General features: G+C 51.6%; 8 protein-coding genes and 1 non-coding gene across 20 annotated transcripts; 5 read left to right on the forward strand and 4 right to left on the reverse strand.

Moving 5' to 3' along the window:
• The first annotated feature begins 507 nt into the window (after window positions 1-507).
• On the forward strand, window positions 508-11022 carry LOC122394319 (transmembrane 9 superfamily member 2-like). The gene is made up of 15 exons (XM_043391107.1): window positions 508-826; window positions 2356-2423; window positions 2927-3026; window positions 3380-3521; window positions 3771-3892; window positions 4323-4434; window positions 4783-4934; window positions 5281-5457; window positions 5825-5969; window positions 7129-7306; window positions 7600-7774; window positions 8204-8340; window positions 8553-8664; window positions 9079-9250; window positions 9507-11022. The coding sequence occupies exons 1-15, from the start codon at window positions 692-694 to the stop codon at window positions 9572-9574; spliced, it is 1995 nt and encodes a 664-aa protein (XP_043247042.1). The 5' UTR covers window positions 508-691; the 3' UTR covers window positions 9575-11022.
• Window positions 11023-11963: 941 nt separating this feature from the next.
• LOC122394314 (microtubule-associated protein futsch-like) lies at window positions 11964-26553 on the forward strand. Its single transcript, XM_043391101.1, has 5 exons — window positions 11964-12120; window positions 15971-16155; window positions 16565-16761; window positions 18421-23761; window positions 24128-26553. Exons 1-5 carry the CDS (start codon window positions 11976-11978, stop codon window positions 26144-26146), a joined length of 7887 nt encoding a protein of 2628 aa, XP_043247036.1. The 5' UTR covers window positions 11964-11975; the 3' UTR covers window positions 26147-26553.
• Window positions 26554-26976: 423 nt separating this feature from the next.
• LOC122394306 (cell division cycle protein 20 homolog) lies at window positions 26977-36199 on the reverse strand. 2 transcript variants are annotated; one of them, XM_043391082.1, is made up of 11 exons: window positions 36181-36199; window positions 32791-32882; window positions 31246-31368; window positions 30767-30989; window positions 30171-30424; window positions 29439-29723; window positions 29029-29164; window positions 28559-28737; window positions 28106-28287; window positions 27752-27869; window positions 26977-27503 (listed from the first exon to the last, which is right to left on the reverse strand). In XM_043391082.1, the coding sequence occupies exons 3-11, from the start codon at window positions 31337-31339 to the stop codon at window positions 27322-27324; spliced, it is 1653 nt and encodes a 550-aa protein (XP_043247017.1). In that variant the 5' UTR covers window positions 31340-31368; window positions 32791-32882; window positions 36181-36199; the 3' UTR covers window positions 26977-27321. The 2 variants fall into 2 exon arrangements, with proteins under 2 accessions (XP_043247017.1, XP_043247018.1); XM_043391083.1 differs by lacking the exons at window positions 32791-32882; window positions 36181-36199 and adding an exon at window positions 32736-32769.
• Window positions 36200-39648: 3449 nt separating this feature from the next.
• On the forward strand, window positions 39649-70131 carry LOC122394307 (probable ascorbate-specific transmembrane electron transporter 1). 4 transcript variants are annotated; one of them, XM_043391088.1, is made up of 5 exons: window positions 39649-39929; window positions 63506-63738; window positions 64224-64435; window positions 66306-66475; window positions 69071-70131. In XM_043391088.1, exons 1-5 carry the CDS (start codon window positions 39925-39927, stop codon window positions 69219-69221), a joined length of 771 nt encoding a protein of 256 aa, XP_043247023.1. In that variant the 5' UTR covers window positions 39649-39924; the 3' UTR covers window positions 69222-70131. The 4 variants fall into 4 exon arrangements, with proteins under 4 accessions (XP_043247023.1, XP_043247020.1, XP_043247019.1 ...); XM_043391085.1 differs by having other exon boundaries at window positions 39704-39929; window positions 64224-64447; XM_043391084.1 differs by having other exon boundaries at window positions 39705-39929; window positions 64224-64447; window positions 68041-70131.
• Window positions 70132-70282: 151 nt separating this feature from the next.
• On the reverse strand, window positions 70283-94106 carry LOC122394310. Its single transcript, XM_043391091.1, has 2 exons — window positions 93978-94106; window positions 70283-75963 (listed from the first exon to the last, which is right to left on the reverse strand). Exon 2 carries the CDS (start codon window positions 75678-75680, stop codon window positions 70863-70865), a length of 4818 nt encoding a protein of 1605 aa, XP_043247026.1. The 5' UTR covers window positions 75681-75963; window positions 93978-94106; the 3' UTR covers window positions 70283-70862.
• A 277-nt stretch (window positions 94107-94383) lies between these two features.
• Window positions 94384-98044, forward strand: LOC122394311 (neural Wiskott-Aldrich syndrome protein-like). Of its 6 annotated transcripts, none has more exons than XM_043391094.1 (4): window positions 94384-94431; window positions 96067-96139; window positions 96968-97310; window positions 97775-98044. In XM_043391094.1, exons 2-4 carry the CDS (start codon window positions 96079-96081, stop codon window positions 97977-97979), a joined length of 609 nt encoding a protein of 202 aa, XP_043247029.1. In that variant the 5' UTR covers window positions 94384-94431; window positions 96067-96078; the 3' UTR covers window positions 97980-98044. The 6 variants fall into 6 exon arrangements, with proteins under 6 accessions (XP_043247029.1, XP_043247033.1, XP_043247028.1 ...); XM_043391098.1 differs by having other exon boundaries at window positions 94410-94446; XM_043391093.1 differs by lacking the exon at window positions 94384-94431 and adding an exon at window positions 94449-94461.
• A 473-nt stretch (window positions 98045-98517) lies between these two features.
• LOC122394301 lies at window positions 98518-103937 on the reverse strand. Of its 3 annotated transcripts, XM_043391073.1 has the most exons (6): window positions 103591-103607; window positions 102923-102986; window positions 101471-101538; window positions 101144-101263; window positions 100483-100661; window positions 98518-99792 (listed from the first exon to the last, which is right to left on the reverse strand). In XM_043391073.1, exons 2-6 carry the CDS (start codon window positions 102943-102945, stop codon window positions 99706-99708), a joined length of 477 nt encoding a protein of 158 aa, XP_043247008.1. In that variant the 5' UTR covers window positions 102946-102986; window positions 103591-103607; the 3' UTR covers window positions 98518-99705. The 3 variants fall into 3 exon arrangements, with proteins under 3 accessions (XP_043247008.1, XP_043247010.1, XP_043247009.1); XM_043391075.1 differs by lacking the exons at window positions 102923-102986; window positions 103591-103607 and adding an exon at window positions 103920-103937; XM_043391074.1 differs by lacking the exon at window positions 102923-102986 and having other exon boundaries at window positions 103591-103751.
• On the forward strand, window positions 99959-100030 carry Trnam-cau. The gene has a single exon. It is a non-coding gene; the product is annotated as a tRNA-Met (tRNA).
• A 1232-nt stretch (window positions 103938-105169) lies between the features above and the next one.
• On the reverse strand, window positions 105170-107714 carry LOC122394302 (probable glutamine--tRNA ligase). Its single transcript, XM_043391076.1, has one exon. The coding sequence runs from the start codon at window positions 107607-107609 to the stop codon at window positions 105288-105290; it is 2322 nt and encodes a 773-aa protein (XP_043247011.1). The 5' UTR covers window positions 107610-107714; the 3' UTR covers window positions 105170-105287.
• Window positions 107715-113384: the final 5670 nt, after the last annotated feature.

A 113384-nucleotide genomic window follows, 5' to 3' on the forward strand; every position in this document is an offset into this window, starting at 1 on the left:
AATCAATTTTTGTAAAGTCAAATTATAGTTCATTTGTCGCATTATGACACGAGAAATACTAGTTATATCCCGGAAAAATAGACGTAATACCGCTGAGCTTAGGTAGGTTGAATCTGAAATCATTACTTAGAAAGAGTTATAAAAGAACCGTCGAACGTGTCTTTTTTGTCATTAAATATCAGTAGGTATGGCGCCCCCCTCAGATGCCAAGTGCCGCCCCTATGAGTGCAAAATGCCGCCCCTAAATGTGATTGCCGACCCAGTGAAAATCCCTTAAAATACGCCCTGCAGATCTCTGACGCCACTGTAGTGTTAGGAACCGTGGGAGTTTTTTACGGTGAAATATGGTGCTGGCGTCGTGAGTTAGGCTTAAGATGGATAAATTCGATTATTCTTGTGAATAAAGGCATTGGTAATGTATTTGAATGACCTGTAAAGATTGAAGGGAAAATGGTAAAAGAAACGTGGCGATTTGGTAGCATTTGGTATCGTTACTTTCAGCTGATTGTAAACATACGCAAGCGAAGGCGGCGAGTTCCGGCGCGTTCCTGTGGCCCCCCGGGTGGCCTCTCCCGTGAAAATAAAAATTTAAACAGGGGGTGAGGGGTTATTCGGCTTGCTTTTCTTGTGCGTTACTGAATAATAATCGTTTGTCATACCCTTGGCTAGGGTACCAAGCTTTCGTTGCAAGATGGGGGAATATTTCCAATTGTCTCTTTTGGTGTGCGTATTGATCGCCCAGTTCAGTATTTCTGTTTCTTTCTATTTACCTGGCCTGGCACCTGTCAATTATTGTGAAAAGGAAAGGGAGAGTGATCGCTGCAAGGTAAGTTGATGCCTAACGGGTAACTTGTGAGAACTCTGAAACAATTTCAATTATTGTGAAATGTGTGTTGTCGTTGTCGAGTATAGTGTTGAAATATCTCTTATTTGTAAAATTGCTGTTTAGGGTCTCATTCATATTCAACTTTTGAGACAGTCTGATTTCGCTGTTCATGATATAGTTCCTGGAAATGATGAGCATTTATGACAGGTTAAATTATTATGTAAAGAACAAACCAATCAGTAGCTAGGTACGTACCTCTAAATTGAAATGCTTTTGCAATTATTAAAAAAGATACACAAAGCTTTTGGTTCATGGCATCTTGATGATCAAGGTTCCATCGAGCTTGATTAACATTGAGTACCTACCTACCTATGGTTTTCAACTTTCCTGCTCAAACATCCACCGATACCCATCCAGTAACTTTTAAAACTCAATATTTGTTTAATGCGTAATGGACCTAAAATTACCACTGTAGTTTCTGCACCCTAAAGCCTAATGAACAAATAAGTTGTTTTATATTTGAGATAGGTTGAACTCCTTTTCACTTAATATAAATCAAAGATGTCTGCCTATTTATTTAGTTCAATTCAATTAGTGGAATGGCATTGTTGATAAATTGGTGAAATTCAAGTGTGATATTTGTGTTATCATTTCACATGATGACAAATTTAATCATAACTAAAGACATAATTCATTTTATCATTTTTGTATTTTGTGATTTATGAGATAAACCATTCCATCAAATTGAAATAGTACTCAATTGTGTTGCTTACCTACAGCTTCTTTCATAGTTCATTGATACTAAAGATTCATTGCTTAAGGCAGCACCTATCATGAAGAGGTGTTCCTTTTTTCTGCTCCCAAATTGATGACGATCCCAATGTCAGTCAATCAATCAAGCTGCAGGAGTAGTGTTCTGTCTCTCTATCAAGTTAACAATGTTGACATGATGTGAAAATTTAAAATTTTGCTTGGTTGCTGCCATTTACAGCCCTGCTTGCTCTGAACTTATGCTGATATTGAAGAGTACTAGCTACCACTCTATAGCTGTGACTATGGTGGTACTTAAGTGAATGACCCAGCGACCCTCGGTACCGTTCATGACCGCGTGGCGGTGGACTGTTCCACTAGCGGCGGTTCTGGCCGACCGGGTCGCGTGGGGACTGGGGACCGTTACGGACGCCGACCGACCGACGGTCCGGTCAATAGATGGCGCTGATATCGCACAGCGGACCACAGGGACCGGGAACCACGGGCCATGCTGATGCACGAACGAGTGGCTAAGCTGCCATTTAGAGCAACACATTGACGCCAAGATATTTGTATGTCGGGAATTCGTCGGGAATGTGTTGAAATGTATCAAGCTAAATATCTCATGCTTCTATACTGTGAGCTCCTCGCCGTTGGTCGCCATTATCGCTGAATGCGTACATTAATGAATGAACTGACCGCCAACAGCTGATGTGTGAACCGACGTGCGCAGATGTGTATATCCCGATGGTGACGGCGCTCGTTTTTCTCCGTTTCAGTCTCAGATCCCGGTGTTTGTGAACCGGCTAACGTCGCTGGAGTCGGTGATACCGTACGACTACAGCCAGTGAGTAGTCACCGAGCCGATCGCTTGCGGCTGTACCGTCCCCTGTCCACCCCTATCCTCCGCTATCATATCCCGTCCGGTCGTTCCAAATCGCCCAACGGCCGACCAGCGATAGTGTTATCGGTCTCAATGAACGGTCCGTCTATTTACCGTGTGGGTACACAGTAAATACGATAACTGAAGAACGCTGGAGCCGTCGTAGTTAATGCGCTGATTGTGTAATGTTTGTATTGCACGATGTATTGGCTTTACGACCATTGTGCTATCTTTTCATGCAAGAGTATAGTATCGCATGCCCATAAGAAGAAGAGATGTTAAAGTGAAAATATTATGAATCTACTACTATATAATGTTGCGGCCAAGCTTGACAGGACTTATTTTCTGACGGTGACTTCTTTTTATGTTGCCTCAACATAGCATATCACAACCCTCTCCCCTGCCATTCCACATGATCCGACCCTAGCCACTGCTCCGCTGACACGAGTTACTGCCTGTGCCGCCAGTTTCGACTTTTGCAGCCCGCAGTCGGAGGCAGCGCCGCCCCCGGTCGAGAACCTGGGCCAGGTGGTGTTCGGACAGCGCATCCAGTCCTCCCCCTATGAGGTAAGCTAGGCCTAGCTTGTCATACATGTATCCAATTGTCGCCCAATGTGGGCCTTTGCAGTACATGCATACAGTGTTCACTGTTCAGCCTACGAGGTAGGTGGGGTCTTGGTATACGCGTCCTGTCGCTACATTATGAGATGTGCCGGGCCTTTGTCAGACCCACGCCCGGTTGTCGCCCTGTAAGGTATGTAGGGCCTTGGCCACACCACAGGTGCGCGATGACCCTGATAGGAGTAAGGTGCCCGCCCGGACCTTTGGATATTGACTTGACAGAATATTACTGCTCTCTCCCCCCAGCTCGCAGTGTCCCTTTGTCCTTCTGACCCGACCTTTGTGTCTCCCGCTCACAGTTCCAGTTCGAGCCCACCGGCAAAACGTCCCAGACATGTGTCAAGGTCTGCGAGAAGACGTACAATCCCAAGCAGGCGAACAACAAGCTGGCCAACCTGAAGAGGGCCATCTTCCTCGACTACCAGCACCACTTCATTGTCGGTGAGCCGCCGGGCTGAGCCGTGCCAGTCGGGTTTCACTGTTCACTGTAATGCCGGGAATAGGGGATTCAAAAAGTTTTGATCGTCTCCGAGTGCACCTGGCTGCGCTAGACGCCCTCCTGGTCCCCTTTCTTTCACCAGAAGATCTGTAGTACGATAACGACATCTATTCTTCTGCCGCAAAATACTCAACGTGAGCTGGTGTCGTCGGGTGGTGCTACATTACTGACGTGGGTTCCCTGCACCACAGACAACATGCCGGTGACGCTCTGCTACATGACGGACATCGGAGAGCGCAGCTGCAATAACGGCTTCCCGGTCGGCTGCTACGTGGACCCGCAGGGCCGGCCCAAGCCCTCCTGCTATCTGGGCGTGAGTGATACCGGGGCGACTTGGTGATGTGTCTGGGTCTGTTGTAGTTAGCTGGGCCGCCCTGATGTCTGGGCGGTATAGCAGATGTTTCAAAAGACATGCTATCACGTGAAGGTAACAGTCGTTTGATGGCGATTACCACAGCTGCTGCGGTCACGGCACTGTGAAACTCAAATCGTCACTCTAATAGCCCGGTTCAGAACGACTTATGTGGAAATTGTCGTCCATACCAGCGGGCGTTGTCTTCGGTTGTCTACTGATACCGCTACGGCTGCTAACCTGCAGATATTTGCGCTCTCAGAGGTGACTGACTTTCAGTTCCTGGATGCTGAGTCATAGTTTGACGTGGTGTCAATACGTGAGTGGTCCGCAGAATTGTGTTTGTCATGGATAGCGCTCCGCCGCTGACCTCTGTTTTGCCCTCCGGCAGAGTAACCTGGCCCAGAAGCCGGGTGTGCACTACCTGTTCAACCACCTGGACTTCAACATCACCTACCACAGCGGCTACAAGGAGGCCTGGGGCACCTCCTTCCAGGGAGATGGTACGAACCGTGAGAGTCTGTTGCAGGGTGATGCTGAGATGAAATTATCACGGGATCTGAGGAGATTTGACGGGAGGGACAGGGGAGATTGTCTCAGCGATCTCAGCTATGTCTTTGATTTGCCATTGATTTTTGACAGTCGATATGGCTGATGTATTTCCCCTATAGTCTGGTTTCCGTTGGAATGGATGACGAGCAGCTGCACAGGTGCTATAGAAACGTATTTCATCCGTCCAAGCCGTCATTTTATTCGGCATTTTACGAGGCAGGATGTCATATAACCTTCCCCGTCCCTCCGTCCCGCTGCGCGTGCGGCCTTGTGACCGCACCCCGTGCCGTCGTTCCCAGGCGGGCGGATCATCCGCGTGGAGGTGACGCCGCGCTCGATCGCGCACAAGGCCGGCGAACCGCCGCACTGCGAGGCCGGCCAGGCGCCCATGGAGATTTCCTCGGACGCCGCTCAGATCAATGTCATCTACACGTACTCGCTCACCTTTCACGTGAGTCTGCGGGAACTGACGGGGAGAAGGGGCGGAAACGGGATGAAGAGGGAAGTAACTCGTATTTACTTGCTAGTTTCCACTTGAGTCGAGCTGCAGCCGGTGGTAAGTTCATGTGAAGGGGTTTGATGTTCTAAAATCTGAGCGGTTTCGGCTGGGATGTTGTGTGGATGAAATATTTATTTTGGTGTTTGTCTTATCCATGGCAAACAGAGATGGTTTACTTTCTAATGTGCTATTTCCACCTGGCATAATCATCAGGCATTTACAATCTCATGGTCCAGAGTGCATCTGTCACCGTGTGACCTCTTGTGATATCTGAACTGCGACTCCATATGACCGACAGGAGACACACGATGTGAAGTGGTCGTCGCGGTGGGACTACTTGCTGGACTCGCTGCCCAACGCCAACATCCAGTGGTTCTCCATCCTCAACTCGCTGGTCATCGTGCTGTTCCTCTCGGGCATGGTAGCCATGATCCTCCTGAGAACGCTACACAAGGACATCGCCCGCTACAACCAGGTCAGACCTCGGACTGCAGGACCTTCATGGTTGGGCTGTGTTGGAAGTGGAAGGGACAGGATGTCCTCACGCACCCCAGCTGGGACTTGGAAAATGGACAGTGGCCTGACCCGTCCCGGTCGTCCCGCTCTGATCTACTTCTCTGATTGAGTCCGGTGATAACGCTTAGAAAGAAGTCTTACTTATTAGCCCCGACCCGACCTGTGCTGCCCTCAGATTGAGTCTTAAAATATGACCCGGGAGTAAGTCTAACCTGACCTGACCGTTCGCCCTGACTCTCCTCCTCCCCCCCCCCCCCAGCTCGAGTAGACACGGCACACGCAGGAGTTTGGCTGACCTGACCTGACCTGCCCCCCCCCCCCCTCAGATCGAGTCTGGTGACGACACGCAGGAGGAGTTTGGCTGGAAGCTGGTGCACGGGGACGTGTTCCGTCCGCCGCGCCACGGTATGCTGCTGTCCGTGTTTGTCGGCTCCGGCGTGCAGGTGCTCTCGATGCTGCTCATCACACTAGGTGGGTACTCGCGGCGTGCAGGTGCTCTCGATGCTGCTCATCACACTAGGTGGGTACTCGCGGCGTGCAGGTGCTCTCGATGCTGCTCATTACGCTAGGTGGGTACTCGCGGCGTGCAGGTGCTCTCGATGCTGCTCATTACGCTAGGTGGGTAACGAGGCGTACAGGTGCTCTCGATGCTGCTCATTACGCTAGGTGGGTAACGAGGCGTACAGGTGCTCTCGATGCTGCTCATTACGCTAGGTGGGTAACGAGGCGTGCAGGTGCTCTCGATGCTGCTCATCACACTAGGTGGGTCACGGGGCGTGCGGGTGCTCTCGATGCAGCTGCTCATCACACTAGGTGGGTCACTCAGCGGGGGAGCGGCGAGTTAGAGCTGCGGGATCGCACGGGGTTGGTCAGTGGGGCGTAGCGGCGGGTTAGAGCTGCGGGGTTGCAGAAGAACGTGGATAAGGACTGGGCCGTGATCTTTCGGCCGCGGTTGCGATTTTGGGGCAGGAAGGGGGGGGGGGGTCAGGCTAGATGCTGCAGGCCCGATGTTAAGTACTCGACTTTGTCGTCGTTCATGGCCTGCCACCATTGATGATTTCGACGGAGCCAGTCACTCACCCTGCGTGTCGGGCCGGTCGGGGTGGGGCCGGCTGGGCATGACAATTACATTGTAAGTTACGACAGACATGGGCATCGGTTCATACTGCTAGTCATGTTACAACCGGGCCTAACTTCCGGCTCCGCCGATATCACTTTCCGAATTTCTGTTTGTTTGATGATGCGTGCCCTCCCCTGGTAGGATACGTATTTCCATGACTTGAAATGGTGATGATGTCGTGATCATGTCATCCCGTTGATCGGAATAATTTGGGTGATATTTGGTAAGCATAACAATTATCGGATTCAACGTTTCGGGCCTTGACCGTGTTCAATTCTTTTATCTTCCCAATTCACATTCTATCTTGTTTTCCACTGACGAGGGCACTTTGTTGTCGAAACGTCTGGTCTTATTTACACTGTCTTTGTATTGTCATTGTCTGTGAGAAAAACAAAATGTCTAACTCTTCTAATCTAATTCGTATTTATTCCCGTAAAGTCTGTGCACACTCCACAGGTGTTTGCCATGCCCCGCAACCCCGGTGTGTAACCGTTACCTGTCTGCCGGCAGTGTTTGCCTGCCTCGGGTTCCTGTCGCCGGCCAACCGGGGCTCGCTGATGACCTGCGGCCTGGTGCTGTACGTGTGTCTGGGCACGCCTGCCGGATACGTGGCGGCGCGCATCTACAAGTCGTTCGGCGGAGAGAAGTGGGGACTGAACGTGCTGCTCACCTCGACACTCTGCCCGGGGTACGGTACAGCCGCCGGGCTGACAGTAGCCCGTAGTGCCACTGCAGGCTGTCCCCGCAGAACCGCTGTGGTACCGCTTGTTAGTTGATGCTTGGTCATGCAGCAGCGGATCGAGACTTTTTGAAACTGTGAATGCGTCAGCTTTTGTGCTGTATTTTCACTATTATGATAATCACGCACTCTAGTATAAATTTTGTCATAATGCTGCCTCGTTCTGCTAGCTCTTGTTTTCAATTTGCTCTACTGACGTACTTGACCTTCCCGGCTTGGTGACGCTCCCTCTCTGTCCCCAGTATCGTGTTCATCATCACGCTGCTGCTGAATTTCGTGCTGTGGGCGCACGGCTCCTCGGCCGCCCTGCCCTTCCTCACCATTCTGGCGCTGATCGGACTGTGGTTCGGCGTCTCCGTGCCGCTCACATTCGTCGGCGCCTACTTTGGATTCCGCAAACGGGTACTCGAACACCCGGTGAGTGGTGGAAAGGGAAGGGAGAGTCTGCGGGGGACGTCGATTCTACCTCGGTGGGAGGGAAGGGAGGAGCGGGAGGGAAGTGTAGGAGCGCTGGCCGATGACGAGGGTGGTAGCTACGGTTGGTTGTTGGCAGTTATGATGTATCTAGAAGGGTTGTAGGCTCTTTGGACTTGGTGATTTCTTGGATATCCGTAATTTAAGCGTATTCCGTGTGGACGTCTTTTGAAGTGTATCATTACCTTGCTACTTTTATGTGACAGTCGAATTACACTCCTGGTTGAGTGTAATGCGACCTTGGCTTGTTATGTGGTTTAGCCAATGGCTCAATCGGATGAGTGCCATCGTAATGCCTGTGACTGACGTGATGCCGCCTGCCTTTACCGACGCTCCCGCCGCCTGACTCGGTCCGCCTCTGTGTGCCCTCAGGTGCGCACGAACCAGATCCCTCGTCAGATTCCGGAGCAGAGCATCTACACGCGTCCGCTGCCCTGCGTGCTGATGGGCGGCATCCTGCCCTTCGGCTGCATCTTCGTCCAGCTCTTCTTCATCCTCAGCTCCATCTGGTGGGTTTGGGGTGGTCACACGTCTAGGTCATGTAGACGTCTGGTTTCTGGGCTGCATGTGGTATGATGCATCAGTAGAAATGAGTGATTGTGTCAATATGCATTGCAGTGATTAGAATCGAGTTATACTCGTACAGTCAGTTAAGCTCTCGACATTATCCGTCTGTCTCGACCACTGTGGTCTGACCATGCGCTGCGTCCCGGTGCGGCAGGTCCAGCCAGATGTACTACATGTTCGGCTTCCTGTTCCTCGTGTTTGTCATCCTGGTGATCACGTGCTCCGAGACCACCGTGCTGCTCTGCTACTTCCATCTCTGCGCTGAGGTGAGTGCCGTCCCTTGCCAGTCGGGCGCTGCTGACTGGCGCACACATGCTGGGGATTGAGGATTCAGGATAGAGTGGCAAGTTTTAGTAGACACGGGGATCGGTGCCTATTAACTAAACGTATGATTTTACCGTTTCTGCGATCTTTTTACGACATACATCTGGGGTATATGTTCAGAATATATGCCATAAAAGGTCTTGCAGTTAAATAACATAGGTAATACTAGTATCATAATAGCTTTCCTGTCGGGATTGTTGTGAAGCCGCTACACAACTGTGGCTCACACCGCCGTTAGCCCGTAATTGCCGTCACGTCTCCCGCCGCCACGCCGCGTTGCCTTAATTGTTGTCCCGTGACACTGTCTACTGTGACGCCGTTACGACTGTGACGCCGTTACGTCTCGCCGCCGGCAGGACTACCACTGGTGGTGGCGCAGCTTCCTCACCTCAGGCTTCACGGCCTTCTACCTGTTCTGCTACTGCTGCCACTACTTCGCCACCAAGCTGAGCATCAGCGACCCGACGTCGGTGTTCCTCTACTTCGGCTACACCACCATCATGGTGTTCCTCTTCTTCATCATGACAGGTGAGACTGACGACTGGACGGGCGGGGAGGGGAGCGTCCCGCCCGACGGGTGTAGTGAGGGTGGGTGCGGCTGGACGGGTGGGTTTCAGTCATGGGTCCCTGTGCTAGTGCGTACCATTGTTTATTTTAGCGACCGGAAAAACAGAACAGCCGTGGGACATTCATTACTTGGGACCGTCATTACTCATAGTCATGGGTCTTGCATTGATTTATTGATGATTTAAACATGTTCGTTAACTGTCGCCCGTGCGGACAGGAACGCTGGGATTCCTCGCCTGTTTCTGGTTCGTTCGCAAGATCTACAGCGTCGTCAAGGTGGACTGACGCGTCTGCGGCAAACACGGCGCACCGGCGGCGCGGTGACGCCCATTCCGACGCAGCAGCAGCGACCGCCGCTCGGCCACCGGAGCGGCGGCCCTAATTTATTCAAATTCGTGTGTCTTGTGTCGGAAGGACGGTCGTGTGGCGGCCGTCTCGGTGGCGCGGCTCTCTACTCCCGAGAGCGGCTCGAGAGACGTCCCGCGTGGTGTGCCTTTCGGCTCGCCGGCGGCCGGGAAGCGAGAGTGAAGCTGTTACGATATCCCCGCACTGGAGAGCACCGACTGAGTCCCGGACTGATATGAGAGGGAAGGGGCAGCACGAAGGGTGGTACGATTGTACGGCTGGTTGTGAGGGGACATGTGTCGGCGCCGGCGACTACCGCCAGTGATTTGGCTTCAGTGGTTTGTCTTTTGTTACGACTTACGACCTAGCCTGGGTTTGACACGCCTTCTCTTGTTCTGCGACAATATCTTTAGGGGGATTGGCGTATCTTGGACTTGCTTTTCGGTCATCGCATGTCAGCGTTCCACGTAAGCCATACCTTTGTCGAATTTCATGTTATCTGCACCATAATCAACAAGCCAGGTGGAATGACGAGCGGTTGGAGATATTGCGAACGGGCATATTATGGATGACAGACTAATTCACGGACCGGGACGGACTGAGTGAATGGCCGACGGACTGATAAGTGGACGACCTGAAGGCGTGACCTACAGAGACTGACTGACTGACTGACTGACTGACTGACTGACTGACTGACTGACTGACTGACTGACTGACTGACTCACTGACTGACTGACTGACTGATAACCTGAAAGCCTGACGTACTGAGACTGACCGCCGACGGGCTGGCGGAGTGACTGACTGATGGACAGCTACGCTATCAGACCGACTGGGAGCCGCCCTGGCCGTAGTCTGTCCCTCGGCTGAACAGTAGCTGATTGGATACGACAGTGGACTCTGCACGACGATACACACCGATCACAGAGTGGGGGTGGCGACGGACCGCTCTGTCACTCGGCCTGGACAGACGCGGATAGGAGGGGCAGCGGTCCGCACAGTGCAGCCGGGCGGGCTGGACGGAGCGGTCGCGGCGAGGCTATGTTGTGTGCGCTGGCCGCTGGGCACTGTTTGTGATCGTTGGGCACATTGGGGTGTTGGCTGCGCGCCTCGGGCATTTTTGGACTGCCAGTAACCCTCGGGGCGGCGCGGCGGCGGCCGCCGTCCAGGCGTGGTGTGGTTCACTTCACTGTGGAAATTATCGTGGATAGCTGCTGTTTTAATAAAGCAAATTATCGATTACTCGTAGTGCGCTCTTCTCGGCATGTGTCAACTACTCAAGATTTGTTAGCGCGAGTAGGTTTAGTCTTTGTTGATGGGTGATTGATTTTGTTTAAGTTATCTTATTTCGTGATGCGTACGATTTTAAGAAATATATTATTATAAAATAATCGCTGTGTGGCCAGAGGTTCGGGATTCTTCAGAGCTTAGCGCTGCCAATGTGAGGTCGACGGGGGGCTTCTGCTTACAATTGGAACCCTGCTCTAAGAGTGGAGCTCCTCAGTGTACTGATCTTATTAGCACGTGTGTGTCTGCCTCGTGATACGCATAAACGAAGAGTCGACGTGAGTGTGCCGTGGGCCCACGCACCAGAGGCCACGCCCTCTGGTGGCTGGTGGTGATATTTGGCGAGCGGGAAACCCGCGATGTGTCCCTAACTTTCAGCCTTCAGGAGCAGTGCGAGTGTGCGAGGTAGAGGGCTCGGCTACCATGTTAGAGACTAAATTGATTAGGATCCTGCTTATTTTGTCGGGCGAGGCCCTTTTGCTCTAATGAGACCACTGCAGGGCCGTTTAGGATGCTAGGAATCAGGGGCAGGCATTGGTCCGGGCGGCCACCCTGCTGCGCCGCCGAAGCTGAGCCCGTCACGATGGACAGGGCGCGAAAGACCACCCAGTCCCGCGATGTTCTCAAAACATCTCGCCACACTGACAGTCTTGACAGATGTTGCGGTATTAGTGTGATCTACCCGAGTCGGATCAAGGTGACTGGCCAGCTTGGAACAGAGGCTTTGAGTTGTTGTGGAGAAGGGTTTATGCATCTTCAATGTTTTTTAATATAAAAAATAAGCCCCAGTGTGTGCCCTGTGCATCAGGGCATGCATAGACCTGCCGGTTTTATTTGTTCTTTCATGTTTAAGATTTACCGTAGAAAAAGAGAAGAGAATATTTTAGCGCCATGAAACGTTCATTTACCTTAACTAGTATACATTTCATGTCCAAATATTTTTTGCATCTAAAACGGTTGTAGCTGTCAGCATTTCTTGCTGTAATTTTATGAAGTTTATTTACTTTCAAAATTTCATGAGCGTGGGTCATCACTATCTACTATTTTGTTTGCAGAAATGGCGTCCGCCGACGTCGCAAGGTGTTGCGATGATCCGAATTTTGCCGTAATTTGCTCATTTCTCGAAAAATTTGGTGAAAAATGTGGGATTACATATCCCTCTTTCTCCCGGCTTCAGCAAATGCTGGAGTCAACAGACGAAGGTGAGGTTCAGGCGGTCAAACCGCCACTTTATTTTAGGGGTTGCGTTAGCTCTGAATGGGCACCGGCCCCTAGCTAATGGTATTTTGTGTTTTTGTGTTATTTACACAGTATTTTGACATGTTGTCACTATTCTCACGCTTATGATTGTCATCTTATCACTGTCTCCATTGCTGTTTGACCACAAAAGGGTGTGAAATACAAAGATTTAAAGCTAAAGCTGCATCACTGACCAATCCTTTGGTACAATCTCATTTTTGCTGGTTTCGAGGCTACTGGAGATAGTACGACTCAATAAGAGACAAATTAACATTGTATGATTTCCATGCATGTAATTGAAACCTGAGGTAGCAGGCATACAGGCCTGTTGTGGCTTCATTTGAGATGATTTAATGTTTTGAACTTGTGCTGAGCCCTATTTCAAGGCACGATGCTGCAGCGCACTGTGCTTTGTTGCTGTATTTGTGCAGTGTTTGAGACTAATTGCCTTGGTGCACTAGCTGTGAATGTCTTGAGTTTGTTGATGTTTCCATTGAAACTGAATACACCACGGTGCAGCGAGCTGCAGCGCTGTGCTTTGAAACAGGGCCCCGCTCAAAATGGATGTTAACATTTAGATAGGTAAATGTTTTCACATTGGTACCTTCAAAAATAAGCCCCTTAAAAAGTAAAGCATTTTGCTTGATTTCCCAATGACAATGATGGATTATAAAGTAATCAGTTTTCGCATGGATATCACAACATTCTGTACCATGCTGGTGGATGGTTTCATGCCCCATTCAGGTTTTTTTGCAAATATTTCAGAAATGCATATTTGGCAGACCTTATCATGCATCTTTTCTGCTGACTGCCCATTTGAAAATTGCAGACCCTGGCTGTTCATGGACAGGTCACCAGGTCAAGTCAAGTCACCTTACCTATGTCAGATAAAGTTCCAATGCTCACCATAGCTACACCAACAGAATGATCACTTTTAAGCTTTCAGTGTTTGCTAAGAATAACAGTATGCTTAAAATGTATATCTCTGAATTTTGATAGCAGTGACCCAGTAAACATGCCGACGTCGGCGCGACGTCGGCCGACGTCGGGGTGACGTCGGCAACTCGGCATCGGCATGCCGACGTCGGTCCAACTTCGGCACGACGTCGGCTGGATGTCGGATATGCCCGCATGTACCGACGTCCAGCCGAGGTCCAGCCGACGTCGGACCGAGATCAATTGCTGAGGTCCAGCCGACGTCGGGGCGACGTCGGACCGACATCGGCCGCTGTTTTGACCGTTAAAATATTATAATACACGTTTCATGTTTCATAAAGAGCTTCTGTATTCAAAATATCCTCAGGAAACTCAAATCTTCCTCCACGCCGCAACCCCCTGATCCGGACTGGACGGGAAACTTTATCCCATTTGGGATTGCCCGTAAGCCGAGCTCGCCCGTAGCCGGGTGCGGTGAGTGCTTGGGGGCTGCTCGGCCTATCCTTTGGTCAGGCCATGGATTAGGTCTCAGCCCCGACAACTCACCAGGTCCGGGCCCAGTTCATATAGAAAGGCCAGTCGGCAAGTGTCACTTTGCCAAAGTGCCACTTATCAAAGGGACACTTTGGGAAACGTTGGTGCAGGTGTGTAAGAGTGGCATATGAATCCATTGTGGGGTCGCCCTTTCCAAGAAGGGTCACGTAACAGCAATGGGACCAGGGACTCTATATGAACTGGACCCAGGGTGCTCGCCAAGAAGACCAATGTCTCCATCCTATCATCCTTCCGGCTCTGAAATGGTCTTGTCAGACCGAAAGGGCATAACCCAACAAAACAAACTAAATTCGCCATCTGGCTGCGTGGTGTAGTGGTTAGCGCACTAACCTTGCGTTCAAATGACAGGGGGTTCGAATCTCACCGCCGGCTGATGCTTTTGGCGTGTTGTCCCAGTAAACATGCCGACGTCGGCGACTGGGGGGCTCGAATCCCGCCGCCGGTTGATATTTTTGGCGCGTTGTCCCAATAAACATGCCGACGTCGGCCCCGTCGGTCCAACGACAAACGATCTCGTCAACCTCGGCAAACAACCTCGGCCCGACGTCGGCTCGACGTCGGCTGGACTTCGGCTGGACGTCGGAACATGCGGGCATATCCGACGTCCAGCCGATGTCGGGCTGAGGTTGAACCGACGTTGGGCCGACGTCGGGCCGAGCCTCGGCCCGACGTCGGGCCGACGTCGGCATGTTTACTGGGGACATATTAAGGTCGGCTCATTTTGTGATTTCTCCATTACAAGTCAATGGGATAAAATTGGAATGCACCTCTTTTGGAACAGCTTCAGACTTCACTCTCAAATATAGGATAACAGGCTAACATGACACACTGAATTTGAAAATGCCACCTATGACCCACCTTTTTCCCACTTAGGTCATCTCAGGTCATGAAAGGTTTTCAGCAGTTTTTTAACAGAAAATACTAGAGCAATGAAAACACTTAATACGTGTTCAGCTTGACAAGATGGATTTACTGATGTGCAACATCACCTTTTCTGGTCATGTTGTGACCTTGACCTTAGGTTAAATTTCCAAATGGCCTTTCAATGTTAAATTATAGTTAATTTGATCCAGCTTGCCAAGAGGAACAGGATGCTGGCAAAATCAGTGTGCCAGGTTTAAGTCAAAAGATGGTGCAGAAAAAAATCCAAAGAAATGTCATTTTTAAGAGTTTTTGTTCTGGAGGCTTAACTGCTGATCATAGTTCAAAATTCAAATATTAGGGCACTGTCCAGAAGGAGCATTAACAGAGCACCAAATAAGCTTTTCTATGGCACTGTAGCACTATTCATCCCTGATTTATGTGCCACTTTGTTGGAAATTGTCAAAATAGGTGAAATTTGACCTTCGATCACCTTTGGTGACCTGAACTTTGACCTTACGTAAAAAAATGACTTAAGTACTTTCATAATGATTTTAACACTTTCCAATGCGGCTTATCGCTTGTTGCCATACAGCCCAGGAGCCCAGTTATGCAGGGAGGGTGTGATAGCACCCCCCCCCCCCCCCCAGCATCCCAGGTAAAATTCAGACCACCAGCACAGCGTGGATTAACATCATAAATTTTAATTGTTGCGGTGTCCTAAAACCTCAATAGAGATGCATTGTATGCTGTCATCTTTCTATGGCATAAGTATTTGGTATGTAAGACTATAATTCAATAAAGACTAGTTTGTTTTTTTCCAAAAGGACTCTGGCTGTAAGTTCATTATCGTCAGCTCTCATGTGAGTTTTGGCAGCTTCGGTGTCTGGGCAATAATTTCTTACTGAAAAAATATTATATTTCAAATTGTGCACGGTAAGTACCCAGAGAATGTGTCTGAAAAAAATGACATTCCATGATGAGGTCACTGGTGGCAGCAGGTACCCACTACCCAATGTCCGAAGATGGGAAAAAGTGTCTAAGATTTGGGGGATGCATCGTTTTTCACTGTTCCCAAGGTTATAATCGAGTAAGCGGTTCCGTCCATGATAGCTATCTGTTACATTGCAATACAAGTTTGACAGCATGACAGTGGAGCATGACGTCACCACGGACTGTTCTCATACCTGGTTCCAAAACGCACGCATAGAAGGGAACGCATATGTATAGGGCACGCATAGAAACGCACGCATATAGGGAAGAAAGCCTATGTTAAAGTAAGTCGACGTTCGATTTTCTCAGGTTCAGTTTTTGCCCGTTTTGCTTGTTAAAACACGTGCTTATTCGAAAAACTTACTTGGAGCCAGAGTCCTTTTGAAAAAAAAAAACGAAGTATACCTGGGTTCTGAAAAATTGTATCAGGTTTAAAGCAGTCCTCATTGTTTGACCATTGTATTTCAGTTCACGATGCGCTGAAGCACTTTCACATCCGCCTGATGCGGAAGGCGAAGCGGCAGGTGAAGCCGGACCTGTGGGAGAAGGCGCTCATCACGTTCAGTCGACCCATCTGCAAACAGGATGCCTGGGAGCTGGAGAGGTTCGGCTACAAACAGGCCGACCTCGGCGTCAAACTCCGCGTCCTCAAGGTGGGTGCCATCAGCGAGGTAGTTTTACCCGCGGATGGTGAAACGTGATGTCACAAAACAGGGTGTGTTTGTTAATTGGGTTTAAGGGTGCGCCGCCTACAAGGTCATTTTGTGCCCATCACAAAACAATGTTATGCCTTCATCTGCTTTTTTGTGTCTTTTCATGGATCCCACCAATTTCCTCATTTCAAGTGGAAGCATGGCTTTTGTGCTGTTTTGCCTAGCTCGGATTCAATCAACCTATTCTGTATTTTTCTTTGAATCAACCTATTCTGTTTTTTTCTTTTGAAATAATTCATGCATCCATCATGTGATTTGTGGTATTTAAGGTATTTCAGGATACTTTGCTACCATTTAATATCCGTGTCCTGCGCTCGACGATTTACGTGCTCCAATTTCTCCCTTGCAGAATCTGTGTGAGGTGCAGTTTGACCGTAACAAGAAGTTCAAGGACGAAGTGAACAAGGAGAGTGCCACCGAGCTGCGGCGCCAGCCTCTGGGCCGCGACCGGCACGGCAACAACTACTGGTACCTGCTGGACGACGACTGTCAGCTGCGCATCTACAAGGAGGACATCGACGACGAGACCTGGCAGGTGGTGGCCACGTGAGTGACCCCGCGGCGGGGCAACGGGTGGGAGATGGGGAGAGGATAAGGGGAAGGTCGGGTCACGGTCCACGGGGAGATGTGGAGGGCCAGCGAGATGTCGGCCGAAACTCAACAGGTGATGGCAGGTCGCCATTGGAATGATATTTGCGTCGTGTTACGTTGTCGTTAGTCGTGTTAGTTTGTAACGAGCAATAAAACATTTTGCAACAAAGCATGGATGCAATTAACCCGCGCCCCAGTGGCGGTCTCGGCCAACTTCGCCCTAGTGAGGGGGGGCATATGTTACCACCCACCTCTAACTCAAAAACTAAGAGGGCTAGAAAGACGCGGTAAAAAGCAGTCGATAGCTCTCAATACGTACGTTTGAAAGTATTTCGGTCATTTTTCACCTTAGAGCAATATTGGGGTCACCAGAGGTCATCAAAGGTCAAAATTTGCCAATTGTCATTATATTTTTCAGAAAACATGCCGCTATCTCAGGAACTATGGTAGCTAGAAAAACGCATGGAAAACAATCGATAGCTTTTGAACTGTTCTTTTGAAAAGGTCATATCAATATTGTCCTCAGGTCAACGGTTTAGCCTCCAGAGGGCAAAAACTCCAAAAATAGCTGTTTTTACGAAAAGTGTTTTTCGACAATAACTTTCGACTACAAAAAGCCACGACATTTCTATTGCCAGAATCGTGTTCCCCTGACCGAGACGCGTCGAATGAACTATAATTTGACCTGGAAAGGTCAACTTAAAAATTTGACCTCAGGTCAAGGTCATGACCTAACCGGGAAAGGTCATGTTGCATATCAGTCGATGCGTCTCAACAAGACAAACACAATGAGACCATCCCCAGCGTTCTATCTCTTTCCAATCGCGAGTTATTGGCAAAAAAACTGTTTGTAGCCTCAAATGACCTCGGATGACCTTTCTAGAGGCTATCAGCAAAAATGACACCTTGGTCATCACGAGTGGACTAAATCATTGTGATTCTGAAATATTTGGACTGTTCCTATGCGTACACACGGATCTAGAGGCACTTTCATTTTTCTCCATTGACTTGTAATGGAAAGGTCATGCCACTGACCTGACCTTAGGTCACGGATATAAAAAAAAATCCGAGATATACAAATTGTAGGCTCCCATAACAGCATGCAATCCACCAAGTTTAAAACTTTTCTGACAAACACTGCAGGCTGGACATGATTGCAAACTTTTTTTAAGGCTTGGTCAGTTAACTTAACCTGGTGACCTGACCTGACATGACCTGGGGTCAAAAATTTCACACATTGTCCAAAATTGATGTACCAAAAGCTACCCCAGCTACGCGCCGCGGTTTTTTATTCACACGCGAAAAACGCGACAGGGTGGTAACATATGCCCCCCCCCCCCCACTGGGGCGAAGGTTAATAAAGCGGTGAATTTCTTTCGCTCACGGACAGTCACCCCGTGCCGACTTGAGAATATATAATAAATGGTGGGAATTAAGAGGTATGCTATTCACCAGGTGTGTCAACACAGAGGTGGGCTGTTTTCAAGGGTTTCTATTATCAGAGAGCATGCCGTTTCTTGGTCCGTTCGTTATTAGTGTCCTGGTCTGTCTGAATAGCCCGTCAGATACCGCCGTCCCCCACTGACGCCGGTGTGCCGTCCATTCTGCCGCCAGTGACCGGGATAGCATGGTGGCGCTCATCCAGAGCCTGCAGACCGAATCGCCCGTCGGCACATCGGTGGACAACTCGCAGGCCAACAGTGAAGAGGAGCTGCTGCAGGCGCCGGCCGCGTCCGTCGCCGCGTCTGTCGGCCGGCCTCAGCCCAAGCAGGAGCCGCCGGATCGGCCTCCCGATAAACCGGAGCCGGCGCCTGATGAGGCCGTGGCTGAGGCGGAGGCGGAGGCGGAGGCGGAAGAAGAGGAAGACGTAGAAGCAGAGGCGGATGCCCCGGGCGCGGCCGACGATGTCGAATCCGATGAGCCAGAAGCTGAGGACATGGAACCTGATGCGGGGGCCGAGGAATCCGATGCTGACGTGAAAGAATCACTGACTGAGGAGGCCGAGACGTCCACAGAGAAAGCTGGGAGTGTAGAGGCTCCAGCTGAAGATTCAAGGACTGAGGTGAAGTCAGATGTTCAAATCGATAAACCAACAGCCAAGGATGAGGAGCAAGAACCCAAGGCTGAAGCTGAGGAACCCGACGCCGAAGCCAAGCAGCCTAAGGACAAAATCCAGGAACCCGAGCCTGAAGCTGAGGAACCTGAGGCTGAAGCTGAGGAACCTGGGGAACCTGGGGCTGAAACTGAACCTGAAGAACGGGAGGTTAAGGCCCAAGAACCTGAGACCAAAGTGGAGGTACCTGACGCCAAGGTCCAGGGGCCAAGAGTCGAAGCTGATGCTGAGGAGCCGGAGGGAAAGGCCGATGAACCTGAGCCCCAGGCTGACGAACCTGAGGCCAAGGCTGACGAACCTGAGGTCGCGGCCGATAAACCTGAGGCCGCGGCCGAAGAACCTGAGGCCCCGGCCGATGAACCTGAAGCCACGGCCGATAAACCTGAGGCCACGGCCGATAAACCCGAGGCTGATGAACCTGAGGCTGAAACCCAAACTGAGACTGAGGAGCCCATCGTTAAAGCTGAGGCTGAGGAACCTGTGGTTAAAGCCAACGAACCTGAGGTCGAGGCAGAAGAACAGGAGCTAAAAGAAGAGGAAGGCAAAGAAACCGTTGTAGAACCTGAGACTGATGCCGTGAAACCGGAAACCCCGGCCGAGGAACCGGGGGTCGACGCCGCGGAACCTCAGGTTGAAACCGAGACGACGAAATCTCCCGCGACGGTTGCAGCGTCGGAAGGGGGTGCTCCCGTTGAATCGTCGGAAAAGCATTCCGTCGACTCCGGCTCAGTTGAATCGTGTGCAGCAGCGAAGGAGACAGATTCTGCCGAGAAACCTGAAACTGGAGTGATTGATGAGAAGGCTACAGAGGCTGTTCCATTGGAATATGGAAATAGTGAGGTCAGTAAAGCTCAAAGTCCTGACGCACATGAGAGCGTTTCTGCGAGTAGTGAGCAGGAAAGACCGCCTTCCGATATTGATGGCCCTGAGCTTGCCTCTAGCACAAAAGAAGTGGAAGTTAGTTCTGTCATGGTGGAGGAAATCTTATCTAAAGCAGAAGAGCCAGGAATGGCCGCAGCCGCTGCCGAAGAACCTTCCGACTCTAAAGAGGAACGCTCTCTGGCCGAAGAAGAAGAGCTCTCAAAGGCAAACAAGGACCAGCCCTCTGTCGAGGAGGAACATGAAGCGCAATCGCCTAGCGCGAAAGAAGATGCGGCACTGTCCCCAGGAGATGCCGCACGTTCGCCCGATGCCGTCGGCATCGTGTCTGGGACGGCAGAGTCTGACGTCGGCGTCGCTGACCATCGTCGGGAGCCTTCCAGTGCCGCCGCTGGTTCTCCGAAGACCAGCGGTGCTCCTCCCGAGTCGACTGAGGAGCGCGAGCGGCCGACCAGTGATGTTGCTGCTGCCAGTGACGAGGCGCGGGCGGCGGACAATGCGGGGGCCGAGGGGACTGCCGGTGTTGGTGCAGCAGTCATGGTGACCGGCACCACAGGGGACGGTGGGGATGGAGGGGAAACTGCGGACACTGGGGACGGGGCGGCGGACAGTAGTGTAGCCAGTATTAGCGCTGATCGGGCCGGTCAGTCGGACGAGCACCGCGCAGAGTGTACAAACAGTGAACGGGAGGCGGGCAGCGGGGCAGCTGAGCCGGCCGGCGGCTCCCCGGCCGCAGTGGGGCCAGGAGACGCCGCGGTGAGTGGACCAGCGGTGGGGTCGGCCGCTGGTGAGCCAGATGTAACGACCGGCAGCGGTGACGGCGTCCTGACTGACCCCGCGTCGACCGAACAGTCGGCTCCCATAGAGCAGCCTGTGCCGGCAGCAGAGGTCACGGGTACGGAGGGACCTGATTCACCTGGGCAGGGCACTGAACCTGCTGTGTCTGTGAGTGAGTCAGCCCCGCCGGCGGCGGCAGACGCTGAAAATGCTGAGTCGACAGAAGCCGTGCCGGTCGGCGCTGAAAGTGCTGAGTCGACCGGAGGTTCAGCAGACAACACTGAAAGTGCTGGATCGGCGGGAGCCGTGCCGGACAGCGGTGAAAGTGCTGAGGTGACGGAAGGTGCACCGGACAGCACTGAAAAGGCTAAGGCGACGGGACACGCGCCGGACACTGATGATACCAAACCTGACACCGAAAACACCGACCAGCGGGACGCTGCACCCGCCGAGTCGGACGCACAATCGGAATCTCATCCAAAGTTGTCACCCAAGGCGGCTAATGAAATCGCTGACCAGGCGGTACCAGATCCGAAACCTCCGGAGTCTGCCGTTGAGTCGGTACCCGGTGAGGTAGGGGCTGCCTCTAATGAGACAGAACCGGCGCTAGCTGTGGCAAAGCCTGCCTCTGATCAGCCATCTGATGAGGGAACAAGATCAGCAGCGGTGGTAGTAGATGAACCAGCTGAACCGTCAGGTGACGATGGTGCGCCCGAGGTCAAGGAAGACACCCCGTCGGCGCCGGATGTCAAATTCCAACACGCGGCCGCAGCAGACGCAGAAGGGTCGTCATCGCCAACCCCCGCTGCCGTATCGAGTGCAGCGCCGGAGGAGGAGAAGTCCTCAGAGGCCACTGGCGGAGACGATGTGGAGGCAGACGCTGACAAAGCCGCCTCGTCAGCTGTGGGCTCTTCGGAAAGCGCGCCCGCTGCTTCTGAGGAGGAAGAAAGTCGTGCAAAATCTGATGAAGCGAGCTCCGGTGTGAGCAAGATCGCCGACGATTCAAGCGATAACTGCCAGAAAGAGGCCAGCGTTTCGAAGGAGGGGGCTGCTGAGAAGCCAGCCACCTCCAGTGGAGATGACACCTCAGCCGCAGGGCTGACGGACGGCGCGGCAACGGCTGATTCCTCCTCTGCTCGAGAATCTGAGAGTGAACGTACGCAGAAGATTCCTGATGCCTCTGCTGCTCCGGAATCTGAGAGCGCTTGTGATACAGCAGCTGCCCCGAGCTCGGAACCTGCCAGGGATTCCCCAGCTCAGAGTTCGGAAAGTGCTGGTGATAGCACCGCTCAGGCCTCTGAGAGCGCCGCTGATACTGCTGCTCCTGCCGCTGAGGGCGCCAGTGAAGCCACAGCTCCGGCCTCTGAGGGCGCCGGCGAAGCTTCAGCTCTGGGATCAGACAGCGCTGTTGATATCTCAGCTTCGGCTTCTGAGAGCGCGAGTGACGCGGTAGCTCCGGCTTCGGATAGCACGAGTGACGTCGCTGCTCCTTTTCCTGAGAGCGCCGGTGACGCCGCTGCAGAGACTGGCTCTGGTGATGCTCAGTCTTCTGTCACATCTAGTGATGACAAGCCGACAGCGGCGGACGCGGATGCTAAGAGCGGGTCAGGTGATACCGCGAGTGAAGCGCCGGCTGCTGGAGGGGTCAGTGAGGCCATTGAGGACCCTCCGGTGGTGGTGGCCGGGGCGGGTTCGGGCGCCGAGTGTCAGGGCGGTGTGCCGTACGGCTGGGTCAGTGAGGCGATCGAGGAGCCGGTGTTCCTAGTGACCGGCTCCGGGTCCGGCGCTCTCTGCGAGGGCGGGAACTCTCCCGGCTGGGTCAGTGAGTCGGTGGAAGACCCGGTGCTCGTCGTGGCCGGCAGCGGTTGGGGCGCCCTCTGCGGCGTCGGCGGCCGGCGGCGGGGCGCCAGGGCGGCCACCCACGGGAACAACGGCCACGCCGAGCCGTTGGCGGTCGAGTCGGCACCGGCGGCCGGCAACGGCGAGCTGGAGGGCGAGGGAGACGCCGGGTCCGTGCCGGCGGCCAAGAAACGCGGCCGGAAGAGGAAGAGCGAGATCGAGAGCCTGGTGGCCGCCGAGGGCGCGGAGGTGGACGACGGAGGCAGCCGCCGACGGTCGTCCCGGGTGGCCAAGCTGCGGGAGAAGGAGGAGGAGCAGCGCAGGATCGAGGAGGAGGAGCGGCTGCGCGTGCTGAAGGAGCAGGCCGAGCTGAGGAAACTGCGCCAGCAGGAGCGCGAGGGCCGCCGCGCCCAGCGCAAGGAGGAAAAGAAGAAGAAACGCCGAAAGAAGAAGGCAGCTCTGGTGGAAAGTGATGAAGAGAATGATGATGAACAAAAAGCAAAGGCTAAGAAGAAGAAACGCAAAAAGAAGAAAAAGAAGGGCGGTGGGAATAACCCGTGGGTGTCCTCATCGGGGACCAGCTCCAGCTCTGAGGAGGACGAGGACGAGGAGGAATTATTCGCTCACCACGCCGCCGAGGAGGAGGACATTTTCCGCTCGGACCACGAGTTCTCTCCGGAGTCGGACAACGACCAGCAGGAGTGGGTGCCGGTGAAGCACGCGCGCACGGCCCGCTCGGCGCGCAAGGTGGCGCGCACTGCCGCCAGCGACCCGCTGGAGTCGGCCTCGGAGGAGGAGTCAGCTGATGAGGTGGCCAAGGAGGACCAGTGCCGAAAGTGCGGCCACGGCGACCACCCCGAGTGTATCCTGCTCTGTGACGACTGTAACGCCGGCTGGCACACCAACTGCGTGCGGCCGCCGCTGCTCAGCATCCCGGAGGGCGACTGGTACTGTCCGCCCTGCGAGCACAACCGGCTGGTGGCGGCGCTCACCGCGCGGCTCGAGCAGTTCGACGCCGCCCTCCAGCAGCGGGAGAAGGAGCTGATCCGAAAACAGCGGCTCGACTACGTCAACATCAGCATGGGCAACGTGCTGCCTACGCCGCCGCGCCGGCCCAAGAAGCCGCGCAAACGCGAGGACGACGGCTCGGAGGCGTCGGTTGGCGAGGACGGCAGCAGCTCGGAGGACGACTCGTCCGAGGGTGACTCGGAGTCCGAGTCTGAGGACGACTCGGAGTCCTCTGAGGAGTCGGACGAGCCCATCTACACGCTGCGCGCCCGCCGCCAGGTGGCCGAGGTCAGCCAGAAGGTCAAACAGTTCGACGAGCTCATCGATGACGCCATACGGGTGAGTGAGGAACCGCGGGCGGCCACGGGCGGGCTGGGAATTATAACAGTGTTTGACTTTGTCGCCGCACGATTCCCGTTAATCGTGCGCTAATCCTTATTGATTTGTTGTGAACTTCATACTCTATGCACGCATGCATGTTGAGTTGCTAGTGATGCATGTGTTCAACGGGGAAACATAATGCACGGTAATGCTTTCGAAGTGCAGGGGCAGTTTTTGTGTATCAAATCTGTCTGATATAATACCATTTACGTCGCTCATTTTCACCAACCAATGTCAACGTTCGGCAAAACTTCTAGTGCATTTAATGTTGTCTGCCCTTTGCCCACTGCCGTTGCTGATTGCCTCTGCTCTTCTGTCTGACAGGACGAGCTGGAGTATGTGCGCGGCGCCGGTAACGCCGGCCGGGGCAAGGCCATGGAGAACATCACTGAGGCTGAGGCCGCCGATAAAGCACCCGCCGAGACCGCTGCTGACGAGCAGACAACCCCTGCCGCCGAGGAGACGGCCGACGCCGCCCCGGCCGCTGCCGCCGCTCCCGGAGCCCCCGCCGACGCCGCATCATCGTCAGACGGGGAGGTGGCGCCGCCTCGTCCGACGGCAGCCGCCCGCAAACGAAAACGGCGCATCAATGACCTGGACGACACCGGTGACGACGATGATGACGAGAAGGACGCCAGCTTCAAGGCGACCAGCGAGTCCGAGGCCGAGGAGGACGAGTACAATCCTGACGAACTCTCGTCGGCCGAGAGTGAGCTGGAGACGCGCCGCGGCCGGCGGAGAGCGGCGCGTGAGCCCACCCGCCGCTCGGCGCGCGCCGGACGACGGCAGCGCTACGTCTCAGACGACAGCAGTGACGAGGAGTGGGGCGCGCGCCGCGGGAAGCGTTCGCGGCCGATGCGCGACTTTGTGGTGTCCGGGGACGACTCTGAGGAGTCTGACGGCACCTGGGGACGCAAGAAGCGCCGGAAGAAGGCGCCGCCGCGCGCCCGATCGGCCAAGGCGCGGAAGAAAGGCGGTGGTAGTGGCGGTAAGGCGCGACCGAAGAAGCGGCGCGCGTCCGGGGACCCTCCGGCGGAGAAGCCGCGCAGGCGGGTCAAGTACGCCGAGCCGGAGGAGCAGCCGGAGCCACTGGCACGGCGCACGCGCGGCAAGGTGACCAACTATGCAGCGATCCTGGAATCCGAGTCGGACAGCGACACACTGAGGCCCATCGAACCGATGAGCTTCGGCCGCAAATCGAAACGGAGCTCATCGGAGAGCGAGGACGCTTACAAACCGCCTGCTGACGAAAAGAGCGAGTCCGATGAACCGGTGGAGAAGGAGGCGGAGGAAGAGGCTGGAGAGGAGGAAGAAGAGGAGCTAGACAGCGGAGAAGACATGAACACCATCCCTCAGAAGAAGGAGAAGCCCAAGCCGACTCCGCCGAAAGAGAAGGCTGCTGAGCCGCCGGCGGCTGAGTCTCCTCCCCGGCAGGCGGTGGCAGAGCCGGCGGCGGCGGCCGACTCGCCGGAGCCGCAGGAGGAGCCGGAAGAAGAGGAGGAGGAGGAAGAGGAAGAAGAGGACGAGCCTGAGCCGACGGATCTGGCTCCCGCGGCGGAGCCGACGCCGCTGGAGCCGACGGAGCCGGCCGCGCCGCCGCCGCCGCCCACCGCGCAGCCGCTGGAGCCGATCCAGCGGTCGCCGAGTCCGCCGGCGGCGCCGCAGCCGGGCAAGGCGCCGCTGCACCCGCCGCCGGCCGGCATGGCGCTGCCGCCGATGCGGCTGGGCGGCCCGCCCGGTCCCGGCGGTCCCGTGCCCGGGATGCCGGGCGCCCCTCCGCCGGCCGGCGGCCGCGGTCTGCCGATGAGCATGGCCGGCGGTCACATGGTGGTGCGGCCGCCGCCGCGCTACCCGGGCGGCCCGCCGCCCGCCTCCATGCCACAACCATTCCACTCGCACCCGGGCCTGCCGGTGAGCGTTGCGGGCGCCACCCACCCGGGTCTGCCGGGCCACCACCCGTACGGGCCGCCCGGCGCTCCGCCGCCGCACTTTTACGGCGGCGCGCCCGGCCAGCCGTACCCGGGCCTCCGGCCACCGGCGTCAATGCCCGGCGGCCCGGCGCCCAGCCCCCATCAGCCGTGGCGGACGGGGCCGCACCCCGTGTATAGCATGCGGCCACCGTACGGCGCCGGTCCGCCGCCCCAGTACGGGCCGCGGCCGGGCGAGCCGCCTCCCGGTCCGCCGGGTCCGCCCGGCCCTCCGCACGGGCCGCCTCAGCCGCAGCAGCCGCCGCCGCCGCCCCCGCCGACATCGTCCGCCAGCCAACCGCCGCCGGAGGCTGACGGCAGCCGGGAGTTCGGCGGGCTGGTGTCCTACTTCACCAGTCAGGCGCAGAACGACTGAGCGCGCCCCAATGACTCATTCTCGCCGCCCATATTCACTCACACATCATGCATTCACGCGCGCGCGGCGCCGCGCACCGCCGGGCCGGGCCGGCGAGTGGCGCCCACCAGCGCCGCCCTGCGCGCGGAGGGAACCTAGAGCTATTTATTTCCCTCTCCGTTTTGTGCTGGCGCGCCGCCGGCCTGCCCTCCATTGCAGTCATTCGGGGCCGGGGTGTCCCGTGTCCGCCAGCGGCGACGGCCGCCGATCGCGCCAGTCGGCCGCAAGGGTATCAGCTATCATGTCGATTTACTTTTTAACATTGCGAGCGTTATTGTTTGGAGTCGGGTGTAGTTGATGCATCTCCGTGTTTTGTACGATATGGTAGTTGGAAAATGAAGTGAAATATATGCGCTTCGTATCATAAACAGCTTTTGGTGGCGCGCCCGGGAGAGACTTATCGCCACTACCGGGGAAGGGAAAACTACTTTTCTACCCGACTTGCTGGGACACATATACTTTCTTGCAAACGCCAATAAATTATGCTCTAAGGCCTGTCACGATGACCTTAAGTAAACTAAGTCAGATAGCCCTCCTCGCTAACAGTAGCTCAGTGGAAAGCACAACTGCTATCGTGCTCGTGACGACCAGCCACATAAGTATTCCTCATTTCAAATCGGGGGTGGACGAATGTGCCGAGTTGGGGTAGCACGGACGCAGCAAATCCGCCGCCGCCCTAGCGGTGACCTTGACCTCCGCCGTCTGCTGCGGCTCCAAAGCCAAGCCGGCGTGGAACTGGGAAAGCTCGTGCTACCCCAACTCGGCACAAATATCCACCCCTGTTTCAAATATCTGTATCAAGTTTCATTTATTTGTAAATCAGGCGACAGATTGAGTTGAAGAGCACAGTACAATCGTCAGATTATGTACACACTGCAGGACGCCGGGGGCGTCAGTAAAAAACAGCCACCACATTCCGGAACAGTCGAGGGCTGGTCGCGGCGGGACAATATCGTACGAATGTCTTGTTAACCCGGACGACAGCCCGGGCCCTCAGTTATCCACAATACGCCATCCACCACTTGACCCTCTTCGCTCAGTTCGTCGTGATTACCGAGTCGAGGTCCAAGGTCCGCCTGTGATTTTATTATACAGGGCATACACGCGTGCACAGCCTAAATCGTGGCGCGCGGCTCTCATCGAATACCGCCTCGCAGCTGCAGGGCGCTGGGGTTGGTCTTCGTGGTAGAGGCCTTGGCCTTCTTACTCTTATCGGACTGCCAGCACTTCCACAGTCGGATCGTTTCGTCGGCGGCGGCGCTGGCCACCGTGGAGCCGTCGGGCGATACGGTCAGCTCCAGTACCCGAGACTCGTGACCTGTAACACAGGGAGACACACCACGTCACGGTCACGGCGATCGTCACACACAGTCACGACCGTCACACATCAGCCACAAAATATCCCAAGACTCTTCGGCGCAAAATGATCTTAGTGGTCGACGCGGCGCCCTTGAGCTCCATTAACGCCGCAACAGGTGGCCCGTCACACAGCCCCCCAGTCCCGTGGACGTACTCCGTCTTCCCGGATCAAGACTGCTTCAGCACACAATGCACACATATCCTTACCTGTGAGGTCGATCACTTTGGTCATCTGCGGGTACTTCCAGATGGTGAGCTGGTTGTAGCTGAAGCCGTGACCGGACATGATCTCCTTGAACTCAGCGGACCACACCAGAGAGCACACCTGGCAAAGGGAGAGCGGGGATCGGTCATATCGCGCTCAGAAAATAGAGCAAACACATTCCAAGTACGAAAACGTTCTGTAAACAAGTTCCCTATCTGTCAGCTTTGTGTTGTCCGTTACACCCCAGCCAGTCCCATCCCTCTCACCAAAGATTCGAGCACGTCCCATCCCTCTCACTAAAGATTTATGCACGTCCCAATGTCCCATCCTCTCACCAAGGATCGGCGTCCTCTCACCTGTGAGTTTGTGGTGGTGGTGTTCAGCAGCTGACCCGTGGAGGCGTTCCAGAAGCGAATCGAGCGGTCGGCCGTTCCGCCGCCGGAGGCCAGCAGGTGCGGGCTCCAGGGGCACCAGGAGACCGCCTTCACGGCCGCCTGGTGGGCGTTCAGGGTGTGCAGTGGCTCGCTGTTCGCGTCGCCTGCGGAAGCACCGCGTGAGACCGCGGGTGAAACAGCGGGTTAGACAGAGGGCTAGACATGGGATACATCACAGAGGGTCTGACATCCGGTCAGATTGGGGGTACGCTGAGGTCAGACAGTGAGACAAGAGACCACCGATTCAGACATGGTTAGCTTCACTCTGGTTAGACGTCGAGACAGGGCACATCGGTGTCAGATAGGGACGTCGGCGTCAGTCAGTCTGTCTGTCTGACGTCTGTATCTGCCTCCTTCCCCCTCTTCCCCTCTCACCAATGCCGGCGGCGGCGTCCCAGACAAGCAGTTGGTTGTCGTTTCCGCCAGAGGCCAGCAGGCGGCCCTCGTCGGACCAGCGCAGGCCGCAAACCTCCTGCACGTGGCCCGCCAGCGTGCCCACGTGGTGGTTGGGCACGCGCACGTCGTGGTTGTGGATGGCTCCGCTTCGAGAGCCGCTGGAACACGCAGAAGGAGTGGTGAGTCAACAGACACACAGTGCAGTGAGTTGAAGACGGAATGGGAAGAGGGCACTGTAACAGCGTAACAAGATGATGACAATAAACAGGTGTGGCGGAGTCATGGACGTCGACAGGGTATCAGCAGTGTGACAGTAAAGGATATTCTCAACTTAAGGAGCGATGCACGAGTCACACATCTACCCTGGAGACGAAGTGTGTCACTGACTGAGCTGGAGACTCGCTGGGCCTCACATATAACACAGGGACGCACCGGGCCATGTCACTGACCTGGATATGATGTGGTTGTTCCAGGAGAGTGTGGAGACGCGCGCCTCGTGGCCGGCCATCACCCGCAGCCGTTTCTGTCGTGCCACGTCCCACAGCTGAACGGCGCCCGTGCTGTCCCCCACGGCCAGAAACGAGCCTGGCGGAGGACAAACCAGTCAAAAACCACGCACCACACAATTATAGTGCTCAGAAAAATAGCAACGGCCGCACAGAGCAAGCAACTGAGCGGGGGCTAGGAGAAAGCATGAGAAGTTCGTCGAAAAGCCTGTCGAGATCGTCATTTACAATTGAATAGCGTTTAGCGAACAGCGACGGACCTAACACAGACCAATATCTCTCTAAGTATAGACCAGCTTTTATCTCGCACTGAGCGAGAACACGAACGGGCCTCCGCCGCCGCTATGCCGTACCTTCTTTTGCCCAGGAGAGTGAGCAGATGTAGTCCTCCTGGCTCTCCATCTGGGTCAGGCTGGCGATGGTACCGTCGGCAGCGTTCCACACATACACAGAGCTACCGAGCGCCACGGCCAGTTGGTTGGAGGAGCTCCAGTCGAGAAGGTGCAGGTAGTAGTCGTCGAGTAGGTCGGGCGCGTCCAGAATCTTATCCGGCGCCGATGGGATGAAGCGTGTGGATGGTGCGCGCGGCGCCGAGGAGCGGCTGGCGCTGTACAGCACGCGCAGACCGTTGGCGTAGCCTGTGTGGAGAGAGGAGAGGGACAGAGGGACAGAGCGTCAGACGGATGACACCCGGTGGTGGGAGCCTGCAGCGGAGACTATGAAGCGGCTGAGAGCGTGAAGGAGTCGGCAGCAGTACACTACTAGTGGAAAAAATGAGCGGCGGTGACGGGAGAGCCAACTGAAATCGAGTAACGATAATAATTCCTTCACATTCCTCATGATGAAAGAACATAATAATGTTCACAACTTGATATCAGCTATGATATCTTGATATGATACGTTAGCCAATTACGTTGAATGTCTTGTAATACCAACTGATCGATCTGCAAACTCGCATTCCCGCAATATCATGCCACTTATATTTGAGCCTGTGTAAAAATGAAATCCCCACTATATCCTTACTATTCAACACGATCTGATGAGCCAGCGTCCCGGTCCCCCCCCCCCTCCTCCCCACTACTCACTGTCCGACGGCTGCGGCGCCTTGGCGCGGAACGAGAGGATGCGCGTGTCACGCGGTACGCCGTTATTCAGCGTCTCGGCGAGCGCCTGCTGCTGGTCGGCGGTGGCCGGCGCCGCGGTGGCCGACCCCTCCGTCGGGCTGCCCGTGGCCGAGAAGCTGGCCGAGGCCGTGGTGTCGGCGCTGCCGCCGCTGCCCGCGCGCACCAGCGAGTGATAGCTGTTCTCCATGTCAGTCGTGCCGCGACAGGGAATGAACCTGGGAGGGAGGAGGGCTGTTAGAGCGGTGCCGGCGCGGCGGTGTCTGCCAGACTGGTGGTCACCGAATACACAACGAACTGAGCCTGTCCATGGTGTTCACGAGAGAGCAGGTTGCTGGGGTACCGACGCTCCCAAACAATCAAAATGGTTACCTTTGTTATTTGTACCGTGCGAGCCGGCATGCTATGCAATCAATGCTTTGCAACCCAAAACCTATGCAGAAACATGGTTCAAATGCAGAGCGAACCACCCAACACCAAGAATCAGCATTACCCGAAACTCAGCCCCTCCCCTCCGTCGCCGTTTCTGGCCTGCCCGGTCTCGGTCTCCCAGCACCCACCTGTCGCCGCCGTTGGGCGTTTTGGGGGCCGCCCGGGTGGGAGTCCGTCCGCCGGGGCGCAACGTCAGCGCGCCGTCGGTGGTGTTGTGGCCCGGAGTGCCGGCACTGCGGGCCGGACTGCTGCGCTTGCCCGGAGTCCGGCACCGTCCCGGAGACGACTTGTTGGAGCCGCCAGACAGGCCCGGAGTGTTCAGCGAGAGATTCGAGAGGTTCAGACCGAATCCTGATGGGATGAAAGGTGGTTTGACAGTACTCACGACACAACAGACTGAGCAGACTGCATAGATAGTGATGGTAGTTGGTACAAATGGCTGAGCTCAGCTTATAGTTAAGTAGGAACTATTGGCAGTTAGAAGTACTTATGATACTCTAATTGATGCAAAACATAACCACTAAACTTAATCATATCCAGTGTGTCAGAATCACCGAGTCACTTAGTCATGAGAGCCTAAAAAACTAGACAGTTGTGCTGCACTCACCTGAGGTATTGATATCTTTAGGAACATTGAGTTTTTGCACTCCCTGCTCCATTGCCTTCCTTTGCCATCTCTGAGTTGGGAACTTGTTCTCCATATTGGGCTAGAATATTCCACAGAATGCCTCTGGAAGAGTAACAAGCAAAACTTTAAATAAACTCACCTGTTTAACTCACCTGTTGGGTTTCCTAAAGGGCTTTGTTAGCTATGTTCATTAATGTATGCTCAGAAGACTTGGCAACAGACCTGTTAACTAAAAACCTCAACACCAGATCCTCAGTGCTTAATTACTAGTTTATAAATTTGCTCAACAATTTAAAAGAAAATCTTGACCATCTTGGTTCTGTACAAAAACAATATTGGTAGTGTCTTGTACCTATCACTAATGTTGTACGTAATGCAAGAACCACTAATGTTGCAAATATTAAAACAATTTAAATTGATGTATCATGTAAGATTGTGCTAACACAAAATACTAACAAGTACCCACAAAATTAAAGAAGGGGTGGAACAACTAAGCATTTTCTGGCACCAGATTCCTGGTTCCCACTTCCCAAACCATCCAATCATCTTAAATAAAAAAGGCAATCAAACAATAAATAGACAGATAATAATAAAAGTACAAAATTAAGGACATGGTCAGGTCACACGTCATGTCATTATCCCTAAATATAATGTAATGCAATGCATTTGTTTTGCATTGCTTGTCCAGAGTCACATCATTAATGTAGGTATTCATCCATCCAGTCATGTTAGTTTAACATTTCAAAACAGTCATTTGTGACTTGTGAGATGGTTGGAAAAGGAGTCATGACTGCTCAAAGGCACTGTCAAACAGGGATGGTTGGAAAAGGATTCACATGTTAGTGTTGTTAGTATATGGACACCGGGTACAGTTACCTGGTGTTAGTTCATGCAAGGATTTTTCTGCCTATGCAAGGAGACAGAAAGGAGACAAGGTCTATGGCTATCTTTCTGTCTATGCAGTGAAATTGACAGTTCTGTTTTGGTTAGTGTGGCATGGCAAATAAGACATACAGGTATCTAGCTCATACCCTCGTAGACACCCTGCAGAGTCCAGGGCCTTGTTTCAACGGTGATAGCAGCATGCTGCTATTACCTACACGTCACACGTGTCAAATTGGGTTTCCATGGAGACATCAACAAGCTCTCCAATAAGCTCTCCAGTCAACAAGCTCTCCAACACTACCAGAAGTGTGACGTCAGCTCGCGAAATGGAATAGCCAGGAATGGAATACCAGTGAAACAGGGCCCAGACTGAGAACACAGTGAAGTCTCTATGATTCATTCATTATTTCAATTTGACTTTGAGTTGCAAGAACAAATACAAAAAATAAGAATCAACCCAATTCATTTAATTCTAAATAAGCATCATATACCATCTTCGCTTTGAACCAAAATGACTTTCAAAGGAAAAATTCATTACAACAAAGGGTTTGATTTTTAAAAAGCACTTTGACTTGGTCTCTAACCACATTAGGTCAGCGCTAGAAAAACGCTAGAAGCAATTCGATAGTCAGTAGTCACCTTTTAAAACCTCTTTCTAATTTGATTATTTTCAGTCCTGAGTATCTCCGCTTAATCAATAAAATATCAAATTCATCACATACACTGAAATTCGGGGCCTTGGTAACAACTGGATTTCCATTACGTCATGGGTGATGATGTCACACCACGGGTGACGTTTCACTGCTGCTGCTGCTGTCCACGGAGGGCAGCGTTTGTGAGTGGAAAACAGTAGCAACATTGTAAATGAAGGCAGTATTGGCGCTTATGCTACATATGAAATTTATAACAACATATTGATATTGGTGAATGTTTATTTTTGTTACTTTTCATAAACCCTCCATTTCAGAGGGTCTGCATGCAAAATTTCTGTTATTTTTTAGAGTCAAGCTATTGTACTAAGGGATTTATTTTGGCAATTTAGTCATTTGTTAGGTTATAAGGCTGCAGAAACTTTTAGTTGAGGTTGGTATCCATTATCCAGTTGCAGCTATAATCGTGTCATATTTTGTATCATTTTCTGAACATGTAAACACCTACCTATATGAATTCAAATTTTGTGATTGTAGAAAAGCAGTTACCCTCACATTGCAGCGGGGATTAGAACAATTAACCACACTTGTTATACAAAAAGCCTGTTTGCCATCAATTTTGGGAATCCAAATTGGGTATTGGTAAGGTAGATGTAGCACAAGCTGCCCGATGCACGAGAATGGGTCTTTCTAACCAAACCTTACCTAACCTGACCTACAACCTACAGCCTTAAACCTAAAATTTACAACCTACGACCTAGTCCTACGGTATGGCATATCACAACAGCTTGTGCTACGTCTGCTAGTGCTACCATGACCCAACTTTGTGCCAATTCATACCAACTTGGGATGACAGTCACTGCAGATGACAGATGTGTGCTGACCATGCAGGTCTTTGTTACAATTGCAATTCTATTGTGTTACAGGTTCGGCGTTCTACAGCTGCGACCCGCCATGGCTGGGCCACCGCAGCGGCATCACCTTCAGGGTGGACCTGCCCGTGGCCACCCGCCGGTCGGACCCGCCTGCAGTCCGCAGGGAAGCTGCCCTGCGAGCCATTGCAGAGCTCCCGCACCCGGACGTCACTATCTGGTCGGACGGCTCGGCTCGCGGCGGACGGAACAGGGCGGCGCAGGCGCTGATCCAGTTCCACCACCTCAACAGAGAAGAGACCGTGCGCGCTCCTGCAGGGGCGGTCTGCTCCAGCCTAAGAGCAGAACTGACCGCCATGCGCGAGGCGTTCGCGGCTGTGGCCGGCCTGGAGGACGGGGAGTTGGCATCGACCAAGTCGGTCCGCCTCCTCACCGACTCAAGGTCTGGGCTCCAACTACTTGGCCGCGGCCCAGCTAACCAGACCATGGCCCTGGCCGCCGAGGTGTGGAGGCTGCTGAGTGCTGAGCACCCTCACCGAGAACGGCACCGAGACGGTGCTCCAGTGGGTGCCAGGCCATGCCGGGCTGGACGGCAACGAAACCGCCGACCTCCTGGCTGGCGAGGCCACGGCGGGCGACCAAGACAGCGCACCGATCGACCTGTCGAGTGCGCGGGCCGCCGTCACGCGCCATGTCCGGGAGCTGTCGCGACAGAGGGCAACCGCTGCCCACCCGCACCCGGACCCCACGCCTGGCCACGACTCCCTGGCGCGCTGGGGTCGGTGACGCTGTCCCAGCTGAGGACCGGCACATCACCGCTGACCCGTGACACGCTCCACAAGATTGGCCCGGAAGCCGACGACGAATGCCCCGCGTGCGGGGAGCCCGACCGCGCGGCGCACCTACTGACCGATTGTCCGGCCTATGAGGCGGCCCGCCGCCGCCGCTGGGGTGTCGACCCTCGCCTGGTCGACGTCCTCGGCGGCCCGGCGACGAAGGTCGTCACCTTCATCGAGGATGTTGGGCGGACCGAGCCGCCGCTCGACCCGCCTGCGCCGCCGCCCCCCTGAGCGGGTTGGCAATGGGATGCAGAAGAAGAAGAAGAAGCAACTGCCAGCGCGCCACGGCGGCGAAGCCGAGTTCCGCCGCTGGACCGCCCGCGCAATGGCCAGCACAGACAAGAGACAACCGAATCACAACACCTACAATTACGTTATTATGGTATTGACATTGTTACAATTAACCCTGCTCTTTCGAGCGTGGATGCACGCTGAAATTGTCGCATAATTCCATGCAGCTTCCACCCTTCTGCAATACAAAGTTTGAATACAAAGTAGTCTTACAATAGGTTTAGAACTTATGTGCAGATTGTCGATGCTGGTTGACTTGATGATTGGAATTGTGTTTATCTGTTTATCTGTTTTGACTTAAATATATGGCCATGTACTATGGCCTACCTTGGGAAGTGTCTCTGATTTCAACAAAACATTTTTCATCAGGATACGCTGCAGGGTACATAGTACATACGTAGTGAAAATTTTGAGCATGTATGGGTGCGCATGTGGAGATGTAGACTGCGAATGAGACGGACTACGACGGTTTTTGAACCAATTAAATCTGATTGACAACATAATGTAGGATTAAAAACTGACTGTCAGAAGAATATTCACAGAATATTCACTTCACCCAGTACAACGAAAAGGGAAAGTCAGGAAACAGGCAGGGTACATCTCGAAGATCAATCAAATTGCAGGTGCCGATTGGTTATGGATCATTGTAGCTCAATGTACTGCCTTGTGCTGCTTTATTGATTGAAATTGCTTCCAGCTTGTATTGAAAGAAGTCATTATGGAAGAATTAAAAAGGTTCTTGAAAAATTTAAATACTTTGAATTGATATTTATGCAGAATTATACACCCGTATCATTCTTTACATGTCAATATTTGTATATTATCTAGCATATAAGAAAATAGTGGCCTCAAGTTTCTAGAAAATATCTGATTTTACTCTCAGAGCCACTGCAGATCCCTAAAAAGTTAGGAGCCGTCTTCATTATTGAATGTATAAACCCAAATAAATTATCACTGCTCAAAAGTGGAAGAAATGACAAATGAAATAAAGTTTTCCTACAGCGTTGCAATCCAGATTTCAAGATAGTGATGGGCGCACTAGAAAGCAAGTAAAAGTACTCCACAAGGCAAAAGTAAGGAACAAGAATATCCTTATACTGTTTCAGAATTCGGTAACAAACATTTTTTGTGTGTTTTAAATACCCGAACAAATCGATTCCAGAATCAGTCTTGATAATATTATATGGTTTTTGTATGGTGTTGGTGGTACTTGAATGACCAAAGTCAGTACATGTCCATCACCTTTCGATATTTCCGTGGTGCTCGTTCCCATTTCATAGCTGCTCACGGTGTTTTCTGCTGACGTCATATGGTGCTGCTCCACTAGCGCCACCATACGGCGTCAGCTGGCGAATTATCCAGTTAATACCAGAGCCCGAAATTCGCTGGCGTTCTCCAAACGCCGAAGGCAGTGCGCGGGGAATGTCTAAGGTGCGCTATTTTGGCTTTTTTTAGCCTTCTTCCATTTAAAATAGTAATGGGATGGAAAGAAAATGTACTTCTTACTTTGATTACTTTCTACAAGATAATCGCTCTTGTTGCTCAGTTTGCATTTATCATTCATATCAAAATCATTTTTCTACTTTCTTTAGGTGCATAATTTCGTTTGAATCCTTCAATGCAGCATATAATTATTTAGTATCTTCACGACTCACAAAACTGGGAGCCCATTACTATCTCTATAAATAGTTGACTCGATCACTTAACTGTTGAACTATCACTAAAACTTGCAGAAAAAATGCATACATGATGCAAAGGTCCTGTAGGTAAAAATCCATTCATCATCGTCATCCCTAAGATAAGCCCATTAGCATCCCTCACGCTCTTCCTCTGGGCCGGCACCTGGCGATCACCCAATGCCTGCGCCCTACGCTATCATCCCATAGCGATAGCTCTGCAATGGTCGAGTCTTTTTGGGCCAAGAGCTTGGCTCCCAAGTCCCAACAAAAAAGGCGAAGATCTGCCGACAAGCAGAGGTGGAGATCTCGGGGGTCGGGGGGTCAGGACCCCCCCCCCCCCCTGAAAACGAATTACTGCTATGTAAGTCAATGGTACTGCATCCAGCCCGCCTCCATCTGCCCGGCCTCGAACCCTCCTGAAATTTTGACAGATCTCCACCCCTGCCGACAAGCACATCTTCCAACAAAACTTGCACAGCAAATTCATGAATTTATCGACATTGTTGAGTCGTGATGAATGCTGCTTGTCTCAAGGAGCTATGCTATGCAAAAACAAAACAGTTTTACCGTTCAAGTCATTGACGCATTGTTTTGTTTGTACATATGTTGGATAAGGCTGTTTCGGTCCGACGAGACGAGATCGTTTCAAAGCCGGAAGGAAGATAGGAATAGGAGGAGACACTTGTCTGGGCGGGCATCCCATGCAACCCATCAAGAGGACAGGCCAGCCCAGCTGACGCCAGCCAGCATCGCTGGCGAGCACGATCACACAGCGCGGGCCCCCGTACCCGGCCATGGGCCCGCTCCTGGGGGCGGGTGCCGGGTGAAGCATACCAATGTAGAATAAAGTTGCTCGGATCCAGCCCGGAACAGGGGGTCTTGAGATGTGGAGGAGAAGGATTTGACGATCCTGAGGATAGAAACGACGGAACGGCTTGGATTGACTCATCTCAAGACTTAAAGTCGCATAAATCAGCGCATGAAGCTTGGCTTAAGCTTGGCCGAAGCTTGGCCATGTATAATAGGTATAGGACCCTGGACCACCGTACCACCTTTGTGATCTTGCTCGCTCTGGCCATGGCGTGCCGTATACAATACAACATTCCTGACCCCTGGAAACACTCTATCGTTCAACCGATCTTCAAGTCGGGCAACCCATCTGACCCCAGCAATTTCAGACCGATCTCCCTAGTTCCCGTAATCATGAAAATCATCGAGCGTGTAATCCATCAGCAGCTCTATCACTATCTCACCCATAACCACCTTCTTTCGTCTACCCAACACGGATTCCGCCCCCGACACTCCACTGAGACTGCACTGCTGTCAGTCACAGATAGCATCCTTGCCGCCACCGATAGGGGTGAGATCTCAATGCTATGCCTCATAGACCTTAGCAAATGTTTTGACGTCATTGACCATGAACTCCTTGTCAAAAAGCTCCAAATCTACGGTATTGAGACCTCCTGGTTTTCCGCTTATCTTCAGGGACACACGCAGAATGTATCCCTGAAAGACAAAACCGGCCGCAAGATAACCTCTCGACCGCTCCCAAACACCGTAGGAGTTTTCCAGGGTTCGGCTTTGGGTCCCCTCCTCTTCACTATATTCTCCAACGACCTCTCACTATTTGCCGGAGACGCCACCGCTTATCAGTACGCAGACGACACCCAGATATTGGTGAGCGGCCCACGCAACGACATCAGGAGTCTCATCTCGCGCATGGAGGCATCGCTAGAGTCACTTAACGCATGGTTCTGCGCACACGCCCTGAAAGTCAACGCTTCTAAAACTCAACTGATGGTATTCGGTAGCCGACAAAACCTACGTAACCTGCCTCGCTTCAAAATCTCTTTCCGTGACGCTGAGCTCCTGCCGTGCGCGCAGGTGGGAAACCTGGGTGTTGTATTCGACGGCGCACTCACCTGGGAAGCACACGTGGCCGAGCTGAGCCGTCGCTGCATGGGCGTACTGATCGGCCTCTCCCACGCACGACACTGCCTCCCAGACGGTATCCTCAAAACGATCGTGACTGCACTCGTCATCTCGCGCGTCCAGTACTGCCTCACTGTATATGGAAATGGCTCCCAGAAAAACTTCGACCGACTTCAAAAAATTCTAAACTTTGCAGCACGGGTCATATTCGGCCGCCGGAAATTCGATCACGTCTCTGGCCTCCTCGATTCACTCGGATGGATGCCTCCGAAAGCTATGGCCGATGTTAAAACCATGGTAACTGCGCAGAAAATAATAAGCAACGGCGAGCCCGAAGCACTAGCTGCCATCTTCACGAATAACAGTGACGCGCGAGAGAGGTCCACTCGACAGGACCACCTTTTCCACCTTCCACGCTCGCGGCTCGAGACTGGCAAGCGACGATTCGGCTACCGGGCCGCGGCGCTACTAAACAGTCTGCCTCCCGGTGTCATCGAACAGCGCCCCGCCCCATTCGCCCGTGCGGCCAAGGCTGCAGTCTGTCCGGCGATGGCGACCGCCCGACGATGACCCGTGTCAGGGGAAGGTGGTGCGACATCCGTGTGCGGTGTGCTGTCTTGAATCGTCCGTTTGTATATAGAGAGAGAGCGAATGTCCAGCGATTGAATCTGTATGCCTGTGTTTCTTGTCCCCGCATGTTTGTGTTTGTGCCCGACTCAGACTCTGGACTGTAATCGCCACGCCCCGCGTGGATTGTCCATGAAGGTAATACAATACAATACAATACAATACAATGCTAAATAATTGCGTACACGAAACAATAATAGTGTTGCCATCTCGCCTTCCGTTGTTCTCAGTAATCGGTCCTAGCCGTTTATCGATGAGCGATGTGTACGTGATGTAACGTCTAGCGGCTCCCTCATCAGGCCGAGGCCCCATCCGTGGACTCAAAGACAGTGGAGGAGACCCTTGTAGATTTACGTTTTCGATCTAATTCTACTCTCTCCCAAATATAGGCACAATAGGGAAGCATAGGCAATACGCAAGCACTTGACGACCCGTCTGTCAGTCAAGTTTTATTATACTTAGCCTCTAAGCCTACAATACGCTGGATCCGACAATCGACATACCCACACGGCCTTGGAAGTTGGATCCGACCAAAACAGGGCGGGTCACCTCGCGGAGCCACAACAATTTGGCTGGTATTCAGTGCACAAGTCGACAAATCTCAGTCGGTATTCCATGCAGCGCGCTCGCCGAGCCGAGCGGGAGCCGTTTGGCCTTGAAGCGGCCGCCCGCTGGCCGGCGCCTGGCGTCGCCTCTGCGCGGTACTGCCGCGGGCGACTGCCGCCGCTCGCGCCTTGCGCGCCGACGGACCAGTTGCGACTCGAGCGGCGGCGCTGCGCGCGGCTGTGGAGTGGTGTTACTGTCTTGTGCGAACCCTGCGGGCGCCGCTGGCTGTCATCGAACCTCACGGAGCTTGGATTCCAACGGCCGTAACCGATCAGGAATGGGGTAAGTGGAGGAGACGAGTGGTGTTTGCTTCGCTCGCGCCGTTTTCTTTGTTCTGTGAGTTGGCGCGATTCGTTGCGCTATGCCGGTGTTGTCGCCATTCCATTTTCCTGTTCATGCGATCCATTAGCATGCAAGGATGAAAGACGGTGACTAGTGGAACTTGGAAGGACATCAGGAATCCTGTTTCGAAGCGAAATTTCGGCCACATGTTAACGCTGACGGGCATTGCAACATTCTTGCTAATTGCTGACGGCCATTTGAATCGTGAACGTCAAAGGCCAACACGTCATCGCCAACTGCTGGTCAGTGGTCCATCTTGATCTACGCTACCTACATAATGATCGGGATAACAACCTAATGGTTAACATCAAGGTTAACATATTCTTTTCTGTCTGGGGAATGTGATTGCAAATGGTCCTGGGTGGGATCCTAAGGAGCTATGTCATGTTTCCACGAAGGTCGTAATCGTAATGCGTGCAAGCCTCCGGTGCTGGCAAAGCCCAATGTGCTGGCAAAGCCAATCTGAATCCAAACCCCTATCAATTACAATCAAGCGAAGGTATCCTTGTCGAAAAATAATTATCCATCCTCATTGATCAATTGCCAGACCGCCCGAAGTCCGTCAGCGGTCAGACCGTCTAATGTCGAAATCTGTTCCGCCACTCTGGCTCTGCTAATTCGCAGGTCGGCAGGTCAGTGATCCTGTCGTGTGTAGGGGGCCCTGGGAGGCTCGCACGCCCGTGTGACCCGTGACCTGGCACGTGACCCCGTGTGACGCGCCGCGGGAGAATGACGGACGGCCGACGGCCCTGTGTGTCGTCATTAGCTCAGTTGTGACAGATCAGGGGTGCACTATACTATCCCAATCCGGAAGAAGAGTTGGTCGCACAGACTTATATAACACTAGCAGACTGCACTGAAAGCACACCACTATCACACACAACTACATCATCACAAGAAGCCCGAGACCAAAATGCAACACCTGCAACACTTTCATCACTGTCAAACATCTGCTACTCACATGCCCACAATACCAACACCACAGGACAAACATATAAACATACTGCAGAGACGCCAACATCCCACTAACACTCACAACACTGCTCGGGGACTTACACCCCGAGCTAACAACACTACTCATCCACTACATACACAACACTGGGCTGATAAATGACCTGTAAATCTCCTCCCCTAGAGCCAAGGACAAAAAGCCAAAAAAGCCAAAAGAAAAAGCCAAAAAGAAAAAAAAGCCAAAAAAAAGAACATTCAAAACAATGACAATCAATATAAAAGACCCCAGAATGGCAAAATGGCAAAAAAAAAAGAGACAAAAAGCACAAAAAAGAAAAAAAGAAGGGGCAATCCGGCTACCTGGGAGGAGATAGCTAGGAACCCTGACCCACCCCTCACCCCACCCTTACGAGCCAAAGAAGACGACGGACACTGCAAGACAACGGACGGACCAACAACGAAGACGGACGACAGAACCGGGCCCAAATACATGACGTTGTGGTGGCCCGTAAGCCAAAAATACCAGCTACCAGCTACCAGCTGCACTGAAAGATCACCACCGACTAACCTGAAATACCACGGCAATATCCCTCACCCTCACGAACCATCAACAAATGCCTGCGGGGACTAGCGAAGTCAACAGGCTAACGAACTCAATAATGCAGAGCAGCGAAGCCTAACTTCACAGACTGGCAGAATCGCACAGACTCGCACTGAACAGTAGACTGTCCCTCACAGACCAGCAGACTGGCCAGTGCCCTTATTCCACTCAGATGAAAGCCGTGCCCCGATGCATGCTGCTTTGGTCTTTGACGAGCGCTCTGGTCCGTCTAGTTAGTCTAAGCTGGCTCTGGTCTGCTCCAGCTCTGGTCTGTATTGTGGTCTGCCCTGGACTCTGGTCTTCTCTAATCTGGGGCCGCGGCCTGATCCTGTTTTCACTCCCGGGTGCATTTTACTTAGAGTCTGCGTTTACGAATGCAGTCTCGCTCGTCCGGTGAAATTTTGAGCTCTCATAAGCGGCTCTGCCTCCTGCCTCCCGGTTTCTACCCGGCTGTTTCTGTTTAACAGCATTCCTGCATGAAGTAGGATCAGAGCTGATGCCGTTCCAATTGGCAACAAATACTTACATAGGCCATAAACTGTGGTTGGCATTGCATAATGCACATTTCATACTTTCTGTGCCGCTTTTTTAGCTTTCTGCGGCTCTAATAGATGCTTTTCAGTTTTCACGTTTACCGTTTCTCCAGCACAGTGTTGGAAATAAGACCCTTGTCTGGACGAGTCGCTCTCCTTGCCCCTCTCCCTCTAGTCAATCTTTCAGCCGCGCATTTATCTAGCTAAACGCACAGTGGGAGCGATTGCAGCAGAACAATGGGACAGGAAGCCCCGCCCACTCGCACTCGCGTGAAAACACACAGGTATGCCACCACGGCGCGCGTAAACACATCCGCCGGGACCCGTGAGCGAGCAGCCGTGGATAAGGGCGCTGGCAGTTTGTTCCGGGGCGAGATTGTGGGCTCCAACTCAGTAAGTCAGCCTTACACGACGCGGAAATTATGGAACAAGGCCATGACGAAACCTGTGTAGGTATCCAGCAGTTTCGTCTTATCCTAAATTGGAAAAGACATGAAAAGCTGATCTTATTCCAGCACTCCTCGAAATTTTCATTTCGAAAATGGGCTTCAGTTTTGCATTTCATTCGGGGATCTGGCTCCATGCCATAGTTCTAGAGAGAGGTCTGCGCGTACTGGCTCAGAGGAGCTGCGCATCTAGCCACAGGCTTATTACATAATACGTGCGCGGTGTATGCGCCGCAGCGCGGACCGACCGGCACCTGGGCCGCGGAATACGGCAGCGGCGGAGCACGGGAGCAGCCGCAGCGTCCCTCCCTCCGCCGCGCCGCCGCCGGCGCCCGACCTTGGGCCAGGAGTTGGACGGAGCCGGTCTGCGGGTGTGCACTGCGCCCGCGGGGCTCAGCGGGGCTCAGCGGCGCCCCTGTGTGACCGCTGGGCCCTCAGCGCCCGCCGCAATCCCCTCCACACGATGGGGGAAAGAGCGGAGCTGGGCGTGGTCAGTCAGCCGCACCGCCCGGCTGACCTGCCCGGCGCTCAGTGCCGGGCGACGCGCCCTGGTCAGCGCACTGCTTGCACGAGCGGCCGCGGCGACCGCCGTTAGGCTGCCTTGCGCCGGCCTTGTGGCAAGCTGTCAGCCTCGAAGCAATTCCCGCGAACTGGCGACCGGCCCGGCGCCTGTCGCTGCGTCAGCCGGTCCTGTGCGACTTGACCGGCTGTTCGCCCGCTCACCATTGTTTATGTAGCCGCGGTGCCGCTGCAGCGCTCGGCCCGTTACACTCCTGGCAACTTCCCGTGCCCGGCGCCCGGCTCCATGGCGCTCTGTGCTCGGAATCAGATTTATACCGCGCTTTGTGATATCTGCACGGCTTTTAGGATCAGCACCCGAGCCTGAATGTCAGATTCATGCCGTGGTGAGCCTCACAGCGTTGTTCGTACCACCCCGTGCATAGACCCGGTTTGTGATGGTCGGTGAGTCGGGTACTATGTAGACCTGCCATGTAGCATTTACCTGTGGGCGGAGCCTGGTCTACCATCGTTTCGTGGAGTCTCGCGATACGTGTCATCATTGACCGTTGACCTCGTGACCGCCTGGCGACGTCTCCGGGCGGTCCGGCCACCGTACAGCGGCGGCGGCGGTGTCCCAGGCTCGTGTCTGTGGCTCGGAGTCGATGGAACGATAGCCGTGTTGGTAGGCGAGGACGATGTCCCGGCGCGCGCCCATCACTGGACACTGAAGCAGCCGGCTGGTCCGCCGGGCAGCATCGAGCAATGACTGATTCTGCAGCGTTTAGCTGAGTTTTGTCGGAAGGGTGGGTCGCTTATAGTCCTCGGCTATTTTATTTTACATTAACGGCATGCCTTATTCCCAGGGAAGGATAACATGGCTCTTTATCCAAACGCGATTAGCGAATAAGCTCATTCCATTTTACATAGACGTCATGCCCATGCCTTTCTGTCTAATCCCATCAGCAAGCAGCGCCCAGGACAGCCGATTATCTGACTTTGTGGCGGTGTGAGACGGTCTCAGTCTGCGGTCCGTTTATGTCCTTCGAGCCGTGCCGCCTCCAGTCTAAATACTGGCTGCAGAAACTGGTGCCGCGAGCGCCGGCGGGGCTGCACTCTGTATCTGTATGTCGGTCTGTCTGTTTGTCTGTCTGTCTGTCTGTCTGTCGGTCTGGCCGTTTGTCTGTCTGGAGCCGTAGCGTCACAGATGGAAGCAGACCTTTGTACGAATGGACCATGGGATGGCTGGTTGCGTGGTTCGTGGGCTGCATGTAGGTTGGGCTAGCAGTGTTGTGGGGGTAATGTGTGGTCTGTGGCGTGCGGGTAGGTGGGCGAAATGCGGTCCAAGATGGTGCATGCGGTCTGGTGGTTAGTTGATCTGACCCAGATTGACATGTGGTGTGTGTGGATGTGGATTTGTTCGTCTGCAGGCCAGCAGGTGTTCTACGATTAGGTTGATGTGGGCGGGCATCGCCACATCTGTTTATAATTTCGGAGTTAATACTCCGGAGTCTTGTAATCCGTAGCGTAAGCATGATCCTTAATCTGTTCATCGGCGATTCCTATTTAGTCATTCGGCCCCTGTAAGCCCTTAGCTCAGTTCCACTTCCACTGCCCCAAACAAAATACTTGTAAGATATTGGACTGTTATGCCAAATTAATAGCACTTGTGCTATGGTTAGTAACGCTTTCATATGCTCACCAAGCGGCTTGTGATCGAAATCGAACGGCATTTATGGGCTATTTTTATTCTCCGTACGTGGCTGGTTCAGGAAGATGGGTCGGTTTGATAAGAAACCGATTGAGCTGGTTAGTTAGTGTAGGACGTAACGTCATTGGGTTAAAATTTAAAAACCTACCGACCTTTTGTTGTTGTGAAAAGTGACGACTTACAAACTTCAACCACTTCCTACACTATTCAGTTGCAAAGTACTAGCTGTGGTACTTGTGCTCGTTAGGTGTTGGTATCTTAATGACTTATTGACAAAGAACGATGCAGGTGAAATAATGTCAGCATTTTGTTCTACAAATGGCAGCGTTGAATCACCCCAGTGACCTCTCAACAGAGTGTTAATGACTCCGACTCACTTAGACCACTCCTAGCCTCACACGAGGGGATAGTGGCTTTCTAATTCACCGCCTCTGACCCCCGACCCTCACCGCCGTCCCAGCCGGTCATTTTATCCGGTCCACTGACTAACTGGACTTCCGAGGCTGCGTCCTCGACTATAGCTACCCTGCCTTGCCGCCGGTTGTGGCTGCGGTAACGGCGGAGCTGACCGCGAGCCATGAAGGAAGTGGTTCTCTATTTCCAATGCCGCCACCGAGCTGTGTTACCTGATCGCTCCAGCACGTGACGCAGCCTCCATGAGATTGGCCTCTGGGCTAGCTGTGACGGTCACATGAGCCGGTCCCGATCCACGGGGCGCCGGGCAAGTTTGGTCGTGGGACAGACCAGCCCGTATCGGGATTTGGAAAACGGAGGCAGAGGTGGCGCAGGCGGGGGCGGCGACGGCGTTTATCGCGCACCGAGTGCAGCTATAAACAGGCGACAGAAACGGCGACCGTGCGCCCAAACAGACGCCAGCGGCGGTCCGCAAACCGTGCGGCGTGCGCTGCTACTCTGCGGAGCGGGGACTCGGCTCAGTCATGACGGTCTGAGTCCTGCGCACGACCTTTAGGAGGATATCTGACCGGTTTAGAACGTTGTCGCCGCTCCTGTGACGGTCAGCAGTCAGGCCTAGCTGACACGGGTCTTGAGAATGCAGGAATACGCGTGTAGTAGACATTCATAATGCGCGGTATGTGTTAGTGATGTCAATTACCGAAAATCGGAATACCGATACCAAACCAAATACCAAACATAACCGTGAGAAAATACCGAAACCAAACCAACTTTGGAACATGAGGGAAATACCAATTTTTACCGATTTCTTGGCCTCTTATACATTAGTGAGGGTTCATAATACCAACAAAATACCAAACACATTACGATTGAAATACCAAATACCAAGTTGGTATCGGTTTGGTATCGGTATACCAAAAAGTTGGTATCCGATTGACATCTCTAGTATGTGTAGAAATTAAAGGGACCCTCCCACATTCAAAAAAGTTAATGAATTGGCATGAAAGTGATGTCGCTCGGTTCAGAAAGAGCAAAAACGAATATCTACCAAATTTCACCGAAAAGTATTGACCTGTTTTCAAGATATTAGACTTTTACTTTTGTTTACTTTTTGGGATCTCCGCAGTTCCCAGCGACTTCATTTTGGAAATGCGGCGTTCGCGGCAGATGTTGCTCGCAAATAGCATATATCCACCACTGCTTCACAAAGATTTTAGTATAAGGTTTTAAAATCGTTAGATCACCGCTGACGTCACAAATTCAAAGGGGGCATCCCAATGCATTAGCCCCTTAGAATCCGAAAACTGCAAGTTTGAAATTCCATATCTCCGAATTAAAGCATTTTTCGATGTTGTGGGTGTCCAAACCGGTATTTGCAGGCCATGGCCACCAATTTGGCCATCTCAACTCAAAACTAATGTTAAGGTGGGATGGTCACTTTAATCAAAATTTTGGTACCATGATCCTCTGCTGAGCTCCGAAGTTGCGTAAGCTAACATGGTGGGTCCATGAATCATGCTGGGCAGAAATGGCGAAGTTTGCCATCTATGTGGCGTCAGGACTTATGTAAACACAGGCAGTCGGTTATAAACGCAATGCCGCAGGTCGCACCCCGAAGCTACTGGAAAGTTGAAAGCGTTTGGTTTCGGTTTTGCTTGCACCGATCTGCGGAATCAAATTCATGAAAATTCAGGACGCATGCGCAACGACAGCCCATCCGGGCGTGGCACGTGTAGTATGCAAGATGTGCTAAACACTGCATTATGGAGTGGCGAATATTTTTGAATGCATTAATTTCAGGTCATTGAACTTCTCGCATGGCTGGTTGTGAGCGACATTATAAAAGCCGAAATGAAGAACAGCATAACGATTTGTTGGCGCTCAAAGTTCAAACCTGTGTGCTTGACCTACTGAAAGTTATACACATACCTACATAGTACATACCTAATCCGTTAGCAATTTAAGCCGCTACCGTTCAATAGCAATACTAATCCATCGCTATCAGGCTGATCAACGCATCGTTGATCCCTATATGTTACATGATCCGGCAGCGCCTGAAGTACTGATGATCCATTTCACAACGGATCCTCACCTTGACACCTGTAGTAACCACGGGTGGAGAATGTTTGAAAAAGTTACCCCGGCCGGCGACCGAAAGTCAGAAAGACAATGATGCTCAAATATTTGTCAACGGTTATCAACAAACCCCTACTCTGTGGCATAGAATAATGGATGTCTGCCGCTTGTACGTTTTTAGGGAAAACTGCTGCACGCAGGTGCGGAGGATTTCGTAATTGTAACAACAATTTTGCAACACGACTTAAAATTTCGGACGCATGTCACCTAGTGCTATAGGTCAGGTCATCAGGTCAAATTTGCTGGATGACCGTGCTAAAAATGCAATCATGCCCTTTGCAAAACTTATTCCGTGGAAGTTGCAACCTTTCCCACACAAAACAAAATGTCAAATTTGACCGTTTTGACCCTCTTGGCTCTTATTGAATATTGATTTGAGCTCGCACCTGAAATATTATTCGCGACCGAGGCTTAAACGAGTAATCGAATGTTTTGTTTGCAGTGTTTAACCCGCGCCCTGCTGGGGGGGTGTTTGAACACCCCCCCTTGTGGTTTTTCGCGAATATCTCAAAAACGGCGGCGCGGAGCGCCGCCGTTTTTGGTACAGCCTTATCATACATCAATTCTACACATGTTGTGAAAATATCAGACCAAGGTCATTCAAGGTCAGGTCACCAGGTCACTTGAAGTGACCTCACCTCATAAAAAGTTTCAATGTCTGTCATAGCTACACCGAGTGACCGATCGCTTTGAAACTTTTAGCGATTGTCAAGAGCAATAGCATGTACAAAATGTATATCTCAGAATTTCGATATCGATGACCTAAGGTCAGGTCAATTTTGCGACCTCCCCATTATAAGTCAATGGGAGAAAATTGAAATGCGCCTCTTTTGGACAAGACATTATAAACAATCCCAAACACCGAATTACAAGTGGTTTAGATACACTGAACATGAAAATGGTGTCCGTGACCCTTGTTTATGCCCTGAGGTCATCTTAGGTCATGAATGGTATCTAACAGTTTTTCGCAAATAACTTTTGATAGAGGCATGCTAGAGCGATGAAAACGCCTTAGATGTGTTCAGCTCGACGATACGGATCGACTGATATGCAACATGACCCTTGCCGGTCAGGTCATGACCTTGACCTGAGGTCAAATTTTCAAGTTGACCTTTCAAGGTCAAGTTATAGTTCATTCGATGCGTCTTGACAAGAGGAACACGATGCCGGTAAAAGTAAGCTCATACAGGGCTTGGGTCAAAAGTTATTGCAGAAAAACTGTTTCCGAAAAAATCGGCTATTTTTGCAGTTTTTGCCCCCTGCAGGCAAAACCGTTGACGTTAGGTCAAATCTGAGAGAATTACTCAGAAAGGGCGTTAATAGGGCTATCGAATGCGCTTTTCCGCGGCGCTGTAGCTCTATTGGTTCCCGAGTTATGCGTTGGCTTCTTGGAAATTTTCGACATTCGACCTGGAAATCGGCGAAATTTTGCCTTCAATGACCTCTGGTGACCTGACCTTTGACCTGACCAAAAATTGACCGAAGTGATTTCGTCATTATTTTTGACGCTCTTTCGAACACCGCCTTCCGCGTATCGCTACGTGGCCCAGGAGCCGAGTTACAAGGGGGGTGTTCAAACACCCCCCCCCCAGCAGGGCGTGGAAATCCAGGACCCCCAGCCGGGCGCGGGTTAACCTCCGTTATGTCATGAACTGTGAGAAAAGTTGTCGGAGAACGCTAAAATCAGAGAAATTTGGCTTTTGATGATCTATGGTGATTTTATTATTGAGCTTGCCTAAAACATGACCAGATTTCTCTGATCACGTTTGTCGCTCTTTCAAACGTCGTTCCGCTTCTCGCCTCGTAGCCCAGTAGCCGAGTTAGAAGGAGCGTGAAAAGCCCACCTCTCGACTCAACGTGTTACGATAGGGCCACCACCCTGGCGCGGGTCAAGTTGGGGGAGCCTTGAGCCCCAGCAGCTCGTCCTTCCATCTCACTGATATTACCCTCGTCCTGTCTTGTGATGTTATTACAGTGCCGTGCCATCTTACGATAACGGCCCTTAAATATGATTTACTTCTGTTTGATGAAACATGTCGGGCTCCGCGATGAAAAGACTTAAAAACATAAGCTCCAAAATGAAAGTAAAGTAAATTTTCAAGAACTTTTCAAGGTGGATAAAAATAATGAGAGACACTTTTATAGATGGCAGTTTTTTCGTATGGAGACAGCTTTTAGGATTTACAAAAGTGGAAAAAGTTACCCCGGCCGCGCCGGGGTCGGCTGAAAGTTACCCCGGCCACGGCCGGGGTGGCCGGGGCAGGTTCTCCACCCATGGTAGTAACCCCGCCCACAACCCGACCGCCGTATGCGTAACCCCGTCCTTTCTACAACTGCCGTACCGTTTAACCGCTAACCAGCACCTCTTGCGTCGGCCTCATGACTGCGAGCTGTGACCGTTGACCGCGGACCGCGACCCCAACCATGACTGTTGACCGTGGCGGGGTCTTTTGTTGTCGGACGGCGTGATTGTGGCTGGGTGAACAGTGAGCAGTGGCGTTGGGCTACATGTGTTCTATATGTGTACCGTCCCTGGCCCGCCCATGGTCAGTGGCTTCACGGGCTACGCACAATGCGTTGACGGGAGGGACATGTTTGTAGCTCCTGGCTCACATGGGTGGACTCATCCATGTGTAGCTCCTGGCTCCTGGCTCACGTGGGTGGAGCGGGCAGGGTGCGCGGAGCCCGATAGTTGTCCGGGGTACCGACAGGGCAGGGTAGGGGAGCCGCTTCCGGTAGTCACGCGCCGGTTACTCACGCACTAATGACGTCATTAAAGGGGGAGCCGACTCGCTGACCGGGCTCACGGAACGCAGCTGTGACGCTGGAGTCACTATGGTGTGACGCGTCACGGCCGTACTGGCTGTGACGGCCACTGGCGCACACTGGGCCGGGGGCCCGGAAAAGTGCTAGAAATTATCTGTGATTGAGTTGTTGATCTCAGTGACAAGCAAACATACTAAAAATGAAGTGGGACTGCTTAACCCTCGCCGGACCTATTGTCGGACCCCCCACCCCCTCGGCCGGCCGAGGGGGGAGGGTTGGTACGACCCCTTTTCTTCGTTTCGCCTCTAATGGAGCTAGAGCCTCGCGGAAAAAAAACAAGCGTGTGCGCCGTTTCAAGACGGAACGATTGATACCCGATTTTAAGGTCCCAGGTCAACCGATTACCTCTGAGGTGAAGTCAAAAAGCCCAATGTAGGGTTTGGTTTTTGGTAAATAATTTCGCAAAAAATGGCCACAGAGCAGCGATTTTGGCACCATCGTGTTCGCCTGGCTCAGGCGCGTCGAATGGTATACTTTTTGTCCGGGTGAGGTCAACTTAAGGTGTTGACCTCGAGTCAAGGTCAGGTCAGAGCCCATCAGGCCACGAACTTAATCGAAGGAAGTCGTATTGCATATCATTCGATTCGGGAGGTCTTTCTGAGTCCATTGGTGGCTTTCCCGAGTCGCTGGCTCAATTTGATCATGAGTTATTGACGAGAAACTCCTATGACCTTAGTGACGTCATAAATGACGTCACGGAAGGTCAAAAATACAAAAGTAAAGCATCGGATCTTGCAAGGAGTGCATGAAATCACGATTCCGTGTGCTTGAGATAGTTTGAGATCATTCCATGTGCAAAAACAACAGTTTCATTATTTCCCCATTTACTTTTAATGGTGAGGTCACGTGACCTCGAAGAGTAGCAGGCATTAGGAAAAATTGCGAGTAAGGCATGACAGAAAGATGATTAGTGGTTTGTATGGCATGGTCATTTTTAGCGGCTCGAAATAACATTTCTCAAGAAGTCTAACTAAAGAGCAAGTTGTTGTTGATTTTCACTGACTTGTGTTTGGGGGTTAATAATGACTGAATTTTTTTAGTTTGGCCCAAAATTTTTGACAGCATTCTGTGCGTTGCTCAATTCTGAGCTAAGGGACATATATTTTATTCAGATTATACGCGTTTGTTTTTCACAACTTCCAGCGCTTTAAAGAGCGCCGGGCCTTCAGTAGAGCGGCGAGGTGACAATTGCCCCTACATCGCGTGGTTTACTGGCGCATATCTCGAAAAGTAGCAGGGAAAAGCAGCAAAGCACCTATATGGAACGAAAGATGAGTAATCAGAGGCTAGTATAAACGTTCATTTTTAGCTGCTCGAAATCACATTTTTATAAAAGTCTAATTAAAAAATTAGATATGATTTTTTTTTACGTCTTGCAGCTGCTTGCAAAAAGCTAGCTTATCTTGCAGAAAAGCGATGCAATATGTAAGAATGATGTTGGCACAGTGAACAACAGTGCCCTGAACTAGTCTGACAGGAAATTTCGTTCAAAACGACGATTGGTCAGCTAATAAATTACCACTAAAGATCATCATGAAAATCGGTAAATGTGGTGGCCACTAGAGAGCCTAAATTGTCTTGTGTTTGGTGACAACTGACGACCTCAATTTTGACCTTAGGGAAAAACTGGCTTCGGAATCGTATTCTTCGATCAATTTGGGATTAAATGATACCTATTTTGTTCATATTGCGGACAGTCAGTTTGGGGGAATTTCTAGCGCTTTTTCGGGCTGCCGGCCTACAGTGTGGCGGTCGCAGCCGCTCGCAAAAGGGGGGGCCAAAGTCACACTCGCGGGACATAACATTTATCAGTCACCGGGGGGGGGGGGGGGGGGTGATCGGCTAATTTTTTACGTCCACGAGGCGCCGCGCAGTTGGCATTACTTATGCTTCATCCACCTCATTCTTGCGTGAAATCTTTAAGCTCAATTTAAGGCAAAAGCACCAGTTCCATTTCCCGTCCCACGGTGTTTCCACCGGTCGGGCCACTGCACCATGGCGACGGATCGGTGTAGCATATACTGGAAGGTCGGGCACGCGGATTCATGACCTTACCACAATAAAACAATTCGGTAAAGTACGGATACCTCTTGCTTTGAACAAGCATGTGAAACCCAGAGATCATTTTCAGACTATGACATTTACCCATATAGTTGTTTGGCGGCGGGAGAGAATAGGTACACCGACCTCTGGAGACCCCCGGCCCCACAGGTTCCTGGTTTTCAAAATTGGCATCTGAGGGCCGCGCACGACTCGCGCGGGGCCTCGCAACGGCTCTATTGGGGCTCACTCAAGTCTCAACCTGCCTTATAGTCCTACTGCTAAAAAGACTGGCCCTGAGCCCTAAGGACTTCATCAGTCTCTGCCAGCCCCAGGACCCACACCGGCTCATGGGGTCCCGACGTCGAAATATGAGGGAATCTGCGCGGGACCATCAGGACGTAAAGTAATCTCGATCAGGACCAACGTACGGCTGTGCAGGGGTCGGCGTGAGCCCTGTGATCTTCAGAAGCCCACCCATGTATGTTTTCACTTAGAGGCCAGCTTAGGGCCCTTAGAGACCAGTACAGGGCCTGCAAACTGCAAAGGCCAGTAGTTTGAGACCATCAGAGACCGAGTTGGGCTCTCGGAGGCTTATGTGGGTCCTACTCATTACAGGCAAACATGGGGCCCTCAGAGGTCAGCGTGGGGCCCTAAAAGACCGGAAAGAGCCGTCGTTGGAACCCAGAGGCCAGCAGAGGGCCCTCAAAGGCCAAGATGAGCCCTCCTCAGAGGCCAATGCAGGCCCTTAGAGGCCAGCATCGGGTCTTCAGCAGCCAATGCGGGGCCCTCATTGGCACCTAAATGTTCGTCTTGGGACACCAGAGACAGCAATAAGGCCACTCGAGACCGGTGTGAGACCCTCAGACGCCGGTTGGGGCCCCTGAGGCCGGTAAGGGGTCCTCATAGGTCAAATGTGGGGCCTCAGAGGTCGATGTGGGCTCTTAGCGGTCAACGTGGGCGCTTGACCGCCACTGAAGTTCCCTCAGAGGTCAGTGTTGGACGCTCAAAGACCGGTGTGGGCGTGTTTTTTTTTTAGCCTCGTGACGATCGAATCAGGGCCAGGGTCCCATACACCTATGGGGGCCCATCGGTTGCTTGAGGGGGGGGGGCAAATGATATGATGGCCCCCTTTATGCCTTGGGAGGGCATGGCCCTGATGCCCCCCGCGACCGCCACTGTGTACACATTACATACAGGCCTCTGAAATTACATACTAGCTAATGCAAACTCTATGCAGGCCCCGGAGATCCCACGCTAATCCTTAACCCTCGCCGGACCTATTGGTTTTCTACATACGCGCCGGCCGAGGGGGGGGGGCGGGTACGACCCCCCCTCGCCGTTTCGCCCCTGGTGGAGATAGCGCGTCGCGGAAAAAAACGAGCGTGTGCGCCGTTACGAGACGCAGAGATTGGTACTCGATTTTAAGGTCCTAGGTCAACCGGTGACCTCTGAGGTCAGGTCAAGTGCCCCAAGGTACGGTTCAGTTTTTGGTGAATAACTTCGCAAAAAACGGCCGCAGAGCGCCGATGTTGGCAGCATCGTGTTCGCCTCGCTCAGGGGCGTCGAATGATATACTTTTTGTGCGGGTCAGGTCAACTTGGGGTGTTGACCTCAGGTCAAGGTCAGGTCAGCACCCCCAGGTCACGAAGTTGGTCGAAAGAGGTCATGTCGCATATCATTCGATTCGGCAGGCCTTCCTGAGTCCATTGGTGGCTTTCCCGACTCGCTAGCTCAATTTGATCAAGAGTTATTGACGAAAAACTAATATGACCTTGATGACGTCACGCAAGGTCAACATTGCAAAAGTGACGCATCTTACCTTGATCAAATCACGATTCTGTGTGCTTGAGATAGTTGGAGATCGTTCCCGGCGCCAGAATAGCAGTTTTCATTTTTCCCCATTGACTTATAATGGTGAGGTCACGAAAATGACCTGACCTCATATGACCTTTAGGAAAAATCCGAGATATACAAGTTGTGGGACTCATAATGGATACTAGATCCTGCAAGTTTCATTTCCCTGTGACATCTCCTCTGGCAGTGAGGGCGTTGCGAAGTTGCGACATCTGAAGACCGTGTAGAGGTTCACTTATGGCGTCATAGGTCAGTGACCTGACCTGACCTGACCCAAAAATGCGGTTGGTGTCAAAAGATCCGGCTTGGATCAAAGGTCAGGTATGCCAAGGTTCAGCTCTCTATCGCCAGCGTGTTCGGAGCTATCGCGAAAAAAACCCTAAGGGGGGGCGGCACCCGCCCCCCCCTCGGCCGGCGAGGGTTAAGAAACCAAGCCGGCATACGGCGTCACCACCGGGCTTCTGAGGTGCACAGCACCAACCCATGAGGTCTTACTTTAGTGTCTTAGAGCCACGCTCCTTTGGCGGGGCCCACCCGCCACTGCCGAAGAGGTCTCACGCCAGCCATTGCTGGGCCTACGAGAGCCTCAAGTAAACCCACGCTGATATTCCATGTAAGATGCGGCCATACTCGTGAACGGGTGCCAGCGACGCTGACCGCCAAATTGACAGAATACGAAACTGAGCCCACTCATGAGTGAAATTTACGTCCTTTGATGGCGCAAGAAAGAAAATGAAACATACAAAAAGCTTTTCTAGGACTTTTGTTCGATCTGAAAGGTGGGGCCAAAAGATAGTATGGCCCCACCTTTCAGCACCAAAGGGGGGGGGGGGCCATGGCCCCCGTGGCCCCCCCCTGGGACCGCCAGTGGTGACGGCTTCAGCAGCTCTAACGGCTGTGACGGCAGTTACGACTGTTTTGGCATGCTTGACGGGCCTATTTTTAACAGGCACTTCTGTCTATGTAACTGTTACACTAGCCACAACACGTTCCAATAACGATTCGGGGTGCGGTCGGGGTGGCACGTACCCTTTTACCGAACCATAATGCACGCGAGACCAACTGCATAAAGTGAACCATGGATCGATAAGTTGCCAACTTGTTAACGTATTAGTTCCCTCAATTTTCGCTAGTAAATAGGCCCATGCCAAACCTCTTCCGGGCTCTTCACGGAGCCAGAGAGCGGCACGGCAGCGGCTCCGGCAGCGGCCAGCGCCTTAGTTCAGTTTTTCCTCATGATGTTTAGTCGGCGGCGCGGCGGCGGAGGTCAGCCATTAGCGCCGCGATGAATTTAACCTTGTCTGGCGCGCTGGATGGGGTCGGATGCGTCACGACGTCACGTGCCGTGAAGCGTGACGTCACGGCCGGGGTCCGACCGAGACCGAAACCCGTCGATCGGCTCGACCAGGCTCGACTGGTTATGGAGGAACAAAGATTCTGGGAGAGACAGAGGTTATGATGGGCGCGGAGCATACCGTCTGTTGAGACTCTGGGAGATCTGCTTTACGTCACAAGCTCTTTGATGTTTGGCGACCCCTTGTCTGCCTTGTGAGTTGTGACTTGTAGCTGCGCTTTTTTCAGTGACTATAACGAAGAATCGGTCAACCTCACAACCTTGTAAAGGTTTTGGTGTTTCCTCACTCTTCGCCTAAAGGTCACTAACTCTTAGCTCCACTTAAATCACCCTGAAAAGGTCCGGATTCTCGTCTTCAAAGGGCACCACCGCGCTGACCTCACCGCTCAGCACCCACTGGTGGAGTTCACGGTAGTTGCTCTCGATTATGACTCATGCTACCTGTCGCCACACTCCGCAGTGCGGGCTGACTCGTCGGCGGATGTGCGCGCTCGCCCCGCGTCATACCCTATTCATCGGAGCGGGGGCAGGGCCACGCTCTGCTGACGCCGTAGAGTCGACGAACGCACGATTGGCGTCACAGTGCCCCTCTGTTTCCTGCACGCTGTGGTGACTCGATGTGACAGCGGTGATGAGGTAGCGATACATGCATGCATAGAGAATGCTTGGACGCTTGATAGCCCTCCTGATGAGTGCTAGTTTCCTGTTAGAAGTCCGTTTCTGTTGAGTGCTGCTGTCAATCACGCTGTTTCTGTCGAGGGTTGTGATGTTGGAGACTCTTCTGTTGTTGATTGCTAGCGTTAAATGCTGGCTTTGTTTGCTGGCTCCTACATATTGATACAGCTCCCTGCTTGTGGTCCGCACATGATGAAATGGATTGCAGGATGAAGAAGTAGCTAAGCGGTGCCGCAGATTTTATATCTATGGGTTAGAACCAACTGGATCATACGGGCACCCCAGCGGCGCATTGCTGGGCGGTCTTCTTTGTGAAATGGAGCACTTCGGCCGCCCTCGCGTGCGGTGCGACGTCCGTTTTGTCACACGGGAACGGACAAACCGGCGTGGCCGCCGGCTCCGGTACCTAGCCGGACGACCGTACAACGGCCGTACCACGACCGTACAGCGGCCGTGCCACTTCCGTACAGCGGCCGTACCACGACCGTATCCACGACGGTATAGTGGTAGCGGCGACAGCGGCGACTGTTGACGACCGCGGGAACTTACGACCGACATAGCGGAGGGCCGGCTTCTTAGGATTATCAGTGGCTGAAAATCCACTGAAACTGTTGCTTTTGGCTTTCGAGTGGCCGAGAGGTGCACGTATCTGTCGAGTTTGAACCAGAGTATTTGAACTCTCTCCGGTTGGTGGGATCTCAGCGCCCGGTTGATTCTGATGGATGCCACCGCAGGTTCCACACGTTACGCTGCTGAAACACAGAGGACCCGGAGACAGGTAATGATAGAAATCCCGCGGTCAGTCTCGGGAACGGACGTTTTCTCATGAGAGAAAAGTGAAATATGGCGTCCTTGGTGGGCCGGTGAACGCTGCAAGCCGTTTCCGATGCCACGGTGTTCACTCACCCGAGATCGCGTGAATCGCCGCGAATTCATGTGCATCGTCGTGGTAGTTCAGGTGTAGCAAGCGAGACGTTTCTTTCTCGCAATGTATCGGTCACCCAGTGATTGAGTATACAATGTCGCCTTGAATCGGTGGTGTCGTGAAAGCTCCAGCCATCTGCCTCATCACATTCCTGGTCTCGAGGAACGAGACCAAGTGCAGGCTTGGTTATGAGGTCGTCATTTCACTTGGGTTCTTGCAGGTCGCGGTGCACCATCCACGTATTGTAACACCCTGGCAGCGCGCGGGCGGCTCGTGTGCAGTGAGCACGTACGACCGGCATTGTCTGTCGCGTGATCCGCCCCGGCCGGAGCCCGCTGTTCGCTCGTGGCCCTCCCCTCCGCCGTGCTGGTATCCCGCCCCCTCCCTGCCGCCCGCGCCCCAGTTTCTGTGAGCCGGATGCGTCTGCGCCGGGCCGGTACCGGTGCCGCCATCCATTGAATGTCGTCCTCGCACCGCGCGTGCTCCGTCACTGGACCCAATAGGTGTATCCGGCCGCGGAGTCGGCTGTATCCAGGGAAACTGCACTGGATCCGGCGGACTGAAGGTTACCTATACAATATACATGCATGAGAATAAAGGATGGGACAGAAATGAAAAGGACAGGATGGCCCTGGCTAATCCTGATTAGCAGAGCTGGGCAAGTGCGTTCCTTTAGTGCGTTCCTGCGTTCTTCCGTACGTACGCACCGCCCTTTTAAGGAACGCAAGAACGCAGGAACGCAAAGTTTTTCAAAGGAACGCAAGTAAGAGGAACGCACCACCCGAAATTTTGAAGCGTTCCTGCGTTCTTGCGGAACCACCCGAAAAATTATATTGCTTCCAATGAACTCTGTGTCAAATGTTTGAATCTCGAGTACGTGTGTTTGCCGGTAGAGGCGCCACTTGTCGGTCGAATCGAGGAAGGCTTGCTTAGATTTAGTGGTGATGTTTACTATTCGATTCGGTTTCAGGCATTAAATGTGTAAATATTTTTAGTGGTGATGTTTACTATTCGATTCAGTTTCAGGCATTAAATGTGTAAAGTAAATATGATAACTTTTACTAAGATACATCTTTAAACTTAACCATTAATTTTAAGCAGGTCGCATTTTTGTTGAAAACCCTACGGATGATATTGGTAAAACGTATTTCAGATATTCGATTCGGAAAAGAGATGTCGAGTTGCTTTTCTGCCCCACGTCGCCATTCTGGGTATTCTGTGATCGATTCGCCCCGTGTTTGGTTGGGCCCGCGCCGCGTGGTTCGGCGGTATTTTTGAGGGAGGAACGCAGGAACGCAGGAACGCTAACGCACCGATCGAAAAAAATTTGAGGAACGCTATTCCAGGAACGCACTAACCGCGGCCGGAGGAACGCAGGAACGCTAACGCACTACCGAAAATCGAGGAACGCGCCCAGCTCTGCTGATTAGCCGCTTACTGCTAGTGGCCGGGCCACTTTCGCCACCGATCTAACTATTTCTGAGACGGGGTGGGGCGGGGTAGATGGGAGCCCACCTCAGCATGCGGGAATCAAACCCCATCGTTTGTCGTTCATAGACTGCATCGAAGGCACTTCGTGGCGAGTTGCAAAAGAAATGCTCGAGTCATGCGTTACGCTCGAGTAACCCTTCCTCTCAGTGACGGTGAGAGTATGACTAACGATGGCGGCATATTGGCGTGGTTGCGGTCATAGTAGTGAAAACGGAAACTTCCAGTTAGCTCTGCGCGTGTCGGGCTGACCGCTGTCTGACTCGTTTGATTCCCCATCGTTTTGTACGCCTGACTGCGCCCCTGGTCCCAGCTGCCTCTCGCGGCAGCGTCTTCGCACGTTGGACTAAGAGGTCCGCGGCGACTGCCGGGGCTGCGGGGAGAAAGTGCTCTCGGTCCTTTCACCTGGCCGCGGCAGACGCACTGGCTGCCGGACCGAACCGGCCTGGCCGCACGGCAGGACTCCCGCGCGGCTCACCAGCTGTGAGCGGATCCCCGACACTGCTGAACTTCTGCGGCGGCGGCCGCAGCTTCGATGCCATTGTTACGTCTGCACCTGCAAATGGTGCAACGATGTTTCTTACCGCAAAAAAAGGCCAGAAAGACACAATAGGAGGAGCCTTTGCATGATCTCTAGCATATTTCAAAATACCGGGTGTCGCAACTTTTAAAGTCGTACCAGATACAAAAAAAAAGGTTTTCGCGTCGGCTGCGATCCATAAAGTGTGAATGTTGATTTTAAAATCGCTGTCAAGGCAACCGGTCTTTCACGCAGTATTTGCTTCACGAGGGCGGAAAGTCGTCTCGTCCCGATCAAAGTACGAGACGTCGTTGCTCGCGTTGTATGCATCGCTCTCATGAGTTATGAACAGAGTCCAGCGGTATAGACTCAGGCTTGTGAGTCTGCGACGTATATCGCGTCGAGTCCGCCACGTTGCGCTGAATCATGTGAGTGGAGCTCAGGGCCGTATGCATTGGCTCCGGCCGGAACCGCCGGTCAGCTACACCACGGTCACGAGACATGACTTGCTCCCTCGTACACAGAGTCCTTGGTCGGTCGTCCGTTTTCGCTGAGAACTGGACCTGCCAGGAACTAATTATAACCACAGGTGTTGTTCTCGATATCACTCTTTTGGTCCAATATCGGCCGCCTTTACCGAGTGTTGTTTTCCGCGAGTTGTCGACACGCTGCCGTTTTTCGCCGCATCGTTCGGAGCTGCGGTCTTCCTCGCCGCTCGGGGAACTACGGGAGCGGAGAAGCGGTCCCTGCCACCGCCGCTCCCACACGTCTCGGCGGCCAGCCCGGGCGAGCGGCTGGGACCGGGCCGGCACCTCCCACGCCCGGCAGTGGAGGGAGGGGGGGGGGGAGGAGAGCGCTCTCACTCCACCTGCCTGATCTCGGACCGCCGCAGGTCCGTCTCGTGACCGTTATGATGAAACGGCAGACCGGACGGTCCACGACCGAGAAACACGCCGGCGTGATATAAAGGTTATGTTTTAATCTTTGATACGCTTGTTTGTATTACGGAATCCGCATCAACTATTTGTCTTTTGTTAACATTTTTAGATTCAAGAAGTCTAACGGCGTTTTAATATATTTGTTGTGCCGATATTAATTTATCTTATGATGATACAACGTCGCAGTAGCCCACTGGCCTCAAGATCAAACACATGACACAAACCACAGTCCACACAATGCCCGGCAGAGACGGTTGTCTGTGTAGCGAATGGCGTAGTAGTTACCAGACGACCACTCCTCTACTATGGCCAACGAGCTGCACCCGAGTGGGCAGTAGGTACAACCCGGCCGGACCGGCCTCTGTAGCGTGACCACCCGGCGGGGACCTCCACTGCGCCGTATACGCCTGGCTGACGGGATCGGCATGGAACGCGAGCGGCCGACGGGCGACGAGCCCCCTGTGAGGCCACTCAGCCACCGGCGCCGCTGCCGGAGCTGCTTTCCATATTCTGGGAGTAAGAACACAGCTGGCGGTGGCGAGTGACGGGCCTTAGTTGTTGTGGTAGCGGTGGCTGATTGTTGTATTGAGAGGGCGACCTTCACTGAGAGTTCCGGGACCCGACACGTGCGAGAGGCGATACACACTACGTGGGGGGGGGGGGGGGCTGCAGGCCGGCAGCGTCAGCACAGGTTTGGAATGTCACCATTATGTGGCAAGTAGAGCACGACTGCTTACATATAAATGTTAGTACTTGACCGCATATTGGGGCAGTGAGGTCCTGCAAAGGACGTCACGTTCTCACGTGATGCATGCCAGCCACTGAATGTCAGCCCCACGCGGCCAAATTTGGGATCGCTCGCTGAGCAAATGTAAGGGAGCCTGCGATGTCGCGCAAAAGGCTGCAAAGGCCTCATCGCGACGCAGATCGGTCTGTTGACATGATGACATTGGATGATCGTATAGACAACGTCTTTCGGGCTGATCTCACAACTCACAATGTGCGCAAATAGGGATCGTGGATCTGCGTGCGTGAATGAATGATGATCAGAAATGTTTTGTCTCCTATGATTGCTATGAATCACCATCGTCGTAACAAGTGAATCAGAATCTGTCCGCACCCATCCGCTGTAGTGGCTGCATACAGTCTTCGCTGGATCATCGGTGCGGTTCATGATGCGGAAGGAAAGGACTCAGCACATCATAACACAGGTTAACGAGTTTACCCTGCTACGAACTGAACCAGGAAAGAGGAAACTGTTTCAGGATCTGAGGTACACACACTGGGGCCTGTTGTACGTCTCTCGGGAGACTATTCTTGGGAGAGGGAGCCTGGCCACCTACACTTTCCCGGTCATCTGAGTGCCCTATCTGTGACGCCATCTGGCGCGTGCCCGGAGAGAAATGGAACAGGTGACGCCGCACCCAGACACACAGGCTGTACGACTTCACCGTCACGGGACACAAATTAATTTGAATTAGCTTGATTTCTTTTCACTGAGCTGTAACGGTAAGATAGAGTGGCCTGTAGGGGAGAGTGGGGTAAGATGCCCAGGGTGGGAAAGACGCCCCACCCCCTCTAGCGGGGAAACAAAGAATCGAACCTGGAAATTAATGTTCTTAGCGTAAAGCAGAAGCCTGCCTTGTTAACTGCACAAAAATTTGCGAAGCTCAGTTGGGCAACGGCTGGCTGGTGATTGCATGTTTTTTATTTGCTGCTTTCAAAAAATATTTTGGCGTCAAAACATTGTAAATATCAAAAAAGGTAGATAATTTTTGCGTCCTTTGCTATAGTCGTGATACATTAACATGCGTGTACTGTGTCCCAAACAGTTTGTTTCAGGGTGTAGTTTTATGGCTAACAAATTGTGCTGATTTAATGTTACTTCGGTACCTTGGGGTAAGATGCCCCCTGTCCTGATGGGGAAAGACGCCCCCTAAATCCGTAGGCTGTCCCTCAAGCAGCCCGTCAAATCATGTATTACATACTTGTGATGAGAAACAAAAGCCGATCTGGGACTATTGAGAGTCCGGTACGGTCGGGTGCTCCCCATGCCGGTCTCTCGGCCCACACAGCGACTTTTTGGGCGGCATCTGACGCTGAGAGCCCTCACGACGGCCTCTGTGGGCCCCATTATTGGTTCTATGGCCCCTCACGACATCCTTTGAGGGCTCCCACGTTGGCTCCACGGGCCGCGCTGGCATCTGAGGTCCCCACGATGGGCTCGAGGACCCTCAAGCATCATGAAGACCTATAAGGGCCCCACAGTGGTCTCCGAACGCCACCACGGAGGTTTGTTTGGCCACGCTGGACTATGATGGCCCTAACGATGACATCTGAAGCCCCTTACGACTACTTTTGAGGGCCCTTACGATGACGTTTGGTGTCTACTGCAGGCTCGAAGGGACTACTGATTCGTTCAGGCGATTCACGTGCCTATTTATGTCACTTTTAGTGCAGGGGGCATCTTACCCAGCGCCAGGGGGCGTCTTTTCCACCCTGTGGGGTAAGATGCCCCCTTTCACTTCTTCAGGAAAATGTTTGATAGCAAAAAAAGTTATCATATTTCAGGCACGAAAGTGTGATATTTTTGGAGAAAAATGATGTCGGCTTCCGTTGAAACTCCAAGTTTTGGCTTTCCGATCGTCATTTTCGAATAATATATGACATAGTCAAACCCTGGGCATCTTTCCCCACTCTCCCCTATAGAGCTCCAACCAAGCATGATACGGGTATGACGTTCAAAGTGCCATGTCGATACTCGAAAGTCACGGTTCCCAGCCGGCGGTTGGTGGTCGTGGGTGTTTGTCACGCCGAACTGCCGCACGTAGCTGGTCTTGTTGCGTCAGCAGACAACAGACATGTGCCGAAATGGGCGCCTTGATCCGTGATCTGCCCCGAGCTCTGACCCGCCCCGACCTCGTCCCACGCTGCGCCGGCCTCACCCTGACCTGACCTGACCACTTCTGCAACGCAACGAACAAGTAGTAAGAAGTCATGTAAGTTGCACACAGTTCATCTTAGTTCATCAGGGTCAGAAGCCAGCCTTGCAACCAACCTTACTCTGGCGTCGCTGACCTGCAGTGCACCCAGAGACCCACCCTCTTCCCTACCTCTCACTTCTGCCCAGCCCCTGCACCTCGTACCATTGAAATGGATATGCTCAAGGAACATTTAACACAATCAGTAGTGCAAAAGGGTGGTTCCTGCTGCTGCGCGCTCGACTGCACATTCTCTGTGACTCACCACAGCCTGTGGGCCTTGGGACGTGACGCGACGGCTCGTGGTCGGCCCGTGTCGCCGTGACGGCACGCGAACGGGCCGTCACGCCCTGTGACGCGTCCACCGTGTTTATTGTGTTTTATCAAAGTGTGGTACGAATAAACACCAAATGGCAGTGTGATAAAACACATGCGATATTATTTCAGTTATTTGCGTGCTTTTCCAGACCGCCCAATGTATAGACCCTTGCTAGTGTGTATTCAGCTAACTTGGCAGGACAGTCTGATTTCCGTCTTTGGGCATACCGAAGCGACAACTTCGACTCTAACGACAGCCCGCCCGTGCCGCCATCTAACCCCCGTCCCTCTCTCTCCCCGACAGGCGGTTTCACCGAGAGGTGCACGAGGAGCAGGTGGAGATGTCGGGCGGCTCGCGCTGCTGCTTCTCGCTGCTGACCCTCCTGGCCGAGGTACTGCTCTTCGGCAGCGTGGCGCTGGTGGTCGCCTGGTGCCTCAAGTACCGCGGCGGCTTCGCCTGGACCGAGGACCCCAACCTGCAGTTCAACCTGCACCCCGTGCTCATGGTGTCCGGATTCATCTTCTTCGCTGGACATGGTGAGAAGAGTTGGGGTTCCGGCAGACAGATGTGCGCGTGCCGCTAAAAACGGTGCCAGGACTTTGATGAATACACGACTTCGTCGATGTGATGCTCATTGCCTGATTAATCCTCAATCGGTAGCTCCGACATAATTTAAGTTTTGTAAGTTATGAGACGTAACTCGACTTCTTTTTTAACATTTGTTTGGGGTGTTTTGCACGGGAATCGACAAAGGCACTAAGAGCCGGTAGAGCTTGCCAGGCAGGCCGTCATCTCCAGTCTCCACGTTATGGTCGGATATTCCGGACAGAGACGGGCCAAGTTTGTCGGTCAATTGGCCGGTGCCCAATGCCCAAAGCCCATAGCAAAACCGTCTGGCTGCTGACCAATTGCTGGCTATTCACATATCCCACCAGCTGTAGGCGGACCCTCCCGTTTGTCTCATCCACCAGTCTGTTGCTTTACAGCCGTACGCTCACATGGGTTTCCGTTTTTTTCCCAGCAATGCTGACGTACCGGCAGTGGCGCTGCTGTAACCACTCGACCATCAAGCTGGTGCACACGCTCTACCACATCATGGCCATCCCGTGCATCGCCGTCGGCCTCATCGCCGTCTTCGACTTCCACAACAACAAGAAGCCGACGCCGATCCCGAACCTGTACTCGCTTCACTCGTGGATGGGTCTGGTCACCGTCGGCCTCTATGGACTGCAGGTACTTCCGGCGGTAAATATACCGTGCTTTCTGACTTTTTAGAAGTAAGAATTACGGTATTTTGTACGGGGACGGTTGTCAAGTTTCATACTTACTGTAGGATGAATCTAGTCACGCTCATTTTTCGTACCTATGAACGCTAATCTCATAAATATGTCCAACAATTGCAAAACTGTGGGCAAAGGACATGGATGACGGACAGCTCCTTCGCAACACACCGTATTCTCCTCTGGTTGCGTGCCCTTGCACCATCCTAGTTCTACTTCAGGTCACTCTTGCACCTATGCGCGCCCTCTTCCTCCCCCACTCACACGAGCGGCCGGCCGCCGGTCGCACCGCCCCAAATTATCCAATGGACGGGGGGTGACGCCAGATGCCAGCCACGCGGCCCCTGTGCAATTGCTCGTCGCCCGGGGGAAGGCCAGGCGAGTCGTTGGACCGACTCGTTCATCATAATCGTCGACCGGACGCCGCAACTGGCGCAATGGGTGCCACTGACAGCCCCGGCTGCCATGTCGGAGAGAGAAAGAGGGAGAGAGAGAGGGAGATGGGGAGGAGACGGAAAGAGACGGAGAGAGGAGAGGGATCAGCGAATGTTGAGTCATGAAGAGACACAACCGTTCTGTGCTTCTATCCTCAGGATACTGAAGTCCTTCTCCTCCACGCCGCAACGCCCCTCAGGGCTGGACAGGCAACTTTATCTCATGCGGGCTGCTCCCTTGGAGCGGCACCGCTGCTCCCGAGGGAGCGCACCCCGTAGCCGGATGCAGTGAGTGCCTTGGGGCTGGGTGGCCTGCCCTCTGGACGGGCTCAGCCCCGGCGACTCACTAGGGTGCCTGCCCAGATTAATGTCTCCCCCTATATCCTATCATCCTTCCGGCTCTGAAATGGTCTCATTGGACCGAAAGGGCCCAACCCAACAAACAAATCATGAAGAGAAATGTCAGCTAACTACGAGTGAAGCAAAACAAGAAGCTGACTAAAAACCTCAGTACGGCGTCCTCTAAATTAGCTACCCCTCACAACAGTTACTAAAGAGACATACTTCAGTTTGTCATAACAATGGCCATAAAACACGAGTCAAAACACCGCGCCATCGGCGCCGACGTAAGACTGGGAATAGGGCGGCCCATTGTGTTTGATAACACCGTGATTCATTGCTGTTGGCGACGCCGTGGTTAGCTTCGGAATAGAGGGTTGCTGATGGCGATATGAGTGAATGAATGGGGGAGCTGGCGACAAATTGTTTGAGAACTGAAGTCATTGACTGTTGTGGGCCAACTGCTGCAGCTGCTGTGCTGAGCGCAACTAACCGTCCTCTATGAGGCATCATTTAAACTTCGATGCCTGAGTCAGGCATCGAAGTTTAAATGATGCCAGCCTGAGACTAATGGTTGTGCCAGGATGCCAGGGAGTAGTTTTGATGAACTAAGCCCCATATGAAGCTTCACTGTCAGTTCAGTGGGCATTCAGAGGGTTGAGATGTCAGTATGACACACACAAACAAGCTGACTAATCCCGTCACTGGGCACTGATCTGAAATTCTGCTCGTGGATACACCACACCACTGCTCTGCCGCTTCCAGTATTCCTTCCCTGTCCCGCTACTCAGCCTCTGAGGGCTCGCTCATTTCCGTGTTCCTTGACTCGGCAATCTTCCTGTCAGGCGCCTTTGACTTACCATCACAAATGGGCTAGTCAGGAGCAGCTTTTATCTACCACAAGTCCATTGAAGTTGTCGAAGTCCGGTCCGTCATCAGGTCGTAACTCGCTTCCGTTATGTACGTTTGTCGCTATGCTCCGTTCCGTTCCGCCTGTGTTGCGTTACGTTGCGTTCCGTTTGTGTGACACAGTGCTCCGTTCCGTTTCAGTTCATCGTCGGGTTCTTCTCGTTCCTGTTCCTGCTCTGCTGCGACACGGCCACGGCCTCGTTCCGCGCCGCGCTGGTGCCCGTGCACAGCAGCTTCGGCATCACCACCTTCTTCCTGGCTGTGGCCACCTGCCTCACCGGGCTCACAGAGAAGGTCCTCTTCACCATTAGGTGAGTGGAGGCGCGCGGTGTGTAACAGTATGGAACAGGAGGTAAATGTGTTAGGTTCGAACTGGCGTGCAGTGTGTGAGTGCTTTGGGTGAGAGGTGAATGCTCGGTGCTAAAAATGAGTGCTCAGTGCGTAACAATGCTGAGTGATTTCATACGTAGGTAGCATGTGACACTATGGCACGGGATGTTAAGGTGTCATACAGAAGGTATGGTTGGGACAGGATGCGGATGGCGGTGAAAATGAAACGTTTCGTCTGCAGTGGCCAGGTGAGCCGGAACTACCGAGGGTTACTATTTAGTATCGGCGAGTCTAGTATTCGGTGCACTATAATGGGCGACACAAAGTGATAGTGAAGGTGAATTGCCTTTCAGCGTCCCTCGTTTCGCCTCGTCTTTTGATCATCGCTCCATGTAATTGGCTTCATTAGATCTCCTTTGATGACTTCATAGCGCTAATGTTTATCCTCATGGAAGCACTCTAGCAGAGCAGGAAGCGTTTACCCGATTTTCCTCATTGGCCTGTCTGTATTTTGTACGTCTTGTGGTGCCTCTGTTGTACTCCCTGTGCTAACATATCGTTTTATCTGTCACACGCACTGGCAGAGGAGTGTCTCACATGCTGCATGAAATCTCCCATTTCTATGCTGTGTTTTGTTGAAACCTCACGTCTGACTGCCCTCGCAGAGTGCAGTTCTGCCTGCAGCCGCTGACACGTCAGCGGGTTCCCTCTGCGCGCCGGCCGAGGAGTGTTGTTTATTTATAGTGGTGACTAACTGCTGCCCGCTGGACCCGCTGTTTAGTGTGGTGACAGCTGGGGCCAGCAGGGCCATGGCGGCCGCAGCGGGGGCGCCATGGGATAGGATCGTGTCTGCTTTCTCAAGGATACCCCGGTACTCCTACATGGTCCTATTACGGTGGTGGTACGTACTACGTACATTGTACGCGTCCAGTGCCGATTTGTTTCTTACCTGTATTTTGTTAGATCTTCTGCTCACTATCTCGCTCACTTGAGTAGCTACAGGGTTAGTTAGCTGAAAGTCGGTATGCGCGCCGCTTACCCGTTATAGTGTTGTGGTGTGAACTGAACATGCGTTTGACTGTTATGTATAAACAAAAACCTGTTGACGTTCAAGATAAGCTCCAAAATGCGCTGGTTGTGATATGATGATGATGAATTGGGGTTTTTGGGTGCGCTGGGTTACTCCCTTATTTCACAGTGCTGAGTCTGCGGTGACTTTTGTTGTGGTGAACGGCGACGGCTTTCGAACTGATGCAGGTAATAGCCTAACGCATATATGGTTGTGGTTCTGGTCAAGTTACAGATGCGATGTGGGAGCTACAAAGGCGTTGGCTTCAAAGGTAGCTTCACAACGGCGCATCTAGTCCCCTCCCCAGTTTCCAGGTCATGTCCATCTTCAGCGGCACCCTGCCATCATCTAACGTTTACCATTTTCTCCCAGCCTCTCCCCTGGTTTCGCAGGTTTGTCCTGCAGCAGAGCAGACCAGCTCCCGTACCACCCCTGCGCGCGCTGTCGGCGGCTCTGACACACTGCGCACCGTTCCAGGGATACGTACCAGAGTCTGGGCGAGGAGCCGATCGTTGTCAACGTGTTCGCAATGTGTCTGGTGCTGGTGGCCATCGTCATGTCGGTGCTACTGCTGCTCGACCGGTTCCGGCAGAACACGGAGCGCCTCATCCTCGTCAGCAGGCAGCACGAGGCCTGAGCCCGTCTCAGTGACGTCATTGGGCGTCAGTGTGACGTAAATGGGCGTCAATATGACGTCAGTGTGGCGTGATGTCGCTGAAGAGCGGCGGAGTGAAACGAATACTGAGTGGGACGTCGTGGGAGAAGTGTAATGCTATTGAAGAAGAGAAGCCTGTAGTGGTGTCGATGAATAGTGGGATGTTCCGAAGTGTTATGCGATGATGGAAGGCGCGTGTAAGGTCAAAATCTAGCAGCATCTGTCTGGCGAAATGGTGGGATATAATGAGATTATGGACGTTATAAAGACAACGTAGGGTGATCGGTGCGGAGTTGCTCCCGATACCCCAAATATGTGCGGGTAGACCTACCTGAGCGAAGCATTTGGATCTGAGTGATGCTGGAGATAATTCGTATCATTGAAACGCATAAATATCGGCGTTCTTGCAAACCATGCTATTTACGTTAGTGGAAACGTCGACTTCAACGCCCGACCGCGGCGAAGATGATTGTTAGAAGTGGGTGGATTTTAGTGTTGCGAAGAGCTCGCAGTGAATATACAGCTTGTTGGAGGCACCTCGCGGCCTGGAAGACTGGACCGCTGTACAAAGACACCGACTAACATCGACGTCTTACTCAACACTGACCCTGACCGAACAGCTGTTCACTGTTGCCAGCTTTGCTTTTAACAGGTGCCGGAGTAGGGGGAGCATCTCCGGTGGTGTTGTCGCTTTGACCCCCGACCCGCGCTGCCCCGGTGGCTGTCCGCCGACTACTCGCTTCTGTAACCGCCGCTAGCTGTCCGGCGTTCCGCGCCTCCCGACCCCTCGCTTTGCCTGGCGCTGCGATCGCTTGGTGGCGGCTCACACTCTCCCGCTCGGCTCGCCCGCAGGGACACCTACTCGTCCATGCCGGACGAGGGCCTGGTGGTGAACGCGCTCGGCTGCACGCTGGTGGCCGCCCTGGTGGTGATCTCGGTCATCACGTCGCAGAACGTGTTCAGACAGAGCCGCGCGCACGGCGGCATCGCCACCGAGCTCTGACCGGCGCCCGGTGACACCGAACGGCAGTATGAGCGGCAGTGGCGACACCTCTGCCGGCGCGGCGCTGAACGGTCACAGGGCTCCGAGGGACCGGTGCAGCGGGACCGCGCCCGGCCGGCGGGGCCCGGCCGGGAGCATTGTGGCGAGGTGGTTTGGTGCACACAGCTGCCGCGTGTGGCTCGCTCCAAAGGCAGAGCGTTCGTCATTTAGCTGCCGTTGTGCATGTATAAACTTCATTTTAACGCTCTTGCCAGCAAGTGAGAATCACGACCGTCACGCGTTACTCGAAAGGAAAATGTCTTCCATATATATCATTATCATGAACTAAGATCTGATGCTCTCGATTGTAGGTTGAAAGCTGATGCTGTATTATCTGCCGAGCCCGTGTCATTTATATCGGGAACTATACGATCGGCGCAGTTCGGTCGAATGAATGGATACTTGCAGACTTTTTTCTTCCGGAATCGCCTTACCTACTTAGTATTGAGTATTGAGCGGTAGGTATAGCACCACGGCCGGCGCGGCGGTGTTTTGGTTTAATTCTGTGCAGCATTGTAGCGCAGACGATGGTGTGTTACGTCGCCAAGGCTGAGAGCTAAGGCGCCGAGTGTTGAGAGAGGTGTTTGGCGTGGCGTAGCGGGGTGTATTACATGGACCAGTGTCTTGTTCGAGCGGGTCATTGCGGTTGGTTGAGAGAACGTGTGTATGTGGATGGCCTGTGTCAGCCTCTATAAGACAAACCTGGCAAGACGCGAGTGTCAGACAATGTCGCTTGTTAAAACCTCATTCCAGGCGAATATGGCAGTTCGGTCAGATGCGTTTAGATGGTAGACTAGTTACTGGATAAGTGAAAAAAAAAAACGGGGCCGTTTACGGCTCCTGAATATGAATGAATACACGATAAGTCGAATTCTTGTGTCTTCGAAAATATTGCACGTGTCGTGTCGACGTGGCGATGGGAGTTTGGGCACCGGTCTCACGGATGATTCGTACCGATCTGCTCATGTCCCCCCCCCCTCATTGGAGTCTGAGCGCACACCAAAGCAGTCCACAGTCATATAAACACAAATGATGCGTGTATTGTCCGGTGGCAGATGTTGCTCAACCATACATCCACACGTGAACTTAAGAAGAATGCTGCGTTAATCGGACTCCCAGTGAACGCTGCAGAATTCACGGGCGAGAATGACATGTGGACGAGTAAATCACCTGTACACAAATCCCTCAATCACACAAAACTTCTACGCAGTTTTTCAACAGTCATCGCGATACCTCGTGACCACTCTTTGTACACGCTCTGGGGGCATGTAGCCCAACAAACACATGTGGCGCTAGTCGCTCGCTTCGACACCCATCTAAGGCGGCAGTGAGCGGTTGTCTGGGGCTCGATATAGTTATGGTTAGGTACCGTAAGGCATAACACAAACAACGACTCGCAAGAAAAGAAGCGGGGTGATAGCATCACGCGAAAGCAGCCCAAGACCCTCTGAATGATCGCGCGCGATATGTGATCACGCGTCAGCGCCACATCCCCGGGGTAACAAAAGAAGGTGCTCATCAGGCTCTATGCTAAATGCAGAAAACAGACAACTTGATCCAATCACACGCATTGCATAACATCGCATTCTACAGCACAGACCACTAGTCCGAATCAGAGCTGTCCTCCTGTTGCTGCTCTTCCTCTTCCTCTTCTTCCTCGAACTCCTCCCAGCGGCGTCTCTTGCCGCCGCGGCTGCGGCGCGGCACGGCCGTCCTCTTCTTGGGGGGCCTGCCGCGTGGCCGCTTCTGCCGCGGCTGCTCCACCTCCTGGTCGCTAACTGCCGCATCATCGTGGACGAAGCTGTAGCGCGTGGCCATCGGGGACATGAAGTGACCAGCGCCCGTCGGCGACGCGCTGACGGTCTCCTCGACCGTTTCGAAGTCGATCGGAATCATGTCAGTGGACCGGTGCCGCGAGGCCCGCCGCTCAGCCAGCCGGGCGTCGTGGCCGTAGTGACTGGCGCAGTACTCGCACGCCACCTCGCCGGTAATGTTGTCCATCCGCACCTTCATGTAGCCAGTGCAGAGCACGAGACGGCGCGGCAGCGGCGCATCACCCGGCGCTCTCTTCAGCGAGTTGAGTCCGGAGCGGTGGCACGTGAAATATTGCGTAACCACGGGATCGGACGGATCCGACGACGCCACCGTCTTGTAACACAAGTACTTTGCACAAGTGCGCTTCTCGAGGCTGCGCTTCCAACGCGTGAAGTCTTTCATGGATGTGAAACCAGCCGTGTCGATGTGCATGGCGAAACCATGACGCTGACGCAGATGACTGCGCAGGAATCCGACACTGGTGGTTGTGAAGCGACACCCATCTTCGCCGCAGACGCGCTGCCACACATCCCGTGAGCCGGCACTCTCGTCGATGGCCTCGTCAGAGTTGTCCAAAGGCAGCTCGTCGCCAGCGGTGTCTTCAGCTGTCATCGCGCCATCGTCGTACGAGCTGATCAGTTCCGCGTTCCAGGCGAGATTCGAAGACTCCGTCACCTTCCCCAACGACCGACTGACCGCCTTGCCCACTAGCGGATCGTACCGCTTTGCTTTGGGTGGCTTCATGCCCATGTACTTCTCGAAGATGCGATTGATCTCGAATTCAGTGACACGCTGCTTGCGACTCGGCGTACCTTGAAGCCTGCCTTCTTCTCGCATTCGTTTCAGCACGTCCTGGATACTGAGACCTGCGCGCAGCATGCCACCGATTTCGGCTTCGTCAGCGTCGCTCAACCGACCAAACGATGGGTCCATCTCATGTCCGTAGTGGTTGGGACAGAAGCTCACTCTGACAGATGCCGAGCTCGAAGCCACCTCAGCCTTTAAGAACGCTGGACATCGCCAAACCATGTCATCCTTCAGGAGATCCACCTGCCACGGCAGCGAACGTTTCTTACCATTTTCCTTGTAGGTTGGCAGGTTGGCCATGACCCGAGAGCAGCCAAAGTAACGCACTTCGAATGTGCCACTCTTTCGCTTGCTTTTCACGTTCGAGCGTTGCATAAAATATGCGTTGGTCGAGAGCTCAAGCGTCTTTTTCCACTCTTGGAAGTCATGCTCGTTGTTGAAGACCACTTCACGCACCGCCAAATCGAAGTTGTGCTCCGCGATAAGGTGAGAACGAAGCCGCGGGACTCGGTGGTACGTGAATGTGCATCCTTCCTCGAAACAGCTGAACTTGTGCTTCTTTCTCCTGTCCGCGGCCGTCCGAGGAGGCTGGTAGTTCTCGGCTCCAGGTTCGTGGAAGGCGCGAGAGTGACGCTTCAGAGACGCATAACTGAGGAAAAGCCGCTCACACTCTTCACACTCGTGCAAATCGAGACGATCCAGTTCCGAGAAGCTCAGTGGGTTGTGGGTAGTAGCCAGATGGTTGAGCCATGCTGCCTTCTCAAAGAAGAGGTCGCGGGTGCGTTGACACGGCTTGGCCATCTCCTTACATTCGGCGCACAGGTAGGCATGCTTGTACTTCTTCACTTGCTCTTGTCGCTTATCAACGTTCTCATCAGGCCCGTAGGTGCCGTCACTTCGCTTGTGGTCGCGACGGATGTGCGCAGCAATCGAATTCCTGCTGCTGCCGCGCATCTGGCACACGCTACAGGCAAAATCCATGCGGGTGGGCTGGGAGCCAGTGTCAGGGTGTTCCTGTAGAGCTTCTTCGGCGGCTACAGTCTCCTCCTCAGCGGCCGCCTCTGGCACGTCCTCAGCGGCTGCCTCTGGCACGTCCTCAGAGTCCTCCAACGAATGGGCCAAGCGCGGTTGGCAAGTGACAGGGTCCAGCTCGAGCACGGCCGGTGTCTTGGAAGTGATCCGCTCCGACTCCGCCAATATGTGAGTGACCGCCGTCGCCGCCTCAGAATCCTTGCCTTCAGCGTTGGGTGTAACGCTTGCGGTATCGCCGTTGGCACCGCCGTCAGGCGCAAGTTTCTTCATCACATTCTCCAAACGTCGAGTCGCACTTCGGTTGTATGGTTTCGAGTGGCGTGGCCTTTTAAGCTTGCGCACCATCACTGTCTTAAAGAGCAGTGTTTCACCGACCTTCACCAGTGGAAGCACTCGACATTGCTGAAAGTGTTCAACCATTTTGGCATGCTCTTTGCACGTGAACGAGCAAGGGTCGTTGGCGCACTGGTACAGAATCTCCGTGTCCTGCACAACGCGAGGGCCGCCCTTCTGAGTGACTACTTTGGCGTTGATCGGCATCGTCATATGCATAAAGGCCTGGCGAGCCTCGTGCACGGGCAAGTCACGTTCGTTGAAGAAGAGGCGCGGACACTTAGAGCAAGAGAACAGCTCCCACTCACCAGCTTTGCCATCACAAAGCAGTAGCTCCTTATGATCGGTCTCGAAGTGAGTGTTCCAGACATTTCCATCCAGGAAACGCAATCCGTCGGCATTCTGCACCAGCTGCGAACAGCGACTGCACTCAAGCGTTTTTGTTGGCGTACACGCGTCAACATCAGCCTGATCCACAGGGCCTAGCATCGTGTCATGCAGCTTGGTTTTGTGCGCCTCGAGAGTGTGTGGATTCAAGAAGAGGCGGGGGCAGTGCGGGCACGGATGCATCACGATCCTCACGCCAACGCATCTCGTCAGGTGCACGTGCACTTCGTTGACGTGGCGCTCCCACACATCGCGACGCACAAACAGCCCGTTTGACCGGGGACAAGACTCCATCAGTTTAGAGCAGTCGGAACACTCGCGCTGCTCAAGCAAGTTCGGCTTTGTCACTTCTGTGCTCATTGGCGGATCCGACTGGACAGTAGCGGGCGGTGGGTCGGGCCGTTCATCGCGTCCACTTTCGTTGCTGTGTACTTCACGTGCGTGCCGCTCAAATGACGGATCGTCAGGGAACATGCCACCACACTTGCTGCACTTGAACACGACATTGGTCACACGATTTGGAGCACCAGACCGGGCAGCGAACACTTTGATTTGTGCTCGTCGTGCGGCGGCCTTGTCCATAACCACTGCCGGCGTCGTGCGCGATACAAGGGAGGCTTTCATCAGTGAGTCGACGATCACCCGCGACCGCGCTTTTGCGGGCAGCGATTTGGGTGTGATTTCAGCTGAGGTCAGTTTCACCAGCTCACGCTCCTCCTCTCGCTGCTTCCGTTGCATTTCAATTTCGGGATCTTTTCCGTCATGCGAAATCACATTGTGATGTAAACGCGTGGCCTTACTGAAAAACACGAGACCACACCGGTGGCAGGGACGCAGCTCCAACTGTTTCCTGGGGGTCACCTTCTCTGTCGCGCCATGTGACTGGTAGAAGTGGTTCATCCACTCAGAGAGGTTCATGTAGATGTCGCGCAGACGTACCGACGGCTGGAACAACGAAGCACATTGCACACATTCGTGTGTCGACCACAACGTGTCCCGGCGGACGTCCGCGTTCTGCGTCGTAACATCCCGTGGAGTTTGGTGCTTGGCATTGATGTGCGCTTTCACCACCTCAACACTCGGAAACTTGGCGTCGCATAACCCGCATGCGTATAGCGTGACCTCACGGACCGGCTTTTTCGTTAGCGATGAGGCAGACTTATTTGAGACAACTGTAGGCAACTGGGGGCCGTGCTTGTCGGCGATGTGCTGAATCATGAGATCCTTGTCCATTGACTTGAAGTCACAGGAGCGGCAGGCGAAAAGAGGGCCAAGAGTGGCAGCCTTGGAGCTGCTGGCAGTAGTAACACTGGGGCTGGCTGCCGAAACAGTTGACACTCTGGGTTTGGTGGGGGCGAAGGCTAAGCGAGAGGTCGTAGGAAGAGGCCCAGTTTTGGTCTCTAAGCCACCTGTCCGCTGATCGGCAGACATGTTACCCAACTTTGCGGTCGTCTGGCCCCTCAGAACTTTTGACGCCTGGGTTTCGGTGTCTACCGGTTTGGCTGGCGAAAGCGACTTGTTGGCGGAGGACTTGTCTATCACATCAGGCTGCACTTCACTCAGTTTGGATTCGTCGCCACCCATCTGGTCATCCAGCAGCTGTGAGCTGCCCCCCTCCACATCCATCGCCGAACGCGACACCTCGTCCGCTGGTGCGTCAGACGCCTGGCCTGACCCAGAGCCCACTGATGGTGCGTTTGTGTCAGACTCCGGTTGCTCACTGTTTGACTGTGGTTCTGGATCAGACTGAGAATCTGATCTTGAATTGGATTGAGGTGTCGTAGAAGACCCTGACTCTTTAGCGGAACCTCTTGCCTCAAGTGCAACGTCGGCTTTCGGTGCCGACTTCGGTTGCAACCCAGTTACCTGATTCCGTAGCACAGTTACCGTCCGTTTCTTTGAAGCAGCAGGCGAAGAAGCCGATGCCTGAGGATGCTGTTCCGCCTGGTGGATAGCCAGCGCCTGGATATCTGTGAAAATCTTCTTACACTCATGACAAAGTATGACTGTCTTTAAGACCTTTTTGGTGCTGTGTTCTTTATTCATGTGTTTTTCCAGGTGCTGGCCTCCGAGGAAAATGCGTCGACAACTGGCGCACTTGGCAAGAGCCGAGTGTCCTATCTGACTGCTGACGTCTGGAGTCTTTGGCCGAGGCTCACAGCATTTTTGTATGTGGGCTTCATATGCTTTCTTCAAAAGAAAACCTCAAAGCAGCGCTCACAAAGGGATGCATTGAAGCTTTTCTTTCCAGCAGATGCCATGATTTCTTGGTGCAGTCTGGCCTTTGCTCTTCAGCAGGTGCCCCTCAAGTGTAGGACATGTTCAAGCCCTGGAGACAGAATGCAGAAAGGATATCAAACTTTGACCCGGTTATGACAGCAATCGATATCAGATTCCTGCTCAGTTAATTGATCAAGCTTTACCTTAAAAAGTCAACTGATCTGAGACATCAGAGGTGATCAAGTACTTGATAACGTATGCGACGTCAAAACGTCCCACGTGCTGGGGATTATAAATTAGGTAGGTACCTACATATTTTACAAAAACAACTCTTAACAGTTAACCCGCTCCCAGCTGGGGGTCCTGGATTTCCACGCCCTGCTGGGGGGGGGGGGGGTGTTTGAAGACCCCCCTTCTAACTCGGCTCGCCACGTAGCGATACGCGGAAGGCGGCGTTCGAAAGAGGGCAAAAAATAATGACGAAATCACTTCAGTCGCTTTTTTGGTCAGGTCAAAGGTCAGGTCACCAGAGGTCATTTAAGGCAAATTAGCAGTGAAGGCATCCGTGCCAGCGCATGAGATCAAGGTCCAAGGACACAAATACGGCCAAAAATAGCAAAATTTTAGCTGCATACCATTATCTTATTTCATTTCTAGGTTCACTGACGCTATACAATGAAAGTTTGTTGCCATCCCGCTTCAAATACCATTCAAATCGTAAGCACCTATCATTATTCATATATAGGTAGTAGGTACAGCCAAGGCCGTATATAGGAGGTAGAATGGTTAGCCGTTTGTTTACATCGGTGACCTTGACAGATGACGTCAGCGGGTGTCTACCAATCTTCGCCAATATTAATCTTCCGAGGATTTTATACTCTAAGGCAGTTTGATATTAACCTTTAGGCTCCCTTAGAGCCTAAAAAAGATCATTTACTGCACAGCAAAGTCATAAAAATCGACAAAACCTTGACACACCGTGACGTCATCTGTCTCCTGAGCCCTCCCTATGTGGCAGTACAGCATGCACGTATGCTGTGTGAGCACAAGCGTATATAGCATACCAATGCTGTGTAAGCACGGGCATAAAATGTGTAACTCTGACGTAACTGGCGTAGAGTTTATAAATAGGTACCCAGTGTTTTTATTTACCTTCTTTGTCTCGGTTATTAACCCGCGCACCGACGGGGGGGGGCGGTTATACGCCCCCCCCCGGAGGTTTTTCGTGAATAGCGAGAAAACCGCGGCGCGTAGCGCCGCGAAATTTGGTACGACTATTCTCTCATCAAGTTTACACATGGTGTGCAAGTTTGAACCTCCTAACTTTTAAGGTCAGGTCACCAGGTCACTTTGAATGACCCAACCTCAAGTCACTTTTTTGCAACTTTGTCACCGTGCCAGAGCTACAGTAGATGTCGGAGGCCTTTGAAAGTCGCAGGATGTTATTAGGTCATTAGTAGCTACAATTTGTATATCTCGGAATTCTGATAACGATGACCTAAGGTCAGGTCAACTTCTCGACCTCCCCATTATAAGTCAGTGGTGGGAAAATTAACTCCCTGTTTTTACAACTAAAACGGGTTGGAATGGCCCCATATACCATACATGACTTCATATACGATCAACCTTTACTACATTGAGGTCTGTTTTGCTGTTAGGCAGCTGTAAGGTCATGTGACGTCATCAAGGGCACCAAAGGTCTTTTTGCCAATAACTCCGTACAGGAACAAGATACAGCCGCGCGGGTGGTCTTATTGTGTTCAGCTCGTCAAGGCGCATCGAATGATATATATGATAACCTCGAGGCAGTGTTCTAAAATTGGATTTTGGTTGGGTGTGACGATGATGACCAAAAAATCTAGGATGATAAAAAAAAAGTGAAAACCTATATCACTTTCGCAATAAAGGCGTAACGCTACGCTGGCTGATAATAAAAGAACATACCATTCCTGACCACCAAAACTACCGAAAAAGACGGTGCAAATAGGTAAGGAAAATAGAATAGTTATATGATATACGGCAGAATTATAACTTTAGCATCTGATCGCCAAGTGTTTCGAAATCCGTCCCATTTTATCCCAACCTTTGTGTTGATTGAGACTAATGAAGTTAAGAATCACCTTGTCTCTTATACAGCTAAGAATGAATACCTACTTCAACCAGTGAGATTTCATTTTCCTCACAAGTCAAAATGCATTGTCACAATTGAATGACTGTCCAGTGGCCATCCTTCTCCTAGCCTTAAATCAATGCCTTCCTTTCCGTTTCAGATGCAGACAGCAGATATTACCGTCAGCATCTGCTAAGTTCCTACTCATGCTTACTGGCACGGATCCAGGACGGTCCTTCTGCCTGTATATTTCTCCTAAAGATCATCCGCGGACCTCCATCCTCGCGACGCCAGTCGCCATCATGCGAGCGAACTAGGTCTTTAAGAAGCAGAAGATGCAATGATTCTGTTGAAATCTGTTGTCATATCTTAAGGAGGGTGGGGGAGGGGCGGGTGAGGGAGCTCTCTCTATATGCAGGCTTTGGTACTAGTGCCATGTGGAGAAGTTTTCTTTCTTTTTTAAGCAAAGGAAGTGGGAAGGAAACCTGTCGTTGCCGTTGCAAAGGGTATCATTCTGTCGTCCTGTATTATTGATTTAGTGCAGTTGACTCAGACTGTGTATTTGTATGTAAGTGTGTAATGCGTGAGGCGTGGTCATCACTGTGACACTGTCAGACATAAAATCTTAGGTAATCATGATACCCTGATGGGCAGTTTGTTGACGTAACTGATCGTTATGAAACCAGAAGCCGTATAACTCATGTGTTCTGGCCTCTGGGACGTTTTGCGCCTACAATATGGCAGCACCGCTTCCAAGATTACTGTATATTTGAGATAATATGCGGCAATAAGTATGTAGTTTTCGTTCGCATCTGATCTGGTAATATTCGTACAGTGTACGCAGTATAGCTTTGAGCTTTCCATTTTCAACAGATATGACAATGGCCGGATGATACTGGAAATGGTGCCTTTGCTCTGGGCACACGGAACGGGACGCAGTATCGAGTATGCAATTGCAGTCGCACTATGCAGCATGACATACGCCGGAAATCTCCCGGCCCGAACGCCGGAACGGCCAGCGATAGTCGGTACTCATTACGCATAGGTAGTGTAAATGGAAACGGTGTCAGCGCAACTCTTCGAAAGGAACGGTGCACTACATGAGACTAGACAAAGGGTCACTGATTAGGGCACCCCAAACGGAACGATGTGCACTGCGCAGCATAATACGCAATATCGCAATAAAAAGCGTGCAACTAACCAGTAACCAGGGCATCCATATCGGAACGGAACGGGATGCAAAAAAAAATGATAAAAGGATGCCACCGACCTCATGGCCGGCCACCGAAACGGAGCGGTAGCTACGTATCATGTCACGTGGTAAGTGCTGAATGAGAGAGCGTCACTGATCAGTGATCAGTGATCAGAGCACCCGCAACAGAACGGAGGGCATCAGTGATCACTGATCAGAGCAACTGCAACGGAACGGAGGGCATCGCTGATCAGGACCCCAAGCGGAAGGGAAAGCGAGAGCACAACTGACCAGAACACCCGAAACGGAACGGGAGTGAACGGAACGCATTAGCGGCTCGCCGAATCGCGATTCCGGCCAAACATGGCCTCAAGAAATAGGTCACAGGTCAAAGGTCATTTGGGTCAGGAATATGAGATTTTCAGAATAGGTGTCAAATTAATTAACTCGAGGGTCCTGAAAGTTTCGTCGCGATCGGTCGCTTTTTACACGAGTTATTCTCGAAAAACGAGGGGGTGGTTCGTTCGACCCCCCCCCTATATGGGCGAGGGATAATTTATTAAAAAGCTAGGGCCTTCTTAATCCCATCTACCAGCTTCAGAACATGTATTGGGCAGATCTGGGAATACCGTATCTTAAATTTATCCCTAGAGGTGTGCCAAGGTATCCTTTCATTCATCTTGGCTTTCCCTCGGCCGAACGCTTCGTGTTTAAACACCTTTAGAAACTAATTGAAATGAATAATTGGCGGTAAGATTATTGCAAAGGCATGAGAAATTAACGTAAAATACATCATTACCGGTCTTATAACCTCTTTCGCGTATGAAACCTGCCAGAGTCCACAGAGTTTCATATTCATCCCTAGGGTGTGCCAGGGTGGCGTGTCAGTCATCTTGAACCCCTGCCCGACCCGACGCCTCGAGTTTTAAAGACATCTAAAAACTAATAACGTAAATAATTTGTGGTGAAATTGATATAATATGATCAGAAAAGAACGCAGAATAAATTAGTATCGGTCTCAAAACATTATTTTGCCTATGAAACCAGCCAGAGCCCGCGGAGTTTTAAATTCATCCCTAGGGTGTGCCCAGGGTGGCTTTTCTCATCTTGGACCTCTACCAGGCGCGACGCCTCGAGCTTTAAAGTCCTCTAGAAGCCATTGACGGACATAATTTGTGGCGAAATTAATGCGATAGGATCAGAAATAAGCGCAGAATAAATTGGCATCGGTCTCAAAACATTATTTTACCTATGAAACCAGCCAGAGCCCGCGGAGTTTTAAATTCATCCCTAGGGTGTGCGCAGGGTGGCTTTTCTCATCTTGGACCTCTGCCAGGCCCGACGCATCGAGCTTTAAAGTCCTCTAGAAGCCATTGACGGACATAATTTGTGGTGAAATTGATACAATAGGATCAGAAATGAAAGTAGAATAAGTTGGTACACTCGGGGGCAGATTGATGTTCCACAACTCTTTATCCACCGGGTTCCTATGGCTCAGCATTGGCAGCAGCCGCCTGGTACCGGTAGACTGTGCCGCTTCACTTACTTGTCAAGCGGCACAGCCTACCCACACCGTATGCCACCGGTCTGGGATGTCCGTCAAGACAGCCCATATTCAGCCCAGATTCAGCCCGGATTCAGCCCAGATTCGGGACACCTCCGATCAAGCTGAAACTCGCACACAATGTAAACCATGACATGCCCAATCCACAGGCCAAGTCATTCGGTGGCACTCCCAGCCGTTTGACCTACAGAGGTCAGCAAAGGTCACGTGGCCCAAATTTGCACAGCAGATTGTGGCCCACCCAGTAGCGCTAGAGCGCTAAAAATGGCACCAATCGACTCGCCAGCATCTAATCTTACTTTCCCAACACTCATTTGACCTCTCAAGGTCATGCGATGACCTAAGGTCATTTGTGGGCTATGTCGAAATACACTTGCACAGCAGTTTTCGAGTAGATGGATTGACCGAATTCCAAATCAAAGCACATCGTCGGCCGTAGGCCGTAGGCCAAAGCCCATAGGCCGTAGTAACTTTCCTTAAAAACCGCTTTTCGATATGTGACCCCGTTTGACCTCGGCAGGTCAAAATGTGCAAATAAACGACACTCAATACGTCGCAGCCCGGATTCAGCCCAGATTGGGGACACCTCCGATCAAGCTGAAACTCGCACACAATGTAGGCTATGACATGCCCAATCCACAGTCCAAGTCATTCGGTGGCACTCCAGCCGTTTGACCTACAGAGGTCAGCAAAGGTCACGTGGCCCAAATTTGCACAGCAGATTGTGGCCCACCCAGTAGAGCTAGAGCGCTAAAAATGGCACCAATCGACTCGCCAGCATCTAATCTTACTTTCCCAACACTCATTTGACCTCTCAAGGTCATGCGATGACCTAAGGTCATTTGTGGGCTATGTCGAAAATACACTTGCACAGCAGTTTTCGAGTAGACGGATTGACCGAATTCCAAATCAAAGCACATCATCGAGTAGCCCATAGGCCGTAGTAACTTTCCTTAAAAACCGCTTTTCGATATGTGACCCCGTTTGACCTCGGCAGGTCAAAATGTGCAAATAAACGACACTCCATACGTCGCAGCCCGGATTCAGTCCAGATTCGGGACACCTCCGATCAAGCTGAAACTCGCACACAATGTAGGCCATGACATGCCCAATCCACAGTCCAAGTCATTCGGTGGCACTCCCAGCCGTTTGACCTACAGAGGTCAGCAAAGGTCACGTTGCCCAAATTTGCACAGCAGATTGTGGCCCACCCAGTAGAGCTAGAGCGCTAAAAATGGCACCAATCGACTCGCCAGCATCTAATCTTACTTTCCCAACACTCATTTGACCTCTCAAGGTCATGCGATGACCTAAGGTCATTTGTGGGCTATGTCGAAAATACACTTGCACAGCAGTTTTCGAGTAAATGGATTGACCGAATTCCAAATCAAAGCACATCATCGGGTAGCCCATAGGCCGTAGTAACTTTCCTCAAAAACCGCTTTTCTATATGTGACCCCGTTTGACCTCGGCAGGTCAAAATGTGCAAATAAACGACACTCAATACGTCGCAGCCCGGATTCAGCCCAGATTCGGGACACCTCCGATCAAGCTGAAACTCGCACACAATGTAAACCATGACATGCCCAATCCACAGTCCAAGTCATTCGGTGGCACTCCCAGCCGTTTGAACTACAGAGGTCAGCAAAGGTCACGTGGCCCAAATTTGCACAGCAGATTGTGGCCCACCCAGTAGAGCTAGAGCGCTAAAAATGGCACCAATCGACTCGCCAGCATCTAATCTTACTTTCCCAACACTCATTTGACCTCTCAAGGTCATGCGATGACCTAAGGTCATTTGTGGGCTATGTCGAAATACACTTGCACAGCAGTTTTCGAGTAGATGGATTGACCGAATTCCAAATCAAAGCACATCGTCGGGTAGCCCATAGGCCGTAGTACCTTTCCTTAAAAACCGCTTTTCGATATGTGACCCCGTTTGACCTCGGCAGGTCAAAATGTGCAAATAAACGACACTCAATACGTCGCAGCCCCCTAAGATTAGATGCTGGCGGGTTGATTGGTGCCATTTTAGCGCTCTAGCTCTACTGGGTGGGCAAAAATCTGCTGTGCAAATTTGGGCCACGTGACCTTTGCTGACCTCTGTAGGTCAAACGGCTGGAGTGCCACGAATGACTTGGACTGTGGATTGGGCATGTCATAGCCTACATGTGTGGCGAGTTTCAGCTGTGGAGGTGTCCCAATCTGGGCTGAATCCGGGCTGACGACGTATTGAGTGTCGTTTATTTGAACATTTTGACCTGCCGAGGTCAAACGGGGTCACATATCGAAAGCGGTTTTTAAGGAAAGTTACTAGGCCTATGGGCTACCGACGATGTGCTTTGATTGGAATTCGGTACAATCCATCTACTCGAAAACTGCTGTGCAAGGTATTTCGACATAGCCCCACAAATGACCTTAGGTCATCGCATGACCTTGAGAGGTCAAATGAGTGTGGGACAAGTAGATTAGATGCTGGCGAGTCGATTGGTGCCATTTTTAAGCGCTCTATAGCGCTACTGGGGGGGCCACACATCTGCTGTGCAAATTTGGGCCACGTGACCTTTGCTGACATTGTAGGTCAAACGGCTGGGAGTGCAACGAATGACTTGGCCTGTGGATTGGGCATGTCATGGTTTACATTGTGTGCGAGTGTCAGCTTGATCGGAGGTGTCCCCAATCTGGGCTGAATCCGGGCTGGACGTATTGAGTGTCGTTATTGCAAATTTTGACCTGCCGAGGTCAAACGGGGTCACATATCGAAAAGCGGTTTTTTAAGGAAAGTTACACGGCTATGGGCTACCCGACGATGTGCTTTGATTTGGGAATCGGTCAATCCATCTACTCGAAAACTGTGGCAAGTGTTTCGACATAGCCCACAAATGACCTTAGGTCATCGCATGACCTTGAGAGGTCAAATGAGTGTTGGGAAAGTAAGATTAGATGCTGGCGAGTCGATTGGTGCCTTTTAGCGCTCTAGCGCTACTGGGTGGGCCACAATCGCTGTGGCAAATTTGGGCCACGTGACCTTTGCTGACCTCTTGTAGGTCAAACGGCTGGGAGTGCCACCGATATGACTTGGACTGTGGATTGCGCATGTTATGGCCTACATTGTGTGCGAGTTTCAGCTTGATCGGAGGTGTCCCCAATCGGGCTGAATCCGGGGCTGCGAGTATGAGTGTCGTTTATTTGCACATTTTGACCTGCCGAGGTCAACGGGGTCACATATCGAAAAGCGGTTTTTAAGGAAAGTTACTACGGCTATGGGCTACCCGACGATGTGCTTTGATTGGAATTCGGTCAACCAATACTCGAAAACTGCTGTGCAAGTGTATTTCGACATAGCCCACAAATTACCTTAGGTCATCGCATGACCTTGAGAGGTCAAATGAGTGTTGGGAAAGTAAGATTAGATGCTGGCGAGTCGATGGTGCCATTTTTAGCGCTCTAGCTCTACTGGGTGGGCACAATCTGCTGTGCCAAATTTGGGCCACGTGACCTTTGCTGACCTCTGTAGGTCAAACGGTGGGAGTGCCACCGAATGACTTGGACTGTGGATTGGGCATGTCATGGCCTACATTGTGTGCGAGTTTCAGCTTGATCGGAGGTGTCCCGAATCTGGGCTGAATCCGGGCTGCGACGTATTGAGTGTCGTTTATTTGCACATTTTGACCTGCCGAGGTCAAACGGGGTCACATATCGAAAAGCGGTTTGTAAGGAAAGTTACTACGGCCTATGGGCTACCGATGATGTGCTTGATTTGAAATTCGGTCAATCCAATCTACTCGAAAATGCTGGCAAGTGTATTTTCGACATAGCCCACAAATGACCTTAGGTCATCGCATGACCTTGAGAGGTCAAATGAGTGTTGGGAAAGTAAGATAGATGCTGGCGGGTCGATTGGTGCCATTTTTAGCGCTCTAGCTCTACTGGGTGGGCCACAATCTGCTGTGCAAATTTGGGCCACGTGACCTTTGCTGACCTCTGTAGGTCAACGGTGGGAGTGCCACCGAATGACTTGGACTGTGGATTGGGCAACTCATGGCCTACATTGTTTGCGAGTTTCAGCTTGATCGGAGGTGTCCCCAATCTGGGCTGAATCCGGGCTGCGACGTATGAGTGCGTTTATTTGCACATTTTGACTGCCGAGGTCAAACGGGGTCATATCGAAAAGCGGTTTTAAGAAAAGTTACTACGGCCTATGGGCTACCCGATGATGTGCTTTGATTTGAAATCGGTCAATCCATCTATTCGAAAACTGCTGTGCAAGTGTATTTTCGACATAGCCCACAAATGACCTTAGGTCATCGCATGACCTTGAGAGGTCAAATGAGTGTTGGAAAGTAAGATTAGATGCTGGCGAGTCGATTGGTGCCATTTTTAGCGCTCTAGCTCTACTGGGTGGGCACAATCTGCTGTGCAAATTCGGGCACGTGACCTTTGCTGACCTCTGTAGGTCAAACGGCTGGGAGTGCCACCGAATGACTTGGACTGTGGATTGGGCATGTCATGGCCTACATTGTGTGCGAGTTTCAGCTTGATCGGAGGTGTCCCGAATCTGGGCTGAATCCGGGCTGCGACGTATTGAGTGTCGTTTATTTGCACATTTTGACCTGCCGAGGTCAAAGGGGTCACATATCGAAAAGCAGTTTTAAGGAAGTTACTACGGCCTATGGGCTACCCGACGATGTGCTTTGATTTGGAATTCGGTCAATCCATCTACTCGAAAACTGCTGTGCAAGTGTATTTTCGACATAGCCCACAAATGACCTTAGGTCATCGCATGACCTTGAGAGGTCAAATGAGTGTTGGGAAAGTAAGATTAGATGCTGGCGAGTCGATTGGTGCCATTTGTAGCGCTCTAGCTCTACTGGGTGGGCCACAATGCTGTGCAAATTTGGGCCACGTGACCTTTGCTGACCTCTGTAGGTCAAACGGCTGGGAGTGCCACCGAATGACTTGGACTGTGGATTGGGCACTCATGGCCACTTGTTTGCGAGTTTCAGCTTGATCGGAGGTGTCCCCAATCTGGGCTGAATCCGGGCTGCGACGTATTGAGTGTCGTTATTTGCACATTTGACCTGCCGAGGTCAAACGGGGTCACATATCGAAAAGCGGTTTTAAGGAAAGTTACTACGGCCTATGGGCTAACCGATGATGTGCTTTGATTGAAATTCGGTCAATCCAACTACTCGAAAACTGCTGTGCAAGTGTATTTTCGACATAGCCCACAAATGACCTTAGGTCATCGCATGACCTTGAGAGGTCAAATGAGTGTTGGGGAAAGTAAGATTAGATGCTGGCGAGTCGATTGGTGCCATTTGTAGCGCTCTAGCTCTATGGGTGGGCCACAATCTGCTGTGCAAATTTGGGCCACGTGACCTTTGCTGACCTCTGTAGGTCAAACGGGGGAGTGCCACCGAATGACTTGGACTGTGGATTGGGCAACTCATGGCCTACATTGTTTGCGAGTTTCAGCTTGATCGGAGGTGTCCCCAATCTGGGCTGAATCCGGGCTGCGACGTATTGAGTGTCGTTTATTTGCACATTTGACCTGCCGAGGTCAAACGGGGTCACATATCGAAAAGCGGTTTTTAAGGAAAGTTACTACGGCCTATGGGCTACCGATGATGTGCTTTGATTTGAAATTCGGTCAATCCAACTACTCGAAAGCTGCTGCAAGTGTATTTTCGACATAGCCACAAATGACCTTAGGTCATCGCATGACCTTGAGAGGTCAATGAGGTTGGTGTAAAGTACATTAGATGCGGCGAGTCGATTGGTGCCATTTTTAGCGCTCTATATCTACTGGGTGGGCCACATATCTGCTGTGCCAAATTTGGGCCACGTGACCTTTGTGCTGACCTCTGTAGGTCAAACGCGGGAGTGCCACCGAATGACTTGGACTGTGGATTGGCATGTCATGGCCTACATTGTGTGCGAGTTTCAGCTTGATCGGAGGTGTCCCAATCTGGGCTGAATCCGGGCTGCGACGTATTGAGTGGCGTTTATTTGCCATTTTGACCTGCCGAGGGTCAAACGGGGTCACATATCGAAAAGCGGTTTTTAAGGAAAGTTACTACGGCCTATGGCTACCCGATGATGTGCTTTGATTTGAAATTTGGTCAATCCATCTACTCGAAAACTGCTGTGCAAGTGTATTTTTCGACATAGCCCACAAATTACCTTAGGTCATCAGCATGACCTTGAGAGGTCAAATGAGTGTTGGGAAAGTAAGATTAGATGCTGGCGAGTCGATTGGTGCCATTTTTAGCGCTCTAGCTTTACTGGTGGGCCACAATCTGCTGTGCAATTTGGGCCACGTGACCTTTGCTGACCTCTCTAGGGTCAAACGGCTGGGAGGTGCCACCGAATGACTTGGACTGTGGATTGGGCATGTCATGGCCTACATTGTGTGCTAGTTTCAGCTTGATCGGAGGTGTCCGAATCGGGCTGAATCCGGGCTGCGACGTATTGAGTGTCGTTTATTTGCACATTTGACCTGCCGAGGTCAAACGGGTCACATATCGAAAAGCGGTTTTAAGGAAAGTTACTACGGCCTAGGGGCTACCCGACGATGTGCTTTGATTTGGAATCGGTCAATCCATCTACTCGAAAACTGCTGTGCAAATGTATTTTCGACATAGCCCACAAATTACCTTAGGTCATCGCATGACCTTGAGAGGTCAAATGAGTGTTGGGAAAGTAAGATTAGATCTGGCGAGTCGATTGGTGCCATTTTTAGCGCTCTAGCTCTACTGGGTGGGCCACAAATCTGCTGTGCAAATTTGGGCCCGTACCTTTGCTGACCTCTGTAGGTCAAACGGCTGGGAGTGCCACCGAATGACTTGGACTGTGGATTGGGCATGTCATGGCCTACATTGTGTGCGAGTTTCAGCTTGATCGGAGGTGTCCCGAATCTGGGCTGAATCCGGGCTGCGACGTATTGAGTGTCGTTTATTTGCACATTTTGACCTGCCGAGGTCAAACGGGGTCACATATCGAAAAGCGGTTTGTAAGTAAAGTTACTACGGCCTATGGGCTACCCGATGATGTGCTTTGATTTGAAATTCGGTCAATCCATCTACTCGAAAACTGCTGTGCAAGTGTATTTTCGACATAGCCCACAAATGACCTTAGGTCATCGCATGACCTTGAGAGGTCAAATGAGTGTTGGGAAAGTAAGATTAGATGCTGGCGGGGCGATTGGTGCCATTTTTAGCGCTTTAGCTCTACTGGGTGGGCCACAATCTGCTGTGCAAATTTGGGCAACGTGACCTTTGCTGACCTCTGTAGGTCAAACGGCTGGGAGTGCCACCGAATGACTTGGACTGTGGATTGGGCAACTCATGGCCTACATTGTTTGCGAGTTTCAGCTTGATCGGAGGTGTCCCCAATCTGGGCTGAATCCGGGCTGCGACGTATTGAGTGTCGTTTATTTGCACATTTTGACCTGCCGAGGTCAAACGGGGTCACATATCGAAAAGCGGTTTTTAAGAAAAGTTACTACGGCCTATGGGCTACCCGATGATGTGCTTTGATTTGAAATTCGGTCAATCCATCTATTCGAAAACTGCTGTGCAAGTGTATTTTCGACATAGCCCACAAATGACCTTAGGTCATCGCATGACCTTGAGAGGTCAAATGAGTGTTGGGAAAGTAAGATTAGATGCTGGCGAGTCGATTGGTGCCATTTTTAGCGCTCTAGCTCTACTGGGTGGGCCACAATCTGCTGTGCAAATTTGGGCCACGTGACCTTTGCTGACCTCTGTAGGTCAAACGGCTGGGAGTGCCACCGAATGACTTGGACTGTGGATTGGGCATGTCATGGCCTACATTGTGTGCGAGTTTCAGCTTGATCGGAGGTGTCCCGAATCTGGGCTGAATCCGGGCTGAATCTGGGCTGAATATGGGCTGTCTTGATCAACATCCGGTCTGGGTCGGTGGCTGTAAGGCGATGTGGGCCGCCTGTGACGTCAGCGCAGCGGTGAGGGCCGAGCCCGGAGGCATGGCTCGGGTCGGCGCGGCGCGGCGTCTGGCGAGGGCTGGGGAGTGAGGTGGGTGGGAGCACGGACCATCGCGCGGCTGAGCGAGTGTAGTTAACACGCGCATGGAAGGGGGGGGGGCTTTCGCCCACCCCTCCTGTTTTTCGCCAATAACTGGCGCCGCAATCAAAATATTAATGTGAAATTTTGGCTACCTGCCCAGAATTGAATTGCTGATCTTCTCGTGCAAGAAATAAGAAATCGGTTCACAACTTTTCTAGTGAGAGCGATGTAAAGTCAAACATCCTGCCGCCGCGGCGCCGCGGCGGCGCGGCGGCCGGCGCTAGCCGTTACGCGCCGCTGAATTGTAGACTGTGCCGGGGCGGGACGGTTCCGTCTTTACATCGCGCTCCTTACCGCTGATTATATTAGATTCACGTCAAATTTGGTGAGAAGACTGAGAAATGTACAGAGAATCATATGTCAAAGAATTTTGAAAATCGGCCGGTAACAACTTGAGTTATGAGTGTGTAAACACAAAATTGTGATTGCCGCGTTTCCCGCGTCGGCCGATCCCGCTTCAGCCGGCGACATCTTACCCTTAGCAGGCTTCTAACTGCCATATTTATTGTTGGATTAACTAGAAATTCATCTTACATACTCACAAATGTTTGGTCTTTCGTATGGTGAAAGAAAAAAGAAAATCGGCCGGTAACTTTTTGAGTTATCGGCGTGTAAACGCAAAAAAGTCGCTCATATGGCAGATTTGACCACATTTGACCTCATTTGACCTTGAAGATATTGACCTAGGGTCATGAAATTCACACACAACAGAGTTCCCCATGGCCCCCACCTACCCTCCAAATTTCGTCTTTCTAGCTCCAGTGGGAGCTGAGATCTTAGGGGGGGGGGGGGCGACATCCGCCCCCCCCCCCTTCCACTGGGCGTAGTACTGGCAACCCTTCCACTGCGCGTGTTAACTTTCGCGTCTCAAGGCGCCAATTATTCTACCTAACAATTGTGCTAAAGCAGTTGTTAAAATGTCCTATCCCCAAGACAGCGCCTATCATCATACTTGCCATGCACATTACGACACACTTAAACGTGACATTGGGACAGCCGATAGAATTTATATCACACGTGCATCGAGTTGCGGAGCTACATTGTTTTTAACAGATATGTATTAAGGCCTTGATTGAGCTCATTGGTGTCTATTATTTCGCACATCAATCGTCCAGAGACGTGGGAACTGGGGTTTTTGGATAGCGCGGCGTCCCAACTCTTATGTTCCTCTAATGTGTGGTCGCAGCCACCAATAGCAAACCGTTCCATCTAGGAAAAATAAGTCGCGCACCTGGGACGGTTCGAACCGGGTTTCTCCAACCGGTCACCCCACGACGCTAGCGTGTATCCACTGAGCTGCCGAAACCAGCGACCACCCGCCGCGGTCAAACGCGATCAAATGTCACAATACTGTCATTGGCGGTCAGCGGGTGAATGTGATTTTGTTTGTGCGGACGAGGATCATTCTCGGTAGCTCAGTGGATGAACGCTCGTGTCGTGAATTGGCCGGTGGGAGAAGCCCGGTTCGAACCCCCCTGAGTGGCCGACTTTTTGGCTCCTAGTTGGAATGGTTTGCTATTGGAGGCTGCGAACACATATTAGAGCAACAGTAATAATCGCTTTAAATTGGAGCGTTGGCTGCGGCACTACTCATAACCCCAGTTCCCACGTCTCTGGACGATTGCCGTGCGAAACAATAGACACCAATCTGCTCAATCAAGGCCTTAATACTAATATAGCTCCGCACCTCGATGCACGAGTGACAATTGACATAAGTTCTATCGGCTGTCCCATTGCCACGCTTAAGTGTGTCGTAATGTGCATGGCAAGTATGATGATAGGCGCTGTCTTGGGGATAGGACATTTTAACAACTGCTTTAGCACAATTGTTAGGTAGAATAATTGGCGCCTTGAGATGCGAAAGTTAACTACACTCGCTCAGCCACGCGATGTCCGTGCTCCCACCCCACCTCACTCCCCAGTCCTCGCCAGCCGCCGCGCCGCGCCGACCCGAGCCATGCCTCCGGGCTCGGCCCTCACCGCTGCGCTGACGTCACAGGCGGCCCACATCGCCTTCCAGCCACCGACCCAGACCGGTGTCATACAGGTGGGTAGGCTGTGCCGCTTGACAAGTAAGTGAAGCGGCACAGTCTACCGGTACCAGGCGGCTGCTGCCAATGCTGAGCCATAGGAACCCGGTGGATAAAGAGTTGTGGAACATCAATCTGCCCCCGAGTGTACCTGTCTCATACCTCTATTCTGTATATGAAAGAAGTTAGAGCCCACCAAGTTTTAAATTCATCCCTAGGGTGTGCCAGGGTGTGCCCAGCTGACTGCGGGTCCAAAGATGGAAATTTTGTAGGCGTATCCTGCGCAACTTAGTCAAAAGCGAATTGCAGAGGTAGTGTTTAATTTGCGCAAGCAACGGCTCATCCGTTTTGCGTTGGCAGCAAACCACTAATCATAGTTGTTATGAATATCCAAAAGCATTTATTCAGAACACAAGCCTGGTTTTTACAAACGGTTGAGGTGATCAAGGTCATTCAACGCATATTTGTTATTAACAGCTGGAAGTGTGCAAGGTTATTATCTTTCGTTGTCAGTCAGGGTGAGTTGTTGGGTTTGTGCCTTGATTTCGCATTTTTTTCATGGAAATTATGTATTATGTAGCAAACCCATAAGTTCTGTCTATATGGCGCTGCTAGGTATATCTGGTAATCTGGCTGTTAATTGTTGAGCATGAGTTGAGCATTTTTTCAAAGATGAAAGAATTCCAATTTACCTGGTTTTGGGGATGAAAATATTTTACCCATTAGGTGTGATTTTCCACCCAAAATTTTCAAAAATGGAACACTGCCTCGAGGTCAACCTTTGACCTCGACCTTTCGAGGTCAACATATATATCATTTGATGCGGATTAACGATGATGCCCTTAGTTTGTTCCTATCTTGACTAATTCGAAAGTTGTTCGAGAAAAACTATCTCCATATCTAGCACCACCGATTGGTTCTACAGGGTGTTCCAAAATTAATGTCACACCCTCCCACAACCTTTATTTTGCCTTCTACTGCGCAATATCAATATAATTTCACCGGTACTGGCTCCCAGACTATATTGGCTACATTCTAGTCACGTGACATTCGAATTTTTGTGACCCTGATCGGTCAAGGGGTGTACGGAGGTCATTTCCGGGGCAGTACCCAGCGCGCGCGGACCAGGTGTCCAGGATGGCGAAACTGCAGAGCAAATCGTCCCGCAACGGGGTAGTCGGCATGGTTGCCGGTGGCATGACCCACGGCCAGGTCGCCGAGGTACTGGGCACGAGTTGTCGCACGATTTGGCGCTGGTTATCACGCGACAGAAGCGGATAGACGCCTGGGAACAAGCTAGGTCGCGGCAGGAAGACTTCCGCCAGCCGGGTATAGCGCAGATCGTCATCGCGGAGTGCGGAGCTAAAGACGGGCTTATCCACAAGGAAACTGACAAGGAGGCTGATTGCCAACACTCATCCAGTCTTCAAATTGACAATCCATCGGTACCGGAGGATGTCTCTACAGCTGAAGCCCAACAAGCCACGTTTCCAGCCGAAACTTCCGCTGAACATGTCCAGGGCCATCTTTCAACAAGTCGGCGCCCCGGCTCATCGAGCTAGAACGACGAAGGACTGGTACAGATGAACTTCCCAGCATTCTGGGAGAAGGACCAATGGCCGGCGAATAGCCCCGACCTGTCGCTGATAGAAAATCTTTGAGTGATCGTCCTGTAAGAGGTGAGCAAAACGGCGCCAGGATAACCTGAACGCACGCTGACCAGGAACGTTCAATCTGTCTGGTCTAAGATCAGTCCAAAGAAGCTAGACATGTTGATGTCTGATGTCCCGGACCGTATGCTTGCCCGCACCAGGGAGAATGTGGGTTGCATATGTAAGAAAAGTGCGCCTCTCAAGTTTGTTATTTTCATGAAATTGATGCTGGAAAGGTGTGACATTATTTTTAGGACACCCTTTAAGTTGGCGCAGACCTCAGTACGTGCGCAGGTTAAACGGCACATCAGTCATGTTTGACTACAACAATTGTCGAAATCCTTTTATATTTCATATTTTGATATTATTAGGTCATAGGTAATTTTTATATAATTTACTAATCTTGAGCGTAGGTACTATACATACCTTCACCTAAGAGTAAAGCAAATGTGCTAACGGATGTACGTGCGTACGTGTAGCAGCATATCTTTCTTACTTACCCCTTCTAGGTAAGTAGGTAAGGTTAGTTCAGGTTTATTATGTTTTTTCTTTTATTAGCGAGACATATCACATATGAGTATCAGTTTTGCATTCAAGATGTCAAATAATGTAAAAATGTGAAAAAATTATCAATGAAATCTGAGGGCTGTTCACGGGCCCTGTGTGCGGTCGGACCGCACACAGCCTCCAAGCTCCGCCCACTGCGTCCCTACGTCAGCCTTCCGTCACCGCACACAGCGATCGCTGTGGCCGGTCGGGACTGGCCACAGCGGACCGTCCACCGCACGCAGCTGTGACGTCAGAACCGCCTACCCATCCCCTACCCCCACGCCTGCTGGACGCACCGCACACAGCGCACGCAGCAGTGTGCGGTGCCCGTGAACACCCCTCTGGTTAGGACTTTATCTCGACATTTACCCAGTTGACCAAATCTCTCCCTGCTGATAATGGCTTATCGGTTATCGGGTAACAGTAATGAGGCCACTAGGCCTGGTGGTCCCGATTCCATTGAGTATGTGTGGCAAGGTAAGAGCGAGGCTCTTAAAAATGGGCTTAATCATGGGCAATTTTGGCTCATGATTGCAGCAATATCAAGTTGTCATCAGGGTAGAAGAAAACTTTGATGCCATTGAAAACATTAGGACATCTACTTTATAATTGATTACATCACTCAACATTGAGGCAATCATGCTCCAGATTTGCCCATTATGAGTCGTCGGCACGATTGCGATGGCATTCAGTGACCGTGAAACATTGCTCCAGGACTTAGAGCGTGCAGCCTATACTACTGGTGGCGCACATTTAACCCCCACTAATGGCAACAAACTTCAGTTGTAAGGGTGTTGACAATTACACAAATGAAAGAAAATAGAGGCTTGCCTATTGCCAGCAAAATTTCATTTTTGGCATTATTCATGTCCGCCAAACGTTTCCTACGCATTTCTCAAGAAGCAGACTTGAACTTACCGCTGTGTGCCCAGTTATGAATCCAAAATTAAATCACACTGGACCTTTAAGCCAACAAATAATATTCAAAGACGACGGCCTTCGATCAAAAACGAAAAGATGTCACCAACTTTTGTCACCAACGGTCGTCAACAACTTGCAGCAGTTGATAAAAGATAGCTGCGCCACCTATACGATGATTTGGTTTAACTGATGAAACTATTTTGAATGGTACATTTATTTGTTAAAATTACTTTAATTTTTCTGTGATAATTACGAAAACAGACAGAAATCACTTAAATTTTTTAAATATATATCCATTGAAATAGGTGAAAAAAGTTACTTACTTTATTTTGAGATTTGGGGCTCGAGACATTTATGGACGACGTACTACAATTGTGAATCTAGCCAGTCATAGCCAGTAACTAGGGTTACCCGCGTGCTCCGCAACGCGAAGAAGGGTTATTTTTGACCAGTGGGTATTGGGTTGGTCTGTGTCGATTTGGTTGGTATCCATTTCGTTCGATTTCTTTTTGACGGCCAAGCATTTTGTAATAAAACAAAAAAGATACATCGCATCGAGGTGCCCGTGTCGTATTATCATGCGTTCTACTTTAGAATGATTCGAAAACTGGCGTGAAGTCTTTTGAGGGCCATCGATGAATTTCGCTAAAAATGACAATGTAATGGTTTGGAACATTTACATTTTTAAGGATACTGTTGCTAATCATGCAAAAATGAAGAGTGAATATTGGACAGAATTGAATGCTCTATCCAATGGTACCATATTCAATTGCCAAAGGTATCAGGTTATGCAGCAAACCCCGTGTGATTAACAAAGTGGCACAAAATTGACAAACACCATTTTCTCCTGTGATTTGCACCACCTTGATTTGGATCAATCAGCTTTTCACAATTTTTATATGAGAGGCGGTACCTTTCTCTTGCAAATAGGCGTTGATTCAACTCGCTCCATTTAACGGTCACCTAAAAATAAAATCAATTCCAAAATCCGCCCAAAACCGCAATTTTTCAACAAAAGTGCCCTCCCCGGTGCACGTGGTACGTGCCATCCACTGCATCGCACACCATTCAATTGCCCATTCAATTATCTACACGATCCTGTTTTCCCCGTGCCGGTCGGACCCCTGGTCACCAAGATATTGCGCCGGAACCGGACCAGTGTCGGCCAAAATTAGCCGTTTTCGCCCGATTTCGCACGCCGATTTATACATGTAAAGTCTATGACGCGAATTTGCACTTTTTGGGCACGCGCCACGCGCTCCCTATCGACCCGATCGAGCTGAGACCCCTCAAAGGCACGTCGCACATCCTTGATCTATGAGTTGTGCAAATTTCAGCGTGCTAGGTGCAACGGTCTGGCCTGTAGTCCACGCAAAGCAGCACCAAGTCGGGACCTCGGTAACGGACAGACGCACCCTCCTCAAATAGTAATATAGATGAATCAATCATAGTACAATCATACTTTATTTGAAGGTGTATAAAACGTTATTTGATCGATTTTATTTATGTGGTAGCCCCCAAGATTCTTACAGATAGCCCCAGAAGGGTATACCTGGGTATACCTTATACCTTATGCCTTGTACCTGCCTATTGTGGTATCCTCCCTAGTCCCTTCACCCACCTTCACCCAACCCAACATCACATGCATCACATCACATGCACATGCAACATGACGTGCTGATGCGCTGGGCCCCTTCAAGGTGCCTTCACCACCTTAGGATTTGTCCCTATCAGTTAGTTGATCTCAATCGAACCTGAATCTATGAACACCAATTCATTCAGCGTAGGTAGATCTACACTAAATTCATTTAGGTATAAAGGGTCTTGGTGTAGATTCACAAGTGACTCACAATACTCATCTATGATCTAAGCTAAGTGATATCTTTGTTTTCTAATTTGCTATCTAATAATCTAATTCTAATCTAAATAATCTAATTTTCTGAGTTTTAGCTCAAGCTTCTAATGCATTCTACAGAAAATATTTCATTGTATATGTTGAATATTATTTGGCCAAGTCATTGAACATGAGTTGCACTTTAGACAATGTCTGGTCTTGTCACCATTTTAACACTTGCAGATTTTTCAGGTTCCTGCAACAATGCTGTCTGCACTTAACAGAGCTCTTACTCAAGTTTGGCTCAGAACTCCCACCTCTCAAAGTGAGTAAGGACCTGTCTTTTTATTCAAGACTAAAAGAGTATATAGTTTTCATTTCTTCGTGCTCCCTTTTGGGCATTAGTAGAGCAGACGTCACACGAAGATTTCCAACCAAGGAGAGGTGCTGTAGGTTTGTAGGTTGTAACTTGTAGGGTAGGGTTGTAGGTTTGTAGGTTGTAGGTTGTAGGTTAGGTTAGGTCAGGTTAGTTTAGGTTTGTTTAGGTTTTGTTAGAAAGAAGTACCTCCAAGCATAGCGCCTCTCCTTAGTTGGAAAACCTTTGTGTGATGTCTGCTCTACTAATACCCACTTTTGTTTGTTTATTCAGGTTTTAGGATGTGCCAAGTGCAAGGTCATTTTGAGCCCATCTCCATTAAGGCATGCTTATTTCACAGTTGCTCATTTCACAGTCAGGCTAATCCTAGGCTACATATCAACTGGCTAGCAATTATGCATAAAAGGACACATCAGTGTAAAATCCATAGGAGTGTCCATAAGAGGACACTCCTTTCTTTATAACTATTTGTTATTCTAGCAAAACATTGGCTGCTGCACTCTTGCCAGCTAGGAAGTTCCCACTGGGTAGTGGTTGCAGATGCCTCCAGAGTAGTCAAGAGGCCACCCCCATCGTTTTAGAAGAATGTAGTGACCTAAAGTGTTGTATTATAAAACACAAGTTATGAGCTTCAATGGACAGCTAGGATTTCAGTGAAAAAAATGGGAATCATTGTTGTGACTTGTGGGATCATTATTGTGTTAATTGTGGCCTGTGGGATCATTGTGGGATCAAAAAATGTGATCATTATTGTGTGACTGTCGCTCTGTGGCGCAGATGGCGCGGTCCGCAGTCTGGCTACGGTCGGCGCTACCCAGCGGCTCCCGCCGCCGCCGCCGCCCGCGGTGAGCGCGCTCTGCCGGCTGCTGCCGCTGCGCGCGCCGCTGACCCCGCCTGTGGCGCCGCTGGCGCTCCGTCTGCCGCCGCTGGCGCCCTCCGTGCGGCCGCTGCCGCCGCCGCCCCTGCCCGAGCCCGCGCAGCCGCCGGCGCCCAGCGGCGACCGCGGCCGCAGGCAGGCGGCACGACTCGTGGTCATCCGCAGGCGCAAGATGCGGAAACACAAGCTGAAGAAGCTGAGGAAAAGGATGCGCTACGTCTGGGCCAAAGTGAAACTGCGAAGGTGAGTGATGACGTCTCCTGATTTATAGTTTTACTTTGTGGAGCCCCAGGATAGTCAGGTGCCACTATCCGAGACTAGCATTGGCATTCACGCTGCCAGCCCCAGATTCTGCCATTGTCACTTGTTTCCGCTTCGCCCCACCACACATCACCATCGTCGATTGATGCATGCTGCCGTGGTATCACTCGCCGCCATGCGCCCTCCCCCAGCTGATCCCCTCACTGACAATAGCAACGTTTCCATGACACAAGCTAAGCCGATTTTGCAAAATGGATTAGCTGCATCATAGCATTTCGGCGTCATTTGTAATTGTAAATATAGGATTGAGTGGTAGCTAAAACCATATATATATGCTCATTTTTGCATAAAGTGAAAAGTATCCGAGAAAACCGCACGCGAAATTTTGCTAAATCGATTTAGACGTGCCATGGAAACGTAGTTATTGACACCGGTGTCTCGCGCAGGTCCATCCGACGCGAGAAGGCGTTCCAAGCCGAGCAGATGGCCATGATCGCGGACGCACGGCGCTTCGATCCCCGCCAGTACATGGACGAAATCATAGAGAAGAGCTCCACACTACCGATGGCCACGAAACGGCACGGCAAGCGGCTGCCCTATTTCATCCGGCTGGAGATGGAGAAGGATAATCTGATTAAGCCACCCAAGTAACGGTTTGTGCGGGATAGTGGGGCGGGGTCGTGTGAATTGTGAAATATGAACTGTGTTTGCTTGTTGATCTGGTGTTTGTCGGGATAGAAATACCTTACGCGCGTCGCCGGAGAAAGCTCGGCTGAATAAGTGGCCCGATGGATTTGATACGAGTAACCCAGTCGAGCACAGCGTATACTGGCACCCCAGTGGGTGAGTTGGAGGGTATTTTGGACCCTTGGGATCGGAGAGTCGACCGATGGCAAGAACTGTGCCTGGGCTGTCTTGTAGCACACGATTCACCCCATTAGACACTATTCACGTTATTAACCGCGCTGCGAACCACGCCAGGTAGGCGGGGGGGGGGGGGATGACATATCTTTTTCGTCGCGCAAAACAGAACTGTTTAATCAACTTTGATTAAACATCGGTAATTACTCGTCAGTTGAGAAACGAAGCGATACGAGATGAATGCAGGTCGAGCGGTATCAGTCACAGGTGTCACACTTCCACCACAGCGACTTGTCGCCCAGTCACCACCCTGTCAACACATATCCAGTAGTCATTTACGGTATATTGATATACAAGCCGGCCCAAGGCCCCATCTGCTCTACAACGTCGTACAAACGCTGGTGTAGGCACTAGGCAGGTACAAAAATAAGCCTCTGAAAACGCTTCGGGGACGGATGACTGCTTTGAAGAAACACCATGATAGATGTGCGACGCGCGAATCAGGATATCAAACAGGATATTCTACGTTGCATGTAACGCAAACATGGTATGATATGACCTTTCACTGTCCTATAGTAGTGTCCTTTGAAATAAGATTTCAACCAGTCGCTTCAGCAACAACAAACATTATCACACACTAATAAACCGCCTAGTTAGACCGATCAGCAAAAGAAAGGATACGGTGCCGACTTAATCAGATCCATCGAAAATTACGCTAGACCGAAACAGGATAAAAAGTTACAACACTAATACACCACTTATCAATAAAACGCCACAGTAAATATACGCTGATGTGCGAAGCGACAGAAATTGTTATTTTCCAAGGGTGATCAAGCTTTACTCTATAGAAATACGTCGAATGCAGACCCTAACTATCTGCTACAAATGCATCAACACTGTCTATTCTAAAAGAGTCGATAGCCTACATGAATCGTTATGCTTATGACATCCTAACCCGACACAGACGTCCTCATCAAGCACTTCAACGCACAAATGTACCCATACATTATCCACCCACACATCGATGGTTATGCATCTACTTTGACATGTTTTCGAAATAGATGCATGATTTTTCTCACAGTGGAATGGCAGGTAAAAACCCCGACTTCATAAAATTGACAGATCTTGCGATCACAATATAATGGACGGATTAGGAGATTCAAAAGCCAGGTAGGCGGTCTCTTCGTATAAAAAATCGCCGACACTTCTTACAATACAACGCCAACCAGCCCATGGAATGACAGAACGGGGCCTCTCCGATCAGGTGAAACGACTGAGGGTGAGCTGTGGACCGGTGTGTACCGTGATGCTCACATTTCAATTTCATACGAGTAGATACCGTTGACTTTCGTGACACCCCGGAAAATCCTCATCCGACCGCCACGGACAGGGCCGGGTGACCGCCGATGAGGGGCGGGGTCCTCGTGGGGCAGAAGCGGGCGGGTTGGTTGTACTCCCAGACGCCGGAAATGCGCCAGACGACGCTCCCCGACGCCGGAGATGCGCCAGGCGACGCTCACAGACGCCGGAGGTGTGCGAGCGCCAGCAGCAGCAGGGCGGCGCCAGTCAGCAGTGGGAACGCGCGGTGCGGCGAGGCGCCGTCCTGGAACAGACCGAAGAAGGGTCACCGTCAGCGGTCGGGTGCATCGGGAGTGCGGACAGTGTCACGCCCTCGTGACAAAGTCAGAAAAGAATGGGACACAGCTGCTAATGAGAAGCATCCTACGGTGATTTGATTTACATCACTGAAAGAACCACTCGCCGACAGAAGCAGAGTGGCGCAGTGGAAGCGTGCTGGGCCCATAACCCAGAGGTCCGTGGATCGAAACCACGCTCTGCTACATTTTCGCCGCTGACGTTCAATAGGTAAACACGGGGTCACGCGGCAGTATAGTACGCAATTACACCTAATCTTCTTCGACTTTCGACTTTTCGTCGAAATTCACATTTCTACACGCATTTTGTAGGAAAGATTCGCCGAAGAGCTCTCAAGAACCCCTATTACCCTCCTTTGTTTTCCCACTGCGCCCAAAACATATATGGGATGGGCCTAGCCTTTGGCTTTTACTCTTTTCCACGGTCCAATCGAGGTGTCGCCACCTTGATCACGAGGTGTTTACACGATCTGCACTGCATGGGCCGTCATCCGTCGGTCCCACTAATGGTAAAGCACTAGTGCTGCAGCAGTCACCCTTACGACAGGAAATGTAGCACTTACGGCGGTCCCACTTACGATATTAGTAGTTGCAGCTGTCGCCCTTACGATGGGTAATGCAGCTACAGCGGTACTTACGATAATATAGTAGTTGCAGCGGTCGCCCTTGCAGCAAGACGTGCAACGCCAATCCTCGTACGAGATGCGCGTGCATAGTGGCAGGTTTTTCAGCCGCATCTCCTCGCAGTAGTCATCGGTGGCGCACTGTTTGGACACGAACAGCATCATGGGCACTCCGAGTCGCCAGCCGGGGGTGCCTGGCGGAGAGGTGGGCACAAGGTGTCAGAGAGCAAAGGCCAGCCACTGGGCAGGTCGCACTGAACTAAGGGCGGTATTGCAACGTACTGTAAAAAATACGTTTTGGTGTAGTAGCAGTGACCGACGCTGGTAAGCGTAGCTCAGTCGCATGAGTCGACTGAGCTCAGTCTCAGTCGCATGACGCTTACTCGCATGACGGTCGCAGTCGCATCGCGGGTCGCATGTCGCCTAACATTTGAGCTAAACTGGAAAATAGAGCATTGAAGGTTTCAGCTCTTAGCAGATTAGATCTGCTTGGCGTGGATCTTGACATTAAGAGATCCACGATTATATAAAACTAAACAATAAAAATACGGCTGCCTCAAAGTAAACGACAAAGTAGCAAAAACAGGTCTGTATACTGTATAGTACCCACTACCCAGATAACGATCGTTTTAGCAATCGTTATAAAATACCGCCGTTTCCGCGCTCTGATACTCACTTCCCCAGCTGACAGTGGTCATGCAGCTCTGCTCCTCGTATTCGCAGAGCGCCACCGTCTCCGTGCACTTGCCGCCGTTCCCCGCCTGGCCGACGCACACGTAACACTCGTGTGCCGACGCTGCAACAAAAAGACACACAGTAGTCAAATGAGTCACTGCCTGCCTTCATAGGATAACAGTAAACACTGAGTTTATTGAGAAATGGTGATTGTAACAAGTGATAGGCAGATTTTTAACATCAAAACAAGTCAAAGACAACCGATATGAATCCCATTGAAGACATATTTGCAAAACAAGGGCTAAAATTCACCAAGAATTCAGCTTACCTGAGTGGAGGGAAAAGAGCACCAGCACTGCTGCAGCTGACCAATGCCACTGGAGCTCCATATTATTCCTGAAACCAAGTGGAGCTCAAATTACCGAGGCTAAACATCAAGTAGATAGAAAGCTACATTCACCAATATTTTTTGACAGGAGGGACCCTCCCACCTTCAAAAAAGTTTATGAATTGGCATGAAAGTGATGTCGCTCGGTTCAGAAAGAGTGAAAACGAATATCTACCAAATTTCACCGAAAAATATTCACCGGTTTTCAAGATATTAGACTTTTACTTTTGTTTACTTTTTGGGATCTCCGCTGTTTCTAGCGACTTTATTTTAGAAGTGCGGCGTTTGTGGCAGATGTTGCGCGCAAATATCATATACCACCGCGTGCTACAAAACGTTTTAGTCAAACATTTAAAAATCGTTAGATATTTGCGCTGACGTCACACATTCAGAGGGGTATTCCTAAGCATTAGCCCCTCTGAATCAAAATGCTGCAATTTTGAAATTCAATATTTCCGATTTAAGGCATTTCTCGATGTTGTGAGTGCCGAAACCGGTAATTGTGAGCCAGGGACCCCATTTTGGCTATCTCAACTCAAATCTAATGTTAAGGTGGGAGGGTCCCTTTAATGACTGATTATAGTGGATTTGTGGAATTATGAGCAATGCCTAAGCCTGAGTCAGAATGTCTCCTTTGCAGCCATTATGTCCTGGTAGGTTAAGGTAGGTATCACTTTGAGTTTATGGTCATTGGTATGGTCACTCATCATCTCATGTCATTTGATTGAGTTAGTTCACAACAAACTCCTAGTAAGAAATGCTGTGCCACATCATGATCCACACAATTTTTACTTGTGTAACAAACAACAAGCTAATAACAGGTAGGTAGCCAGATAAGTGTTCAAATAAAAACTATGAACAGCTGTGTTTCATTCTGGAACCACCTTTGAGCTGAAAAGGTGGGTAGGATTGTGAATAATCAAATTTAGGATGCAATATTCTGAACTTTAACATTATCATTCAGAAAGATGGTATTTGATGACATAGGGGGCAGCGGGCATATCATCCCCTTATTATAATTACCAACCCCATATTCTTAATGGAATATGTATTTTAAGGAAGTTAAAGCAAAGTTTAATATTCTAGGCAAACATTTTTTGCCTTAGTTTTCTAAATATTTCTGAAAAAAACAGCAAACTCATCAAGTTTGGGTGCTTTACTTTGGGTGCTCAAATAAGTGAAGGTTTCTTGAATCATCTGGCCACATCTGGCCCATCTGAATTCCATGCTTAGTTCAGGTGTGATGCCAGGTCTAAGGGAGGGGCCAGGGGACATTTTAATTTTGGGCACTTGCCACTCCCATGCAACAATGCTTGCAATTAGCAAAATATATTTTTCAAGACCAGCCATTGAATGAATAGAGCAGTTCACCCTTCATTTGATGTCACCCACCTGTAACATTCTTCATTCAACATTAAAAGAAATATGCCTACCACTTTAAACTTCCGGCTCTGAACTGGAAAAGCAGTTTTATAGCTTAAGCTAAGACAAGCACCATTCTGAACCTTTAACACCTCTACAATGAACAATAAAATCAGCCTAGCCAAAGATATAGGTGTCAATTATAATTCTGAAATAATTCCCTTCCCGAGGAATGTGGTGAAGAATGCCAAGAATGCGCTAGGTACCTTTTGCAGAAGCTAAGCATCAGCCAGTCAGCATGCAGTTGGTTTTGAACTATATACACATGCACTATAATGCAGAGCGGTGTTCACGGGCATCGCAAACTGCTGAGTGCGGTGTGTGCAGCAGGCGTGGGGGTGGGGGATGGATAGGCGGTTCTGACGTCATGGCTGCGTGTGGTGGACGGTCCACTGTGGCCAGTCTCGACCGGCCACAGTGGTCGCTGTGTGCGGTGACGGAAGGCTGACGTAGGGACGCAGTGGGCGGAGCTTGGAGGCTGTGCGTGGTTCGACCGCACACAGGGCCCGTTGACAGCCCTCAGCATGATTAGTCAATGCGCAATAAACTTCTGCTCTTAGCTGAAAGCCTAGTTTGCCCCTATACTCTTGAATTTGCCTCAGTGGTATATTTCCGTTAGAAATGGTCAATCCACTAACCTCAAAACAGAGCTCAACAAATTACAAAACAGCAAACCAAATGCCCAGGACAAGGACAATTCTCTAGTTTCAAGATAAGTAAGTTACACAAAAATATTTAAAAGAGTCAATAGATGTCAAATGATCCGTCCAAACAACACGCTCAGAAATAAAAAGTGAATGAAAGCCGTGGTGTTCTATTGGTGCTGCTTGTAAAGGCTCACGGTCATTCAGCACACGATGTGAACAAATTTCTTATAAAAGAATCACGTTTCCGGCAAGCTAACTGCACGAATCGTTTCTTAATTTATTAAGAAAATATGCTTTAATGGGCATGCTAATGATTCAACCCCCTTCACGGATAAAAGTGTGCTCGAACTTTGTTGGTTATTTCAAAGTTGGACAAAAGCGCAAAAGCGAACAGAACACAACACACCCGCGCAATATTTTGTCTCATCCGCGGCTTTTGTCACGCGCCTGAATTATCACCAAATTTACTCATGGTGACCCAAAATACACCCCGCTTCACCCTTCAAGTCCCACCAAAGTCCCACCAAGGCTATGGGCCCCACGATTCACGAATAACCTCATCAAACGAAACGCAGCCTACCTAGCTTCAATTCTCGGCCTAACCACAAACCAGTATATTGTAGTGTTTGTATATATGTATATATATATATATATATATATATATATATATATATATATATATATATATATATATATATATATATATATATATATATATATATATATATATATATATATATATGCAGCCGACAGAACTCCTGCTACAAGAGGACACCAGTGGAGACTAGCCAAGCCGCGAGCGGTCTCCAGATTCGGCGCAACGCGTTCTCCATCCGGGTCATCAACGACTGGAACAGCCTACCGCCAGTGGTCGTCGCATCCGACACCCTGAACCAATTCAAAAACCGGGTTGACGCTCACTGGGCACACCATGCACACGACATCCCTCACGCAGACGAATAGTCAGACGCACGAGGAGCTCGACTAGAAAGGTTTCTAAAGGCCTAGTCTGGCCTATCCAAATTCTGTACTTCGTAAGTAAGTAAGTAAGTAAGTAAGTATATGGTCTTTAAAAAGCCTTTCCCGCCCACGCAGGCTCTATGTACGTGACGTTGTTACTCAATAGCATCATTTGCCCTTTCGGGACAGGGTATTTAACTATTCCGCTTAGCATCTTATTCATAGGATAGCGCGAACTAACGCCATGCAAAAGGAAACTGTAGTCACCATTCTTAGTAAACAATCGATTATTTGAGATTGTGACGACCGCCATGTGGTCATCAGTGGTCATGTTCTGCAGTCACTAAAGGATAATGCCTGGTTAGAAAGTTTTTTCTTCTTTTTGGCGAGTTGCGCGCCCTAACTCTTCAACAACAACAACATTTTTGGCGAGTGTCTAGCTCAGGCATTCTGGAATAATTTCGATGCGGTGCTCTCCGTTGCGCTGAATGAAACCAGTCTACTTGTTGCAAAGTACCACTGGGATGTTTTACAACATTTCAGGCCAAGCTAGGCGGTCGCAACAACCCGTATCAACAAGGAGTCCCCATCCAACAACAATGCCAGTAGGTACTTATTTAAATACTCTAGTTTTATTTTAGACCAGAACAGCAGTAAATCACCAAAAAACAGCCAAGTTCAACAAAGCGGATCTCGGCACCCCGTCCATGTTCTCCCGATGAGCATCACTAGTTTTTGCCTGTGTCCTCTTTCAGCGTCACAGTCCTGTTGAAGACCAACTTCTGTTCCGTGGCGTCCGGGTCCACGGAGAAGAAGCCGACGCGCTCGAACTGGAACTTGTCGTACACCTTGGCGCGCAGGCCGCCGTCGATGAGCGCCGTCACCACAGTGCGCGAGTCGGGGTTCACGTCGGACAGAAAACCGCCGGGCACCTCGGCGGCGTCCTCCGGGTTTTTGTGTCGGAACAGCCGGTCGTAGAGTCGCACCTCGCACGGCCGTGGGCTCGCCACCCAGTGGATGAACGCCTTGGGCTTGGCGGCGGCGGCCACCGGCTGGCAGGTGACGCGCAGCTCGGTGAGCGCGCCCGACGCGTCGCGCACCTCGCGCTCCAGCTGGATGACGAAACCGGCGTGTCTCAGTCCCACCGACTGGCCCGGCGTCAGCCGGCGGTAGCCCTTCTCCTCGGCGGCGCGGTAGTCGGACGCCTCGATGTAGATCTCCGAGCCGAACGCGACCCGGTGCGCCCCGCGCTGCGGCTCGCTGGGGAAGTCGGGCACCTCCAGCTGGGCCGGCGCGTCGGAGGGAAGGTTGGTGATGGTCACCTTGAGCGGCTCCAGGACGGCCATCACGCGCGGCGCCGACACGTTCAGCACATCACGCACCTCCGACTCTAGCATCTCAGGGTCGATGACGATCTGGGCGCCGGTGAGGCCGAGCTTGGCGCAGAAGTTGTTGATGGCCTGCGGCGGGAAGCCGCGCCGGCGCAGCGCCGTCAGCGTGAAGAGCCGCGGGTCGTCCCAGTCGGCCACCAGGCCCTCCGTGATCAGCTTGGCGATCTTGCGCTTGGAGACGACGGCGTAGCTCATGTTGAGCCGGCCGTACTCCCACTGGACGGGGCAGTAGATGTCCACGGCGTTGCACAGCCAGTAGTAGGAGGAGCGGCGCGCCTGGAACTCCTTGGTGCACAGCGAGTGGGTGATGTTCTCCAGCGAGTCGCACAGACAGTGCGTGTAGTCGTAGGTCGGGTATACGCACCACCGGTCCCCTGTGCGGTGGTGCGGCACGAATTTGATCCGGTACGCCACAGGGTCCTGTTTGCCCTCCTCCAGGGTGACCTTCAGGCGCAGCGTTGCAGCACCTTCATCGATCTTGCCATTCTTCATGTCATGGAACAGCTGAAGGCTCTCAGCAGCAGGACGGTCGCGCCAAGGAGATGGCGGTGCGTTGATCCCCTTCACCTCCTCGGCTTTCTGATGGCAGACATAGGCGAGACCTTTGTTGATCAGCTCACAGGCCCACTCATAGAGCTGGTCAAAGTAGTCGGAGGAGTGGGTGATGTCGTAGGGGGTGTATCCGAGCCACTTCACCATGTCCAAAATCCCCACAAAGAACTTCTCCTCTTCCTTTTCTGGATTTGTATCATCATAGCGCAGGAAGCAGATTCCATCATGAGCGGCTGCATAGCCAAAGTTGATGTTGATGGCCTTTGCATGCCCAATATGCAGGATGCCATTGGGTTCTGGTGGGAATCGGGTCCTCACCTGACCCTTTGTTTGTTTCAGGTGATTCTCCATGTGCTTCATTGTGTTATCTGTGATAACATATCCATCTGTCTTGTAGTTTTCACCTGGTTTGTGAAAACTGACCTTCTTCATCAAGTCAGTGATTGTTGCAGCACCATCTGAAGGCTCAGTGTCACCACTAGCGTCAGCTGCTTTGGTCGATGTTTCAGTCTTCTCCTTCTTTGGCTTCTTCTTTTGGACAGGAGCATTGTCAGCATCTGTCTTTGGTCCCAAGAGTGAAAGCACCTGAGCATCCATCTCAGCTTTCACAAGCTTGCCATCTGCCCATGGCAGCTCTTTCCTCATAGCTGCAAGCAGCATTCCAACATTGAACTGGTATCGCTTTTCCAACATTTCTGCCTTATTTTCTGACAGCAGTTTCTGCACAGCAGCTGCTATCTGTTGTGGTGTAACAACTACTCCAACACCACATGCTGCTTCAAATTTTTTACGATCTACTGACTTGCCAGGAGCATGAAGCAGATACTCCAAGGCCGCAGTTAACCGTGCATCTGAATCTATCTTTTCTGTTGCTATATATTCTGCCAGCAGTGGTAAATGCTCTAAGGTTTGCTTCTTCACTTTTGTGGCGACACCATAAAGCAAATTTCCAGCCCCTTTTGACAAACCAGATGGTGCATGCTTCAGAGCCTCATCAAGAACCACCGATAGATTACTTGATACGGCTTCATTCTTCAATGTTTCTTTTGCCTTTTTCTCACTAAGACCTGCAAGCTGAAACTTTTTTAATAGCTCACTTTCACCCATTTTCACACGACTGCAGCCTGCTCACCTACTCTAAAAGAACAACACACAACCTGACGTAACTCTCTCACGCTTTGAGCAAGCCGAAAACAGATTCCATGGGAATGAAAATGTTATTTGTTGATTGATGAATTTCCTATGACGTCGTTCAACTCAACCAATCAGATACATTCTCGCCATGTGGACAAAGAAGGCGGGTTCCATGGACCAATGGTATCACATGAAAATTATTATTGATGACGTCACTAAATATGCTTCTTATTTGATAAATGATTAAATGCATCAAAATTTGAATCAACTGCGCTAATTTCATGTTCGTCAAGTGTGCAGCCGATTGATATCAAACAGCTGTTTGATATTCGAATCCAGCGGACCCCTACGATCCGGCTCATAATCACCTAAATGATAGATCTTGACCTCCTGAGTACGATAAGCACAAAATCTAAGCTCGGCAAGCCTTACTTACGGAGTAATCAAGGGTCAAAGTTCAAGGTCAGTCAGGCCGGACCCTTTCAATTTTCTTACAAATTTGCTCACTGATAGATAAAAATGTGCTGATCACGACGATAGTAAAAGCTTAGCTCGGCACGCCCTGACCTAAGAGTACGGCGAGGTCAAAGGTCGCGGCCACGTTGAGGTCACGTGACCCTTCTAGATCGGACCCCACAGATTTCTTTGAAATTTGGTGGGATAATACATTCAGAATCACTTATTACTGTGCTTAAATAAATAATCTCGGCAAGCCTCATTTTCTGAGAAATTATGGGTCAAAGGTCAAGGTCATTGACCTGCGGACCCCTTCAATTTTCGTAAAATTTCGTTTTTCCCTTCAGTTTTATTTTCTCAATCGAATGGTAGTATTAGCTAAGCTCGGCAAGCCTTTCTATGACTAGGTTTTTAATTAAAAAGATTAAATATTTTCAGTCAAACATGGCTGACCAGCACTTTGAATTGCGCTTCAGCGACAAACAAGGCGCAAAAAAATGTAAACACCGCGCTGGTCTACCGTCCACCGGCAATGGTCAAGCAGAGAGGTTGGTTGCTGCCTAGGATTGAGGAGTAAGGTAAAAATAATCATTATTAATAGAATAATCTATATCACAGTCATTAACCTCCAATAAATTATATTATTGGAATTATTGTTGCAAGTAAGTTCTGTGACTTGTTAAGATGTAATGTACCTTAATTGAAATTCCCAATGTTCAACCAATTCTTGTTCCAATCATTGTATTCATTTTATACCTATGATATTATCATTCATATTGGTAAGGGGCTTAATGTATGACATTTGGCCAAGCCCCATGCAGCCACTTGCGTCTGTTGAAACATATCAACATTCTCGGTCAAGGCTGTCGGCGATGAACCGCTTGCCCCCTTTTTTTTGATGGTGCAGGCTCGGTCAACCAGCTCAAGGACTGACTTGCTGCTCACTAGGCCCACCTACATCCGACCCATGCCCCATGGTGTGACATGCAGCTTGTCTTGAACCAGATAATAAAGACGTTACAGTTATGCCTCTAAAAATTGTCATGCACCGTAAGTGAGTGTCTTTTCAACCATTCCACTGTTGATTAACTCAGCTTTATAGTTAGATTCATATTCAGTGGAATGAATGAACCCCGTTGGCCCGGTACCTGATACATGAGACACCTGACATGAATGGTCTTCGGTTGTGGGAGGAATGGTCTGCAGTGGTGGCCTCTCACTGTCCCTGACTCACTCACCCTCTTCAAAAAATATTCTTAATCATGTAGGTACATACCTACCTGTGCAATGCAATATGAAGTCCTAATTTATCCCAATATAATGCCTGTCGCCACGTGTCCTCTGGTATTTCACACGCCAACGACACTTATTTAGCCGGATGATAGACAAGGACTGTAGGAGAGCGATGGGTAGATCAGGATGGTGAGGAAGACGCCAGCCGCTGCCCAATGCCAGCCTCTCGATGGCGGGACCACTGTAATTGGACAGATCAACCGATACTCCGGCGCCTCGATGGCAAGGTTAGCCGGAGCCGACTGGTCGCACCCCTGTCTGAGCGGAGACCCCGCACCCGAGCCTCGATGGCAAGACCCGGGGAACGAGTTTAAGCTCAGTGACTCGATGGCGAGACACTGTGGCCGCCTCCCTCACACACCCCGGAAGAGGCCGTGTTATGAGTCCCGGATGAAAGGAAATGATCGGCTACTCGCACGCTGAGAAGACTTGCTGCTGTTCACTGTCGCGTCCCCTTTTCCACTGGTCCAGCTCCTCTCCACACCAGTTAAGATATTTCACTTGCTGTATTGTGCACCACCACCACACCACAGCCAGAGCACCGCTTCCACCCACACAGCGAGCACTTCCCCGCCGAGCATCCAGAACGAACTACCCTCAATAACCGCGCGCTGACCCGAGGTCACCTCGCATGCGCCTCGAGGGCAGGAGCCCAAGCAGCCAATCACCGGGCTGCTTGCTATGGGGCCAGCTCAGTGCCAGCATAGCCCCAGGCGCCACGTGGCCGGCCGCCACATGGCCCGCTCGGTGGTCCGGGCGGCCCGGCCTGCAGCCGCCGGTGCTAACATCCCCCCGCACCGTGTTGCACTGCAGGGCAACACTCACGAAAGGTAACCGGCGTGCTGCCGTACACATCGCGTCGCTAACACATATAAACCATTTCACATTCCAACAAATACGATGCTATTTCTTGAAACACCAGCAAGTATAACATGAAACAGAAAAATAAAAACACTTCCACTTCGTTAAGCAAAGATTAATGATGGGAATCAGTGGTATATCCCCACCGACGCACCAAGGCGACTGGCGACGTCGTCGCTGCTAGACGAATCGCTGCCGCCCAAGCAGAAACCGCCACATCCGAGGAAGCTACCGCCCGAGGTGGTGTAGCCGAGGAGGTAGCCGCCACCCGTGCTGAGGCGGCCGAGGAGGCCACCGCCGCCTGCGCCGATGCCGCTGCAGCGCTCGCGGAGGCTAATGCCTCCCACGTTGGAGATGGAGAGACGCTGGAGAGCCTCCAGACTCAGAGGACCCTTGGTCCTCCAGTGCTTGATAGCGATGTGTCAGGATCGTGTAAACCCCGCTGGTTTATCTCACGGTTGCGGAGATGCCGATGTGTTTTGTCTCTCCCAGCCCCTCGATGGCGAGGCCACTGGGAGCAGACGGAAGGGTCGATGGTTCGGCCTCTCGTTGGCGAGTTGACCTGGGCGTCATTTGACTCCGACGCCAGCACGCGTTGCAGGTCAGCTCGTAAATCTCTGCAAGTCTGTTGGCCACGAAGGTCTTGAACCGTCGAGTTTCATTATCAAGGTACTGCTGAACGACCTTGCTGTCCGTCCAGCAGAAGATGTCATCCGGTGGCTGAGTGATCTCACCGAGGACGGTAGCCACCAGACGCGCTCCAAGAACGGCTGCTTGCAGCTCCAGACGGACAATTGATAGTCGCTTCAGTGGAGCGACTCGGCACTTGCCGATCAGGAAGCGACAGTGGTGTAACCCATCGCTCGAAGTTGTCCTCCAGTATGCCACAGCGCCGAACGCACTCTCTGACGCATCGCAGAACACATGAAGTTGGCGTCGCAGTGTCCCTGGGCCGCTGGGGTTCACGCAGCGTTGCATCACGACTTCGTTCAGCTTCTCTGCTTCACTCAGCCACTCCAACCATTGGCTCAGCTCAGGTTCGGGTAGTGGCTCGTCCCACTCCAGATGTTTCCACCAGAGTCGCTGCATCATCATCTTTGCTCTCACGGTAACAGGAGCAGCAATCCCCAGAGGGTCAAAGATTGTTGACACTTTGCTGAGCACACCACGCTTGGTTGCACTCACTTCTTTGGCTTGGAGACGAAACCCCAATGTGTCCCCGTCTTCCTCCCATGCGATGCCCAGCGTCTTTTCAGCGGTGTGCGAGCTCCTGAGACATAGGCTCGCAGAGGCGCTGGCTCTCTCACTCTCTGGAACGCCTTTCAGCACAGCGGGGGAACTGCTTCTCCACTTCGTGAGGTGAAAACCTCCTCTCTGCAGTGCCTCCTTCACGTCAGCATACAGCTGTTTGGCGGCGTCTTCCGTCATGCAAGAGAACAGGCAATCGTCCATGTAGAACGACTTTGCCAGTTGCTCGGGACTTCTGCTGAGAACCTTGTCTGTCTCCGCTCCATAGTCCAGAAGTGCCTTTCTCAGCACGTAGTTGGCCGTTGCCGGTGATGACTTCGCGCCAAAGACGACCACCTCCATCTGATAGACGTCAGGCTTGCGGTGTCGCTCCATATCCCGCCATAGAAAGCTCGATGCAGGCTGGTCTTCTGTCCGGATCCTCACCTGATGATACATCTGCTTGATGTCCGCTGTCACAGCGATCAGACCTTCCCTGAAGCGCATGATCACTCCAGGAAGGCTTTGTAGTAGATCTGGACCTGTGATGAGCTTCGAGTTCAGTGATACACCTTGGTATGTTGCCGCAGCGTCGAAGACGATTCTCAGCTTCCCTGGCTTGTTCGGGTTCACTACTGCGTGGTGTGGCAGATACCAACGCTTCTCCTTCGGTTCGTCCGCTTCTTCTGCTGAGAGCTTCCTTGCGTGACCATCCTTCACACATCCGTCGATGATGGCTTGGTACCTTGTAGCCAGTTCTGGCTGCTTGTCGAGTTTTCTCTCGATGGACTGAAGACGTCGGTACGCTTGGTTCCAGTTGTCCGGCAACATCGGTTCGTCTTCACCCCACAGAAGTCCAGCTTCATATCTGTCCCCCACCTTCCTGGTCTGCTGATCCAAGATTCGCATAGCTCTGAGATCTTCTTGAGATCGTGCATCAGAGCTGTTGATCATGGTGCCGAAGGCCTCGGTCGTCCACCAGTCTTGGACCAACTCTTGCAGACCCTCCAGAGCGTCTTCGGGAGCACGTTGACGCATGAACATGACTTGCCGCATTGTGCTTGGAATCAGGGTGGATATCGATCCCGTCAGGGTCCAGCCAAAGTCTGTCCGGATAGCGACGGGCATTCCGGGGCCTCCCACCCTGACCTCTCGCTGCAGCACAGCTTCCAGAATGTTGGCACCAAGTAGGAGCTCGACGTGTGCGCCGTTGTACTGCTGTAGGTCCAGGTCCTGCAAGTGCTTCCAGCTGCGAAGCTGCTTGCTACTCATGCTGGGTGGGGCCACGTTCAACCTTGGCACAGACCACACCTCGGGCACGACGATTCGATTTCTGCTGGTCGCTGTGCTCAGAGGACTGACCGTCAGCTGAACTCGAAGAGACGACTGTCTGGTACCGCTTCCTTCGATGTTCTGTAGCTGCAGATTCTCTCGGACTCCAGGGACCCCAACGTCTTCCAAGACATCTTCACAGCAGAGCGATGTCTGCGCTCCCGGGTCCAGCAGTGCTACTACGTCTCTCTCCCCGTTTGGGCCGTGAATCCGCACCGGCACCAACTGCAGCAGTGTGTCTGTCGTCTCTGTGAGAGCCGTGCCGACGATGCGACTTCCTTCTCGTGCCACTGTTTTTGGTTCTGTTTGGCTTTCTTCATTACAAGCGGCGCTTCTGTCCACATGTATGAGTCGGTGATGAGATGCATTACATCCATTCAAGTTGCATCGTCTTGCAGAGCGGCAATCCCTCATGAAGTGACCCTTGTTCAGGCAGCCCCAACACAGCCGTTCTTTGCTCACTACGACCAGCCTCTCCTCCACCGTCTTCGACTTGAACTCCGTGCAATCCTGAAGCTTGTGCTGTTCCTTGCACAGGACACAGAACCAGCGACGTCGGTTGTTTTCCGTCTGGGAAGA

Source organism: Amphibalanus amphitrite, unplaced genomic scaffold, assembly GCF_019059575.1.
Source record: "Amphibalanus amphitrite isolate SeventyFive unplaced genomic scaffold, NRLGWU_Aamphi_draft 000584F_arrow, whole genome shotgun sequence".
NCBI classification, from domain to species: Eukaryota; Metazoa; Arthropoda; class Thecostraca; order Balanomorpha; family Balanidae; genus Amphibalanus; species Amphibalanus amphitrite.

Excerpts from the sequence above, each read along its gene's own strand:
- LOC122394311 (XM_043391092.1), top strand. The coding sequence starts at position 95,743 with ATGAACACCAATTCATTCAGC. Across the intron at positions 95,764-96,066 it reads TGAACACCAATTCATTCAGC|GTTCCTGCAACAATGCTGTC; the intron begins GTAGGTAGATCT and ends CAGATTTTTCAG. Across the intron at positions 96,140-96,967 it reads CAGAACTCCCACCTCTCAAA|ATGGCGCGGTCCGCAGTCTG; the intron begins GTGAGTAAGGAC and ends TCTGTGGCGCAG.
- LOC122394306 (XM_043391082.1), bottom strand. The coding sequence starts at position 31,339 with ATGGAGAACAAGTTCCCAACTCAGAGATGGCAAAGGAAGGCAATGGAG. Across the intron at positions 28,738-29,028 it reads AACAACCACATCATATCCAG|CGGCTCTCGAAGCGGAGCCA; the intron begins GTCAGTGACATG and ends TGCGTGTTCCAG. Across the intron at positions 27,870-28,105 it reads CCACCACCACAAACTCACAG|GTGTGCTCTCTGGTGTGGTC; the intron begins GTGAGAGGACGC and ends TCCCTTTGCCAG.
- LOC122394314 (XM_043391101.1), top strand. The coding sequence starts at position 11,976 with ATGGCGTCCGCCGACGTCGCAAGGTGTTGCGATGATCCGAATTTTGCC. Across the intron at positions 16,156-16,564 it reads TCAAACTCCGCGTCCTCAAG|AATCTGTGTGAGGTGCAGTT; the intron begins GTGGGTGCCATC and ends TCTCCCTTGCAG. Across the intron at positions 16,762-18,420 it reads ACCTGGCAGGTGGTGGCCAC|TGACCGGGATAGCATGGTGG; the intron begins GTGAGTGACCCC and ends TTCTGCCGCCAG.
- LOC122394310 (XM_043391091.1), bottom strand. The coding sequence starts at position 75,680 with ATGAATAAAGAACACAGCACCAAAAAGGTCTTAAAGACAGTCATACTT.
- LOC122394307 (XM_043391084.1), top strand. Across the intron at positions 64,448-66,305 it reads GACTGCAGGTACTTCCGGCG|TTCATCGTCGGGTTCTTCTC; the intron begins GTAAATATACCG and ends GTTCCGTTTCAG. Across the intron at positions 66,476-68,040 it reads AAGGTCCTCTTCACCATTAG|GGATACGTACCAGAGTCTGG; the intron begins GTGAGTGGAGGC and ends GCACCGTTCCAG.
- LOC122394319 (XM_043391107.1), top strand. The coding sequence starts at position 692 with ATGGGGGAATATTTCCAATTGTCTCTTTTGGTGTGCGTATTGATCGCC. Across the intron at positions 3,893-4,322 it reads AGCCCTCCTGCTATCTGGGC|AGTAACCTGGCCCAGAAGCC; the intron begins GTGAGTGATACC and ends GCCCTCCGGCAG. Across the intron at positions 5,458-5,824 it reads ACATCGCCCGCTACAACCAG|ATCGAGTCTGGTGACGACAC; the intron begins GTCAGACCTCGG and ends CCCCCCCCTCAG.
- LOC122394302 (XM_043391076.1), bottom strand. The coding sequence starts at position 107,609 with ATGGGTGAAAGTGAGCTATTAAAAAAGTTTCAGCTTGCAGGTCTTAGT.
- LOC122394301 (XM_043391073.1), bottom strand. The coding sequence starts at position 102,945 with ATGTTGAATGAAGAATGTTACAG. Across the intron at positions 101,264-101,470 it reads GCTCTTTTCCCTCCACTCAG|CGTCGGCACACGAGTGTTAC; the intron begins GTAAGCTGAATT and ends TTTTTGTTGCAG. Across the intron at positions 100,662-101,143 it reads GACCACTGTCAGCTGGGGAA|GCACCCCCGGCTGGCGACTC; the intron begins GTGAGTATCAGA and ends CCTCTCCGCCAG.